This window comes from Chrysemys picta, chromosome 8, assembly GCF_011386835.1.
Source record: "Chrysemys picta bellii isolate R12L10 chromosome 8, ASM1138683v2, whole genome shotgun sequence".
Classification (NCBI taxonomy): Eukaryota; Metazoa; Chordata; order Testudines; family Emydidae; genus Chrysemys; species Chrysemys picta.
This window is the reverse complement of record NC_088798.1, coordinates 61,346,273-61,459,170: the sequence shown is the minus strand read 5'-3', so window position 1 is coordinate 61,459,170 and position 112,898 is coordinate 61,346,273. Positions and strand designations below refer to the sequence as shown.

At 47.7% G+C, this 112,898-nt stretch overlaps 5 protein-coding genes across 5 annotated transcripts; 3 read left to right on the top strand and 2 right to left on the bottom strand.

Moving 5' to 3' along the window:
- Nucleotides 1-3,073: 3,073 nt before the first annotated feature.
- LOC135973090 (adenylate cyclase type 10-like) lies at nucleotides 3,074-66,476 on the bottom strand. The gene is made up of 12 exons (XM_065554575.1): nucleotides 66,428-66,476; nucleotides 57,137-57,199; nucleotides 24,744-24,848; nucleotides 23,104-23,142; nucleotides 12,745-12,950; nucleotides 10,996-11,092; nucleotides 9,833-9,921; nucleotides 8,943-9,134; nucleotides 8,463-8,584; nucleotides 6,410-6,486; nucleotides 6,028-6,217; nucleotides 3,074-3,449 (listed from the first exon to the last, which is right to left on the bottom strand). Exons 3-12 carry the CDS (start codon nucleotides 24,817-24,819, stop codon nucleotides 3,275-3,277), a joined length of 1,263 nt encoding a protein of 420 aa, XP_065410647.1. The 5' UTR covers nucleotides 24,820-24,848; nucleotides 57,137-57,199; nucleotides 66,428-66,476; the 3' UTR covers nucleotides 3,074-3,274.
- On the top strand, nucleotides 43,989-50,822 carry LRRC52 (leucine rich repeat containing 52). Its single transcript, XM_005304270.4, has 2 exons — nucleotides 43,989-44,705; nucleotides 50,474-50,822. The coding sequence occupies exons 1-2, from the start codon at nucleotides 44,081-44,083 to the stop codon at nucleotides 50,734-50,736; spliced, it is 888 nt and encodes a 295-aa protein (XP_005304327.3). The 5' UTR covers nucleotides 43,989-44,080; the 3' UTR covers nucleotides 50,737-50,822.
- Nucleotides 66,477-67,763: 1,287 nt separating the features above from the next.
- MGST3 (microsomal glutathione S-transferase 3) lies at nucleotides 67,764-90,823 on the top strand. The gene is made up of 6 exons (XM_005304260.5): nucleotides 67,764-67,898; nucleotides 83,363-83,486; nucleotides 86,350-86,423; nucleotides 87,274-87,331; nucleotides 89,019-89,091; nucleotides 90,583-90,823. The coding sequence occupies exons 2-6, from the start codon at nucleotides 83,370-83,372 to the stop codon at nucleotides 90,690-90,692; spliced, it is 432 nt and encodes a 143-aa protein (XP_005304317.1). The 5' UTR covers nucleotides 67,764-67,898; nucleotides 83,363-83,369; the 3' UTR covers nucleotides 90,693-90,823.
- On the top strand, nucleotides 69,190-74,328 carry LOC135973089 (uncharacterized). The gene is made up of 2 exons (XM_065554574.1): nucleotides 69,190-72,764; nucleotides 73,759-74,328. Exons 1-2 carry the CDS (start codon nucleotides 72,188-72,190, stop codon nucleotides 74,232-74,234), a joined length of 1,053 nt encoding a protein of 350 aa, XP_065410646.1. The 5' UTR covers nucleotides 69,190-72,187; the 3' UTR covers nucleotides 74,235-74,328.
- A 1,466-nt stretch (nucleotides 90,824-92,289) lies between the features above and the next one.
- ALDH9A1 (aldehyde dehydrogenase 9 family member A1) lies at nucleotides 92,290-112,258 on the bottom strand. Its single transcript, XM_005304259.4, has 12 exons — nucleotides 111,654-112,258; nucleotides 110,491-110,694; nucleotides 108,190-108,335; nucleotides 106,490-106,619; nucleotides 105,031-105,165; nucleotides 104,174-104,370; nucleotides 102,057-102,197; nucleotides 100,173-100,361; nucleotides 97,269-97,356; nucleotides 94,774-94,915; nucleotides 93,756-93,868; nucleotides 92,290-93,221 (listed from the first exon to the last, which is right to left on the bottom strand). The coding sequence occupies exons 2-12, from the start codon at nucleotides 110,666-110,668 to the stop codon at nucleotides 93,127-93,129; spliced, it is 1,554 nt and encodes a 517-aa protein (XP_005304316.2). The 5' UTR covers nucleotides 110,669-110,694; nucleotides 111,654-112,258; the 3' UTR covers nucleotides 92,290-93,126.
- Nucleotides 112,259-112,898: the final 640 nt, after the last annotated feature.

The following is a 112,898-nucleotide window of genomic DNA, read 5'->3' as shown; positions in this document are numbered from 1 at the left end:
GTGGTTCACCTTCTGTAGTATTTTCACAAGAAATAGTTCCATCTCCTCTGTCCTTGTTTCATGATCCATTTTGGAAACCTCGGCAGAGGTGGGAAACTAGTCAGAAAAAAATGAGTACAGTAAGCAGAAGAGGCAGCGTTCCTGTTCATGATATACACATTCATGGGAAAAGCCCTGATTGAAATGTCCAGCCTAGTGAGACGCACATGTTCATCTCAGTGTCTATCCTTTCCATACAGGGTTTGCATCATCTAGGGCATGTGTACGTGAATATACCAAGGCCTCTGCTTCTAGATCCTCCGTCTAAGTCCAGCTGAACAATTAAACTACCATCTGACAGCTCTTTGGTGACCTATGTGAAATAAACTGTTGGTCTTAGTCCTGCTCTTGGTAGGATGGTGCCGACAGCGGAGGAACTATGGGTGAAATCCTGGCCCCACTGAAGTCAATGGGCATTGACTTCCCTTGTGATTCCGTTGACTCTGGTTGACACACCCTTGTCAAAAGCACCTGGCTGCTTTCAGCTCAGTTCCATGCATTCCCCTGGACTCTAAAGTCATCCTGCATTGAAAGACATGCAACCAGACATACACGTGAGCATCCATCCCATTAGAGCTGCTCTCATTGCCATATCGCATGCATCCAAAAATGCCTTTTCTTAGTGATGGACCATCTCCCAGCCCTTCACTAATGACATTTTTAAAGTTTGTCCATTTCTCTTGGGGAAAAAAACCCAGCACACTTATGAGCTTTCATCCACAGTTCAAAGTTGCATTAGCTCACGAAAAGCTGAACAAAACCTTTTGAATTTTGAAATTTCAACATTTTTAATGTTGAAATTTGAAAGGTAAAAAGGACTTTTTTTTGTTAATATTGACAATTTTCATGGAAATCTTTCCCCAGCTTTCAACCAAGTATTGAGCTGATCAAAATATTTCAAATTTTGAATTTTCAAATTAAAGGGGGGAAAAATGAGGGGAGACTTAATAAAACAAATTTGCAAAATGCCCCCAATTTATTTTTTAGCAGCTCTCCCATATACACTGTCTTGCTAGACATGTTTCCTCTTTAGCATCTCAGTCGAATAGCACTGAAACATGAATCTGACTTGATCTGGGTCATGACAGCCACAACCAAGGAATCTCTCATAGGATGGATGGGAGAGCCATTTCTTTTTGATGCGTTTTCATGCCCTGCTAGTTTTGAGGTTCCCAGAAATCACACTTCCCATATGTTGCCAGAAAACAGATGGACAGCTATTCCTCCTGATTCATGGGAGGTGGATAGCTCAACAAATCAACTGGACAAGAAGCCACAGTTAATCAAAGAGCAGGTGAGGTTAATCCTTTGAATCACGAAAGGACCCATCCAACCATAAGTGAATCTTTCAGTTGCCTCATTTATTAAATGAAGAATCAGAGCAGCAGGCTGGCATTGATAGGGACGATTGGACCACTGGTTGTTTCATCGCCCCTGTGACTGTGCTGGCTATTTCTGTACGTGAAATAATAGTTGTACTAAAGGAGGAAGTTACTAAAAGCTCCTCTCCCCCATGCAGGGCTCATTTAAGCCATTAGAGGTCAGCTTTCAGCCAATTAGACAGGCATTTGGCCATCTCAATCTGTGCCAGCCTCACAAAGCCTCCATACCATTTGGCATTATTGCAATCTCTGTAGGAATGTTGCAGCTCAGGATCACGATGCAAGGGCAGAGGTGTGTGGGGCACAGGGGGTCAGGTGTATCAAAGTGAAGTTAAAGGCACTTACTTGTAGCCAGCCTCCTGGCCTAAGTAGGCAATTTCAGCAAGTAACTGGCTCTTTCCATAGCCCATAAGGCCTTCATACATTATGACGCGGCCTTCTGTAGACGCCACAAATCCTTTCAATAAAGTGTCATAGATTTCAAGCTCTTTTTCCTGACCTAAGAAACAAGGAGTGACTTTAAGAAAGCAAAGACCAATGCACATCCCTTTCCCTCTTTGCTTAGCAGTGGCAGTATGTCTCCACCCATATCGGAAATGCATACATAAGTCACTGGTTCATTTCCACCTCTGCTGCAATCCTTATCTATCCCTTTCTCCCCACTCATTTTGATAATTGCACCTTCCCTCTCTAGCATATTCCCAAACCCGACTGTCCAGATTCCAGCACACCGCTGCTACCCTCCCCACCACACACACAAAGTGTGACCACATTATTCCTATTGTCACACAACCACTTGTTCATTCCAATACCCGGTGTCACTCTTCAGATTTGTATCCAGTCTCCTTTACAGACCCTGAGCTACATTCACTAGAGCTGGCACAGGGAAGTATAATTTACATCTCTCCTTACCACCTGCCAACCAGGAGATTCATCAGCTCCTACAGGGCAACAGGATTAAAATTTAGAGATGAGGTGGGGCTCACCTGGTATTTATCTCATAGAAAGGGAAGGGACCTTGAAGGTCATCAAGTCCAGTCTCCTGCCTTCACTAGCAGGACAAAGTACTGTCCCTGACAGGTAGGGTTTTTTTTTTTGTTTTTGTTTTGGTTGTTTTTTCCCCAAATCCCTAAATGGCCCCCTCAAGGATTGAGCTCACAACCCTGGGTTTAGCAAGCCAATGCTCAAACCACTGAGCTATCCCTCCCCCCATTGGAGGTATTGGGGTGCAGGACTCTAGCATTTTGTTTCAACCCCATTTGTCAGTAAAGTGAAAAGATGCTAATCAAAGACACAAAGGGAGTGAATATGAGGGGTAAGAATGTGCATGTATTCCTTCGAGACAAGGTGGTGAGTATGAGGAATATCTTTATTGGATCAACTTTGGCTAGTGGAAGAGACAAGCTTTCAAGTCTCACAGAGCTACTCTTCGGGTCTGGGGAAGGTAACCAGAGTGTCACAGCTACACACAGATGGTTAAGCATAAGGAGATCACACATGTTGCCTGAGACCACTTAAAATGAAGTGGGCAGTTAACACCTCTGCTGGAAAGTTTGTTTCTTCCACCACAGGAACTAGTCCAATAAAAGCTATTCTCTCACCCACCTTGTCTCTCTCCTATCCTCGGAGCAACACAGCTACAACAACACTGCAAACATGTATTCCATACTCTTGTCTGACCATGGATAGATCCTGCGGTCCATAGCACCATATAAGACCTGCAGGATCAGGCACCACAATGTCAGTGTAAAGGCCCTGTATCTTTAAGAGCATCCCGAGCACATCTCAGAGCTTTACATTTCTGAATGATCCCAATGGTCAGTCACTTAATATCCTCAAGTAGTGGGTCCCCCTCAGACATTTCCCCCCACATCCATCTCTTCCTTGGGCATCCTTTTCCCAGCAGCAACAACTGCTCCACAGGTTCCTAATGACAAATCAACTGGAGTTCCGAAGAGCTCTGTCCACCTACCCAGTAAGTGGTAATACTCAGACCTCTCCTTGGTGAGATACGCTTGGCCAATCATTCTGCAAGGAGGAAGAGAAAGGAAAGCTGCAGTTAAAGAGCGAAAATACTCCTGGTCAGACTGAGTGGGGGCGCAGCTGGGCTGCCCACTCTCTCTGAATCCAAGCACTGCTTCCAAGAAGGGTTTCATTATTCTTAGCCTCCTGCACCCAGAAGCTCAAGTTGAGATGGAGTGAAGTAGTGTCATGGGGTTTCCCTTCAGAAGAGCGCTAAAGGAACATCAATAATTAAGGAGTCTAATGCGCCTGGTGTAATGGGAGGGTGTATTAATATCCATCGGTGAGAACTGGAGAGCTAAGAAGGAAATGAGGCACAGCAGTCTATGATTTCTCTAGTAAAGAACAATGCAATGCAATGCCTATTAGCCTGGCTTCCTGAAGCTGCTCAAGGATCTGAAGGTAACAAACAATTCTGTATTGCAAATGGGTGAGAGATGAGAGACAAGTAGGAATAGACAGATTCAATAAAGCTTGCAGAGGAAAAGATAAGGAAAGCAAAAAAAGCAGAATGAGTTAATACTAGGCAAAGGCTGTAAGGGGAATAAGAGTTTCTATAAACATGTCATGGGAAAAAGAAAGTAAAGCCATTAATAAGTAAGAAGGTGAATGAAATCGATGAGTACTCTGAGCTCCTGCGCTGCTTTTTAAAATCTCTCTTTAGCAAGCTATACATTAACAATGGCCCGACTCCTGCAAATTGCTCCCCACATACAGACTCCCATTGACTTTAATGGGGCTCCCTCCACATAGAAGAACTTGTAGGAATGGAGCCTTGGATTTGGACAATGAGAGCAAGGCAGATATTGTATAAACAGTTGTTGATGAAAGGAGGTATCAGGATATATGAAAAAACAGAACACATGCAAACTTGGTCTCTGAACTCAATACTAGCTAGCTACACCACAATTGCTATGAATTTGCGGGGGGGGGGGGGATTTGTACTGCACCTTTAAATTTCTGACAGCACGGCTGATGCAGCATGTTCCAAAGAAGGGACCCAAACTGCTCCCTCATGGAGACTTTACTTTTGTTCTTTCTTAGTTTGTTGTGCCCCTTAATCTGAACTGAAAGTCATTTGGACTGAGTCTAGAGGGCTGTCTAGGTGTATGGAGAAACATTGAATGCTTCTACATTTCCATGGTGCAGTTCCCAGTCTCCTAGTAGCTGGAGCTGATGTGGAAGTGGGAGAGAGATGCAAATGAGACACTATAGTTACCCATTCTCTCAAACTTGAGGATTGATTAAAGATATGCCAGTTGAAGGTATTTTTACACTGAGCTATTTGCTGTCCAAGCAGCTGTTTGTCTCCTTGACTAAGTTGCCTTGAGTTGATCTTGTGTGGGGAAGTAAAGGACTTTGGAGATGAAATTCCCTAGGCCAGCTGTGAGATGATGCTCTGGATTCAGGCAAGGTTGATGCATATTGTGGCTTTGAACAGACAGGACAGCACACACCCCCTTTGTGCTGATCAAAGGAAATTTGCCCTTTCATCACCCCTCCCCCTCCACCGTTGTAAAATGGGGGTGTGACTCTTGGAGCCCCTCAGTGCCAACTAGCAGAGGGCCCCCCTACTGTAACTCACATCAGGTCTGACACGCTCATTGTCCCAACACACTGTTGTCATGATATATATCTCAAAGGTGTCATGAAAGATATCGTACATAAACTGGTGCCATGCTGGTCCCAAAAATCATTGTGTGATCTATGTACAGGTTGGGTACAAAGAGTTATAGATGTGTGCTGGAAATATATTCATGAAAAGTGTTTGAGAAGTAGAGCATAAAATCCAGCCTGCCCTAGGCAAAGGCATGTGTATTTACCTGTCTGACCAGCTGGGCTACCAGCAGAGGACAATGGAAGTATATTTACATATAAGGAAAACAAAGACATCAAGCTAAACAAATGGGGGAGAAGACTCTGGACTTTGAGTAATATAAGGGGAACAAAAAGACCTTTTAGTTCTCTATCACTGCAGGGAGAGTAGAGTACAGCACCTTTTGAGCCTATGAAAGCTGGATTCTCTTGGCCTGAAAGGCAAGAGCTGCTGGAAACATGATGTAAGTGAGAAACTGCTTAGGCAAAGATTGCAACTTGCTAAGATTCAATTTTCGTCATTAGAAAGTGTGTTTTGTTTTGTTTTGTTTGTGGCCTTGCCTGTCTCTTTTCCCCTTGCTTAGCATCACTTAAACCCAAGGGCTTTGTGAATAACCTTTGTCTTATTTTATTACAAAACCATCTCAGTGCTGTGTATTAAAGTGAAGTGTGAGGCTTCAGCTAACCTAACAGGCTGGTGTGTGCTCTGTCTCTTTGGAGGCAGTGAGCGTAAAGTGAGAGGGACTGGATGCTGCAGGGAGACGTTTCTGGGGAACTTGGCAGCTGGGACTCACTGATTGTTACCAGCAAGCCAACATTTAGACTGGCAGAGTCTTGAGGAGTTTGCTGGCAAGGCAGACAGACTGATGTGTCAGGGACCTGCCACACAGCTTAGCAGCACCAAAGCTCTTGCTCTTGCTAAGGCAGAGTGGTAACAGTGGCTCACAGTTCTGAGTGTTCTGAGCATGACGTCACAGGGGACACTTACGGTTTCTCACTGATGCCAAGATAATGATAGACCACGCCGGGATTCACAACTCCTTTCATCTCAGTCCAGGGGAGCTCTTCAAAGAAGTAATGAGGCAGCCTGGAGTTGGCATAGGTCACTGCATCACAGGACACTAACCCCGGATAATACATCATCATCCGGGCAGTGAGATTCACCTTCTGGCCAATGACTGTGTGGTGGAGAGACCAAGAAAATGGGTACTGAAAAGTTAACTGAGCTCCCGCTCATCCTCCTGTGAACAGCTCCATATATATCCATGCATACATACCCCTCCACCAGCAAAAATACGCAGCCTACACACACACTCTGTGGGTACCCAGGGGATACCAAACATGCACAGGACCAGAGAAACAGACTGTACCTGTGTATTCGTGCCTTACATGATGGCCAACTACTCCGCAGAACACTGGCCCGCTGGTAACCCCGATGGAAACTAGCCTAGCAAGCAATGAGAGCAACATGGAGTCAGCAATCCCAAATGTCCAGTCCCTCTTGCCACATCTGCTCATGCACCCTCTCCCCACCCCCACTCCTGTAGTGCTAATTTGTATTGACTATCCCCACATCAGCCAGCTAGGTCTCCCAACAGCCTGTGTGCAGCTCTGTGTGTGTGCGAAAGGGATGGAGAAGAGGGCAAGGAGCTTCCCTCACGCACGTCCCCATGTAATGACAGTTCTTGTGCTTCCCGGAGTGCAGAATGCCATGAGCTGGCATTGCTGTTGGAACTAGCCTCCCCAGAGAGATGGGCCACAGCCCCACCTGCTCTCCACCCCAGCTAGCAGAGCTGACTCCAGGCCAAAGGGAGCCCATGTCCATCCTTTGCAAGTGTGCCACAGAGGCCGCATTCCTTAGGCAACTCCACAGGCACAATGTCTCTTTGACCTCCCCATGGGTGGTGAGTCCCTGTTCTCCCTGTAATGCAAAGCCACAACTGAACCCTCATTTCCTGGTGTGGAACTGGAGGTGAAGCCCTGGCTGAAAGTTCAGGGAAGTATTCACATTTTCTGAACACATTCATCTGCCCACAGTAGAAATCCTGCATGCTTAAAATGCTTCCATGGGTGGGGGAGTGGTGAAATGGGTGTAGAGTTTCAGCCCTCCCACCTTGCATAATCCAGCTGTCCAGTCTGTTATACCACACCCACTGCTATGGTATGCATATGCCTCCCATATTTATAATGGGTGCACACAGCAAAAAACTGCTTAACTGTAATTGTCCCTGGACACTGATCTCCAGGGTACTCACACCTGGAATTTAATTCTCTCACGTGTGACTGGTTGAATTTCCCTGGCTCTTCATGGTCTGCATGCCCCTTAAAAGGAGTGGCTACTGGGCAAAGCACAAGACACACACACCCCTTACTGGCTATCACGCACTATTCCCGGCTGAATATAAATGCTGCCCTCTGAGTGTGCAGTCTGAATTCTCCTTGCTGGAGAGTCAGGAGCTGGAGGAACGTCCCAGCAGAAAAAGGGAGTCAGGTTACACAAAAACTTAACAAGGTTAGTGCCAATGGTGTAAAAAGGGAGTGGAGTTTGGATTGGTTTTGACATTTATAGACACAAAAGGGGACAAAGGCTCTGGTCCCACAAACATGCAGGAGTTGTATTTGAAGCCTCGGTGAAGTCAGCAGTGCCTGCGTGCCAAGCCACAGGCCTCAAAAATTCAGCAACCGGACCAGAGCATGCTGGAAGATAGCAGAGGGTGAAGGGCTCTCTCCAAGCACTGCTGGAGTCCTGGTGGCTGACAGGCCTCGGGATCCCCTTCAGCAGGGAGCTCCTCCACCGACTGCAGTCAAGAAGGACTTGATGGGTCCTTCAGAGGCCAGTGGGGTGGGGGGTGACAGTCAATAGGGGTTTGGCTCATGCTCTTTGTCCTGTTACCAATGCTCTCAAGGGGAAAAATGCCTTTAGAGATCAAAGAATTTGCCATTCTCACGCAAATGGAGCTGAGAATCCTGCACAGTTGGCGTTGTTAGTCTTTTACTCTCTCTTTTCTGCAGGGACTGGACTTGTGGATTGGAGTTTCTTGGGCTGTTGTGGGATAGGTCAGTGAAGGTGGTTGGCTTTGCATTTTGCTCTGAATGAGGCTGAGGTTCACGGTCATCCTGAGCAGGTTCCAGATTCATGGCCAGTCACCACAAAAGCTCCATCAGCTGCACCCACCAGTATCACCTCTGAGGCTGAGGTTCTATTGCTCCTGTGGCACATAGCTGTCTTAGGAGGTCTGGGTCATGTAGAGTGAGGGGGAGCCCAGGTAAACTGGGCTAATCCCAAATTTTGTCTCCCAGCTGTCATGTCACTGCCTCCTGCCCACTAGGGGGACCCTCCTGTTGGGATGAGGGAGTTCTGATGACAAACAAGCCCATTAGCACTCCTGTAGGCAACATGGAGAACTGCACCTTCCTGCTTACTTTATTTTCATGAGCATCTCAGAACAGAAGTTGAAGATTTTAAATGCGCTGTCCAAGGCGTGGGCGCTCTCGTCAGCCTGCTTATCCCCAGGGAGCCCGAACACACACAGGAATGTGCAGCCCTGCCAGGGAGGGGAAAGAAAACACCAGAGGGGTGAGGGTTTTTTCCAAAGAGCAAATCAGTATCAATGTCTGTGGCAAACAGTTCCACTGTGCTCTAGCTCTCCCACCCACCCTGTTAGAGTAGTGCTGTCATACAGTACCCTCAAAATGCTCTGGGAGACCCCACCACCGCCTCAGACTCAGTCTCTTCAGCACCAAGCTTTTTATCATTCCTCCTGATCCCTGCCCTCCTCCTCCCTTCTCTATCCCTAATGACAATGCCACTGTCCCTCCTGCCTCCTACTAGTCACGGAGTCTCAGGGGAATGTTTGCCAGCTCCAGCTGCCCAACTGGAATGGCCTTGAAGCTCTGACCCACTTTGTCAAACATAAAGACTTTGTTGATTTTGCCGCTGAAGACGTGAATGATGTTTGAGATCTTCACATTGGCATCGTGGATGGCCTTGCACAGATGCAAGGTATTGGCGCTTTCGTCAAACTGCAGGTTCACAAAGACAATTGTGACCAACTGAAGCTCAGATAAATATTCTAGAGGTTGGTTGTCGTCAATCTGAAAGAGAAGAGCCAGATGTACTCAACAGTCCGTACTCCTGGTGAGCGGGAAGCATTCACTACTTCATATACCCCTCCTCCAGCTGGGCTGACTCTGCTCTCAGATACAGGTGCTAACTCCACGAGGGCAAAGATGTTTGATCAGCTATTGCCATAGGAAGGAGGGGGCCTCCATCAATGGGAAGCACTCTCCAGTCTCAGGACGATGATCCTTTCAGCGCAGGACTGGGAAATGAGGCCTGGCACCAAGGGGATAAAGGGGGAGATAGCTGAGCAGAGCCTGTCAATGTGACTTTGCTACAACCCAGGTCTCCCCATAAACTTTAAAATTTTAAACAGAACAAAGGAAAAACTTTTTCATACACCTTACAATTAGCCTGTGGAACACATTGCCTGCAGTCAAGAACTCGGCAGATTTCAAAAAATTATGACAACATCCAGTGTTATAATACTAAGGATTTTTTTAAATAAAACCCAATAGTTTTTGAAGGGATCTAATCCCTCGTGCCTCAGGTCATAAACCAAGGGAGGGGGAAGGAAAAAACTTTCCATGTGGACAAGTTGATCCACAACTACCCACTGCAGGGTTTCTTGTATTTTCCTCTGTAGTATCAGGAGAACCTCAGAAAAATTCTAGCTGTGTAAAGCACAGACCGTCAAGCCAAAAAATAAAATTCTGTGAAGTTACTGCAGTACCTTCTCCAGAATGTTTCTCATCACATACTTCCGGAGGGACTTCTCCAGCTCATCATTAGGAGACAATGTGGAGGTTGCTCTGAGGATACCTAGGGGAGGAAATTCAATGCTTTCAATAGCAGAAGGAAGACTTGTGGTTAAACCGTAGGGTTTTATTCCTGGCTTTGCTCAAGGGCAGACTTTTACCAGTAGGGACTGGACAGTGCCTGGATGGGGTTGGAGATTCTTGTCTAAACTTGCGGTTTAACCACAAGTCTTCCTTCTGCTATTTCACTTACAATCTTGAAAATGCAAATCACAGTTCCATAGGCACCGAGTTTCTAATCTGCCGGGGGGAGTTCCCCCCGGCTCCCTGCAGGCCCCGCCCCCACTCCACCCTTTCCCCCAAGGCCCCAGCTCTGTCCTGCTTCTTCCCACTCCTGCTCCGCCCCACCCCGCCTCTTCCCTGCCCCTTCCCACCCCTTCTCTGCCCAGTTCCATCCCTCCCCCAAGCACACTGCACCCTTTCTCCTCCTCCCTCTCCCCCAGTGCCTCCTGACACAGCGAAACAGCTGATCCGTGGTAGGCGCTGGGAGGGAGGGGGAGGCACTGATCGGTGGGGCCCACCGGTGGGCAGAAGGGACTGGGGGGAGGGGGAGGTTCTGGTAGGGGGCTGCCAGTGGGTGCTCAGCACCCACCATTTTTTCCCCGTGGGTGCTCCAGCCTCAGAGCACCCGCGGAGTCGGTGCCTATGCACAGTTGGGATTTTCTATTAGAAAATTCCTTGTGTGCTTATATCAGCACCACTGAAAGCTTGCTCACCCAGAAAGACTGTAGGCACTGAGCAGGGTTCCCTATAGTATCTCTTCTTGCCAGCCAGGGGTCTCCATAGAGCTGACACAGGAAGTAGGGAGAGGGTCTCTTCTCCTCCACAGTCAGCGTAGCCCTTGCTGGTGTCCAGACAGGTTGAAGCCAGCAGGGGGGAGAAGGAGTTGAAATGCAGCTGGCTGCCTCGGGATTTTGGTGGCAGGGAATGGAGGAGGACACAGGAACTCAAAGGGGTACAGGGCAGGGGCCCCCATGTGCAGTCCATTCACCTTCTCACATTTACACTGACGGAAAACAAAGGAATCTCAGCCTGCCGTCTTCCTGGGGTCAACACAGTAGAAGGAAGAGGCACTCACTGTTACTTTCACCCGTGAGGTAGTGCTGTAGGTATTCAGTACATTTCCAGAAGAACTCGTCGAACTCAATCTCAGAGATGTTCTTTATGTATCTAGCCTAAAGGCACACAGAATTAAAGGCGTCTGTCAGCTTCCACAAGCCTAGTGCAGAATTATTCAATAAAACGTACTCCCATCCTTTACTGTCACCTCCATCATCAACCTCCCTGTCAACTGGATGGAGGACACAGCAGTAATCAGAAAAGATTTTTTGGCTGGAGCAAAACAAGTGACGATGCTCCCAATGAATGCAACAAAAAGATTCTGCAGCCTCCAAAGCTGGGGTGAAAAGCCTTCCAATTCCACAATCTTTCTCCTGCTGGGTATCTGTGCAAGCCCCCAATCCTGCAAATGCTTACATATGTGCTTAACTTTAAGCACCTGATTGGCCCCACTGATTTCAATGGGCTTACTCAGATGCAGGTGCAGAACTGAAGCCCAGCTTCTTCTCATGACACCTGTCACTGAACTATCTCAGTGCCTCCAGAAAGATACTAACTAAAATCACAATAGGCCCACGGTCTGATTCTCCTCCCCATTCTCACAGCTGCTCTCCAAGAACTGATGCAATGTGTAAGAGGGGGGTGCTCAAAATAACTGGTGGGCTGCAGGTAGCAATGCTCCCACTTCCACTCCCTGGCAGGTTGGTCGTATTTTCAGAGTTCAAAGCAGGGACACCAGGATTGGCGAGGGGGATGGATCAGGGAATTGGGTGTTATCCTGTCAGGATGAGTACTTGGGGCCTTTTACAGGAAAAGGCAGGGCAAGTGAGAACAGCATTTACCCTTCTGTGACCCCTTTCTTGTTCTCTCCTAGCCCTAATATCTCCCATTCCAATCTAGCTGTACCCTACTACACCCCGACCACCCCCTCCACAGTCACTGATTCACCCACACCCTCAACCGACTCCATCAACCTTCCCTCAGCTCCCCACCTGCTGAGAAACACGCCCGACAAACATACCCTTTCCCCCAGGCTGAGATCCTCCCTCTTCCTAACAGACCTCCACAGCTCAGGCCCACACCCTCAGCTCTGAGCCCTGGCCACCAGACAGCCCCAGGCTCAGAATGCCCCCATACATCCCTCCAGGTCTAGCAAATCCATCCCCAGGCTCCAAATCCAGGTCTAGCAAATCCATCCCCAGGCTTCCCCCTCCTACCTGACACCCATCACCACCAATCTCAGATGCCCCACAGGTCGGAACCCTGCCCCCTGCTCAGAAAGCTCTGGTATTCGCTGCTCTGCACCTCCTCCCTCTGCCACTTGCATCCCTTCTCTTGCAGAGACTCTTGCAGGGGCTGGAGGCTGCAGGGAGCATGGGTAAAGAGCCCCATACTCTGGCTCTGTGGCTCTGTCCCCTGCACTACAACAGCTACACTACCCAGTTCTGAGATCACTGGTGGGGCTTACCCCCCTTATTCCCTAATGACCAACCACTCCTGGCAAGAGGAAGCCAAAGTTAAGTCCACATTCTACTATGCCTTCTTACTTCATCACCACTTTCAACTTTTGCATCACCATCCCTCTCGGCCCCCTCTGCCCAGCTGGTCCATTGGATACAAGTCCAATAACAGATATACACACAAGCATATGTGTGAGGTTGCATCCAGCAGAAGACAATGGGGCACGTAAACACACCCCAACCTAGATAACAAAGCAATACACACATCACTGGTTATGAACAATTGTTGCACACTCCACATTGCCCACCTTAACAGATCTTTGATCTTTAATTGTTTCTATTTCTATCATGTTCCTGTTACAGAGTTCCCAGCATTTCGGCGATAGAATAACCTCGCTTGCTTTTGCTAGGTTTTGGGCCAACCAAACTTCATCCACTGCTCGGCCAATTACCAGAAAATATTGGTGCTTATTGTCTCCAATAACAACTTTGGAGATGTGACCTGCAGATAGCCCTGACAAGAGAAACAAGATTGTTATGGAGGGCATTTTTACTTTACCATTTGTAATATATGTATCTCAATTATCTTAGAAGCGGATTTTGGAGGCCAACCTATTTTTTTGGGGGGTGGGAGGTTTGGATCAGTTCTTGACAATATGTGATATTTATTCCAGGAATCTGAGGATTTCTAGAACAACACTCTCCAATGAATTAAACAGCATGTCAGTTAATAAATAATAATAATGCACACATAATTATAAGGGTCACACGGTAGCATCTGTTATAAGGTTACAAATCAGTTTCCATTATAAAAATCTGTTTATATCTGAAGAAGAAAGCAGTGTGCTGTAATCTTGGACTCCCATTCAGACAATATCTGGATCTATGAGATTTGTAACAAGCTGTGTTACTCTCTGTGACGTTGCAGTCTATATGGTTTTATAAAAATATGTTAATGAGTGAATATAATGTAATTGGAATATGCTTCATGCAAAAGGTCTCTTGTAAGGTATCATTACAAAGCTTATAATCTACTGAGTGTGATCATCCTATTTGTATAAATGTACCACTCTTGTATCTGAAACTAGAAATATAAAATGTAACTCTGAGGGCCTATTGTAATTATGTAAAGTGTGGGCCATTAATGGTGGTTTGGAATCTTGATGACTCCCATTAACCAGGACAATTGTCTGCAGATGGCTGTGTTTTACCTGTAAGTCTTCCTGTATACGTGTCTGCTGGAAAGTGGGCAATGAAGTCTTGCAGTGACATGTGATCATGTCACCTGAACTGGAATCCATCTTTAACCTGGTGTCTTTCCATTGAGAAGGAGGGGGTGGGAACCCAGAGAGGGACAAAGGATTCCCGCCTTATGCAAAAGATATATAAAGGGGTGGAACAGAACAAAGTGGAGGAGCCATCATGAAGAATCCCCTAGCTACCACCTGAGCTGAAACAAGAGCTGTACCAGGGGAAAAAATTGTGCCCAGGCCTGGAAAGTGTCCAGTCTGAGGAAAAAACTTACTGAAGCATCTCTAAGGGTGAGATTATCTGTATTCAGTTTGATTAGACATAGATTTGCACATTTTATTTTATTTTGCTTGGTGACTTTGTTCTGTCTTGGAGCCACTTAAATCCTACTTTTTGTATTTAATAAAATCACTTTTTACTTATGAATTAACTCAGAGTATGTATTAATACCTGGGGGAGGAAACGACTGTGCATATCTCTCTATCAGTGTTATAGAGGGCGAACAATTTATGAGTTTACCCTGCTTAAGCTTTATACAGGGTAAAACGGATTTATTTGGGTTTAGACCCCATTGGGAGTTGGGCATCTGAGTGTTATAGACAGGAACACTTCTGTTAGCTGCCTTCAGGTAAACCTGCAGATTTGGGGCAAGTAATTCAGATCCTGGGTCTTCGTTGGAGCAGACGGGAGTGTCTGGCTCAGCAAGACAGGGTGCTGGGATCCCAAGTTGGCAGGGAAAGCAGGGGTAGAGGTAGTCTTGGCACATCGGGTGGCAGCTCCCAAGGGGGTTTCTGTGATCCAACCCGTCACACTCTCAAATTGGGCTTGTCAGCCATAGGTGGATTCATCAGATACTGACTAGACCTCTTATGCGTACACCATGATCCAGTGGATCAACAATTGCCTATTATTATACCTGATCATAAGTTTCCACAAAGTTCACCTCTTTGCCAATGAGTAATTTATTTCAAATATGGAGCATAATGTTTACACTCTTCTCATTTAAAATAATTGTTCCCATGCTTTTTTCTTCACAGACCGATAACTCAAAAACAACTGGAGCTTGGTACTTGGCATGTAGCAAGTGCCCACTGAGGCATACATTCATGAACAAGTTTGAGAAACATTGGCTGGATAGCAATAAAGTGATATGCAATTCAATAATCCCTTCTGAACCTGCTCAGTGCAGCATCTACTAAGACTTTGAGTTGAACTCAGTAAAAAGCACTCTCTCATTTGGGACATCACTGTACATTCTGTCTGTGTGGTCTAACCAGGGGGCTAGCAAGCAGAAGGATTTTGCTCTCAGTCTGCTGCTGCTGGGAGTTTGCGTGAAGGGAGCTTGTAAATGTCTGCTTGAAAACACACCCAGAAAAAACATCCAGATGTAATCTAAAACTCCCCAGCTTAATATAAGGAAATGGCAAAAGAGCAAGTTCCTGAAGATCCCAAACTGAGGTGGCTTTACATTCCTTTGCCAAACAGAAAGGAACAGAGGTACTGTGAAGGCACTTCCCACAACCCTAATGGCTAGCAACTTCCTGTTGCTTTCCATGGATGTGAAATACTCAGAAGTAGAGCTGGTAAATAAAGGGGGTACTCTTTCCACTGACAATTTCAATTCAAACAAAAAAGAAATAATTTTCATCTAAATTTTCCATTAAAATTTTTGATTTTCAGCAGAAATTCAAATGCTGAACTACTTTGGCTGAAAACAAAACAAAAAAATTGATTTGGAAATACTGCCACTTTATTTATGGGAGTTGTAGTTCTGATGCCTCAAGCTCCCATTATTCTCTATAGGTTGGGCTCTCTAGTTTGACTACTAGTATCAGAGGGGTAGCCGTGTTAGTCTGGATCTGTAAAAAGCAACAGAGTCCTGTGGCACCTTTAAGACTAACAGATGTGTTGGAGCATAAGCTTTCGTGGGTGAATACCCACTTCGTCAGACGCAAGATCTGATGAAGTGGGTATTCACCCACGAAAGCTTATGGTCCAATACATCCGTTAGTCTTAAAGGTGCCACAGGACTCTCTGTTAGTTTGACTTCATCACCCATGATGCTTCTTAATGTCCTCTCTTAGTGAGGGGAAGTGGTTAATAATCGGAGGAGTCTTTGTTCATTGTGTACAATGGGAGATGTAGTCCAGCTAGGGAGGACATTAGATAACCAAAATACAATTCCCATGAGGCACTGTGGCAGGATTTCTAAATCGAAATATTTCAGTTTTCAGCTGTTTGGGGTTTTTTAATGGAAAATTGAAATTTTCCATGGAAAACAGACACTCTTCATAACAAAAATTGCTTAGTAGAAAACCCAATTTTCCGCTGAAAAACAGTTTTGATGGAATTTTGTCCATGAGTCCTAGTCAGAAGCTATTCAGAGACAGTCATAGCTCTGTAAAAATAAACTAGGTACAGTCAGCACCGATGAAAGGTGCAAGACTAGCACCAATAAATTGTAGTTGTTTATTCACATAATAGATACAGAATGACCAGCTCTAAGACCAACTGCCCCCAACTGCCTCCCTAAGGTACTTCAGTAGTTTGATCCCCAAGGCCCATTCAGTCCTTGGCTTCTCTGATGAGACTGTTGTTTCTGAATGTAAGGATGGTTTACGTGTCACAGATATATGTCTGCTATGAACTAAAACGAGACCTGCAATGCATTTCACATGAGCCAGCAAGCAATCAGATAGGAACGAGTCTTGGTCACCACTTCCACAGGCTCAATTTGAACCAGCAACTTAGAGGTGAAATGCTCTTTATTCCAGTCCCCAAAAGACTCTCCTCTCTGACCAGAAATACATTTTCCCTACCATAGAAGGGGCTTTTCCCATGCAGCTGCCGAAAAGGATGCAACTGATCAGATCACTGAGCAATTAACATCTTTTACAGACTCCTGGCACACTAGAAATTGAACGAGCTTTGGGCAGGGTGTTTCTCAGCGGCATATCTTGGGAGCAAGGGGAGTGGGGGCTCATGTGACTGTCCACTCAGGAAGCAGAATTGCTTACTGGTTAGGGCAAGGAACTGACAGTGAGGAGTCCTGAATGCTCATCCCATCTCCACCACCAACTCACTGTGTGACCTGGGGCAAGATATTTCATCTCCATTTGCCTCTGCTTCCCCCCCTGCACAATGGGGCAAATGCTTCCTATTCACTTTTTAAAGTGCTTTGGGAATGTGCTCTCTGTGACTGCAAAGTATTGTTATTCCACTTGTAGCCATAGTACCTATCTTCACTTGGAGATTCAGACCCACTTCACTTTCACCAACCCCATACCCTTCCTGGATCCTCAGGCTACATTTCAGCGCCAGTGTAATGATATCGCTCAGCTGGCTTCGTTGCACTTTCCACAATGCTAGCAGTGCATCCCCTGGGGAAGGCAGTGTGACAGAGACTTATGGGATACATGCTCTTCTTGTTTCTAAAGTGCTGACAAAGCCACTTGGCTTTTCAGCAAGCCACAGCAGATCTACCTGTACCTGCCCAGCACTCTGACCCACAGAGAGATTGCTCACTAACCACCCCAAACTCCTTAGCACCTCCTGGCTGTGAACAGACCAACCCCTCTATGCTTCTAGCAGCTATCGGTTGTGACTACCTCTTCCCACTCAGGGTATGTCTACACTACGAAATTAGGTCGAATTTATAGAAGCCAGTTTTATAGAAATCGGTTGTATACAGCTGATTGTGTGTGTCCCCACATAAAATGCTCTAAGTGAATTAAGTCGGCGGACCGCGTCCACAGTACCGAGGCTAGCGTCGACTTCCGGAGTGTTGCACTATGGGTAGCTATCCCACAGTTCCCGCAGTCTCCGCCGCCCATTGGAATTCTGGGTTGAGATCCCAATGCCTGAATGATGCAAAACAATTTTGCGGGTTCTGGGTACATGTCGTCAGGCCCCTCCCCCTCCGTCAGAGCAACAGCAGACAATCGATTCGCGCCTTTTTACCTGGGTTACCTGTACAGACAACATACCACGCCAAGCATGGAGCCCGCTCAGCTCAGCTCAGCTCAGCTCAGCTCACCGCCACCATATGTCCTCTGGGTGCCGGCAGACGTGGTACTGCATTGCTACACAGCAGCAGCTAATTGCCTTTTGGCAGTAGACGGTGCAGTATGACTGGTAGCCTTCATCGGCGATCTGGGTGCTGGCAGATGTGGGGCTGGCAGACATGGGGCTGCATTGCTACACAGCAGTAGCCCCTTGCCTTTTGGCAGTAGATGGTGTATTACGACTGGTATCCGTTGTCGTCATACTGCAGTTCGATCAGATGATGGCTGAAACTCCGAATGTCCCCCAGTCATATTCTGCTGCCTTCCCAATGATGATGGCGGCTATCAGTCGTAGTATGCTATTTTCTGCCAAGTGCCCAGTATTTTCTGCCAAGCACCCAGAAGATGCTGAGGGCTATCAGTCATGCTGCACCGTCGGCTGCCAGCTTAAGATGTAAAAAATAGAGTTGTTCTGTATTCATTTGCTTCCCCCTCCCTCCGTGAAATCAACGGCCTGCTAAACCCAGGGTTTTGAGTTCAATCTTTGGGGGAGCCATTCTGTGTGATAGTTGTTTGTGTTTCTCCCTGATGCACAGCCACCTTTGTTGATTTTAATTCCCTGTACCTGTACGCCATGTCGTCACTCGCCCCTCCCTCTGTCAGACAATAGTTTCGCGCCTTTTTTTAGACCAGACGCCATAGCACTGGGATCATGGAGCCCGCTCAGATCACCACAGCAATTATGAGCACTATGAACACTACGCGCATTGTCCTGGAGTATATGCAGAGCCAGGACATGCCAAAACAAAACCAGGACCAGCCGATGAGGCGATTGCAGCGCGGCGACGAGAGTGATGAGAAAATTGACATGGACATAGACCTCTCACAAAAGTACAGGCCCCAGCAATGTGCAAATCATGGTGTTACTGGGGAAGGTTCATGCCATGGAACGCCGATTCTGGGCCTGGAAAACAAGCACAGACTGGTGGGACCGCATCGTGTTGCAGGTGTGGGACGATTCCCAGTGGCTGTGAAACTTTCGCATGCGTAAGGGCACTTTCATGGAACTTTGTGACTTGCTTTCCCCTGCCCTGAAGCGCCAGAATACCAGGATGAGAGCAGCCCTCACAGTTGAGAAGCGAGTGGCGATAGCCCTGTGGAAGCTTGCAACGCCAGACAGCTACCGACCGGTCAGTCGGGAATCAATTTGGAGTGGGCAAATCTACTGTGGGGGCTGCTGTGATCCAAGTAGCCAACGCAATCAAAGACCTGCTGATATCAAGGGTAGTGACTCTGGGAAACGTGCAGGCCATAGTGGATGGCTTTGCTGCAATGGGATTCCCAAACTGTGGTGGGGCGATAGACGGAACCCATATCCCTATCTTGGCACCGGAGCACCAAGCCACCGAGTACCTAAACCGCAAGGGGTACTTTTCAATGCTGCTGCAAGCCCTGGTGGATCACAAGGGATGTTTCACCAACATCAACGTGGCATGGCCGGGAAAGGTACATGATGCTCGCGTCTTCAGGCACTCTGGTCTGTTTCGAAAGCTGGAGGAAGGGACTTTCTTCCCGGACCAGAAAATAACCGTTGGGGATGTTGAAATGCCTATCGTGATCCTTGGGGACCCAGCCTACCCCTTAATGCCATGGCTCATAAAGCCGTACACAGGCAGCCTGGACAGTAGTCAGGACCTGTTCAACTATAGGCTGAGCAAGTGCCGAATGGTGGTGGAATGTGCATTTGGATGTTTAAAAGCGCGCTGGCACAGCTTACTGACTCGCTCAGACCTCAGCGAAAAGAATATTCCCATTGTTATTGCTGCTTGCTGTGCGCTCCACAATATCTGTGAGAGTAAGGGGGAGACATTTATGGTGCGGTGGGAGGTTGTGGCAAATCGCCTGGCCGCTGATTACGCGCAGCTAGACACCAGGGCGGTTAGAATAGCACAGCAGGGTGCGGTGCACATCAGAGAAGCTTTGAAAACAAGTTTTGTGACTGGCCAGGCTACGGTGTGAAACTTCTGTTTGTTTCTCCTTGATGAACCCTCCGCCCTCCACCACCCGGTTCACTCTACTTCTCTGTAAACCAACCACTCCACTCTCCCCTCCCCCCTCGAGCACCGCTTGCAGAGGCAATAAAGTCATTGTTACTTCACATTCATGCATTCTTTATTAATTCATCACACAACTAGGGGGATAATTGCCAAGGTAGCCCGGGATGGGTGGGGGAGGAGGGAAGGAGAAGGACACAGTGCAGTTTAAACCTTTAACTCTTATTGAAGGCCAGCCTTCTGATGCTCAGGCAATCATCTGGGGTGGAGTGACTGGGTGGCCGGAGGCCCCCCCACCGTGTTCTTGGGCGTCTGGGTGAGGAGGCTATGGAACTTGGGGAGGAGGGCTGTTGGTTACACAGGGGCTGTAGCGGCGGTCTCTGCTCCTGCTGCCTTTCCTGCAGCTCAACCATATGCTGGAGCATATCAGTTTGATGCTCCAGCAGCCGGAGCATCGACTCTTGCCTTCTGTCTTCAAGCTGACGCCACCTATCATCTTCAGCCCGCCACTTTCTCTGTTCATCCCGCGATTCAGCCCGCCACCTCTCCTCTCGTTCATACTGTGCTTTTCTGTAGTCTGACATTGACTGCCTCCACGCATTCTGCTGTGCTCTGGCAGCGTGGGAGGACATCTGGAGCTCCGAGAACATATCATCCCGAGTCCGCCGTTTTCTCCTTCTAATCTTCGCTAGTCTCTGTGAAGGAGAAACATTTGCAGCTGGTGGAGGAGAAGGGAGAGGTGGTTAAAAAAGGCACATTTTAGAGAACAATGGGTACACTCTTTCACGTTAAATTTTGCTGTTCACATTACACAGCACATGTGCTTTCATTACAAGGTCGCATTTTTCCTCTTATATTGAGGGCCTGCCGGTTTGGTGTGAGAGATCACTCACACAGTGCCAGGCAACAGATTTCGGCTTGCAGGCAGCCATGATAAGCCACAGTCTTTTGGCTTTTTTAACCTTCTTAACATGTGGGAATGGTTTCAAACAGTAGCGCCCTCATTTCCCATACCAAGCACCCCTTGGGTTGGCCATTTAAAATGGGTTTGCAATGTAAAAGGAGGGGCTGCGGTTTCCGGGTTAACATACAGCACAAACCCAACTACCACACCCACACACCCAATTCTCTGGGATGATCACTTCACTCCTCCCCGCTACTGCATGGCTAACAGCGGGGAACATTTCTGTTCAGCCAAGCAGGAACGGGCACCTCTGAATGTCCCCTTAATAAAATCACCCCATTTCAACCATGTGACCGTGAATGATATCACTCTCCTGAGGATAAGAAAGAGAGATAAGGAATGGATGTTGTCTGCATGCCAGCAAACACCGGGACCATACGCTGCCATGCTTTGTTATGCAATGATTCCAGACTACGTGCTACTGGCCTGGCATGGTAAAGTGTCCTACCATGGCGGACGGGATAAGGCAGCCCTCCCCAGAAACCTTTTGCAAAGGCTTTGGAAGTGGAGTACATGAAGGAGAGCTTTCTGGAGATGTCCCTGGAGGATTTCCGCTCCATCCCCATATACGTTAACAGACTTTTCCAGTAGCTGTACTGGCCGCGATTGCCAAGGCAAATTAATCATTAATCCTTAAACATGCTTGCTTTTAAACCATGTGTAATATTTACAAAGGTACACTCACCAGAGGTCCCCTGTGTGCCCTCAGGGTCTGGGAGCACGCCTTGGGTGAGTTCGGGGGTTACTGGTTCCAGGTCCAGGGTGATAAACATATCCTGGCTTTTGGGGAAACCGGTTTCTCTGCTTCCTTTGCTGCTGTGAGCTATCTATATTATCTTCATCCTCATCTTCCTTGTACCCCGAACCCGCTTCCCTGTTGCGTGTTTCTCCATTGACGGAGTCATAGCACACGGTTGGGGTCGTGGTGGCTGCACCCCCTAGCATGGCATGCAGCTCCGCGTAGAAGCGGCATGTTTGCGGCTCTGTCCTGGACCTTCCGTTTGCCTCTCTGGCTTTGTGGTAGGCTTGCCTTAGCTTCTTAATTTTCACGCGGCACTGCTGTGCGTCCCTGTTATGGCCTCTGTCCTTGATGGCCTTTGAGACCTTTTCTAATATTTTGCCATTTCGTTTACTGCTACGGAGTTCAGCTAGCACTGATTCATCTCGCCATATGGTGAGCAGATCCCGTACCTCCCGTTCAGTCCACGATGGAGCTCTTTTGCGATCCTGGGACTCCATCATGGTTACCTGTGATGATGAGCTCTGCGCGGTCACCTGTGCTCTCCTCGCTGGGCAAACAGGAAATGAAATTCAAAAGTTCGCGGGGCTTTTCCTGTCTACCTGGTCAATGCATCTGAGTTGAGAGTGCTGTCCAGAGCGGTCACAATGAAGCACTGTAGGATAGCTCCCGGAGGCCAATAACGTCGAATTCCGTCCACACTACCCCAATTCCGACCCACAAAGGCCGATTTTAGTGCCAATCCCCTCGTTGGAGGTGGAGTAAAGAAACCGGTTTAAAGGGCCCTTTAAGTCGAAAAAAAGGGCTTCGTCGTGTGAACGTGTCCAGGCTTAATTCGAATTAACGCTGCTAAATTCGACCTAAACTCGTAGTGTAGACCAGGCCTCAGTAATGCCCTGCAGCTGCTTTTTACAAGTAAACCTTCCTTCCCGGTGATCCCTTATAACCACTGACTGCAAGTGTCCCTTCCCCGTCAGTGACCCCTTGCAGTGGCTTGCTGCATGTTCCCCTCCCCTCTCCCACACACATAAACCTGTGTCCACTGGCTAAGGTACATCTAAGGCTTTGCACCTCCTATCGCCCTTGGGCAACTGCTAGCACAGTCATTCAGGCCGAGATCCCCAAAGGTATTTAGTATCGGGGGGTAGTCTGTTAGTCTGTATCCACAAAAACAACAAGGAGTCGGGTGGCACCTTAAAGACTAAACAGATTTATTTGGGCATAAGATTTCGTGGGTAAAAAACGCACATCTTTAGATGCATGCAGTGAAGAAGTGTATCCATGCATCTGAAGAAGTGGGGGGTTTTACCCATGAAAGCTTATGCACAAATAAAGGTATTTAGGTGCCTAACTTCTGTCTGAGCTCAGTTCTAAAGGAAGCACCAGCCAGGATTTCTCAATCAGACAGAGAGGAAGGGGAATCGGGGTTGTTTCTAACTGAAAGATATAGTGTAAATTCTTGCTTCTTCCAAATCATAGATCAGCCCTGTGGGAATAGGAGCCAGAGGGACGGGTACAATAGAACAAGAAAAGGGAGTTGGCTAGTTTGAATGCCGCCACTGTCCAGAGCCTCACAAGTCAAATGACAACGGGAGAGTAGGCCGCTCTACCCCACCCCAGTGCTTCCTCCTTAGATATCACAAGCTAATAAATACCTGCAAAGTTCAAGATATCGCCTCCATAAATCAGCACCTCTGCAGCAAGAGAAAAGGCGAGAGAAGTTACACACAGCTCTTGTCAAAGAAAATCATGGAACAAATTGTTCTGTCGATCGGGGATGGGCACGTGTGTGTGTGTGTGTGTGTTTGTGCATGCACACATTGAGGGGGCATATTTTGCAGAGTAGGTATGACTGAGTGAGCAAGATGGTGTATGCTTGAGCCTGTCATCACAACAAAGCTCCCAGCTGCTGAGGGCTCAGAGCAAAAATCAGGGAGTTAAACTCCATCTCAAAAGCCACCATAAGGAGGCAGAGCACAGTGTTTCTATGGCAACTAGAAATATCCCTTCCCAGACCGACCTCTTCTCCCAACCCTTCAAATCCCCTACTGCTCAGTTCTCAAAATGTCGCATCCAACAGGGAGGGCCCCAGAGACAACCTGAGAAGCACTGCTCCATGGGAAGTTTTGAAGCAAGTTCTCAAAAGCAATGTGACAGCTGGAGATAAGGAAGCATGATCCAGTGGTTAGGGAGCTAAGCCAGAGACTCTGGCGACCTGGATTTGGTTCCCTGCTCCATCACAGACTACAGGTGTGACGTTGGGCAAATCACCTGGCCTCTCCATGCCTGGGTTCCTTATCCATAACATGAATAATAGCACTCCCCTACCTCACTTCCTCACAGGGGTGTTGGAGGCCATATAAAAGCCTAAGATAGACAAGGAAGGGCCACATTGTGCTCTGAGGGTGTTGGGATGCTTTCTAGATCCTGAGAGGGAATTGGTAACTTTTGTCAGAGCTCAGATCCCCAAATCATTAGTGTGCTGATGTCACAGGGTCACCCTACTCCTTGGCCACATAAACAACAAGACGTTGCTCTTCCAGTGAAATGGGGTGGAGACGACTGTTCCCTCTAATTTTTCCCACCCACGTGCGGAATGAATTTTGTTATGTGCACCAATATGGAGGTGATGTGTGACTCATAAAAAAATTCATGTGGTGAGGGTGGGGCCAGGGCTGAGAGGTTAGGAGTGTGGTCAGGGCTGGGGCAGAGGGCTGGGGAGCAGGGGGTGAGGGCGCCAGCTGGGGGTGCGGGCTCTGGGGTGGTGCCAGGGATGAAGGGTTTGGGGTGTGGGAGGGGGCTACAGTGGGAAGAGAGGACTCCCCTCAGCTCTTTCTCCCCGCATCAGCACCTGGGCTGCGGGGGAGAGGCACCTCTCCTCGCCGCAGCAGCTTTGGGGATGGGGCCGCAGGATAAGCGCCCATCCCCCGGTTGTGGCGGATTCCCTGAACACCTACATGGCACTGAGAAGGCTGCCATGTGGCCGTGCAGCTTACAGGGAACTTAGGTGGAGGCATACACCAGGGTAGAGTCAAAGGAACAATGGACTCTTCAAAGCAGGACACGCTGTGCCAGTGAGGAGCAGCAAAGACTGGTTCCCAAAGCAGCTCCATCCAGCCCTCCTAATCTTGGGAGATTTTCAAGGCTCCCTAAGTGACAGAGAAGATCCCAACCTCCAAGTAAAGAAGGGCCCAGGCTGCTTACCAGAACACCTTTCTGATGGGCATTTCTTCAGTTCCCCAGACCTGAGCCAAGGAAGTACTCTCAGCGAGGGATCATGCTGCTTGTTACTTACCTTCCACAATATCCCCTACGTAATGATTGAGGGTCTGCGTTAGCTGCTCAGTGCCATGGTCCAGACTGGTGTCCATGCTAAACTTCTCCGTCAGTGCAGTAAAACCTGTAACACAAACAGCAGTCAGGCAGCCACTGGAGGAGGCAAGAAATGGCAGATGATCTCAGCGACTGCAGTCAGACATGCTTTGTGTTACCTAAAATGTGATGGATACATAAGAAAAAAAGTTTAACAAGACTTATTTTCCATTTAAAACTGATTTATTAAGCAAAGGAAGTATTATCTGTAGTTAGTGAATTCAACTGGAGTTTCTAGGTCACCACGTCCTTCAAGATTTTAGAACAAGTCGATCGCATCCTCTTTCACCTTGTTTTTGTTTGCAATTGGAAGAGGAAAACAAGCATTCCCTCTTTTTCAACTTCCAACTGGCTTCTTAATTTTGAATGAACTAGTCTTTGAACTGAACTAGCTGAATAAACAGAATATTTTCTTTATTTCATTCTGCACCGCACAAGAGGCTACTGCTGCCAAAACTGGTTTAGCACATCAGCTAACTCTAGTTCCAGGTGCTTCGCCAGTGACTTCCACCGGCTCATTTGAAATGAAATTTGACTTTCATTAAAACTTGGCAACAAATGTGTACCGCTATGTATTATTTTTGTATGTAATTTAAATGATTTTAATAGGCTATAAGTTTAGGCCTTAACATAAGTTGCTAATTTCAAGTTTAATTTTAAATCGGGTTGTTTTTTCTTAAAATAAATCTATATTTATTTAAATAAAAAAAATCCTTTTATATTTTTTAATTAATTTTTATCCACCCTTCATGCAACAGTCCCTGATTTTCAAGTCCCTAGTTCTTTCAGTTCACTTTGTTCCTATGTTGGAACTGTCCCTGCTTTCTAGTTCTGATCCTTCCCCCACTCCATTTGACCCTGTTTGCCATGAGATCATGCTGACTCTTCTGAGAGAGGTGGCAGAGATCCAGGGGAACATGCTAAAAAGCATTAAGTCCTTTCTAGGTAGTGATGGGAAATTGCTCGTCTCCCATCAGACCTTTCACTTGCAGAGTGCCACAAGGGTCAATTCTCTCTCCAGTCCTATTCAATACCTACAAACTGGTCAGACAACAGGGACACACGTGCCAGCAATATGCAGATGACACACAGCTCTGCTTCTCCTTCCGCATATACATATGACTATACCCCTACCACCAAGATGGCCCAGTGCTTGGAGAAGATCAGTTCATGGATGGAGAACACCTGATTAAAGCAGAACCTGAGCAAGACAGAGGAGATGCCAGTGGGTAGAGGCGTTTGCAATCACAGTGCAGTCTCATTTGGTTGAAGGTACACATCCATTGTTGGTCAATTCAATCTGTAGTTTAGGAATGTTCGCTGATGATACAATCTCACACAGTAGCATCCTCAAGTAACTTTCTCTACAACATCCAGTTGTCTAGAAGAGACTCTTCCTAGAGAATGATGACCTGGTCTCTGTTATATATGCTTTCCTCACCTCCCAGCTGGGCTACAGAAATGCAAAATACCTGGGCATAAAGCCTTCACGCCTCAGAAAACTGAGAATGTGGCAGCACATCTCCACAGCAACACAAACTATCACAACCACATCAAACCTATCCTCCCACATAATACAAAGTCAAGTTCAAGGTCCCAGTCCTTATCTTCCAGGTACTCTTTGGCCTGGGCCCATCATATCTAAAAAATTGCATAAAGTTCCAGGATTGGGACAGCAGTTGACAACTCTGCCCTGAGCAGCTGCTTCACCATCCTCTGCTACTCCTGTCCCAAACTCTTTTGAGCCTAAAGACGCCAACTCTGCAAAACGGTCAACATAATAAAGATGAAAGTCCCTAAGCCATTTCAGCTGTGACTTCAGCTAGATTTGGGCCCAAGTCTCCCATTACCGCAGACAATATCTCTTTTAAACCTTCCATGTACTAAGGGTGGGCTTTTCAGAAAGGCCTAATAAGGGAGTTAGGACTTGTCTACACAGTGAGTTATTGCACAATAAGCCAGGGTGTGACTCTACAGCATACCAGTTTGCCACCCAGTCACTCATCGTATGGACACTGCTAAGTCATGGATATAGCTTAGCATGCTGCTGGTTGAGAGCACAGTACATCAAGCCACACTCTGGAACTTTTCACTCTGGTGTAGCATTGTCCACACACCGAGTTAGTGCATGGCAAGCTGACAACCTATTGATTCACACCCTGGCTTGCTACACAGTAATTTGCCATGTAGACAAGCCTTTAGGCACACAAATCCCATTGATTTTAAATGGAAGTTGGGCACCTAACTTCCTTGGGCCCTTCTGAAAATCCCACCCTTAATAATCTCTCTACCTACCTGAAATGTCTGCAAAAAGCAATTCTCCATCAAAACTCTCAATGAAAGGCACCTCCTGGGAGAAATCGCCATATACGATGAGATCGGGGACATGAGCTGCTACTTTCCCAATTGTAGTGCTGTCACTTGGCTTTCTTTGCTCCATTTTGGCAATGAATGTAATCTGCTGCCCAGGGTCCTGCAACACTGATGGATAATTCAATATATGATCCTCCCATTCAGGGAAGGAGGTGACTCCCACTAGCCTGCCATAACCGTGATCACTCTTGTGATGATCAGACAGCAGCCCCATCAAGGACAGGTCACAATTCACTGACGGAAGGGTCTCAGCCAGTAACATTCTCTGTATATCACAGTCTACGTAGCTACAGTTGCTAGGTGAGACAAGCTTCCTTCATTAATGTATTTTAAATCCATTTACACAGAAATGGTGTGATGGGGTATAGAAACCCCACACGAGTCTGGGCTGTTGTGACTCTTGGATCTACAAGAGGCTCTCCTCTTGTAAACGCAAATGTAAAAAGTACGTAAAAGTTCTTAAGATGTTACAATAACCATGAAAAATAGGTCAAGTTGTTTACGACCCTGGATGTTGTAACAAGTCCAAAAGAACCAGACAAAGAAGTTGGATTAGTTTAAATTAAAAAGGTCATGTTGACATAATCCAAGAACTGTTGAAATTATGATTGGTAAAAACACAAGATGTGGAACCAGAAGTTAATTGTCCAAAACAGAGCAGAAGGAGACCTCACCGATTGGAAGGCAAAAGATGCACTGTCCTAGGGATGGGGGTTCCACGACCACCACTCCCAAGAGGAGGTGGAGGGTGGTGGTGGTCGGGGACTCCCTCCTCAGGGGGACTGAGTCATCTATCTGCCGCCCTGACCGGGAAAACCGAGAGGTCTGCTGCTTGCCAGGAGCTAGGATACACGATGTGACGGAGAGACTGCCGAGACTCATCAAGCCCTCGGATCGCTACCCCTTCCTGCTTCTCCACGTGGGCACCAATGATACTGCCAAGAATGACCTTGAGCGGATCACTGCAGACTACGTGGCTCTGGGAAGAAGGATAAAGGAGTTTGAGGCGCAAGTGGTGTTCTCGTCCATCCTCCCTGTGCAAGGAAAAGGCCGGGGTAGAGACCGTCGAATCGTGGAAGTCAACGAATGGCTACGCAGGTGGTGTCGGAGAGAAGGCTTTGGATTCTTCGACCATGGGATGGTGTTCCAAGAAGAAGGAGTGCTAGGCAGAGACGGGCTCCACCTAACGAAGAGAGGGAAGAGCATCTTCGCCAGCAGGCTGGCTAACCTAGTGAGGAGGGCTTTAAACTAGGTTCACCGGGGGAAGGAGACCAAAGCCCTGAGGTAAGTGGGGAAATGGGATCCTGGGAGGAAGCACAAGCAGGAGAGCGCAAGAGGGGAGGACTCCTGTCTCATGCTGAGAAAGAGGGACGATCATTGAGTTATCTTAAGTGCCTATACACAAATGCAAGAAGCCTGGGAAACAAGCAGGGAGAACTGGAAGTCCTGGCACAGTCAGGGAACTATGATGTGATTGGAATAACAGAGACTTGGTGGGATAACTCACATGACTGGAGTACTGTCATGGATGGATATAAACTGTTCAGGAAGGACAGGCAGGGCAGAAAAGGTGGGGGAGTTGCGTTGTATGTAAGAGAGGAGTATGACTGCTCAGAGCTCCGGTATGATACTGCAGAAAAACCTGAGAGTCTCTGGATAAAGTTGAGAAGTGGGAGCAACAAGGGTGATGTCGTGGTTGGAGTCTGCTATAGACCACCAGACCAGGGGGATGAGGTGGACGAGGCTTTCTTCTGGCAACTAGCAGAAGTTGCTAGATCGCAGGCCCTGGTTCTCATGGGAGACTTTAATCACCCTGATATCTGCTGGGAGAGCAATACAGCGGTGCACAGGCAATCCAGGAAATTTTTGGAAAGCGTAGGGGACAATTTCCTGGTGCAAGTGCTGGAGGAACCAACTAGGGGCAAAGCTTTTCTTGACCTGCTGCTCACAAACAGGGAAGAACTAGTAGGGGAAGCAAAAGTGGATGGGAACCTGGGAGGCAGTGACCATGAGATGGTCGAGTTCAGGATCCTGACACAAGGAAGAAAGGAGAGCAGCAGAATATGGACCCTGGACTTCAGAAAAGCAGACTTTGACTCCCTCAGGGAACAGATGGGCAGGATCCCCTGGGAGAATAACATGAAGGGCAAAGGGGTCCAGGAGAGCTGGCTGTATTTTAAAGAATCCTTATTGAGGTTGCAGGAACAAACCATCCCGATGTGTAGAAAGAATAGTAAATATGGCAGGCGACCAGCTTGGCTAAACAGTGAAATCCTTGCTGATCTTAAACGCAAAAAAGAGGCTTATAAGAAGTGGAAGATTGGACAAATGACCAGGGAGGAGTATAAAAATATTGCTCAGGCGTGCAGGAGTGAAATCAGGAAGGCCAAATCACACTTGGAGTTGCAGTTAGCAAGAGATGTTAAGAGTAACAAGAAGGGTTTCTTCAGGTATGTTAGCAACAAGAAGAAAATCAAGGAAAGTGTGGGCCCCTTACTGAATGAGGGAGGCAACCTAGTGACCGAGGATGTGGAAAAAGCTAATGTACTCAATGATTTTTTTGCCTCTGTCTTCACGCACAAGGTCAGCTCCCAGATTGCTGCACTGGGCAGTACAGCATGGGGAGAAGGTGACCAGCCCTCTGTGGAGAAAGAAGTGGTTCGGGACTATTTAGAAAAACTGGACGTGCACAAGTCCATGGGGCCGGATGCGCTGCATCCGAGGGTGCTAAAGGAGTTGGCGGGTGAGATTGCAGAGCCATTAGCCATTATTTTTGAAAACTCATGGCGATCGGGGGAGGTCCCAGATGACTGGAAAAAGGCTAATGTAGTGCCCATCTTTAAAAAAGGGAAGAAGGAGGATCCGGGGAACTACAGGCCAGTCAGCCTCACCTCAGTCCCTGGAAAAATTATGGAGCAGGTCCTCAAGGAATCAATTATGAAACATTTAGAGGAAAGGAAAGTGATCAGGAACAGTCAGCATGGATTCACGAAGGGGAAGTCGTGCCTGACTAACCTAATTGCCTTCTATGATGAGATAACTGGCTCTGTGGATGAGGGGAAAGCAGTGGATGTGTTATTTCTTGACTTTAGCAAAGCTTTTGATACTGTCTCCCACAGTATTCTTGTCACCAAATTAAAGAAGTATGGGCTGGATGAATGGACTGTAAGGTGGATAGAAAGCTGGCTAGATCGTCGGGCTCAACGGGTAGTGATCAATGGCTCCATGTCTAGTTGGCAGCCGGTTTCAAGTGGAGTGCCCCAAGGGTCGGTCCTGGGGCCGGTTTTGTTTAATATCTTTATTAATGATCTGGAGGATGGTGTGGACTGCACTCTCAGCAAGTTTGCAGATGACACTAAACTAGGAGGCGTGGTAGATACACTAGAGGGTAGGGATCGGATACAGAGGGACCTAGACAAATTAGAGGATTGGGCAGAAAAAAACCTGATGAGGTTCAACAAGGACAAGTGCAGAGTCCTGCACTTAGGACGGAAGAATCCCATGCACTGCTACAGACTAGGGACCGAATGGCTAGGTAGCAGTTCTGCTGAAAAGGACCTAGGGGTCACAGTGGACGAGAAGCTGGATATGAGTCAACAGTGTGCTCTTGTTGCCAAGAAGGCTAACGGCATTTTGGGCTGTATAAGTAGGGGCATTGCCAGCAGATCGAGGAACGTGATCGTTCCCCTTTATTCGACATTGGTGAGGCCTCATCTGGAATACTGTGTCCAGTTTTGGGCCCCACACTACAAGAAGGATGTGGAAAAATTGGAAAGAGTCCAGCGGAGGGCAACAAAAATGATTAGGGGTCTGGAGCACATGACTTATGAGGAGAGGCTGAGAGAACTGGGATTGTTTAGTCTCCAGAAGAGAAGAATGAGGGGGGATTTGATAGCAGCCTTCAACTACCTGAAGGGGGGTTCCAAAGAGGATGGAGCTCGGCTGTTCTCAGTGGTGGCAGATGACAGAACAAGGAGCAATGGTCTCAAGTTGCGGTGGGGGAGGTCCAGGTTGGATATCAGGAAAAACTATTTCACTAGGAGGGTGGTGAAACACTGGAATGCGTTACCTAGGGAGGTGGTGGAGTCTCCTTCCTTGGAGGTTTTTAAGGCCCGGCTTGACAAAGCCCTGGCTGGGATGATTTAGCTGGGAATTGGTCCTGCTTTGAGCAGGGGGTTGGACTAGATGACCTCTTGAGGTCCCTTCCAACTCTGATATTCTATGATTCTATGATTCTATGATTCTATGAAAACTGGTGTGATGGATATGAGGCCTAACTGGTGAGAGGGATGAACTATGACTCCCACTTTTCCTCTTTTTGGGTTCCTTAAAAAGAAACAGTGAAAAAAAAGACACAATCAGTTCCGTTCAGATCAATTCAGTTCAGCTCTCCCTCTCATCTCTCATCTCACCACCTTGCATACCAGCTCATCCCCCGATCTGCCAGCACTGCAACTCATCCCAGCTCACCTTGACTCATCGAAAGGACTTTCTTTCTGAGAGGAAGGCCAGCTGGCCTTAATCTTGTTCGAGGTACTTTGTTTTCACCTGTGAGTGCTGAAAGTCATCACATGATCATGACATCCAATCCTCAGCCCATCAGTGGGGATATCCGATTGCCAGTACTGCAGAGGCATGTGTAAGAGCCTGTATTGTTTTCCCTTCCCCTGTTGTGTTATTTTCTAGTCCTCCCCCCCCCCCTTTCTATCTCTCATTCTCTTGACTGTTTATCAAATTCTGAAGTCAACTATGGTGTATTCATCCAAGCCTGATTGTCTAAGAAGAAAAGATCCAATCAGATGAGGTCCCTGACCAAATCATAAACCAGGATTCAAGCAGCAGGTGTCATGGTTGACTTGCCAACCAAAAGCACCCACTCATAACTAACCAGCAGTCCAGTGTTTCAAAACCATCAACAAAAGCCATATTTCACCCATCTTTTCTATCCTCTCTCTTCTCTACCTTGTGTCTGTTAGTTAAGAACAGGATAAGTAAATGCACTCTACACATCAAAACTGAGAGTAAAATTAATTCTTTCCTTTCCATCAAAGAACAGTTGTTCTGAAAATATGAGAGTCTGCTATTTTGTCTCCAAAAGGAGAAGGGCTTTCAAGGTTTTGCCTAAGTTTGTTTTGCATAATCATTCAACCACAGTTTGATTATAAATGCCTGTTTTGATTTCTTGTTCTTTCTTGTTTTTAATCAATAAACTTTTAATTTAAATAAAGCTTTTGGGTGTTTGCCAAGTTACTGAGTAAAATCACGCCCTCTGTTTAAAATAACCCCAAGCCTATCTATCCCTGTTTGAAGTTGGACAGTGAAAGAGTTTATAAACACCTTTAACTCTTTGGGTTTTTGAGATCAATATCCATACAACAAGGCCCAGTCCATCCCACCCTGTAACACCTCAACCAAGTGTCAAGCTTCAAGGGAGGAGGGAGAACCCAACTCAGTTGTTTTCTGGCTGGAAAAGAGAGCACCTCTGAGGCTTTCACGGTGTGAGAGATTGGTTGGGGCCAGAAACTGGGGAAGATAGCTACCTACCAAGGCCTGCCTAGGGGAAGGGAAGGGTTTATGCTGCTTTGTGTTTATTTGGACTTTGGGCACCCCGATAAGGTGGAACTGTTACATGACCTAGCTGAAGAGCTAAATCCCTTCAATCCAGAAGATGTTTGAGACTGGGTGGAGCAGTGGAGGACCAGGAGGGAAACAGAGGCAGAGCCATGGCCACACAGCGCCATGCCATGAGGGGGTATAGCAGGAGGACATGTCGCCACAGATGGTTAATGCCATGAGACTCTGATGGTCTTTCCTTTCAAACTCTGGGCTTGCTATGCTTCCCCACTCAATAGTTGAGTAGAAATAAGGAGGCTATATTACCTCTGTATTTGGCACTGGTGTTACCACCAGTTCTAGTGTCCACAAGTCAAGAAGGATGTTGAGAAATTGGAGAGGATACATTGTTCAGAGAAGAGTCATGAGATCGGAAAGGGATAGCTCAGTGGTTTGAGCATTGACATGCTCAACTGAGGGTTGGGAATTCAATCCTTGAGGGGGCCATTTAGGGATTTAGTTGGGGATTGGGCCTGCTTTGAGCAGGGGGTTAGACTAGATGACCTCCTGAGTCACCTTTCAACCCTGATATTCTATGATTTATGGATTGGAAAACATGCCTTCCAGTGAGAGGCACAAGGAGCTCAATCAGTTTAGTTTAGCTTTCTCTTTGTTAAGGGGAGACTTGATCACAATCTCTAAGTACACACGTGGAGAACAGAAATTTGATAATGGGCTCATCAGTTTTAACAGAGAGAGGTGTAACAAGATCCAAGGGCTAGAAGCTCAACCTAGTAAAATTTAGACTGGAAAAAAGGTGCAAATTTTGAACAGTGAGGGTAATTAATCACTGGAACAGCTTACCAAGGGTTGTGGTGGATTCTTCATCACTGACAATTTTAAAATCAAGATTGGTGGGTTTCTAAGAGCTATGTTTTAGTCCAAACAGGAATTAATTCAGGGGAGTTCTCTGGCCTGTGTAATACAGGAGGTCAGATTAAATTGTCACAATGATCCCTCCTATCCTTATAGTAGTCTTTATATTTCCTCCAGCTCCCTCAGATGATACCTCTCTAAGTGCTCTTTCCCAATTTCCCCAGACTGCAGCCCCTGCAGAGAAGCTACCCATTTGCTGCCCTATTGTTCCCTGTCCCCTTCCAATAGAGACAAGGAAACGAATGGGAGTCAGAGTGCTGACTAACCTCTGTAAAAACCTCCACACAGTGTCCTGTTGCCTTTCCCATTGTGACCCATGAAGATGTACTATTCCCTCTAGAGAACTTCTCATAAAGACCATCACCAGGGGCTACCCCTGTACATAAAGACCTGCTGCTCTAGAGATACCTCATTTGTTGTCCACCCTTTCAGAGAATACTCAGGCTGTGACCACTCTGACTGGAAAGTGCCTCTCACACACCTTCTACCCAAGAGATCTTGCTCAGAAGGGTTCCCCAACAAACCACACACACATAGCAATGACCTTCACCTGCTATTTCATGCAGATCCCACCCAGTCACATGCTAACCCCCCAGAGAATTCCCACATGGCAACCACCGCTCCAGTGACAGTTCCTAGACACTTAACAGATCTCTGGGCAGTGCAAGTACAGCGGTACGTATGGTACGCCATACCAGCAAGATATTTATAGCCGATACAGCGTAACAGAAAGACACAGGAGGAGCCGGTGGCTCCATGCCTGCAGCTCCTCTGGCACAGCTGTACCGCCCCCAGCCCCGCCCCCTGCCCTTCCATAGAGCTGCGTCTCCTCCATCTGTATGGCAGCCCCGCCGGAGGACAGGGCTGGGGGCGATGCAGCCACCAAAGGAGCTGCCAGCATTCTGCTCCTTTCCCCGCTGCCCCTCCCAAACTATCTAATGATTATCAACATAGACTACACACACAAACTAAGTTAAAAAGAACATGATTAAGGTTGCAAAGTCAAGCACTCAAAAATTATGAAATGCCAGAATTAAGAGGTCAGACTTAAGGCAAAGAGGGTAATATTTTCAAAAGTACCTAGGTCCCATTAACTTTCAATAAGGCACTTAAGTGACTTAGGTGTTTTCAAGATAGAACTGGACTAAGGCTTCTAAGTCACTTAATTTTCCCTGACTGAAAATGCATGTGAAAGCCTCCTTTGTATGGTCTACGTATTCAAGGAAGGGAAACAAAATATACACACTCACACAAACTTCCACGGTACATATTATATAAATGCAAGGAAACACTCCTAAGCACTGTATATGGGCTCTTAAAAATGTAAAATGCACACAGCCAATGTCCTACAGAAGAAGACCTTGATCCTAAATAACACATAATACAATGCTAAGAGGTGCTTCTTCACATCAGTAATTGTTTGAGTAAGGGTTTGCGGAATCAGACCCTCAGTAAGAAAAGAACAAAAAAAGGAGCTTGGAGGCTGGTTTTACTACAAATCAGAGTTGCATTGAGTAACTCAACTATGCATTCTGTAAGCCCCTGTGGGTAGGAAGCTTTCTTTGTCATTGGTCTGTAAATGCTATACACACCTATGGAATGTGTAAAGAACTCATATTCATAGCAATAACATTGTTGATGAGAGACAATGAACTGAGCCTTTTACAGGATTGTAAGAAACCATGTATACTATTACAGGCACCAATACAAAAGAGGGTTACAGCAGATGACTGGCTGCATCAGTCTAAAATCCCAGTGCAACAGCAGTGCGAAACTGGGGGCTTTGGTTATTTGTGTTTAATAATAGACATATAGTTCTTGGATGGGGAGAGTGGTTAATCCCCATATTCAAATGATAGATTTCATGTGTGTGTTTGAGACATACTGGTGGGGGACGGGAGGAGAAGGAGCAGCCCTTGCTAGAACAGGGAGGGATTTTCCCAACAACATCATGCCTGCTGCCAGAGAGGGGTGAATGAAGAGTTGAAAGAAAAGGCAGAAGCCCTACATGTCGACTAAGGCAACTCTCATTCTCTTCTCTATTGGGCTTTGCTGCCTTCTAGCAACACTTTGTGTGTGAAATAAACAGGAGGTTTTGTGTTTCCCCGGTGGGACTAGTGTGAGAAGTGCAGTTAAACTTTAATGCTGTGTGTGAACATAACCAGGCCGATTGCCTTGGTCCAAGAGCACCTCTCTTGTAGCTGGGAGGGAAATAAGAAGCCACCTGTTCATGTGAGCCACTGCCACAGATACAGTGGAGATGGCTCAGATAAGATGGATGTTCCATGCATCCAAACCCATCCCACCAATGAAGGAGGACTAGAGGGCAGCTGCAAGGGGAAGTAGGAGAAATACAGTATCAGGTGCATAACAATTAGCAATATACAGTCATGGGGTACTGGAATGTTACATGTCTGTCTTGATTTACCATTAAGACAATAGTGACATGTGAGAATTCACCTCTCATATTTAAGTAGCAATTTTCCCCTCCATGTTTCCAATGTCAGATGTAAAAGCTTAAGAGTGCAATGTATTAAAAATAATAGCAACCCAATATGCTTAGCAACAGAAAGAGAGCTTACATAAACATGCAACAGCATTCTTTCTTTAAAAGGCAAAAACTTTTACATTTGTTATGTGTCTAACTGGAATCTTTACAGTACAGTCTTTAGCATTACTTCTTCCATCACAATCATCAAGAGAAGGTGCCCTTTGTGGGAAATAAATGGTCAATCTCACCTAGTAAGCTAGTCAGAGCTTTGACACACTGCATGTGTTCTCTCATCTGAAATTATTGACAAACTGCCCCTAAGTACATTACAACCACAACCAGAATCCTGCTGTCCTCCAATAGAACGGAAGAGTAGGTGTGTGGGTCATTGATATCTTTTTTCCTGTTTCTTTCAATGCAGTGGCGGATTAATGATTTTGCCGCCCCATATGAACTTGTTTTATTTTTTTTAGAAATTCGTTTGAACTAAAATGAATCTAAATATCATTAAAATAATTGAACATTTACAAGTTTTATTATAAATAAAATTACAAGTACAGCGGACCCTCGCTTGAACGCGCGTCTCTATAGTGCGATTTCGCTTATAGCGCGGGACCGCACATGGATCCAAAACTGAGAACCGCTTAATTTCTTCCTTCTGGTCATATTATTAACGTTTAGGATTCTCGCGAGTATGATTACTAAATGGCGTCGCGCCGTCATTGGTGGTTTCAATACGCGCTGTGATTGGTAGAATCGCGGCATCAGTGATGCCGCGATTACAAAAATGCTGCTATTATAAATTTGCCGCCCCTGCAAATTTGCCGCCCTAGGCCTAGGCCTTGTCAGCCTAGGCGATAATATGCCGCTGTGTCAATGGCTAAGTGGCATCAATCTGTCCCTCTTAGTTCTCCACTGGGGTCTTTATGTTGTATAATTTCAAAGAAACTGCAAATTTCTGGCAGGAAAACCTGGAAGTCTCCAACATTAGGTCTTTGACCTTATTCCCTTAGAAGTTTTGTTTGAAAGTTCAGAGTTACTGTGATGGGGTCTACTCACCACAGAGGCACCTCCTACTGGCCTTCATGGAGAATAGCTCTGCCAGCCCTCTTCAGGTGGTGCCTCTCTTGTTATCTTCTCCGCCTGCAGATCTACCTGCAAGTACTGTAATGTCCTCTTCATGACTTGGCCTTCCAGCCAAATCAACATCTGTATTTCCCCTTTCAAGCCAATTCCCCAGTGGCAAATGGCAGAGACCCAGGCCTGCCCACTACTCTGTGTCCTGACCCAGGAAGCCTGTGGATAACAGCCTCCTGCTGCATCTCAACTTCCTTCAATGCTGCTTCAATTCCCTGGGCCACTTCCCCACAACCTCAGTCCTTCTTCGCTACCAACAGCCAGCCAGGAGCTCCCTCTTGATCTCCTATCCCTGCCAGTAACTGCTCTGTCTGCAATGCTACCTTTGCTGCAGCCTGTTAGGAACACAATCCTCCCTCCTTGAGCTCCCCGCAGCAACTCAGATTGACTGCCCCTACAGTGCCTATTGTAAAAGCCCGCTAGGCCCTGATTGGCTGCTCTGTGCAGACTCCCTCCAATTGACTGCTTCTTGTGAAGCCTTCGTAGGCTGCGTGGGGGACTCACCTCCCCTGCTCCTTTCTGGGATGGGGTATGGCAGGCCCCTTCCATGCCAGTGTGGGATGAACACCCCATCACAGTTACCTTTTCAGTTCTGCTCCCTTTTGCTGAAAGAAATCATGGTTATCTCATCGTCACCTACACAATATGATCCCATTCGTATCTTATTTCTGAACATTGGGAATTATTTTTCTTTATAAACAAGTGTAATGGGGAGGCTATTATGTTCCCACAATACGTATAGAAGTTAGATAAAAACCTAAATATTCTTTCTGGAAGGCTGCAATGTAACATGACTTTATTTTTTAAAATTCAGCAAAATAACACACAAGAACCCAAAAACAGGGAGAGACAAAGCAGGCTGCTCCCTAAGGCAGAGACGCACCACTCAACCCTCCTTGCTTTGAGCTGGTTCTTTCCACAAAGACTCTGCTTGCACGCTTTCACACAGAGCTTCCTAGCAGGGCTGCCAACCTCAAAGCTCGAGTTTTTGCCAATCACATGTCAAAAGTACCCAAAACCACTGAGGTTGGCACCACTGCATTCTTCCACACCTGTACCCCAAAGCCCCACCCCCAGGTGAGTCTGGGGTGTACACACAGAGGCTGCAGAATCCCTGTTTCCCCCACCCTGTCCCTGCTCCCGCGCTACCCTCTCCCTGCTGCCTACCTCGCTCTTTGTTTCATGCCACAGATTGACAGGAGAGCATCTCCCACCACTTCTGCTGGCTCCTCAATGAAAGCAAATAAGAATCATGGCAACAGCTGTGGGTAAGCCACCCCCCATTGCCCACATAACTCCATCTACTGAGACTGCCCACACGCACCACACACATCACACACCATTGGCTGTGCGAGAGCACCTCTTGTAGCCCCTCAAAGGCTTGCAGGTGCACTGCCCTTAGCACCCACTCAGATTCTTCCCATCAGTCATCCAGCCCAGATTACTTCAAACAAAATACCCCACTTCATGGTTCTGGTTTATTAATACTCCCTTTATAGAGCACAAACCACTTCTTTAGTGTGTCGAGTTCACACCCATTCTGGGGCCATGTAAGAGTCCTGGTAGATTTCCTCCCACTGTTCAGGAGGCCCCAGCCCTCCTCCTGGGCGCTGGGTGGTACTGTAGGCCAGCTGGAGGGTCTCCTCCCAATTAGCCCTTTCACCCTCAGGCTAAGAAAGTTCAGAATAGAGGCCTCCCCACAATCTGGTGTCTCTCTTGGTATGAAGGGAAAGGCAGCATATATGCTGGTCCCCTTCCCAAAATTCATCCCAATTGGCTAGGAAAGAGGGGAGCCTTGCTTCAGCTACTCTGCAAGACTCCCAGTCCTAGCCCCTTTAAAGAAACAGTCACGGTTTCCCCCAAAAAACACTACTTGTTACTGAGACCACTTCCTCTTGGTCAATATATCTTATCTCCTAGATTCTTGCTTCCATAAGAGCTCCCAAAATCTTAAAGGGCCATGCAATGGGACTGACTGCTAGGCCCATCACAAGCTGGGAAGACCAAGCCACCAACCGACCCTAATGGGGCCATATCCTCCATCAGACAGTGGCCCGCTTTGAGGAGAAGCACCTTGCCCTCGAAGCTGAAAAGAGAGAGAGGAGGACAGAAAAATAAATAACTTTCTCCCAGCATGCAGTTGGCCTACCACAAAATGTCTGCACCTACTGCGGGCAGATTTATGGTTCCAGGATCGGACTCCTGAGTCATCTCAGGACCCATATGTAAATCCGTGGTAGAGTTCATCCTTGAAATCGAGGGATCACCAATCATCAATCAATCATATTACTCTATGTGTGTGTGTGTATAAACCATCAATGTAAAACAACCACCTTAGTGTATCCAAATATTAACAAATCAAGTAAAGTAGTTTATTAATGTATGGAAGGCCACTTTTAAAAAAAATCATTAAGGATTCAATATTGCGCCATTGAAATCAATGGGAGCAGAATCAGGTCCCATAATATCACCCTCAGGTTGCTTTTCATTTTGTCTCTTACAAAATGAAAAAAAAAGAAAAGGAAAAAGAAATTACTCTGAGAATTAGTGATGCAAATGCCCAGAAGTAAACAACCCTGTGTGTATTTTCAAGTATTACCTCCTTTATAATGGCACTTTGAGAGCTACTGATGAAAAGCTCATAGAAGTGATCATGAAATGAGAGTGTTTCATGATTCAAAGGAATGGAAGGAGTGAGAGCAGCGAATAAAGACAACGGACTTCAAAAAAGCAGACTTCAATGAACTCAGAGAATTGGTAGGTGTGGTCCCATGGGAAGAGTATCTAAGGGGGAAAGGGAGTTCAGAAGAGGTGCCAGTTTTGAAAAGAGATAATATTAAAGATACAACAGCTAACAATCCTGATGCAGAAAAAAGATGGGAAGAATAGGAAGAGACCAATATGGCTGCATCAGAAGCTCTTTAATGACCTGAAAATCAAAAAGGAATTGTACAAAAAGTGGAAACAAGCACAAATTGCTATTGATGATTTCAAAAGAATAGGGCAAGCATATAGAGAGAAAATCAGAATGGCTAAAGCACAAATGAGTTACAACTAATAAAATACATAAAAGGCAATAAGAAGTTCTATAAATACATTAGAAGTAAGAGAAAGACAAAGGACAGTGTAGACCCATTACTTAATGGGGAAAGAGAGCAAATAATGGATGACACAGAGACAGCTGAATTATTTAATGCCTTTTCTGCTTTCCACATTTACTAAAAAGGTTTATTACCAGATGCTTCCCACAATTACTATTGACAACAAGGGGGAAGTAATGCAGATCAGAATAGGGAAATAACAGGTTAAAGAATATTTAGGTAAATTAGATGTATTCAAGTTGGCAGGGCCTGATGAAATTCACCCTACAGAAGGAAGGAGCTGAAGCAAACTCTGAACCATTTGCAATTCTCTTTAAGACCCACACAGAGGGCGGAGATGTCTCAGGGGACTGGAGGAAGTCAAACATAGTACCTATCTTTAACAAGAAAAGGAAGACCCAGAGATTATAGAGCAGTCAGCCTAACTTCAGTAACTAAAAAGATACTGGAACAAATTATTAACCAATCAATTTGTAGGCACCTCGAGAATAATAAGGTGTGAAGCAATAGCCAACATGAATTTGTCAAGAACAAATCATGCCAAAACATTGTAATTTCCTTCTTTGACAAGGTGACCAGCCAAGTGGATTGAGGGGAGGGATAGCTGATATGATATATCTGGACTTTCATATGGCTTTTAACCCAGTCCCATATGACGTTTTCATAAACAAACTAAGGAAATATGGTCTAGATAAAATTACTATAAGGTGGGTGCACAACTGGTTGAAAAGCCATACTCCAAGAGTACTTATCAATGATTCCCGTCAAAGTGGGAAAACATATCAAGTGGGGTCTCGCAGGGGTCTGTCCTATGTCTGGTACTATTCAGTATTTTCATTAATGACTTGGATGATGAAGTAGAGATATAAAATTTGTGAATGATGCTGAGCTGGGAGATGTTGCAAGTACTTTGGAGGACAGGGTTAGAATTCAAAATGACCTGGACAAATTGGAGAATTGGTCTGAGTGGTCAATAAGATGAAAATCAATAAAGACAAGTACAAAGTACACCTCTACCCTGATATAACGTGACCCGATATAACATGAATTCAAATATAACGCGGTAAAGCAGTGCTCCGGGGGGGGGAGCAGGGCTGCGCACTCCGGTGGATCAAAGCAAGTTCAATATAACGCGGTTTCACCTATAACGCGGTAAGATTTTTTGGCTCCCGAGGACAGCGTTATATCGGGGTAGAGGTGTACTACACTTACAAAGGAAAAATCAAATGCACAAAATCAAATACAAAATGGGGAATAACTGGCTAGGCAGTATTACTGCTGAGAAAGATCTGGGGGTTATAGTGGATCACAAATTGAATATGAGTCAACAATGTGATGCTGTTGAAAAAAAAAAGCAAATGTCATTCTGAGATGTATTACCAGGAGTATCTTATATAAGGCATGGGAGGTAATTGTTTCACTGTACTCAACACTGGTGAGGCCTTTATGGAGTACTGTGTCCATTTTGGACCACACCACACTTTAAGAAAGATGTGGACAAAACAGAGAGAGTCCAGAGGAGAGCAGGAAAAATAAAAGATTTAGAAAACCTGACTTTCTGGAGAAAGGTTGAAAGAATTGGGTATGTTTTAATTTAGAGAAGAGAAGGTTGAAGGGAGACATGGTAACAGTCTTCAAATATCTAAAGGGTTTCTATAAAGAGGACGGTGATAAACTGTTCTCCATGTCCACCAAGAGTAGGACAAGAAGTAATTGGCTTAGTTTGCAGCAAGGGAGATTTAGGTTAGATATTAGAGAAAACTTTCTAACTCTGAGGATTGTTAAGCACTGGAACAGATTACCAAGGAAGGTTATGGAATCCCCATCATTGGAGGTTTTTGAGAACAGGTGAGACAACACCTGTCCGGGATGGGCTAGTTATACTTAATCCTGCCTCAGCGTGGGAGGATAAACTAGATGACCTCTTGAGGTCCCTTCCAGCCCTACATTTCTGTAAAAGCAAGGAATAATAAATAATAATAATAATTCTGGTACACCTCTACCTCGATATAACACTGTCCTCGGGAGCCAAAAAATCTTACCGCGTTATAGGTGAAACCGCGTTATATTGAACTTGCTTTGATCCACCGGAGTGCGCAGCCCCACACCCCTGAAGCGCTGCTTTACTGCGTTATATCCGAATTCATGTTATATCGGGTCGCTTTATATTTAGCATGCTTAAAGAAACTTCCCCAAGATAAAGAAATTTCTATAACAGAGAAAATCTGTTACACTTTCCACCCAATTTTTTTTTTTAAAACAGAAGTCTCAAGAGTCTGTTCTTCTATAGTAACTTCCTCCTGAGTGGGTTAGGTCACTTCCTTCTGAATCAACACAGTGTTACAACTAACTAGCGGTGTATTTTCTAATTTTTGAGGTCTTGACTTTGTAACCTTAATAATGGTTTTAATTTACTTTTTGTGTGTGTAATTTAACATATATATTGCAGTAGCTCCTAAAGGCCACAATCAGGTTGGTCCCCACATCAGTTGGCACTGTGCAAACACATAATAAGTGACAGTTCCTGCCTCAAAGAGCTTACAGGCCAAAAGACAACATAGATCTTCTCAATAAAAAGGCTGGTGTCAGAGGATCATCAAGTGAAGATTCTATAACACAAATGAGGCTAGAAGGTCTAAGCAGTTTAAAAATTTTACCCTGAGTATAAGTGCATGTGAAAGTCTCTTTTGTGTGATCTATGTATCCAAAGAAAGGAAACAAAACCAAGACACACACACACAAACACGCACATTGTAGATATAGATACAAGCCTATTTGTTCTATCAAGCAGACCTATCTATCTACTAGAGCAAATGAACACCCCTAACCACTACACACTATACCACCATTACATAAATACACACTTGTATACGTAGGCACTGCACTCACATGGACCTCCTTGCATCAAGCACTACACTCTTTCAGTACAGCCACACGCACAGAGCTTTGTGCATGCCTGAGACAGAGACAGGCACATTTGTATACACACACACAGGGCTGGCGCTTCCACTAGGCGATCCTAGGCGGTCGCCTAGGGCAGCAGGATTTGTGGGGCAGCAGTTTGCCGCCCTCAGCGGAAATTCGGAGGTGGGGGGGGGTCCTTCCGCTCCGGGTCTTTGGCGGAAATTCAGCAGCGGGTCCTTCACTCGCTCCGCGACCCACCGCCGAAGTGCCCCAAAGACACGGAGCGGAAGGACCCCCGCCGAATGCTCAGAGGAGCAGCGTTGCCGCCTAGTGTGGCAAAAACCCTGGCGCTGCTCCTGCACACACACGCAGACTCACACACAGATCTGCACTGCTGGCCAGGTTAGAATTCTCTCTCTGAAGCCAGGCTGCTTTTGCAAGCTACTGACGTCACAAAGGTGTCAACTGGCAACCGGTGTGACTCGAAGATGTTCCCATTTGCAAGCAGCTCTTCTTTACTTTCAAGCACAAAGAGGGTGAGCTCTCACTAAGCAGACAAGTAGGCAATCTGCCAGGGAGCTGCATGAGCAAGGGATACAGAGAGCTTCCAAACAGCCTCACAGCTCAACTCCTCTTCGGTCTCACTGGAATGAGAAAACTGCTTGAACAGGGCTGGTGCTTTGTAGCTCTGCAGGGCCTCTGCCCCAGCATTCTCTGAAGGGCTGAAGCAGTGTGGAGGAGCTATAGTAGATAAGGTACCGTGTCATGTCCCCTCCCAATGGCCACAAATCCCTGTGGCTGGTGCTTCTTTTTGGAATGGGAGTGATGGCAAAGAGCCTGAACTGTCCAGTAAAGTGTACCTGTCAATACCTGGAAGTGAACTGCACAGGGCAGCAGCTGCAAGATTTCCCCACGACCATTCCACTGGACACAAGGCAGCTGATTCTGGCTACCAACAACATCTCCTACCTGCCATCGGTGGAGCTGAACTTCCTAAGTGACTTGGTCTATCTGGACTGCAGGGAGAATGCCATTAGTGAAGACCTGGATTTCACCTTCATCAGTCTCAACAAGCTCATCTACCTAGACCTGAGCTTCAACAACCTCACCCGGGTCACTTTCACCACTTTCTCCCAGCTCAGTAGCCTGGTGGTGCTGAAGATCTCGGACAACCCAAATCTGGTGGAGATTGAGAAGGATTCCTTTGCCAATAACACCTGGCTGAGGCACCTGGATGTGAGCCGGACTGGCTTGACATTCCTGGATATTAGCATTGTCAAGGATCTGCCCAATCTGAAGTCCCTGGGTCTAAGTGAAAACCTCTGGAACTGTAACTGCTCCTTCTTGGACTTCACCCTCTGGATGAAAGAGAGTGGCGTTCGCTTCCCAGGTGAGGACTTTGTGGGCCAGCCCAGGCACCCCAAGATTTGGCTGGAACTAAGCAGATGGTTCTGCTTTCTGTATCAGAATGTCACTGTTATTCTTCACATTATGGGCCAGATTCTCAGTTGGTGTAAAGTAGCACAGGTCCATTGAAGTCAACTGAACTGTGCCAATTTACCTTAGCCATGGATTGGGCCCTCTGACCATAACAATATACACACCATCAAACACATACAAGGGCACCCATGCATGCCTAGACTTTAAGACCAAAAGGGACAATCATGATTATCTAGTCTGATGTCCTACACATCGCAGGCCACAGAACCTTGCCCACCCATTCCTGTAATAGACCCCTACCCTCTGGCTGAGTTACTGAAGTCCTCAAATCATGATTGAAAGACTTAAAGTTACAGAGAATCCACTATTTACACTAGCTTAAACCAACAAGTGACTTGTGCTCCATGCTACAGAGGAAGGCAAAAAAAAAAAAAAAACAGGATCTCTGCTGATCTGACCTGGGGGGAAATTCCTTCCTGACCCCAAATATGACGATCACTTAGACCCTGAGCATGTGGGCAAGAGCCACCAACCAGACAGCTGGGAAAGAATTATCTGTAGTAACTCAGAGCCCTCCCCATCTAGTGTCCCATCTCTGGCCAGTGGAGATATTTGCTACTAGCAGTCACAGATGGGCCACATGCCATTGTAGGCAGTCTCATCATACCATCCCCTCCATAAACTTACCAAGCTCAGTCTTGAAGCCAGGTAGATTTTTGGACCCTACTGCTCCCCTTGGAAGGCTGTTCCAGAACTTCACTCCTCTGATGGTTAGAAACCTTCCTTTAATTTCAAGCCTAAACTTGTTGATGGCCAGTTTATATCCATTTGTTCTTGTGTCCACATTAGCCCTTAATTTAAATAACTCCTCTCCCTCTCTGGTATTTATCTGTCTATGTATTTATAGAGAGCAACCATATCTCCCCTCAGCCACATACAAACAACCGTGTGTGTGTGTGCGCGCGCGCGCAACCACAAAATGCTAAACTAACAATCAAGAACTGGCCTTAAGTGATAAGAAACAAGGAGTTTTGCTAGACCTTTAAAATTCCTGCTCTAGTCTCAGCTGGTGCCACTGTAGTCTGTGATCAGTTCAAAGTGCCATGTGTCTGTCCTGCTGTATTACCCACAGGCAGTTCTTGGGCAGGCTCTGGATGAGGAAAGCTGCTCCTCTGAACTTCCGGACGTTTCTGTAGTTCCATTCTGGAGTATAGTTTTTTGCTAGTGGTGTTAAGTTTCAGGGTTTTTAATGGTAGATTAAAAAAAACCCTCAAATGAAAATGCAAGAGATACCATTATTCCAGCCCTGGGGCCTCGCAGCCCAGCCCACCTCGATTCTGACCTCTAGTAACCTGCTTTTCCAACCCAGGGCTCCCCATGGTTCTGCCAATGCACCCCTACCCTAACCTGTAAATCGTCCTGCTGTTCCATTCCTGGGTGTCTCTTCTTGAATGCAGACGTTCATTTGGGCCAACTTATATGGCAATTTTGTTCTGTGTACAAACACACATGAGGATGAAACTGAGTCAGCTCCCTTTCCTCTGGGACCCTAGCTGGGACAGGATACCACAGGTTAAATCATGGCCCTATTGAAGTCAGTGGCAGTTTTGTCATTGATTTCAGTGGGGCGGGGCCAGGACTTCACTCTACTTTCATACCCTGCCTATATTTTTGTTACATGAGCAGTACAAGCAATGACCTTTTCCCTAAGAGTAAGAGCTGTTCTGCTGGAGCAGGGGTAAACCATTTCTCTACTCACACTATCACAGCACTTTTATCTCAGTCGTTTTTGCCCTGAATGCAGATACCTTTTGTACAGCACTCAGTATTAAAGGCCTGATACAGAGCCCATGCTGAACTCAGTGGGAGTCCTTTTATTAACTGCAGCAGACTTTGGATCAGGCCCTACACATTGAGGAGGATTGACAGAGTGTAAAATAGGACATTAAGTGTGATCGTACTCAGGAAAGTATCTCTTGTGCATTAGCTATTGTGGGGCTCCCATATGTTCTCTCTCATTCTCAAGGATGCCAGAGCAAATTAACTCAATTTACAACATGAAGTCCTGGATCAGGAAAGCACATGAGCACCTGCTTAAATCCCTTTGACTCCAGTGATAATTAAGCACACGCTTAAATGCTGTTCTCAATAGTGATAATTTCCCGAGTTGAGGCCTGAAAGATTATTTTTTTCTTAAATCACCAGAAATGCCTAAATCCAGCTGGGTTTTTTTCTGCCTCAGTTAAAAGATTATGTAACTGGATTGTAGCTGTTGCTTATGCACAGGGTAGAAGAGTCTCCATTTCACTTTCCCAGAGTCGTTTTGGTCCCAAGAGTAAGAGCGTGTTTGGGAGTCACTGAAATGTATGCTGGCTTTTCCCAACTCCAAATGTTCACAAGCCCCAGTCTTTAAAGAATTACACACAGCACAATGCTGAGAGGGGATTCTGAAAATAGTAATTGTTTAAGGATTGGCTGGGCAAGACTCTCAGTAAAAACAAAGAAAGGAAGATTGGAGGCTGGTGTTCCTCAGTGCAGAGTTAAGGTTATTTAAGTACCTGCCTTGGGGCAGGAAGCTCTTTTGTTTGCCTGTAAGTGCTACACATGCCTATGGAGTTGTGTAAAGACCTAATCATAGTAATAACATTGTAGATGGGAGAAAGTGCATCGGAGCCTTATACAGGAGTGTAAGAAACCATGTGTATTATTATAGGCACCAATACAAAAGAGGGTTACAGCAGATGACTGGGTGCATCAGTCTTGAAGCCCCATGCAACAGCTGTGGGAAACTGGGGGCTTTGGTTATTTGTGTTTAATAATAAGTGCGTTTTTCTTGCATGAGGAGAGAGGTCAGTCTCAATAGACACATCACAGATTTCTTGTGCGTGTTGGAGACATTCACATGGTGGGACAGAGGGAGGAGAAAGAGCTGTAATGAAGTGGCCACTAGTGGGACACAACTGAGAGTATCAATTTAGGACAGATTGCTTAGAGCAGGGCAGTCACAGCCCAAGGCTGGATGTCCTTTATTACTAAGGCACACCAAACTAGCCAAACAGAGAGGACTTTGGTTTTACCCCACTGGCTAACCAGAATTCATATAAGCAATTCCCTCAGATACTCCAGTTCCCTTGTATCACCACCAGCACCACTCCTTATGGAGATGAATGGTTATGAAAACCAATACCCCAGTAAAAGAAAAAAGTTTCTCCCAATCCCAAAGGACCAAGCCCCAGACCCAGGTCAGATCTTACCCACAAGTCAGATCTTACCCACAAATCACGCTGTTGCCAATCCTTTAGAATCTAAAATCTAAAGGTTTATTCATAAAAAGAAAGAAATATAGATGAGAGCTAAAATTGGTCAAAGTAATTAATTACATACAGCAATGGCAAAGTTCTTGGTTCAGGCTTGTAGCAGTGATGGAATAAACTGCAGGCTCAAATCAAGTCTCTGAAGTACATCCACAGCTTGGATGGGTCATTCAGTCCTTTGTTCAGAGCTTCAGTGTAGCAAAGTTCCTCCAGAGGTAAGAAGCAGGATTGAAGACAAGCTGGAGAAGATGCAGCTGCCTTTTATAGTCTTGCCATGTGGCCTGTGCTTCCTTTGTCTCAAACACAAACTGCCCAGCACATGGCTTGAAAGCTTTAGAGTTCCCTCCATAGGCATGTCCCTGCATGCCTTCCTGAGTCATAAGGTGTATCCACCTTCTCTCAATGGGTCAATTGTATAACTGATGGTCCTTAATGGGCCATCAAGCAGGCTTGAAGGTGCTGATGCCAAGCTATCTGGGGTGTCACCCAGAAGCATAGCACAAGTTTGAAATATAGACAGTATAGAGCCAATACTTATAACTTTAAATACAAAAATGATACATGCATCCAGATAGCATAATCATAACCAGCAAATGATAACCTTTTCATAGACACCTTGCTTGACCTCCTTTGTACAAGATTTGGTGCCACTACAGAACGTTGGTTGCAACAATGGTCTATACGGTAACAGTTTGTGTCAATAACATCACAGGAGCAGCATCTGCTAGGACTGAGGGGGAGAAGAGGGATTTTCCCTATCAGCATCATGGCTGCTACTCACCGGTGCCAGAGAAGGGTGAATAAAGAGTTGATAGAAAGGGCAGAAGGCCTATGTGTCAGTTCTCATTCTCTTCCCTGTCAGGCTTTTCTACCTTCCAGCAACACTTTGTGTGTGAAACAGGCAGGAGGTTTTATGTTTCCCTGGGACTAGGGTGAGAACTGCAGTTAAACTTTAATGCTGCGGGTAAACATATCCAGGACGAGTGCCTTTGACCAAGAGCACCTCTCTTTCCAGCTGGGAGGGAAATAAGAAGCTCCCTGCTCATGTGAGCCACTGCCACAGATACAGGCAAGAAGGTACAGATAAGATGGATGTTCCATCCATCCAAACCCATCCCACCAATGAAGGGGGACCCGAGGGCAACTGCAGCTTATGGGCAAATCAGGGAGCCCAACTGTACTGCAAAACAATGCCCCAGCCAGGCCTTTTAAAAGCTACTGATGCCTGATAAGGAAACAGAGCACCAATGTTTTATGCAGAGCTGTGTTTGGATCCACATGCAAAACTGAAGTTGCCCCAAGTTTGGGGGTGTTCGGCCTCATCCCGAATGTTATTCAGATACAGAGATAAAACCATACTGATTTTGCCCTCCCCAGCATAGAATCATAGAATCATAGAATATCAGAGTTGGAAGGGACCTCAAGAGGTCATCTAGTCCAACCCCCTGCTCAAAGCAGGACCAATTCCCAGCTAAATCATCCCAGCCAGGGCTTTGTCAAGCTGGGCCTTAAAAACCTCCAAGGAAGGAGACTCCACCACCTCCCTAGGTAACGCATTCCAGTGTTTCACCACCCTGCTAGTGAAATAGTTTTTCCTGATACCCAACCTGGACCTCCCCCACTGCAACTTGAGACCATTGCTCCTTGTTCTGTCATCTGCCACCACTGAGAACAGCCGAGCTCCATCCTCTTTGGAACCCCCCTTCAGGTAGTTGAAGGCTGCTATCAAATCCCCCCTCATTCTTCTCTTCTGGGAACAATCCCAGTTCCCTCAGCCTCTCCTCATAAGTCATGTGCTCCAGACCCCTAATCATTTTTGTTGCCCTCCGCTGGACTCTTTCCAATTTTTCCACATCCTTCTTGTAGTGTGGGGCCCAAAACTGGACACAGTATTCCAGATGAGGCCTCACCAATGTCGAATAAAGGGGAACGATCACGTTCCTCGATCTGCTGGCAATGCCCCTACTTATACAGCCCAAAATGCCGTTAGCCTTCTTGGCAACAAAAGCACACTGTTGACTCATATCCAGCTTCTCGTCCACTGTGACCCGTAGGTCCTTTTCTGCAGAACTGCTACCTAGCCATTCGGTCCCTAGTCTGTAGCAGTGCATGGGATTCTTCCGTCCTAAGTGCAGGACTCTGCACTTGTCCTTGTTGAACCTCATCAGGTTTTTTTCGGCCCAATCCTCTAATTTGTCTAGGTCCCTCTGTATCCGATCCCTACCCTCTAGTGTATCTACCACGCCTCCTAGTTTAGTGTCATCTGCAAACTTGCTGAGAGCATCCTTTATTACTAGGGACATTTGCGTGAAGACAAGTTATTTTTCTAAGTTGCCTCCGGACTCCTATTTACTGTTGCTCAAGGCATACACAAGAGAGGGTTTCTTCTGTGTTTCCTCTACAGATCCTGAGAACATCTCCTGCTACAGCCCACCAGCTCTACATGGCTGGTCAATGCCTGGGGTGGAGTCGAAGCTCCACTACACATGTCTCCTCCATTTACATGATACAGACTACGCCTTCCTGGGTCTGATTGGCTTCTGTATATTCTCTGCCGGCACTGTGGCAGCCTGGTTGGCTGGAATGTGTGTAGTGCTATACGAATTCCACACAACAAGGGGAGGGAATGATGAAGACGAAGATGAAGACGAAGAAGCAACCACCTAGAACTAGCCTCTGAAGCCCTGGTGAATAACTATGCTGGGATGCCAGAGACTGATACAAGACGTACCTTTCTCTTGGTCCCCCTGGGCTTTCCCCGTCTATCTGCCTTTCCAGATGAGATTCTTGTGACACAAAATACAACTGCAGGAATCCTTTTGTTGTAATTTAACCCTCTTTGGGGGAATTTCTTACTTCCTCCTTCTTTTCTCCAAAATTTCTTTCTCCAGCTGGGCTTGGGCCATTGACAAATTAATTGATGCCTGCCAAAAGTATGGTAAGTGCTCATCTATCAACCAGCCAGATAATTAGTATTTGTTATTTACGGAGTGCCCCCAAATAGCTAAGAACCTTACTGAATATGTAGAAAGCCATGAGCAAAGACATTCAAAAATAGGGTCCTAAAGTCAGGCTCATAAATTCATATTTAGGCTCTTGGACTATGTGTCCTGATTTTCAAAAATGTCAAGTGTTCAAAATGTCAAAAATGTCGAGCAATGGTGATCACTGGAAGTTGCTGGGAGCTAAATGCTTTTGAAAATCAGGTTATTTATTTAGAAGCCTAAATAGGGATTTAGGAACCCAACTTTAGGCTCCTATTCTTGAAAATTTTGGCCATGACCCCTGTCCCAGAGACCTTGCAATCTAAGTATGATTTGTAAAAGATATACAAGTTATTCCCCAAAAGATGCTGGAGATGAAGCAGCCAAGTGTTTCAGAAAGATCACCATAGAGTGACCTCTAGCTGATATATATGTTTAACATCCCCTTAATATTGCAGCCAGGAAGAGACAATTCCCTGCTGAGAGCAGCTCAGCTTAGCTCTTACTGGCTGAAACTAATAGCATGTCTCCTAGAATCTTACTTGAAAGATTAATGCAGATTGATTTGGACATGAGCTGCTGGATAATAAACTGCCTGAAGGACAATAAATATATGGTAATGATAAACGGCAATGTATTGAGTTTGGGAAAGATGTTTAGTAGGGTGCTGCAGCAATCTGTTTGGTCTGGACTTCCTTAACAGCTTCATGAAAGAGACTAATTTGGAAGAAGCTGAAAATAACAGTAAAAACAGAACTAACTCAAAGAGACCAAGAGTGATTAAAAATGCAGGTAGAAAATATAAATAGTTACAATAAAAAGATTAGTCTTGTGAAAATGACACTAACACATATGGGGAGTATTATTCTTTGTATTGCAGTAGCACTTAAGGTGTCCAATCAGGGCCCCATTGTGTTAGGTGTTGCACGTATATAATTACACAGTCCCCATCTCAAAGAGTTTACAATGAAAGGGCTAGATTGTGAATCCCGCATCCACACTGGTGTGCAGTTACTCAAATAAGTATTGCCATTGACTTCAGGGGGACTACTTGTGTGAGTAATTGGTCACCAATATGAGTAATAGGTTTACAGTCTGGCCCATACTGATCTGAAACCTACATATTCAACAGGTGGGAGAAATCTAGGAAACAGAAATGCTGCTAGGAGACTACAAATTAGACCTGAGTTTGCATTGAGAGAGGCTTATTTTAATTTAGTTTAAACTGATTCCTAATTGACTTAAGCTAAACTGAAATAAGCCTTGTTTAAACCAAAATCAGAGTGTCCACACAGGCTTTTGTACTGGTTTAACTAAACTAGTTTAAAATGATGCCTTAGGCCTGGTCTACACTACGAGTTTAGGTCGAATTTAGCAGCGTTAAATCGAATTAAGCCTGGACACGTCTACACGACGAAGCCCTTTTTTTTCGACTTAAAGGGCCATTTAAACCGGTTTCTTTACTCCACCTCCGACGAGGGGATTAGCGCTAAAATCGGCCTTTGCGGGTCGGATTTGGGGTAGTGTGGACGGAATTTGACGTTATTGCCTCCGGGAGCTATCCCACAGTGCTTCATTGTGACCGCTCTGGACAGCACTCTCAACTCAGATGCACTGACTAGGTAGACAGGAAAAGCCCCGCGAACTTTTGAATTTCATTTCCTGTTTGCCCAGTGTGGAGAGCACAGGTGACCACGCAGAGCTCATCAGCACAGGTAACCATGATGGAGTCCCAGGATCGCAAAAGAGCTCCAGCATGGACAGAACGGGAGGTATGGGATCTGCTCGCCATATGGGGAGACGAATCAGTGCTAGCTGAACTCCGTAGCAGCAAACGAAATGGCAAAATATTAGAAAAAGTCTCAAAGGCCATGAAGGACAGAGGCCATAACAGGGACGCACAGCAGTACTGCATGAAAATTAAGGAGCTAAGGCAAGCCTACCACAAAGCCAGAGAGGCAAACGGAAGGTCCGGGGCAGAGCCGCAAACATGTCCCAACCGTGTGCTTTGACTCCATCAATGGAGAATCACTCAACAGGGAAGCGGGTTCGGGGTACGAGGAAGATGATGATGAAGACAATGAAGATAGCTCACAGCAGCAAGGAAGCGGAGAAACCGGTTTCCCCAACAGCCAGGATATGTTTATCACCCTGGACCTGGAAGCAGTAATCCCCGAACTCACCCAAGGCATGCTCCCAGACCCTGAGGGCACACAAGGGACCTCTGGTGAGTGTACCTTTGTAAATATTACACATGGTTTGAAAGCAAGCGTGTTTAATGATTAATGATTAATTTGCCCTGACAATCGCAGCCAGTACAGCTACTGGAAAAGTCTGTTAACGTGTATGGGGATGGAGCGGAAATCCTCCAGGGACATCTCCAGAAAGCTCTCCTTCATGTACTCCCAAAGCCTTTGCAAAAGGTTTCTGGGGAGGGCTACCTTATCCAGTCCACCATGGTAGGACACTTTACCACACCAGGCCAGTAGCACGTAGTCTGGAATCATTGCATAACAAAGCATGGCAGCGTATGGTCCCGGTGTTTGCTGGCATGCAGACAACATCCATTCCTTATCTCTCTTTCTTATCCTCAGGAGAGTGATATCATTCACGGTCACCTGGTTGAAATGGGGTGATTTTATTAAGGGGACATTCAGAGGTGCCCGTTCCTGCTCAGCTGAACAGAAATGTTCCCCGCTGTTAGCCACGCGGTGGGGGGAAGGGGGGAAGTGATCATCCCAGAGAATTGGGTATGTGCCCTCCTCCCCAAGTTCCATAGCTTCCTCAACCAGACGCCCAAGAACGCGGTAGGGGGGCCTCCGGCCACCCAGTCACTCCACCCCAGATGATTGCCCAAACATCAGAAGGCTGGCCTTCAATAAGTGTTAAAGTTTTAAACTGCAGTGTGTCCTTTTCCTTCCCTCCTCCCCCACCCCTCCCGGGCTACCTTGGCAGTTATCCCCCTAGTTGTGTGATGAATTAATAAAGAATGTATGAATGTGAAGTAACAATGACTTTATTGCCTCTGCAAGCTGTGCTCGAAGGGGGGAGGGGAGGGTGGTTAGTTTACAGGGAAGTAGAGTGAACCGGGGGGCGGGGGGGGGGGGACGGAGGGTTCATCAAGGAGAAACAAACAGAAGTTTCACACTGTAGCCTGGCCAGTCACAAAACTGGTTTTCAAAGCTTCTCTGATGCGCACCGCGCCCTGCTGTACTCTTCTAACCACCCTGGTGTCTGGCTGCGTGTAATCGGCGGCCAGGCGATTTGCCTCAACCTCCCACCCTGCCATAAATGTCTCCCCCTTACTCTCACAGATATTGTGGAGCGCACAGCAAGCAGCAATAACAATTGGAATATCGGCTTTGCTGAGGTCTATCCGAGTCAGTAAATTGTGCCAGCGCGCTTTTAAACGTCCAAATGCACATTCCACCACCATTCAGCACTTGCTCAGCCTATAGTTGAACAGGTCCTGACTACTGTCCAGGCTGCCTGTGTACGGCTTCATGAGCCATGGCATTAAGGGGTAGGCTGGGTCCCCAAGGACAACGATAGGCATTTCAACATCCCCAATGGTTATTTTCTGGTCTGGGAAGAAAGTCCCTTCCTCCAGCTTTTGTTCCTGAAGACGCAAGCATCATGTACCTTTCCCGGACATCCCACATTGATGTTAGTGAAACGTCCCTTGTGATCCACCAGGGCTTGCAGCAGCATTGAAAAGTACCCCTTGCGGTTTAGGTACTCGGTGGCTTGGTGCTCCGGTGACAAGATAGGGATATGGGTTCTGTCTATTGCCCCACCACAGTTTGGGAATCCCATTGCAACAAAGCCATCCACTATGACCTGCACGTTTCCCAGAGTCACTACCCTTGATATCAGCAGGTCTTTGATTGCGCTGGCTACTTGGATCACAGCAGCCCCCACAGTAGATTTGCCCACTCCAAATTGATTCCCGACTGACCGGTAGCTGTCTAGCGTTGCAAGCTTCCACAGGGCTATCGCCACTTGCTTCTCAATTGTGAGGGCTGCTCTCATCCTGGTATTCTGGCGCTTCAGGGCAGGGGAAAGCAAGTCACAAAGGTCCATGAAAGTGCCCTTACACATGCGAAAGTTTCGCAGCCACTGGGAATCGTCCCACACCTGCAACACGATACGGTCCCACCAGTTTGTGCTTGTTTCCCGGGCCCAGAATCGGTGTTCCACGCCATGAACCTGCCCCAGTAACACCATGATTTGCACATTGCTGGGGCCTGTACTTTGTGAGAGGTCTATGTCCATGTCAATTTCCTCATCACTCTCGTCGCCGCGCTGCAATCGCTGCAATCGCCTCCTCGCCTGGTTTTGCTTTGGCATGTTCTGGCTCTGCATATACTCCAGGACAATGCGCGTGGTGTTCATAGTGCTCATAATTGCCGCGGTGATCTGAGCGGGCTCCATGATATCAGTGCTATGGCATCTTGGCTGAAAAAAAACGCGAAACTATTGTCTGACGGAGGGAAGAAGGGGAGAGTGATGACTTGGCTTACAGGGAATTAAAATCAACAAAGGTGGCTGTGCATCAGGGAGAAACACAAACAACTGTCACACAGAATGGCCCCCCCAAAGATTGAAATCAAAACCTTGGGTTTAGCAGGCTGTTGATTTCACAGAGGGAGGGGGAAGCAAATGAATACAGAACAAAACTGGTCCATCTATTTTTTACATCTTAAGCTGGCAGCAGACGGTGCAGCATGACTGATAGCCATCGGCATCTTCTGGGTGCTTGGCAGAAGATGCTGTACTACGACTGCTAGCAATCATCGTCAAGATGGTTCAATAGGACTGCCAGCAGGACTGAGTCTCCAGGAGACAAAACATGTCTGCCCAGGTGCCTCTGACCGAACTCACTGAGGAATACAACGACGATGGATACCAGTCGTAATACATCATCTACTTCCAAAAGGCAAGGAGCTGCTGCTGTATAGCAATGCAGCCCCACGTCTGCTGGCACCCAGATGACATATGGTGACGGTGAGCTGAGCTGAGCTGAGTGGGCGCCACGCTTGCCGTGGTATGTTGTCTGCACAGGTAACCCAGGTAAAAAGGCGCGAATCAATTGTCTGCTGTTGCTCTGACGGAGCGGGAGGGGCCTGACGACATGTACCCAGAACCCCCCGCGACACTGTTTTTGCATCATCAAGCATTGGGATCTCAACCCAGAATTCCAATGGGCGGCGGAGACTGCGGGAACTGTGGGATAGCTACCCACAATGCAATGCTCCGGAAGTCGACGCTAGCCTCGATACTGTGGACATGGTCCGCCGAATTAATGCACTTAGAGCATTTTATGTGGGGACACACACAATCGACTGTATAAAACTGATTTCTATAAAACCGGCTTCTATAAATTCGACCTAATTTCGTAGTGTAGACATACCCTTAGAAATCAAAGGTGCCCTACTTAATTGAGAAGAATCCTTGTAGACTTCACAAGGCCTGATAAATATAGTTTGGAAAATCAACCTTTTGCAGGCATCTCCTTAGCTATTGGGGACAAAGGCCCTGATCCCGCAAGCACTTCAACCATTCCAGCAAAGTTAAGCCTGTGCTTAACTTTAAGCATTTGAGTAGTCCTAAGTCAATGTTAAAGTTAAGCACAGGCAGAAGTGTTTTGCTGGATCAGTGCTTTAAAGAAGAAGGCTTGAATCCCCCTCTGCCTAAGATTTCCCACCAGCATATTTCCCTCCATATTCAAGGATGAGGTGAGGAGCTGCTGGTGCAAGAGGCAGAAGAGTTATCTCTGCCAGGTTTCCTCCTGCAGAGTGTTCCCCTGGTTTCCACTGCTTGTAGCCTTAGAGGATGGGAGAATCCAGCCCCCAAACTCTAAATATTGTACCAGATGCTATACTGAAGCTGGAATTTTTTCATATTGTACGGGAATGTTCAAAACTACGAGTTACATGTGACAGTATCGTCAGAAATTATAGGCATTGTGATACAAATCACCTCAGAGTTATGTATACAGAACATGACAGATGTAAAATGTATAGAAATAAGATCCTTAGTATCACAAGCGCTGTTCATTGCCAAAAGAATCATCACCTTACACTGAACAAGGAAAGCAACTCCACGTGTGAAACTCTGGCCTCTTGATCTGATTCAAGTTGCATCTGTTGAAGAAAAAGGACAAAAATGAGAAAATTTCAGCAAGCATGGTCAAAATTCACATATTGTCTCCCAGTAATTATGCTATGACCTGCACATAGATTGTAAAACCGACTCATGAGCCTATGGCTGGAATTAACACTCAATGATCTTAAATATAATTTCATAGACGATACACCACAGTGTACTAAGAAAGCACTATATTGATAAAATATATATACTGTAATAGAATGAGCTGCTTCAAAGGGGCCATAAGATGATCCTCGTACTCACGCTGAATAATTACAGCGCGAGTACTCACACTGAATTCAATGGAACTACTTGCAGAGGAAGATACAACTCAACATGAGTAAAGGTATCACAATCTGGCCCATGAGGTTAAACAGAAAATAGTCAGATAGTCTTAGATACTGTTGAAATTTTACTGTTCACCTGAAGTCTCCTATCTTAAAAATGAAAAGAGAAATTTAAACATAGATCACAAAGATGACTTATTAGGACTCACATACTCATTAGGGACCATATGTCAAAGTGTCATTCTATACTGTGAAAGAAACTCAGATCAAACTGGTTTAAAGGATTCACGACACCTGAAAAATGACAAATAAAATGATACTTCCTATAAATGTTAATGAAAATATAACAGGTCTGGGTTTCAGTTTTCAAAAATGACTAGTGACTTTAGATACCACAATTTTTGGGTGCCCAACCTGAGACACCTTTAAGGGGCCTTATTTTCAGAAAGAGATAAGCACCTGCCTTTTGAACATCAGGCCTGTTCAGGTATCTCAAGCTGGGGCTGGACACCCAAAAATGGAGAAATTAGAAACCACTAGTCACTGGTTTCTTTAGCCACTTGTGATGGTTTTGTACAGTCATACTAGATTTCTGGTTGAAGGGCAAAGACATTTCAAATGGCATCAGAGGACTCCACTTCCATTTTACCCAGCCATTCCCCCCCTTAGGATTCTATCCAAATACTCCTCTGATGAACTTTTATCAAAATCTTGGCAACCATCTTATTATGATAGCTAAAAATGTAATTGGTCACATGTGGAAGAGGAAAAACACCTGCTATTGATTAAGGAAGGTATATTCTTACTATTGTCAAATTAACTCTTAACTTGACAGACAACTATAGGGATTCTATAAGTGCATGACCTCCTCTGAGTATGTAGGAAAGAAGTCTCCCAATGCAGGAAGATCTAAAGGCTATGGACAAAAATTTCAAAAGTTTGCAAAGTAAAATTTGGCAGTTTGCAGGTTTCATACACACAGCATCTTCATGGATTGAATAGAAATGTTTCCTGTTCCTAAAGGCTGCAGTGTTTCAGTTGGGAGCACTCCAGGAACTATAGGTGTTATGCACGGTTCCCAGCACCAATAGAAAGTGGGCTCTCTGGTAGAACTTCCCCATGTTGCTCACCTGGGGAAGGTGATATAATCAAATGCCCTGCTGACTGTGGCATTCAGGAAGTCCTCAAGACAAACAGAGGAAGCAAATTGTGACATGTTGGACATGTCCACTATGGTCATCTATATGAGGGGGAGGTTGTGCATCTCCTCCTTTTTAAAAAAATGCACTGTCAGAGGAATAGCAGAGAGCCAGGAAGGGAACAGTAGGCTGTAGGTCTGCCATGTGAAACTAGACTGATCTGTTTGTGACTCTCAACCTAGGAATGTGTAATGGCTCAATACCAGAAATCCCAACCCACTAAAATCCTTTAAATGGCATCCATAGTTTTTCACGGCTGTCCCTTCACTGCATATCCACTTTTCATCACCTAAACCCTGATTTCCTAGCTAGGGTTACAGCTCCATAGCTCAGCTCAGCACTTAGAAAATTCTCCAGCAGGAGTACAGCACCTCTTAGATTGGCTACCAAGTAACAATAAACCCATTCCTTAGGTCCAGCCAGCAGGATCGCACAAAATTGTGTGAATGCCATCAACTCCACTCCTTCCTCAAGGGAATCAGCCTCTGGTTTTATTTGGTCTCTGGAAGCTGGGATCTCACAGCCAACATGCTGTTGCTTTAAGCCAATATTATGAGACAAACCTTTCTGGTCTGAACCACCACTAGTAACCCACCTCAGTGAGTCCCAGCCAACCAAGAATGGCTTCTTTAAGTAGTTCATAATCATCAGTGAAGATGAATCCATTGCCCTGCAGGCTCCCTCATCAACTTAACGACCCAGTGGTCTAAGGTTCAGATGCCTCAGTCAGGATATGACTCAGGATCATCTTCTGGTTCTGTTTTAGTCTCCACCTCTTTCCCCAGGAGAAAGAATCATCTATCCTATCCATAAGAGGCCATGTGCATGTGAGATGTCTTGAGGATTGGTACCGTGTGAGATTGCCTTAATGGTCTTGGAGGGCTGAGTGAGTTATTTTGGGAGACCCTGGTGATGGAGATTAAGAGGGGACTTTGTGAGTGGTGTTTGAGGGGATATTGTGGGTGGGTGTCTCAGAGATGATAGAAGGCTCTTTGGGGGTGTCTTTGTGATTAGATGGGGCTGTGTGGGGATTTCCCAGTGATTAAATGATAGCAGCTGGGTGGCCGTATTATAGGGTTACCATATTTTGTGCCTCCAAATGGAGGACACTCCCCGGGGGCCCGGCCCCGCCCCCAGCCCCGCCCATGCCCATGCCCCAACTCCACCCCCTCCCAAAGTCTCCGCCCCCTCCCCTGCTTCCCGCGAACATTTAATTCGCGGGAAGCCTGAAGCAGGTAAGGGGGGGGGGAGGAGGCGCGGCCCAGGCTGGTCCCCCCACGGCTCCAGCCTGGGTCGGCTCGGGCCCTGGGGTGCCGGCCCCGACCGACCACCTCCCGGCTCCCAGCCCCGCGGGCCCGGCGCACCCCCCGGCTCCCCGACCCCGGCTCCCGGCCCGGCGCACCCCCCGGCTCCCCGACCCCGGCTCCCGGACCCCGGCGCACTCCCCGGCTTCCGGACCCCGGCGCACTCCCCGGCTCCCGGCCCCGGCTCCCCGACCCCGGCGCACTCCCCGGCTCCCCGACCCCGGCGCACTCCCCGGCTCCCCGACCCCGGCTCCCCGACCCCGGCGCACTCCCCGGCTCCCGGCCCCGGCTCCCCGACCCCGGCTCCCAGCCCGGCTCCCCGACCCCGGCGCACCCCCCGGGTCCCCGACCCCGGCTCCCAGCCCGGCTCCCCGACCCCGGCTCCCCGACCCCGGCGCACGCCCCGGCTCCCCGACCCCGGCGCACGCCCCGGCTCCCGGCCCCGGCTCCCCGACCCCGGCTCCCCGACCCCGGCCCCCTCCCCGGCTCCCCGACCCCGGCGCACTCCCCGGCTCCCGGCCCCGGCTCCCCGACCCCGGCGCACTCCCCGGCTCCCCGACCCCGGCGCACCCCCCGGCTCCCCGGCCCGGGCTCCCGGCCCGGCGCACCCCCCGGCTCCCAGCCCCGCGGGCCCGGCGCACACCCCGACCCCGGCCCGGCTCCCGGCTCCGCGGGCCCGGCCCGGCTCCCCGACCCGGCTCCGCGGGCCCGGACCGGCACCGCGCCCCCCGGCTCCCGGCCCCGCGCCCAGCCCGGCCCCCTGCACCATGCCCCCGGCCCCGGACAAAGAGGCCCCGGCCGAGCCTCCCGATTTTCCCGGACATGCCCGGCTTTTGGGGATTTCCCCCCGGACGGGGATTTGAGCCCCCAAAAGCCGGACATGTTCGGGAAAATCCGGACGTATGGTAACCCTACCGTATTAGTGAATAAAAAGGACACTGCAGGGGGTGGTGTCAGTGACTGGGGGGGTCTTTTGGAAGGAGACAATAATTATAAAGGACTCTCTGAAGTGAGGTTGACACTGTGATTACAGGGGACTGTTCATATGGGGGGCTTTAGATAGGTGGGTGTCACAATGGATATGAGGCTGGATATGAGTCAGCAGTGTGCCCTTGTTGCCAAGATGGCTAATGGCATATTGGGCTGCATTAGTAGGAGATTGTCAGCAGATCGAGGGAAATGATTATTCCCCTTTATTCGGCACTGGTGAGGCCACATCTGGAGTATTGTGTCCAATTTCCCCCCCCCCCCCCGCCCCCCACAGAAAGGGTGTGAATAAATTGGAGAGAGTCCAGTGGAGGGCAACGAAAATGATCAGTGGGCTGGGGCACATGACTTATGAGGAAAGGCTGAGGGAACTGGGCTTATTTAGTCTGCAGAAAAGAAGAGTGAGAGGGGACTTGATAGCAGCCTTCAACTACCTAAAGGGGGGTTCCAAAGAGGATGGAGCTAGGCTGTTCTCAGTGGTGGCAGATGACAGAACAAGGAGCAATGTTCTCAAGTTGCAGTGGGGGAAGTCTAGGTTGCATATTAGGAAACACTATTTCACTAGTAGGGTGGTGAAGCACTGGAATGGGTTACCTAGGGAAGTGGTGGAATCTCCATCCTTAGAGGTTTTTAAGGCCCAGCTTGACAAAGTCCTGGCTGGGATGATTTAGTTGGGGTTGGTCCTGCATTGAACAGTGGGGTTCACTAGATGACCTCCTGACAGGGCTGGCCTTACCATGAGGCGAACTGAGGAGGCTGCCTTAGGTGCCAGATTGTGGAAGGGTACCACTAGGACCCAAAGTGTAGAAAATTGTGTCTGCTGCTGGTGCATATGTATTCTCTCTGCTCTAGATGCACAGAGATGGTGGAGTGCTGTGCTGAAGGAAGGAAGGCACAAGAGACATAACAGGCAGGCAGGAAAAAAGGTGAGAGGGAATAACAGAAAGCAGCGGGAGCTGCAGGGAGAGAGAGGAGGAGGAGCCTCTTATGTACCTCTCTAGCACCCCCAGGAGCCTGGACTGATTAACACCAGTTTCTCAGGGAGCTTCCTGTTTCCTGCTGCTTCCCTGAACCCACTTGAGGAGAACAGGCAGTCAATGGAAATAGTAGGAGCCAGTTAGGCCCTTAAGACGCTGATATCTTCCCTCACTCAGACCCTGCTACCAGCCTGCTTATTTGTCCCCTTCAATTGAGTGTTGAGAGCCACTATAGCTGGCACAGAACAGCAGTCATGAGTGAAAGAAGAAAATGCCCCTCTGGGGCAGCATTCAGAAAAAGAAAGAAAGCAAGGGAAGCTTTTCTATCTAAGCAGGAAGGAGCTCTCCTGAGATACATAGACACAAATGTTCACGGTTGAGCCTTCCAGGCCCAGTGAGGATGTGAGTAGTGAGGAGATGTGGGATCTTCCAGTTAGTCAGAGTGCAGATGACCTGGCAGCTACTGCAGCATCCATATCTCCATCTCAAATGATGTAACCATGCACATTCCTGAAAAAAAGTGTAGATCAGAGAAGTGTGTGGGGAGGCGCAAGAAACAGCTGCTGCTGAGTTTAGTTTCTTAAGTCTAGATGATCCAGGACTGTGGACCCACTTGAGCAGTAGCCTGAGGAACTTCCTTGTACTGCATGGGCCACAGCAAGTGAAAAACTTCATGTTCCCCAAAGACAATGAAAATAGAAGTTTCCATCCAACACATTACTGGCGTGAAATCCCCAACGGTGACAAAGTGGAGAGGCCATGGCTTATGTACTCAAAAACCCAGAATGCTGCATACTGTTTTTGTTGCAAACTCTTCCAGTCTAACGTTCCAGCCACATTGGGTTCTACAGGAACAAAGGACTGGAAAAATCTGGCTAGAAATCTGGCATGCCATGAGAAGGCAGCAAATCACCAGAGAGCATTCCATAGGTGGAAAGAGCTTGAGATGAGACTAAGGTTAAAGGCCACCATAGATGATCAGCATCAAGAGAAGATTGCATCAGAGTCTCTTTACTGGCAAAATGTTCTGAAAAGGCTCATTGCCATTGTGAGAATGCTTGCTACCCAAAACCTGTGGCACTTCAGATCAGCTGTATGTGCCAAACAATGGAAACTTCCTTAAAACTGTGGCGCTGATGGCTGAGTTTGATGCTGTACTCCAGGAGCGTCTAAGAAGAGTCACCACCCAAGAAATGTACACACACCACTACGTTGGAAAAACAACTCAAAATGAGATCATACTGGCAACAAAAGTCAAACAGAAGATTGTGGCAGATCTGAAGTCAGCAAGATATTACTCTGTTATTCTGAACTGTACACCTGACATCAGTCATACGGAACAAATTACTTTAATGCTGCATTTTGTACCAACAACAGAACCTAGTGAAAATGTCCCTGCAATGGTGACTGTCGGAGAGCATTTTCTATAATTTATTGACATTGATGATACTACAGGAGCTGGTATGACAAATGTGCTTCTTAAAAAGCTGAAAGATAAGGGAATTGTGACAGCTGACATGAGAGGTCAGGGTTACGATAATGGTGCCAAAATGAGAGGAAAGAACAGAGGAGTGCAGACACGGATCTGAGAGTTAAACCCTCGAGCTTTTTGTGTCCCATGCAGTTCTCATTCATTGAACTTGGTGGTCAGTGATGCAGCATCAGCTTCTAGTGAGGCTGCTGAATTCTTTAATGTAATTCAAAGCATCTATGTATTTTTCTCTGCATCAACTCATCAATGGCAAATTTTGAAGCAACATCTGGGAACATCCTCTCTGACACTGAAACCACTGAGTGCCACACGATGGGAAAGTCGAGTGCCACACGATGGGAAAGTCAAGTGGAGGTGATAAAGCCTGTCAAATACCAAATTGGGAAGATAGATGATGCCATAGTTGCCATTATGGAGGATAATGCTATGACAGGAACTGTTTGTGGGAGAACAGTGGCAGAGGGAAATGGAATCACCAGAAACATACATAACTTCAAATTTCTGTGTGGCTTAGTGTTGTGGCATGACATACTGTTTGAAATAAATGTAAGCAAGAGATTCCAAGATGGTGACCTTGATATATCTGGAGCAATGGAACAATTGGACAAAGCAAAGTCATACCTACAGTCTTACCGGTCAGATGAGGGATTTCAAAATGTTCTGAAGAGTGCACCAAAGTTGGCAGAGGAACTTCACACTGAAGCTATTTTCCCACCCATTCAAGAATACAAGAGTCATTGAAGAAGACATTTTGATTATGAGGCACGGGATAATCCCATAAGAGACCCCAAACAACAATTCAAAGTTGAATGCTTTAAAAAGGTGCTAGACCAGGGGTAGGCAACCTATGGCACACGTGCCAAAAGCTGCACACGAGCTGATTTTCAGTGGCACTCACACTGCCCAGGTCCTGGCCACCGGTCTGGGGGGCTCTGCATTTTAATTTAATTTTAAATGAAGCTTCTTAAACATTTTAAAAACCTTATTTACTTTACATACAACAATAGTTTAGTTATATATTATAGACTTAGACAGAGAGACCTTCTAAAAACATTAAAATGTATTACTGGCACGCGAAACCTTAAATTAGAATGAATAAATGAAGACTCGGCACACCACTTCTGAAAGGTTGCCGACCCCTGTGCTAGACTGTGCAATACAGTCAGTTGAAGAACGTTTCATTCAGCTCAAGGAACACAGCAGTATATTTGGGAGGTTGTATGATATTCCAACACTCCTCACTATACCTGAAGAAGACCTACACCAGCAATGCAGGGCATTAGAGATAGTGTTGACACATGATGATATGCGCGATATTGCTGCGAGTGATTTAGATGATGAACTGAAAGCCCTTTCAAGATACATTTCAGCAGGATCAATTCTAAAGGTTGTTCTGGAATGTGCACAAAGAAGATGATCACCCTCCAGGGCCGGCTCCAGGCACCAGGCACCCAAGCACATGCTTGGGGCGGCACCTGGTAAGGGGCGGCGGGAGGAGCGCGGCGCAGCATTCCGCGGGGGGGGCGGGCTCCGGCGCACGGCAATCGGCGGGGGGGCGGCGCGGGCGCGGCGCTGGAGGGGGGGTTCCAGTGGCACTCGGCAGTGGGCAGGGGCAGCACGGGGCTCGCGCTGGGGGGGTTCCGGCGGCGCTCGGCACAGGGGGGCGGGCTCCGGCACGCGGCGCTCGGCGGGGGGGCGGCGCTCGGCTGGGGGGGGGTTCCGGCGGCGCTCGGCGCAGGGGGGGTGGGCTCCGGCGCATGGCGTGGCGGGGGGGGCGGCGCAGGGGGGGCAGCGCTCTGGGGGGGGGGTTCTGGCAGCGCTCTTCGGGGGGGCGGTGCGGGGCTCAGCGCTCGGCTGGGGGGGGTTCCAGCGGCGCTCGGCGCAGGGGGGGTGGGCTCCGGCGCGCGGCGCGGCGGGGGGGCAGCGCAGCGGGGACAGCGCTCTGGGGGGGGTTCCGGCAGCGCTCGGCGGGGGGGCGGCGCGGCGCTCGGCGGGACAGCAAAAAAGCAGCAAAAAAGCTAGAGCCTCTTTCCAAATGCTTTTGTTGCTCTGCGCGTACTTCTAACACTTCCTGTAACAGTTGCCAGTGGAGAATGCAGCTTCTTGAAGCTGAAGTTAATAAAAACACATCTACTCTCCACAATGACACAGGAGAGGCTGGTCGGCCTTGCAACCATCTCAATAGAGCATGAGCTGGCCCAGACTGTGGACCTTCAGGAAGCAGTTCAAATAGGGTTACCATATTCAAACATTTAAAAAAGAGGACACTCCACAGGGCCCCGGTCCCGCCCCCGGCCCTGCCCCAACTCCGCCCCTTCCCTGCCCCCGCCCCCGGCCCCGCCCCAACCCCACCCCTTCTCCGCCCCCATTCCAACCCCTTCCCCAAAGTCCCTGCCCCAACTCTGCTCCCTTCTCTGAGCACCCCGCATTCCCCCTCCTCCCTCCCGCTCTGATCTTGGTTGGGGGTTGCTAAGTGCTTCCCTGCTCCCCACTCACCCCGCAGCCCCTGCAGCCTCTATGCCCTTGCCTGCCCTGCTCCTCCTCACCCTGCAGCCTCTGCACCCCGCCGCCCCTGCAGCCTCTGTGCCCCCTGCTCCCCACTCGCCCTGCAGCCTCTGCGCCCCCTGCCTGCCCTGCCGCCTCTACACCCCCCCGCCCCTGCAGCCTCTGTGCCCCCTGCTCCCCACTCGCCCTGCAGCCTCTGCGCCCCCTGCCTGTCCTGCCCCTGCAGCCTCTACACCCCCCGCCCCTGCAGCCTCTGTGCCCCCTGCTCCCCACTCGCCCTGCAGCCTCTGCGCCCCCTGCCTGCCCTGCCGCCTCTACACCCCCCCGCCCCTGCAGCCTCTGTGCCCCCTGCCTGTCCTGCCCCTGCAGCCTCTACACCCCCCGCCCCTGCAGCCTCTGTGCCCCCTGCTCCCCACTCACCCTGCAGCCTCTACACACCCCCTCCCGCCGCCTGCCCTGCTCCCCCTGCTCACCCGGCAGAGGGAGAAATGCAGGCTCCACGTGGACTCAAACACTTCCGCGCTGCTCTGTGGGGGAGGAGGGAGCGGGGGAGGGGGAGGGACTCTGGCTGCTAGAGGCCCTAGTGGCTGCGAGCGGCTTTCAATCAGGCCAGGCGTCCAACCAGCCACGCCGCACTCCGCAGGAGGGGAAGGGGGAAATCCCGGACATTTCTACTTCATTAGAAATCCCCCCCGGACGGCCATTTAAGGCTGAAAAAGCCGGACATGTCCGGGGAAACACGGACGGATGGTAACCCTAGTTCAAATCTTTGCAACCAAGAAGGCACGGAAAGCACCATTTTGATTATTCAAACAGATAAAAATGCCAGTGTTTACTCAGTGGCGTAGCCAGGTGGAGGGAACAGGGGAAGCGGGGAAAAAAAGGCACCACCTGCTGCCGCGCTTTTACTCACTTGGCGGCGCTTTTACTGACGGGGCAGCGCTCCGGGTCTTTGGCGGCACGACCTTCACTCACTCCACAGGTCTTCAGCGGCATTTTGGTGGCGGGTCCTTCAGTGCCGCCGAAAACACCCGGAGCTAGTGAAGGGCCCGCCGCCAAAGTACCGCCAAAGACCCAGAGCGCCGCCAGGTGAGTAAAAAATTTAAAAGGTGCCACTTGTGCTCGGTGGGGGAGCGGCCGCTGCCCTGCTCCCCCCTAGCTACGGTACTGTGTTTACTATGCAGACAAGAAAAGTTACATTTGCTGTTCAGGCGTTTGAAAGTTAAGTGCTACTTAACATTTTTGAACAAGGCATTTTAAGTTGTTAGTTCTCTTTTATTGGGGTAGATAGCAGAACAGTACCATGAGAGGAGAACAGGAAGAAGGCAGAATTGAGACTTTTCAAAGTTTTGGCCCAAGCGAGGGGGCATGGGGGCATCATTTGAGCTGCCCGCCTCAGATGCCAAAATGTTGTGGGCTGGCCCCGCCTCCTGAGGTCTCTTCTAACCCTAATTTTCCATGATTCTAATGATTACATAGGGTGTTGTGTATGTGTGCTGTGGTGTCACAGTGATTATGGGGGTGCTGTGTGTTGTCCCCCCGTCAGAGAGGGTGCTGTGGGGTGTCATGGTGATTATGGGGGTGCAGTGAGTCCCCCTAGGCAGAGGGGGTGTTGTGGGTATCACAGTGATTATGGGGGCGGGGTGTGTCCCCCGGTCAGAAGGGGTGTTGTGGGATGTCACGGTGGTTATGGGGACGCTGTGAGGGTTCTGCGTAACGCGGAGTTGGGAGGCCGCAGCGCCCAGAGTCTCCCTACGGCGACGGCGGGGTGGGGCGGGCTAAGGGCCAGGGGGCGGGTGTGCGCGGCGCTGCGGGCCCGCCCTCGGGGCGGTGGCTCGGCGGAGCCCGGGGCGGGTCCAGACACGGCTCTGGCTCAGACCGTCCCTGGCCGGGCCCGGGCTGCCCCCACCTCCCGGCATCGTGTCCGCGCGACAAAGGCATCGGGTGAGTCCGGGCGACTCCTTCGCCAGCTGGGAGCCACCCTCGGGCCTGGCGCCTCGGCCTGCGGTGGGCAGCCCAGCCCATGTGCCCGCCTCTGTGACCTTGGGGGCGGGCCGGCAGGCACGGGACAGCAGCCCCCACCCGCCCCCGGGGCAGCCCCCTTTCCCCGCGCCTCTGCGCCCCCGGGCAGCCTCTCCCCCCAGCCGGCTCTGTGCCCCTAAGCAGCCCCACTCCCTCCCCCCCCAGCCCGTCTTCCCCCCCCGCTCTGTGCCCCCAAGCAGCCCCCCTTCCCCGCGGCTCTGCGCCTTCGGGCACCCCCACTTCCAGGTGGGAGGAGAGGCCATGGGGCCCTTGCCCCCAAACTCTGGGTATAGGCCGGGGGGTGCGGGGACACGGATAATCTTCCAGGCCCTAGGATCTCTAGACCTAGTAGCTGGGGTGTTGTGTAAAGTCAAAGTCATTCTCTTTTGGAGGTTAAAGTTGTCTTTGGCCCTTCAGTGTGCTGGCCCAGGGGATGTTGCCGGTCCTCTTCCTCCTGGTTTAGCTCTGTCAGTGTCCCTGTGCCCTCTGCCCCAGCTGCTGTTCCACTTAATGGCACTCCCCAAGAGGTCTGTGTGTAGGCTCATGCCCTGCACACTGCTGCTTCTTGCTGGGCTTCCCCAGGCTGGCTGTTTCCCCTGCACTTCACTAGTGTGTAGCTTCTTTCATTCCTGGTTCCCTGGTTCCCTGTGAAGCCTGTGGGCTCTTCCTGCAGGCTGTACTGGTCCCTGCCTAGCCTGCCCTCACTTCTTGGTGACTTCCCTGTCTGCTCTGGGTCCTCCTGCCACAGCTCTGCTGGGCTCACTGGCCCCTGCGGCTTCCGGCTGCCAAGGTACCTGTCTCCCTGTTGCCTCTGTAGGGCCACTTCCTCCCATTTGACCTGCAAGCCACTCCTAAGCCCAGTGCTCACACAAACCAGTGCCTGGTCAGTTTCCTGTTCCACAGCCCTAGAGCAATCTAGGGGTCACTTTTCTTTGTCATAGTGGATCACACAATACTCTACTGATTAGACTCTGGCCTGAGTTTCTGGGCCAGTCCTCTCCCATCAGATAACTGGGGGAGGACACCCAATAGGGAGCCAGAAGATGTATTTTAAAATCCCATCACTGACTGGGGTTTCCATTATATCTCCTTTCACAGTATCAATGCGGCACAGAAACAATGGAGGGGTTGCTCAAGGGTGGGGGATAGATGTCACTTTTCTGTGCAAATTGTGAATCCTGTTGTCTGTCTCCTTTTGTCCCACTTGCTGCAGACAGAACCTTTTTCATTTCAGACCTGTTTGTGCTTTAATCTGAGGCATTGGTTATTGCACAGATCTTGCAAGTGAAGGAGATGCTGTCAAAACTGATTAGCTCAAATTTGAACCTACCCTGAAATGTACACAATATAAGAAGAAAGGCCTGCAAGATTGTTAATCCCAGTATCTCTGTTGGATGACCTACTTGCAAGAAACCCCTGAGAACTGGATTTGTTGTGGGCATGGCATACACTCTGAGTTCATCTAACTTCTTGTTCCTATGAACTAGAACATTGCTCACAAGGAGTGGAGTATTCAGATATATAAGAACGTCCATCCTGAGAATCAAAACAAAGCTAACTTTTCAGGCTTCCCAGCTAGGATGGTGTCAAGTATCAGAGGGGTAGCCATGTTAGTCTGTATCCACAGAAACAACGAGAAGTCCAGTGGCACCTTAAAGGCTAACAGATTTATTTAGGCATAAGCTTTTGTGGGTAAAACACCCATTTCTTCAGATGCATGGAGTGAAAATTACAGATGCAGGCATAAATATACTGACACATGAAGAGAAGGGAGTTACCTCACAAGTGGAGAACCAGTGTTGACAGGGCCAATTCAATCAGGTTGGATGTTGTCCACTCCCAATAATTGATGAGGAGGTGTCAATACCAAGAGAGGAAAAATTGCTTTTGAGTGAGCCAGCCACTCCCAGTCCTTACTCAAGCCCAAATTAATGGTGTTAAATTTGGAAATAAATTGTAGTTCTGCAGTTTCTCTTTGAAGTCTGTTTTTGAAGTTTTTTGGTTGAAGCTTTTGGGCTTGTCTACACTGGCAATTTACAGTGCTGCAACTTTCTCTCTCAGGGGTGTGAAAAAACACCCCCCTTAGCGCAGCAAGTTTCAGCGCTGTAAAGCACCAGTGTAGACAGTGCCCCAGCGCTGGGAGCTGCGCCCCTCGTGGCGGTGGGTTTTTTTAGAGCGCTGGGAGAGCTATCTCCCCGTGCTGCGCCACGACCACACAAGTCACGTTAAAGCGCTGCAAGTGTAGACTAGCCCTAATTCCTGTATCTATCGCTAGATTTACAAGGCCATTCTGTGTCAGGATCTGCATGGTTCTGGGAATACCCTGTCTGTATTGGCTTCAATTTGAGGGTATGTCTACATAGTAAAAAACCACGGCAGCAAGTCTCAGAGCCTGAGTCAGTTGACTTGGGCTCATGCTGTGGGGCTAAAAATAACAGTGTAGACGTTCCCATTTGGAGTGAAGTCTGGAAGCCTTAACTCTGAGAGCCTCTCCTCCTCATCACCAGGTTTCAGAGGCCAGCGTTCCAGCCCAAGTGGGAACATCTACACTGCTGTTTTTAGTTCTGTAATGTGAGCCCCAGTCAGTTGACCCGGGCTCTGAAACTCGCTGCCGTGTTTGGTTTTGTGTGTTTTTTTTGTAGCATAGACATACCCTAAATGATAACCAAAACTGCATGCATTGAGCTCTCTTAAAGGTGACCTGCAATGGACATTTATTAAATTGAGCTTGTGCTCTCCCCCCCCCCCCCCCCGCTTTCTTTTTTGCTACTTATGATATATAAAGAAGGCTTGAAGAATGTGTTGGGGTTTGTTTCTAAAATGTACTGCTTGTTTTACCATAGAAATATCAGGAATGTTGAGTGTGATCTACCATGGTTTTAGAGCGTAACTCCAGGACAGTTATTGAGCCCTAACACTTTAAAAGAATCTGTAGAGGTGCTGGCTATTACAAAGCCTTCCTTTATTAAAAATGTTAGTCATTCAAGTTAAATAGGACTTAACAAAAATAAATCAACCAGTGGCTTCTGAACCATCTTGTTTTCCTATTGCAATTACTCAGCTTTCACTCTCAGCGCTTGTGATTTCACCGTTTCCTTAGTTCTCCAGGCATCAAGTCTTCCAGCCTGGACAACTGACCCTCAAGCCTCCTTCTCCAATATCTCTCAATCCAAACATTTTTAATGTGTTGTTATTACCTGGAAGGAAAATGCCTCAGTCAAATGCATGATTCCTTCCCATCTGAAATGAAGGCTGTGCATGTGAGTGTTAATCAGGTATGGTAGGTGGCCATGTGTTGGAAGCTAGAGACTGTTGTGAAGCTGACAGCCTATGAGGGTTACGTGAAGTATAGTTGGTAATACATGTGCACTGAGTTTGCTCTGGATACTTGTGGCCTTAACTAGTGATCCCCTTGGTTTGTAGTGATGGTGTTGAAAGGAAATGGTCTTGAATAATCTTATCTCCAAGCTAATGAAATGTTTAATGTGAATTCATTAATGCTTGTAAAGTGCTGTGAGATTTTTTACTGGGTTGGTCCTAGAGAGACAAAATATTTAACTGGTTGTAAAGCACCAGTAGTAGCGCACTGTGCATTTTGCTGAGAAACGTGCAGACAAACTTCAGGCTCTGTCTCAAAGAGTTTACAGTCTAGATAACTAATATGTGTTATTACTAATTACAATGTAGATTGAGTGTGTTTCTTTATTCATTACTATTAGTTGCCTGCTGAGCTGCTACAAGCTTTTGAGTCTTGGAATATGTAGTGGTCTGCATCCTCTTCAATCCTTTGAGCTCAAGTTGTCTCAAGTCTCTAAGGCCTGGTCTACACTAGGCGTTTATGTCGAAGTTAGCGCCGTTAAATCGAATTAACCCTGCACCCGTCCACACTGCGATGCTATTTAGTTCGACATAGAGGTCTCTTTAATTCGACTTCTGTACTCCTCCCCGACGAGGGGAGTAGCGCTAAATTCGACATGGCCATGTCGAATTAGGCTAGGTGTGGATGGAAATCGACGCTAATAGCTCCGGGAGCTATCCCACAGTGCACCACTCTGTTGACGCTCTGGACAGCAGTGCGAGCTCGGATGCTCTGACCAGCCACACAGGAAAAGCCCCGGGAAAATTTGAATTTGAATTCCTTTTCCTGTCTGGCCAGTTTGAATCTCATTTCCTGTCTGGACATCGTGGCGAGCACAGCAGCACTGGCAACGATGCAGAGCTCTCCAGCAGTGATGGCCGTGCAGTCTGGGAATAGAAAGAGAGCCCCAGCATGGACTGATCGTGAAGTCTTGGATCTCATCGCTGTGTGGGGCGATGAGTCCGTGCTTTCCGAGCTGCGATCCAAAAGAAGGAATGCAAAGATCTACGAGAAGATCTCTAAAGACATGGCAGAGAGAGGATACAGCCGGGATGCAACGCAGTGCCGCGTGAAAATCAAGGAGCTGAGACAAGGCTACCAGAAGACCAAAGAGGCAAACGGACGCTCCGGATCCCATCCCCAGACATCCCGTTTCTACGAGGCACTGCATTCCATCCTCGGTGCTGCCGCCACCACTACCCCACCAGTGACCGTGGACTCTGAGGATGGGATACTGTCCACGGCCGGTTCCTCAGACATGTTAGGGGACGGGGAAGATGAGGAAGGAGATGAGGAGGGCGAGGCAGTTGGCAGCTCTCACAACGCTGATTTCCCCGACAGCCAGGATCTCTTCATCACCCTTACAGAGATCCCCTACGAAGCGTCCCCAGCCATTACCCCGGACACAGAATCTGGTGAAGGATCAGCCAGTAAGTGTTGTAAACATCTAAACATTTATTTTTAACAAAACAGGAATATTAACAATTAAAAGAATGGGTTGTTCATGATTAGTGTGCCCTAGGCGCTTAACGGTTTAGTAAGGGGCAGTGCAAGTTTTGAAAAGAAATCTAGCAATGTCCGGTTTTCAGTGATTGTCCTGCACAAGCCGCTCTACTGTGTATTCCCTGCTACTGCAGCTACAGTAAAATGCGGTCTATATGTGCGGGGATAGAGCAGTAATCCTCCTGGGACATCTCGATGAAGCTCTCCTGGAGGTAACTTGAAAGCCGTTGCATGAGGTTCTTGGGGAGAGCGGCCTTATTGGGTCCTCCGAAGTACGACACGTTGCCGCGCCACGAGATTATCAGGTACTCGGGGATCATTGCTCTGCACAGCAGGGCGGCATACGGCCCTGGTCTTTGGAGGCTTTCCCGGAGCATTCTCTCTTTGTCGCTCTCGGAGATCCTCATCAGGGTGATGTCGGCCATGGTGACCTGCTTTTAATTAGGTAGGGGAATGTTAGTGTTGGGACTGCTTTCCCGTTCCTTTACAGAACTGTCACCGCTGGTTTGCAGCCACGCGGTGGAGGCGGGAGAGGGGCAGCCGAAAGGGATCATTCCCGGGGACAGCCGCGAGGGGGTGGGACAGGGGCAGAGTTCCCGCTTGCCGGATTGCTGGCAGCAGGGACTGACATTGATTTAAATGTGAAATGAGGCCAGTGGTAATATAAAAGTTTTAAACTGCCACAAGTGTACGGCTTACCATGTCTGCCTGCAACAGAAATTCCGTTGTGCTGCCTCGCTTCTCAAATGTGCTGTTCAAGACCCCAGGCACAGAATGCGAAGGCCGAGAATTCGACCTTGTGCTGAGTGCGCATGTGAAAGGTGCTGTGCATGGTCTTGTTCACAGAGAAAGACTATGTTCTTTGTTCACAACTACATTTATCTTTCAGAGGAATTCACTCCCTTTTTCCCATTTCCACAGCCCCGTCTGCGACTGTCTCACAACCTAGCCTGGAATCACACTCCCAGAGGCTAGCGCGGATTAGGCGTAGGAAGAAGAGGACACGGGAGGACATGTTCTCTGAGCTTATGGCCTCTTCCCAAGCCCAGGCAGCACAGCAGACCCAGTGGCGGGAGAACTTGACCCGAATGCACCAAGCCAACATGGATCGGGAGGAGAGGTGGCGGCAGGAAGACCAGCAGGCGACTCAAACGCTGCTTGGACTACTGAGGGAGCAAACGGACACGCTCCGGCGCCTTGTGGATGTTCTGCAGGAACGGAGGCAGGAGGACAGAGCCCCGCTGCAGTCCATCTCTAACCGCCCTCCCCCGCCACCAAGTCCCATACCCACCTCACCCAAAGTGCAAAGAAGGAGAGGCGGCAGAGTCCCTGCTAACTCTCACTCCACCCCTGCAGAGAGCTCTAGTAGCAGAAGGCTCTCATTTCCCAAAATTTGAAAAGTTCTTTCCTTCCCGCCTGACACAAGCCCACGTCCAAGTTTCACCTCCCAATGCCATGTGTAGTTGATAATAAAAAATTCGTTTCTGTTAACTACTGTTTCAATCATGTTCTTTTGGAGGAGGAGGGGAAAGGGGGTTGGAAATTGGACAGGACAGTCTCCTTTGGCAGGGTACATAGTCGGGGGCAGGCACAGCAGCAGGGCACATACACAGTGCAGTGATGCAGTGACTAGTTGCCCCGGTTAGTCTGGGAGGTTGTTTTGATGTAATGTTGGGGGGGGTGGGTTGCTCTGTGACTTTGTGGCGGGGGAGGGCAGTTACAGATCTTAAGCGCCGGTCCTTAGACAGGATCACAGAGCCACACAGCATGGGATCTGTAACCGTCCTCCCCCTGCCACAAAGTCAAATAGACCTCCCATACACACAGTCCCGATCAGGAGGGGTGACAGGCTCCGTTGAAACAAGCATCCCACCGCAGCGGAGCCTGTCAATCCTTGAGTTTAGAAGCTGCATTCGCATCACAACACTAGACCCGCCCCGCACCACAGTCTGCGTCCCAGTTTTAAAAAATTCCCGCTAAAACAGTATTAAAGAAAACGGTGTGCTTTAACAAAGTAGAACTATTTTTATTTCGACACGTGTGTTGGAGGGGGGGTGAAGGGGGTATGTAACTGGATAGGATAGTCAACATTACCTGGGTAAAGAAACGGGGGCAGGTTTAGCTTCTCAGTACACAAACTATAAAATCACAGGTTACCCTGCTCACTCAGGAACTTTGCTTTCAAAGCCTCCCGGATGCACAGCGCTTCCCGCTGGTCTCTTCTAATCGCCCGGCTGTCTGGCTGTGAGTAATCACCAGCCAGGCTATTTTCCTCAACCTCCCACCCCGCCATAAAGGTCTCCCCCTTGCTCTCACAGAGATTGTGGAGCACACAGCAAGCTGCTATAACAATGGGGATATTGGTTTCGCTGAGATCACAGCGAGTCAGTAAGCTTCTCCATCTCCCCTTGAGACGGCCAAAAGCACACTCCACCACCATTCTGCACTTGCTCAGCCGGTAGTTGAAGAGTTCTTTTTCAGTGTCCAGGGCGCCAGTATAGGGCTTCATGAGCCAGGGCATTAGCGGGTAGGCTGGGTCCCCGAGGATGACTATAGGCATCTCCACATCCCCAACAGTTATTTTGTGGTCCGGGAAGTAAATACCTTGTTGCAGCCGTCTAAACAGACCAGAGTTCCTGAAAACACGAGCGTCATGAACCTTGCCCGGCCATCCCACGTAGATGTTGGTAAAACGTCCCCTGTGGTCCACCAGTGCTTGCAGCACCATGGAAAAGTATCCCTTTCGGTTAATGTACTGGGTGGCCTGGTGGTCCGGTGCCAGGATAGGGATGTGAGTTCCATCTATGGCCCCACCGCAGTTTGGGAATCCCATCGCTGCGAAGCCATCTATGATCGCCTCCACGTTTCCCAGGGTCACTACCTTTGGCAGCAGTACATCAACGATTGCCTTCGCTACTTGCATCACAACAACCCCCACGGTAGATTTGCCCACCCCAAACTGGTTCGCGACTGACCGGTAGCTGTCTGGCGTTGCAAGCTTCCACAGGGCTATGGCCACTCGCTTCTGTACACTCAGTGCAGCTCGCAACCAGGTGTCACTGCGCTTCAGGGCAGGGGACAGCAACTCACAAAGTTCCAGGAAAGTTCCCTTCCGCATGCGAAAGTTTCGCAGCCACTGGGATTCATCCCAGACCTGCAGCACTATGCGGTCCCACCACTCAGTGCTTGTCTCCCGTGCCCAGAATCGCCGTTCCACGGCATCAACATGACCCATTGCCACTGTGATGTCCTCGGCGCTGGGTCGCCTGCTTTCTGACAGGTCTGTGCTACTCTCAGACTTCAGGACATCACCGCGGTGCCGTAGCCTCCTTGCCTGACTTTTCTGCATCTGCCTCAGGGAAACCTTTATGATAAGCTGCGAGACGTTGAGAGCGGCCACAACTGCAGCGATGGTCGCAGCGGGCTCCATGCTCGGAGTACAGTGGCGTCCGCGCTGTCAATGACTGGAAAAGCGCGCGAACTGTTTTCCCGCCGGCGCTTTCAGGGAGGGAGGGCGGGAGTGATGGACGGATGACGACAGTTTCCCAAAAGCACCCTCGACTCATTTTGTTACCCAGAAGGCATTGCCGGCTACACCCAGAATTCCAATGGGCAGAGGGGACTGCGGGAACTGTGGGATAGCTGACCACAGTGCACCGCTTCGAATGTCGACGCTATCACCGTTAGTGTGGACGCACAAAGTCGAATTACTGTCCTTAGTGTGGACACACACGTTCGACTTTGCAATATCGATTACAAAAATTCGATGCAAGTAAAATCGAACTACTCTCGTAGTGTAGACAAGGCCTAAGGTCTTATCTACTTGGGGAAATTGACTGGCCGTGGCTATTCTAGAATAATTATTCTGCTATAGCTCTTCTGGGATAACTCCTCATGCTGACTAGTCTGGAATAGTTGTTGCTTTTAAATTCACCCTTTACCTTATTCTGGAAGAACTTCTTTGTGTAGATAAGCCCTAAGTACTTGCAATTCAGGGGGAATGAATTCAGCCTCATGACCCAAGTCATTCAGTTTGTTAGCAGAGTCTGTGTGGTTGAGGTCAAAGGGTGCTGAAATACACAATGTATCTGCAAGTCATAAAAATAAGACTCAAGTTGAGTCCTGTTGAATTCCTTTGCCTGCTTTTACTGTACTTGGGTGTGACCTCCTTGTAGTCTTGTACAAGCATATGATGTTTGTTATAATATCGACTTTGATATAACTTATGATTGTGTTGGCCTTTGCTACAACTGAACATGATCATTCCAGCTAACTCAACCCCGAGTAGTTCTATGCCATGTGGTTGTAAAAGTTATCAGTTGGCTCACTGCACTGTAACTGCGATTCTATTACTGCTAAACTGATGATTGACTGTGCACAGAGGTAACCTATCAAAGTTTCCTTCAGTCCTGGCTCAGTTAGCAGAATTATTCCAGCAATGCTGAGTCAGGATGAAAAGCCAGACTTGCAACGTCTATAGCAGTGTTACAATGCCAAGGTCATTGACTCTCTTGTGACCTATGGACTTATGCCACTGTGAAGCAGAGGTAAAACTCCATGAATCAGGTGAAAGTGTCTCTATGTTGCTATCAGTATTCCCACACTTGTCTTCAGATGTTGTCTGCAGACTCTTCCTTAGAACACTTTTTTACTCCTTGCTTAGTCATTCCTTTTGACTATTTATCTGGTTAACGTGTGTTTAGTGAGCAATGCGCCTGTAACATACTCATCTGAAGAAGTGAAGTTTTTACCCATGAAAGCTTATGCCCAAATAAATCTGTTAGTCTTTAAGGTGCCACCAGACTCCTTGTTGTTTTTGTAACATACTCAGTGACATGCTTACAACTAACTTTCTCATTATTTTTTTTCTACTATCTTTGAAGTCTGGAAGCATGTTTCCATTTCCTTACTGTTTTTCATTTGATGATACTCTTAAATATGCAGTTTTTAAAGTTGGCTACCTTTGATCTCATCTTCTTCATATGTGTTTTGATTTTGTTATGAAATAAAACTGACTTCCAGTGTCTTTGATATTGCAAAATTATAGATTCACAGATCCAGGCCCAAAGGCACTACAATTATCATCTAGCCTGGCCTTCTGCATAACACAGGTCCTAGAATTTCACCTAGTCATTCCTGCAGTGTATTATTCTTTCCTACCACATAAGAGAGTGGTATTGAGATCAGTAACTTATGGATTTCTCTATATGTTCTTGGACATCTGGTCTTGACCTAAAGACTCAAAGTGATGAGCAATATACCCTTTCTTTTGGTAAATTGTTCCACTGGTTAATTACCTCATTCTGTAAAGGAATTGCTTAGTGCACAAGAAACACATTTTACTTACAGTATTTCAGGCTTGGAAAGTACTGCTATATTCAACTACATGCAAATAGGAGGGGGGCACACTAAATAGGAAGTAAGGGAGGGGTGGAGCATGGCTCCAACCCATAATATTTTGAGTAACCCAATTAATCCCTTGATGACCACTCTACTACACCCTCACTGTTTAAAATGTTGCATCTCATTTCCAATTTGAATATACATCTAACTTCAACTTCCAGTCATTGGAACTCGCTGGGCCTTTGCCTGCTAGAGTAAAGAGCTCTCTAGTATCTGATTTCATTCTGTGCAGGGGTTTACAGACCAGGATCAAGTTACTTTTTAACCTTCTCTTTGATAAGCTAAATCAATCTCTGTGTTCTCCAGAGCTAGAATAATTTTTTGTAGCTCTTCTCTGCATTGTCTCCAAGTTTCCAACATTTTTTTAAAGTGTGGACACCAGAACTGGACAAAGTATTCCAGTAATGTTCTGACCAGAGTCTTATACAGACATAATATCACCCCCCCTGCTCCTATTCAGTATATCCCCTTGTTTATACATGCAGGTATCGGTTTAGCCCTTCTTAGCCACACTATTGCTCTCAGAGCTCATATTCAGTTTGGTAACTACAATGATCCCCAGTGCTTTCTTGTAAGTGTTACCTACATTCTTTGTTTTTAAATGTCTGCCTTTGCACTTGGCTATAAAAATGCATGTTGTTTGATCGCACCCAGTTTACAGATGTTCCAGACTGCTCTATATTGGTGAACTGTTCGCATCAGTGTCTGCCTAGTAATCCTAATGTGGAGACGTTATGCCTTTATTCCTAGCAATTTCTGTGATTTTTGTTCTATGTTTCCAATCTGTGTTTGGAGATAATCAGTGCAAAATGCTGTTGTACATGTTTTTTTTAATAAAACCTGATTACCTGGACCATACCATTCTAACTTTAAAAAAATCTTTGTGCACTCCTGTTATGATTTTAAAGTATATTATTGACTTATAATGTTGTTAGCCTCTGCTCTGAATACTTGCAAGTGGGAACATACAAATGACCAACTATGGGGCCCCGACCAACTTCCACTAAAATAAATGGAAAGATTCAGAAGCATTGTTTAGGGGGAGCCTTATAAAATATATATCCTACCAGTTCAGATGAAGAGGCGATAGTGTAAACACAAGCCTCTGCAGCCAGACCCATTTTTACCCAGTCAGCAGGTTTGACAATGGTAAAAACAGTGCAGTCTTGTCTACACTAGGGCTTATGATGGTGCTTAACACCAGTTCAGCTGAACCAGTGTTGGAACAAGCAGGAATTCTTCTGTAAAATTCCCTAGCGTAGACATGGCCCCGCTGGCTTCAGTGGGAGTCGTTTGGCTTCACGAGGCCCTGTGATCTATCTAGTTAGCTATTTGGAAAGTTGAGTGGGCTTTAATCTTCCAATATAAGTTTTAAAAGTTCCTTAGTCGGGGTGCTGCATTTGATTGTTGGACTCTGAACCTTTTCTAGTGAAGGGCCCTGTATGAATGAGTCTTAGTATAGAGCTGAAATTGAGATGGTAATTTTGACTTTACAGAAACGTGAAGGGATGCTGCCCCAAGGTGGTGGGTTCGTTTCATAGAAGGGGCCATTAAATCATTTAGTCTGACCTGAATATCACAGGCCTTAAACTACATCCAAATACCCCTGTGTTAAGCACAATGACAATAGTGAAACCAAAGCACTTTAGTCCATCAGGAGACTAAACTGTTGTGTGAAACGGGCAGAGAAAAGGAGAAACTGAGGCATCGCCTGTGCCCAACACCTTTGCGATAGCAGGGAACTGATAATGTGAAAGATACCCAGATGATCCTAGCAGGTTTGAGAAGTGACTCCCCTTTAAACAGTATTCTTAACTAGTAACTTATTTGGGTGTTTCACTGAGCCAAAGCTGGTACAAAAATGGGGGCAGGGCTCCTCCAACACAGCCAATAAAGCACCCCTCAATTAACACAAGTGAAACCTCTGGAATCTCTTCTAAGGGCTTGTCTACACTACGCACCAGATCAGCAGGCAGCGATTGATCCAGTGGGGGTTGATTATCACATCTAGTGTAGCCCCGATAAATTGACAGCTGAGTGCGCTCCTGTCGACTCCAGTACTCCACCAGAACGAGGAGCGCAAGCGGAGTTGATGGGAGAGCGTCAGCTGTCGACTTACCAAAGTGAGGACACCAGGGTAAGTAGATCTAAGTACCAGAGGGGTAGCCGTGTTAGTCTGAATCTGTAAAAAGCAACAAAGGGTCCTGTGGCACCTTTAAGACTAACAGAAGTATTGGGAGCATAAGCTTTCGTGGGTAAGAACCTCACTTCTTCAGATGCAAGTAATGGAAATCTCCAGAGGCAGGTATAAATCAGTATGGAGATAACGAGGTTAGTTCAATCAGGGAGGGTGAGGTGCTCATCTCGATGCAACAAACCTCGATGCCAACTTACAGCAAAAAAAACTTCAGGACCAGACTCCAAAGAGAAACTGCTGAGCTCCAGTTCATTTGCAAATTTGACACCATCAGATCAGGATTAAACAAAGACTGTGAATGGCTATCCAACTACAGAAGCAGTTTCTCCTCCCTTGGTGTTCACACCTCAACTGCTAGCAGAGCACCTCACCCTCCCTGATTGAACTAACCTCGTTATCTCCATACTGATTTATACCTGCCCCTGGAGATTTCCATTACTTGCATCTGAAGAAGTGAGGTTCTTACCCACGAAAGCTTATGCTCCCAATACTTCTGTTAGTCTTAAAGGTGCCACAGGACCCTCTGTAGATCTAAGTACGTCGACTTCAGCTACGCTATTCACGTAGCTGAAGTTGCGTATCTTAGATCGACCCCGCGTGGTAGTGTAGACAAACCCTAAGAGTGCTACATGCAGTATGGCCCTGGTGCCTGTGGAAGGAGAGGGCATTTCAGAAGTGCTCTGCCTATACTCCACAGCTCCAGCCTCTGGGACAGGTAGTCATTAAGACAGGCTGGTCTTATGCAGTGCAAGTCTTTTCAATACTAATCATAAGGCCTCAAATCTCACTTGTGGGCTAACCAGCCTCGGTGGAGCATGGGTGTCTGCTTCCGTGGGTGAAAGCCTTTGTGTAATGGCGCTGTCGTGTTCTGTAGTAGTAGCGGCCTGTGAGACGTTCTCAGGGTAGCCCCAAATAAAGTCCCTGCCAGTGACCCAGGTGACAGGCAGAGATGAAGTCTGTGGGTGGAGGGTAGTATCCCTCCTGAGTATCTGAGCAGAAAAATGCTGCTCCTGATCACCACTGGTAGTTGGTGTTCTGCATTCAGCTTATAATAAAAATTGACCCTCAGTTTTCTGACCTGTTGTGTTTGTGAAATGCTGATCATTTACGATAGTCTAAATGAAGTGTAGTAACTGTTAATAACAAGGGGTACTGCTCGTGCTCACAGCCTTAAATCTGCTTTAATTTTCAATGTTCTCATGAATGCTTAAAATAACTACCTGCAAGATTTCATGTGCAAAGTCTAAGCCATTGTCCTTGATAACCTCATTCGTTTCCATGCTGTTTATAATTATCCTTGTAAGTGTGAAACTAAACCTGCTCCCTTATGAATTTCAGTTTCATTGCTCAGGAGTGCTGGCAGCGTAGCCATGGTAGGCTGCAGGTGCCAGTTCCCTAAGGTAACATGTTCTTTCAGGACTGCTCTGGTTCTGTGGCAGTGAAGGATAGGAGGCCTCACTGCACAGTGGAGTCACCAGATGGAAAGGATCAGTTAGGTTGGACTTGACCCTGTAAATGGAGAGAACCTTGTCCCAGTGGTGGAGAGAGGCAACTGAACTGAGAGAGCTCATTTTCAGGGCTAGGGGTTGGGTATGAGGAGACATGGTTTGTGTATAACCGCTCTGCAAGGTCTTCTCCTGTTAGCCAGTGGCGTTGCATGTGCAAGTATTGGTAAATACCAGAGACTAGATGCTTCTGGAGCCCTGCTGTGTGCTTGTGAATCTGAGCCCGCTCCCTCGCACTGTTCTCTAGCTGCTGGGAGGAAGAACATTACTCAGCTTGCCAATGGCTAGCTGGGCTGAAGTATGGTTTCCCCTTTTCACTCACATGGGTACATTTGTCAACTTTGCTCTGCCTCCCACTAGCCCCCACGCTGTGTACAGTGTCAGTGACCATTCGGCCACAGCTAGCGTTGGGATGAAAGGGCTTCCGGAAGGCCGTCTGCAGTGCTTTATGTCTAGGGTTAAACCTCCTGTAACATCTCCCCACTCAGGTCACCAGTATCTGTTGTCTTCTGGTGTGACACCATCCCATTTAAGTCAGTAATCGTCCTGACATTGACGTCAGTGGGAGGAGGACAAGGGCCCTAATCTAGAATTTGGGACAGTTGCAACAGTAGAATTTAAAAATTTGCTATTAAGACTTATTCTAAACGATTAAGTGAATTTAGTGCTATTGAAAATGTGTCAGCTAGACTCCTCAAGAGAGAGCTGTCCCATCACAGGTCTTGTCTACTCTAAAAGTTGTACTGCTCTAATTATACCAGTACACTTAAAGCAGAACAACGACCCTTCATGTGGATGCCGTTATAGCAGTATAGCTATTCCTGTATGGGACGGGAGGTGACGATACCAATATGTCACCTTTATACCAGTATAACTGAATCCACACTAGGGCTTTTACTAGTATAACTTTTTCAGTGAAAAGGTTCTGCTGATATAACTGAAGCATATACCAGACCACAGTCACAGACCAGGCACAGGGGCAAGCTTCAACCCATTGTCTCATTGCATGCACCACCCACTTGATCACCACTTGCACCACTCTTGATCTAAAGAACCACTTACGGGGCACTCTGACCCCAGGGCCCCATCCATCTAAGGCCCCTCAACTGAAAGTGTCAGTGAGGAGACCCAGTTATGATGGTGAAGGTTACGCTGTACATACTTGCCTAATATGAACTGGACATAGAGACCCTGACTCATTTCACATAGTGCTTAACAACTTGGGCTGGATTTCAGCAAGCAGTCTAGAGTTGAAAGCTCCATGACTTGTCACTTTCCTCAGGCAGCCAGGTCCCCATGCTGGAAGGACGTTGGTCCTTGTTCAGTAAATCCGGACTTTTCATACCAATAGGGGTTAATAGTCTCTTGTGGATTCTCAGTCCTGTCCTGAGATTGTAATCAAACGCTCCCCTCTCAACAGTGTCAAGATGGTGGTTCTCTCCAAGGAATACGGCTATGTGGTCCTGACTGGTGTTGCTGGCTTTATCATGATAACGCATCTTGCTGTGAATGTGGCGAAGGCACGCAAGAAGTACAAGGTGGAGGTGAGTTTGTAGTGTGGGTGGTACTGCCCTTGAGGCACCAAGAATGCCTCCACTAGCTATCTTGAAGGAAAGAGGCCCAGGCATCTCATGAGCTGGCTTAGTATGGCAGAAGCACTGGCAATTAGGGACTAGTGGACTAGTCCCCATTCTGTGTGAGTAATTTGGTGAACGGGAATCTGGTCTTGTCTAGATCCTAGTACATAAGGAACATCGCAGTAGGGGATATCATGAGAATACTGCACTTCTCCAGTATTTGGCTCTTAGCCTTATGCCTCACCATGTCCTAGGAGCTCTCTGCAGAGGAGCATATCCAAGGTGGTGGTCCACTCAGCAAACATTGTTGTAACCCACTAGTCACTGTATGTGTATTACATATACATCCCTGTCTGATGGGTCTGTTACAGTTCTTAGTTGGAGAGCTTGGTTCTTCATCTTAAGCTGTAGAGTCTCATGCTTATAGCTGTGGAGTCCCTGATTCAGTCTTCGGTATGTTGGCCAAGATAGCAGCAGTCACATCATCACTGACTCTTTGGGTTGTCTACACTTGAAACTCTATAGCAGTGCAGCTGCAGCGCTTCAGTGTAGACACTAGTTATGCCAATGAGAGGAGTTCTCCCATCAGCATAGGTAATCCTCCTCCCCGAGAGGTGGCAGCTAGGTCAACAGAAGAATTCTTCCATTGACCTAGCACTGTCTACACAGGGGCATAGGTCATCTTAACTACATTGCTCAGGGGTGTGGATTTTTCAAACACTTGAGTAATGTAGTTGGGTCAATATAATTTTCTAGTGTAGGCCAGTCCTAAATGGGAGAAAATAGTGAGGTGAAGTAGTTCAGAACTGTGCAGTGATTCCCCATTATTGCCTGGGCCAGAGTCCTAGCTAGCTTGCCCCCACAGTGCTAGCTATTCTCTTATCCTTTGTATGATCCTCCTAGAGGGGTGCTGCAATAACCCTCACAGTGGGTATTCTTACCCTTAAGATTTGAAATCAGTGGAAGAGAGCTGTTGACTCAGCCCCAGTCTCCCAGTTGCAGCAGTCTCCTTCCAGTACCCACATAGATGCATTTGAAGGCTTTCCCCCTCTTGGTCACTGTGCCAGGTCTCCTGCTGCTAGGCACCCTTGTTTCTTTCCCCAGGAGAGGCGAGGTGTAGGACCTGGCAGCAACGGGCTGAGAGTTCAGGCTGGGGGAGACAGGATGGGACTAGCTCTGCTGATGTGTTCTAACCTGTCCTTAGGCACAGGCTACCACCTCCCTGCTACAGCACCTTCTAGCTCTATTCACCCTCACCCCGCAACCTAGGCACCCGCAAAACCCAAGACTTTCCGGTACTCTAAAACTTAGAACATTGCACATAAACACAGGTTTTCCCCACCCCTTTGGCCTGGCAATATGTCTCTGTGAGTATGTGTGGGTGGGGAGCTGGTATTTCTGTGCTCTGATCTCCAAAGCTAGATCTGTGGAGCTAGCGATGTGGCAGATCGGTTGCTTGGGACTGAGTCGGGGGCTGTTGAAGGGTGTCTGAAACAGAGAAACTTAAGAGACCTGCGACAAGCAAATAACCATATAGTCCCTGCCCTATTTACGTATGCTTTTCCCTGCTACTAGGTGGGTAAATCTTGCTTTTGGGAAAACCCCAGTTTGGATTTGGAGCAGGAGAAAGTGAGATTATTTTAGAGGAGCATTTAAAAATAAAGGTGAGGAGGGCTTATAAAATTCAAGGGAGACATTTAAGAGGAACAATAGCAAAGAGGACCTTTTGCAAACTAAACTTCATCTTGGAATCCACTATTAACAGCTGCCGCTGTGAGTCAGGACGTTGGCATGTGGAGCCTACTGTGCTTGGAAGCAGCTTTGGCACTTTGGGAACTTCCTCCAGGGTGTGATTCTAGAAACTTGAGAAGGGGTGGAGGAGCTGTTTAGTATAGCCCTTAAACATCCCCAAGAGAGGGCAAGTCAGTGGATGTGTAAGAGGCTGCAGCAGCATCTGGCTGCTGGGTTTTATGTGCACCACTGCTGCTCTTTCCCCACACATGAGTGCATAGAACAGGGTGTTCAGGGGGATTTGGATCAGAACATAAAAGGCCGGCGGTGATGTGTTGTGTATGGGGAGCCCATCGTTCAGTGTGTTACACGCCTCTCCGGAGGCGGGTCCCCAGAGGAAGAGTTCAGTGCAGTTCCCAGCTAGTGGAATTACCCCTCTTGTTCAAATGGGAACGGCTCAACACTGCAGATTCTGGGTTCCACCCCTGCCGACAGTGCATGATGGCTGTTCCTTCACACAACTTGAGAGGCTCTGTTTAAGGTTATGGGCTAGCTTTGCGATGTGGCGTGACCATCCTCAGGGCTTCATGTGAGCACGGTATAGGCAAGGGAATCTCCATTCATGCCCATTTGTTGTAGACTGAGTAGAAGCAATGGGCAATGAATTCAGTGCTGGGAGATGGCAAGAGAGAGCTTCGCAGGATTAGAACCAATGAAGACACTCCTGGATGAAAGTCCCAAAGGATAGTCTTAAAGTAGCAGCTGGGGGGGACAGATCCTCCATTTTGTGTCACATCTAGTAGTGTTTGCAAGATCACTGAGGCATGAGGCCAGGGTTTACTTCATGCCACTATTCAGCCAATGTGCCCATGAGTTTGAAGTGCAGCCTACAGCTCATTCTTGAAGGAGGGCAACATGACACAACTTGGACTCCAAACCCCGCAAGGCAGTCAGGTGGTCTTGCCAAACAAGCAGAGATTCAGCTTGCTCTGGGTGAATGCTCTGGGAAATAACAGCCCCTGCAGGAAGTGGCGAGTGATGTTGTTGTTAGAGGCCGCAGAGCTCCATGTGTTTGCTAACACTATGTTGTCTTTAACAGTATCCAACCATGTATAGCACGGACCCTGAACATGGGCATCTCTTCAACTGCATCCAGCGTGCACATCAGAACACGTGAGTATCGTGGACGGTCCGGAGTGCTGGCTTGAAGATTTAAGTTATTAAGTACTCGATGCCTGGAGTGTAGCATTTACTGCTGCTAAACACTTTATCTATATCTGTCTGGATCGGGCTCTGAGAAAATGTAAGGCTCTGCTGCAGCGTATGCTTAGTAGGTGAGACAGGCCCTCATCCAGGGGTTCGTTTCCAGTCACGGTCTGGCCCCACCTGGGTGGGGACTACCGTGTTATATCACAGCCCTGGCAGTTTGCCCATGTGGACAGATCCTAAGCTCTGTGTTTCTAGTGGGGTATGTCGTGCCTTGCCTTTTGATGGCCTCATTTGTTCAACTGCCTGACTCTCCCAGAGAATGATTGGCCTGTTGGTCACCATCCCAGAGAGACCTGGCTCTCAAACCAAGCATGGCTGGTGTGTTCGCATTCCCCCACTAGTAAACAGTGGCTTAGCATTTGGCAATGACTTTAAAAGGGAACTTCAGGCCTTGTAAACAAATGTGTTGCTGATCCTGGGCAGTGGCTCTGGGATCTTCAGGATTCCCAAGGGTTTGTGCACCCATTTCTGCACACAATGTGTGTTGACACCACTGTGGTTGTCACAGCATTCTTGCAGAGGCAGCTAAAAGCTGGGCTTGGAGGCCTCTTCTGAGTAGTCCAGTCCCTTTCTCTAGGTCTCTATACAGGCTGACGGTGTTCCCTAAAATATGTTGCCCAATTCTAAGAAGTGTGGGGGAAGGTGGACAGGGATTGATAGTCTAGATTTCCACAAAGATCTTTTTAAAAACAACTGAAACAAAAAACTTCTTAGAGTTTAGTCATAAATGCTAATCTTGGTCTTCTATTTTCAGATTGGAAGTTTATCCCTCCTTCCTGTTCTTTCTAGCCATGGGCGGAGTCTACCACCCGGTGAGTCATGTCCCTGGCCAGGTTTGAAATGATTGGATTAGAGATTGTTCCTGCTCTCCCCTTCCTTCATGTTGGGCGCAGGAGAATGCGCTAAGATCTCCTGAGGAGGCAAAGTCTGCCTGATCAATCTTCAGCACGCTCCACTCTAGCCCCATTGTGCAGGGGGGGGGAGAGATAGCTCAGTGGTTTGAGCATTGGCCTGCTAAGAATGTTTTGGGGATTGGTCCTGCTTTGAGCAGGGGGTTGGACTAGATGACCTCCTGAGGTCCCTTCCAACCCTGATATTCTATGATCTATGATTGTACTTGCTCAGAAGGTACTGGTGGGAGCCATCAATCACCTTGCACAGCTGAAACACACTGTTCTGTAAGACAGGTTCCTGATCTGTGTAGCGCGTCATACATTAGGCTGCTGCCTCCCACCTTGAACCATGTACCTGTGCTGGGCCAACTGGAGCTGCTGCTGCCTCCAGCTCGCCTGGGTGCATTGTAACCCCTAGTGAGCCTCAGGCCCCTCCAGTCTTCATGGTGGGCTGCTGCATGCACAGGATCACTGGTCAAAACTGTTCTGTCAAAAAAATTATTTTTTAAATCATTTATTGAAATGAAAATCTCCATAGAAAAATTTCCATTGAGAAACCAAAAATTTTTTTTTTTCTAACTGCTGCTAGCAAAAAGGGCTGGGGACAAGGAATGAAGAATATTCAGGTTTGGGTTTTTCTTCCAAAATCCAGATGACTTTCATGAAAAACTTGCCAAGATTTGAAACTGTTTGCAAAAATCAATTGCCATCCTTTGCCAAGCACTGGTGCAGAGGGACTGGAGGCAGCAGCACTGGCAGGTTCAACTGAGGTCCTGGTCTGGCAAACTGGAACCACAGCCTGAGAAGCAGGAACTAGGCTGTTAGGTAGAAATTTGCAGTGTCTGCAAATGGGGAAATGCCACTCTTGTGTGTTTGTATTTGCTGAGATTACTTGCAATATACGAGCGAGGGATAATTCTACTGGGTTCCTATCTCTGGTCCACCTCAGAAGCTTACGAAAAGTGGTTGGTTTTGTTCAACATACCTGGTGGCTCAAGCCTGGAGCAGAGAACAACTTGTGGCTGTAGGGACTAGCCATTTCTAATTACCATAGTCCCTTTAATGCTGTCAAGTCTGCACCAGGTAGTGCTCTCTCCACTGTGCTTAGGACACTGAATGAGGGGAAAGATCTGGAGCACAGTGAAGAAAAGAGTTCCACCATCTGGTAAATTAGGGTTACACTATACGAGGGGCCATGGGCCTGGCTGGTCACTGGGGATGTTGGGAGGGGGACAAGAAGGAGGGAACATGCCACAGACCGATGACACCAGGATCAATTTTATGACATGTGACATGTGTATCTCCCTGGGGGAGGGACGGGGGTTGGGGGGTGTTAACGTGTCACTGATACACACCACATACTATATTTCATGGCATTGCCACTCTGTGCCCCTCTGGGAGGCTGATTTCTGGTGCTGTTGACTGGGTGAGGACTCCACAGCTTAACGAGAGGGAATTATTAGAGACGCAGATTCCTTCTCTACGCTGACTCCTTACCATGTTGATAGCCACTGTTTATAAAGCACAGTACCCGTTTCTGTGGCCAAAGGAGCATAGTAAGTTTTTCTCAGCTCCAAAATCCTTAACCTTTCCTGCTTTTCTCTAGCGCGTTGCTGTTGGGCTTGGCATCACCTGGATCATTGGGAGAGTCCTCTATGCCTATGGCTATTACACAGGAGGTGAGTCTTTAGACTGAAAGGATGAGCCCCAGTTGAGACATGGGGTCTCCAGTGCTGACCACCTAGCCTCTTCAGTGGAAGGTTGCCTTGTGAGTCAGTGGGGGAGAGGGGGGGTGTGAATAAGGCTTCCTGTACCACTGAAGGGAGGCTGGTGGCTTTGCCCCACATGTTGGGGTGACTGCAAAGACTTGGCATTGTAGAGTCTGCATACACTTGTCCTTCTGTATAAAGGAGCTCTATTCTGGGGATAGGATGAGCTAAATATGGCTACACCCAGTGCCATGGTATCTCTTGCTCCGCCCTGAGACTGAACTCTAGTTCCTGGTCCCTTGTTCACTTCTCTAAGTTTGCAAAGGCAGGTTAGTCTCAAAGATACAGTATCCTAATTAGAACTACAGCACAAGTCCCCCCCCCCCCCTTCCTAAGAAAAGAAACTCTGTCCACAGTGGGAAAAGACAGATTGATTTGTGTGTGTTGTTACCTTCTCCCACCACACACAAGTGGCATCCTTTGACTTAAAGAGCAAGTCCTTTAAGTCCTGACCAACTATCTCTTCTTCCCTCAATCCATGATAGGCATGCTCTTCTGGACCAAATCTGTACTATTTAATTGTGTCTACAGCACCTACCTAATATGGTGCTGGTGCGTCTATAAGTACTTGGATGATAATGGGGAAAACAGATGATTATTCCCCAAAAAGCAGTGCAAATACTGAACAGTAGAAGGACAACAGTCCTTTAAACCTCCATCTGTAGGACACCATTCAGTAAGCAGAAGAGCTAAAATTCCCTGTCGCTCATTTGCTGCTCACTTTCTCCGAAGTATAGTTATTCAGGTGTGCAGCCCACAGACAGTCTCCTCACTGTGGGGTATTCTGGGTGGAGTGCTACAGCCTGGCAATCTAGCCCTGGAACCCCATTGGTCTTTGGGCAACTGGCTTGAGTGGCACGTCATGAAATGATAGGGTTAAAGAAACAAAGCATTTGTGTAAAATGAAATACAAAAAATCACAAGCCTCCAAAGCAGTGACAGACTGCAAACTCAGATGGGAAATACAGCCTGACCCTGTATGTGAAAGTCATTCCCTCATCAAATTCTGTTCCCCCTATGTGTAACTGATGATGCAGCTCTGTGGGGTGTCAGTTACACCAACTGGAGCAGGGGAAGCTTGGAATCCTGAATTCAGGATTTAGACCTTAAGAGATCTGTAGGGCTGAGCATGGAGGTTTCAGCCTGCAACAGTCTTATCCACTTGCTTTTAAATGGCCACGTTCCATAAAAGCTTTTGGACTTGCCTTTCAAAAATGAACCAACTAGGCAGCTGAGAACAAAGTTTCTCTGGAGCAAGCTGGGCCCTGACCTGCACCCCCACGCCCCATAGTGCTACCTTGTTAAACATGTATTAAACCTCCTTGTATCATGGGATAGTGCTGAGCAACGTGGCGCTGCTGAGCTAGCTCAGTCTTTGTGCTCTCTCATCCCTTTCTACAGACCCTGGAAAGCGAAACAGAGGGGCCATTGGTTCGGCTGCACTCATCGGATTGGTGGGGAACACTTTGTACTCAGCTGTCCAGCACCTCGAGTGGGTCTCCACTGAGTAGCCAGTTTCCATCCCCCTTCACAGCTTTCTGGAGAATCCAAGGTGTAGCGTGTTGGGGTTTTTTGGGGGAGAAGGTGATTTTGGATAATAAACTTAACTAGTTTTTTCCTAATTAAAATTCCAAGGAATTAATTGTTTTCATCTTGAAATCTTGGGTAAAAGTGCTTTTTATAGTAATCCTGGGCAATAATACAGAGGGGGGATTGGGAAAAAAGCCTGTACTCTACATACTGGGATATACAGAAGTCCAGTAAACTGACCTGACACATAAGAGGTCAAACTGGGCCTCCTACTCCATCTCCATCCATGTGCTAGGACGGTACAGACAGAATGCTCACTCAGAGCATCTGATCTCCAACAGCAAGTGACTCCTCTGGGCAGGTGAGTAGAAAAGGTTGAGTTGTGTCCAGGTCCCAGTCAGGAAGATGTTTCTTCCTTTCCCTATAGGGAGCTGCAGGCACAAGGATCATCACTTGGTGCCCACAGTGGTGTTGGCCTAGAATCCTGTGATCCCTTTTCTCAGAGAAGCAGCTGTCCCTTGGTACCACTGCTGCAGTCTTTGCAAGTGAGGCCTTGTCAGTGTTGTTTTACCCTGCAGTCTGTATTTCAGGCAGATATGAGTAACTTCTAAATTACATCTTTTGAATAAGTATGCAGATGGTGAGGGCCAAGGCAGCTGTGCCCTGGGGAAGAGCACTAGCGCCATCCTTGCATCTAGGCTTCTCCTGTCAGTACAATATTAACCTTCAGATGCTCCTTGGAGTTTCTCTGCTGGAAAGACCCTCTGTGCTTTGATTTCAGAGATGGAGGATGTATTGGATTATCTAAGGCAGGTACTGCTGGGTGTTTCCCTCTACTGTTTTAAGCAGGAGGTGGAAACTGCCACAATTCAGTATTGTGCACTTAACTTTTCAACAACAGGCAAAACTTCAGTTATCCTTAATGTCACCCTTTTGTTCCTTATGCTCAATACCTCCTTGGTGGTATTAATCCCTTTACCTACTCTTGTTTAGCTAAAATAGTCATACACGTCACAGCTTTTTAATTCTTCCTCAGTCAGTCCCTCTGAATTGCTGCCAGTGCAGCACTAGCTTGCTGGTGTCCTAGAACTGAACACTGTGCTAAGAGTATTCGGCCTTGCCACCTTTCTGGAGTAGCAGCAGAAACCCATCTTTTGAAAGAGCCACAGGAGGCAGTTTTGCACTTGGCAGTGCCTTTCTGTACCTATCATCAGTTCCACTTCTGAGCCTTTCCCTTTGATACTACACTTTATTTAAAAAAAATCTTGTTACCCTTTAAGTCCTTTATGCAGTGAGTGATCTAGGCAGTAGCTCTGCTGTAGGTGGGACTCTTATAAGTTAACTTTGCTAAACTCCAAGCTGGATGGCTTGAGCCTGCTAGATGCTTGTTCCCGCTCTCACACTAGTCCTCTACCCTGCATTCCAGAGTTGCAGCTCCTCTCAAACAGCTTGCAGGATTTCTTTAACTGCATTGTAAGTGAACCTTGTATCAACTGCTACAATACTAATGGTCTTCTCCTACTGGAAGGCAGCACTTTGAGCTACAGCTCCCATTCTTCCATAAACAGATCTTTCAGATAAGGCCATATACCAGCACTTTTATTTGATTGCTAAAATAGAGTATAAAACAGTTTCTCCAATTGCATGTGTACGTAAAGAATAGCTTGCCTAATTGTTAGTGCCTTGGGGGATAATAAACAACCTTCATTAAACCAGCAACTGCCCCTAGGTGATTCTAGAGTAGAGCACTAGCACTATTCCATAGCTGCAGGTGGATGCCATTATACACTGCTGTCCTCACTGCACAATGAGCTATATTTGGAAAAAAAGACCCAACCAAGCCTCTGTCAGCAATCATTCACAGATAGAGATGGCCAAACAATGTTCAGACACCCCTCTATGCTGAAGTAGTTTAGGATAAGGGCATTGCTGTTCAGAACTGGTCTAGGAGAAGTCAGTCATGCTTCTACCAAGGCTCTCATACAGCTCCATGTGCCTGAAGGAAACCTCTGTCTACAGAGACTACGGCATCACTGTAGGTTTTCTCCATGCACAATGCACTGTCAGAGCATGACCCAGTAGTTAATCAGAAATTGTTACTAGACAGCTGCTCTGTCTACTGGCACTAACTTCAGTAGCAACAGTTGCTGGTGATGAATCAAGGTCACTTAATCCGATTTTAGTCCTAGGCCCCCAGGCAGATTGTGGAGAATGGGACACTCAAACCTGAACACCAACTGTTTGTGTGTGCCCCCACACTCACAAATGCATAGGATTGCAGCACACTGCCCCACCCCAGCTTCCCCCATTGGCACAGGACATTGAGCACTTTGTTACTGCCATCTAGAAGTTCTAGTAGAAATCTCTGGCTGACGGAGTGGGACAGCCTGTTGCTCTTCTGTGAGGCCCATGCCATTAGAACACAGATTCCACATCACCCATTTCCACACAGACTGTTTTCAGCTGCGAGTAATACTCCATTGCTGCCTGGCCGTTCTCTCTGCCGAACCCTGGAAGGGACAGACACCATATTCAAGAGTGAGATGATAGTGCCAGTCATTGCCACCCACCCTGTTTTGTTATTGCTCTGTCACCAGCCATGTGGTCAGACTCAGCCATGCACACCTCTAGCCCTTTCAGGAAGGATGACCCTGCTTGCAGGCAGCAGTGCAGCATCACTAGCTTCTTGACATGGCATTTCAAGTTATCTCTAGACTGAGTAGCTGAGTCAGCTCTGAGCTAGGACCCATAGCAGGCCATGTAAATTCCCTTCCCTTAGCTTTCTCGGTGTGTAACAATGCAGCCCCCTCACCAACCTCCCGCCTTCAGTTTCTAACTGCAGCCCTGGGTGCTCAAAATATCAACCAAGCTGCTGAGTGGCTTTTGGCTTCCCACAGGTGTGACAGCCTCAGTTTCTGGTGTCTCAGCCTAGGATGACACCACTTGATTCTGCTATCACAGGAATAGGGACATTTATTCCTATATGCTGGAGAGGTTTAAAGGGAAGCTCTAGTAGGTTTTTGCATAGCTGGTGCCTTGCTCACCTGACATCTTGTATCCTCCAAAGGGCAGCTCCACAGGGCTGATGTTATAGTTGTTAATGAAGCACATTCCAGCCTGGAGAGCAGCCACCACCCTGTGAGCCCGCTGAATATCCCTGTGGGAGAAGGACAAGGTTTAGTGCAAGCCTTCCCTTTCATACCAATTCCCCCAGCCCTCTGCAGATAGCTCAAGTGGTGGACGTAGAGTCCCACTAGCAGCCTTTGTTCCCCCATGCCCAGCAGCAGAGCTGTGGAGAAGTGCATGAGAATCTAGTTCGCAGGCAGTGTTTTTGACTGAGGCGAGAGGCACCCAACCTGTGCTTGCCCAATGGATGTAGCAGCTAATTGCCAAGAAACCTAACAGCACTTAGAGCTGTTAGAACTAGTACACCCGGAAGGCAGGCTGTCTTCTCCCCCACCACTGCAAGGGAAAGCAGGCAAGAGCTGCCTTTGGACACTTGGTGTGTGCATGTCTCAAAAGGAGGCAGAGAGTCTTCCCATGGCAGGGAAGACAGGCAGGGCTGTGAAGGAGTTTGAGTGGCAGCTGGAGACACTACAGGTTGTTATGAAAAGGGGAAATGGGGGGAGGGGGAAAAAACCAACATTTACAAGATCTGTACTCCCAACATGGTGCATTTTGTTAATCTTTTACATTACAAACTCCTGGGAAAGGGGCCATTTCCTAATCTATGTCTGCACAGTGGGACCCCAGTCCTAGCTGGAACACAGCACCAGAGACCACATGTTCAGCACACAGAGGCAGGGACTTGTTCCAGGTTTTGTACAGCACCTAGAACAATAGGGTCCTGATTCGTTACTGGGACTCCTAGGTGCTATGATTATATACAAAAAAATAAATAACAGTGCTCTGTTTTAATCTGAGCCATCTTGCTGCTCTCTGTGGCTGTTAAGAGTATCCATGAAGCAGAATTGCCACCAGGACTTGGTATTCTAGTTTGGTAACATTCTTCCCCATCCCTAGTCCATTTCAAGGACTGAACACTGCCCCCCCCACCTGTACCTGGTAAAAACACCACCTGCCAGCCCAAAGGTGGTATTATTGGCTCTCTCCAGGACCTCCTCCTCAGTGTCAAATGGTAGGATGGACATGACAGGCCCAAAGATCTCCTCTTTCACACACGTCATGTCATCTCTGCAGTCCCCTGGAAGTATTGCAGCACACGTGTATTTGCAGTGCTGAATTCTGTATGTAAGATCCCAGCCCCACCACAACAGTCCTTGACAGAGCATCTTCACTGGCACGCCATTGGCCAAGTTGGGAAGGGTTTAGGGTAGAATGTGGGTAGGGGAGGGTAGCGTGTCCTACCTTTCCACACGCAGAGCAAGCACTAACTTTTGCACTCATCCCTCTGACTAGTCATTCTACTAGGCTCCAATCTACAACCTGTGTGTCTCTTCTCTGTCAAGGCCACCATGCTCCATCCATTATGTCCCTGTGTCCTATCAAAGGTCCTGAACATATGAACCCCTATATGCCTTGCATTGCAACCTGAATCCATTATCTAGATTACTTATGTGGAATGTTGCATTTCAGGATTGATGTGTGAGGCCAAGGGAAGATACTGCAAGTCAGGACTGAATGTACTGGCAGATTGGGGGCGGGAGGGCAGTAGTGGTGGTGTGCACAATCTTGCACATCTTCTGCCTGTACCATGCCTGTAAAATCCTCCAACAACTAAGACAAGTAAAGATCATGTCCAGTCATAGCATTGGACATATGCCTTCTATCCTGGCTCTGCATTGTGCAGGAAGTTGGCAGGCAGCCTGCCCACAATTCAAAGCCCTCAGCTGCTGCTTCACATCTCCCATTCCCACACATTCCCCTTTAAGGCCTTGGCTACACTCGCGGATTCACAGCGCTGCCGCAGCAGCGCTGTGAAGCGCGAGTGTAGTCGCGCCGCCAGCGCTGCGAGGAGTCCACCTCTCTGAGGGGGAGAGCGTGCAGCGCTGCAGGCGCTGATTACACTGGCGCTTTACAGCGCTGCACTCGGGGGGGGAGGGGGGTGTTTCACACCCCTGAGCGCAGCAAGTGCAGCGCTGTGAATTGCCAGTGTAGCCAAGGCCTAAGCCTACCCACCGTCCATTCTTGTACCAGTATGTCCAGGTCCATCAGCCCTGGGGCTGAACAACTAGAGAGGGTTGCAGGAGCTTCAGGAAGGTATAACAAAGCTGTGCAAACTGGGCAGTGATAGATGAAAATTAATGTGGACCAAGGGTATAATCTACACTGCAATCAGAGGGGTGATTGCAGCACAGACATACCCGAGCTAGTTGTTTCAAGCTAGCTAGATCAAAAAGCCACAGCAGCATGTATAAGCTCCCCCACCCTGAATACATACTTGAACTGCTAGTACTTGCAGCTGCACTGCTATTGTTATTCAAACTAGCTCAATCAAAGCTAGCTGTGGTCTGTCTACAAGTGCTGCAATCACAGCTCTGATTGCAGTGTTGAAATGCCCCAAGTTGCAAGGTAATGCACAGTATGGGACACATTTTCAATTTCTCAATCCTTCCAGGGCTCTAAATTAACTCCAAAAAGGGAGCTAGGCATTGTTGCGGACAGCTTGAAGACCTCTCCTCGATGCACAGCAGCACTCAAGTGTTAGGAAGCCAGAAAAAATGCAGACAATATTGCTACACTGTATAAAAAGTCTGCCCTTGAACACCATATGATCAGTTCTAGTCACCCCCTTTGCAATATAGTCAATGGTCTAAAAATATTAAGAGGCCTACAGAAGCTGGGAAGATTGAGACTATTCACTTGAAAGGAAATGAAGAAGATGGGATGTGACAAGAGGTGCATCAAACAGTTCAGAGAAGGTAGATCAGGCACAGCTTTCTCACAAGGAAATTCCTTAATTTAAAAGTAATAAAAGAAAGTGCTTTTTTAAACTAAAGCACTGATAAGCCTGAGGAACCCACTGCCACTAGATGAGCCCCATAAGATTCAAGGAGAATTAGGGGTGTTTTTTTTTTTTTGGAAGATCATCTACAGTCAAAAAGAAGAACAGGAGGACTTGTGGCACAAGTCCTCCTGTTCTTCTTTTTGCGGATACAGACTAACACGGCTGCTACTCTGAAACTTTTCATCTACAGTCAAATTACCTGGAAAAAGCTTCTTAAAGGGATATCAACTTTCATGGCTCAGGACACAGAGCAGGCACTATCTACCCAGGATTAGGGAGAAATTTCCACCTGTTTGGGTCAGTTCTCTTGCAGTTGTCCACCCTGGGGGTATTAATACATCTTCCTCTGAAGCATCACATTCTGCTCTATGTCAGAGACATTATACACCACTGATCTTACCCAGTATGTTCCTATGCCTCTAGAGTACTGTGTGTTGGGTCCAGCTGTCTGAGCTATACAAGCTATCTGAAAAGGGTTACACATTTCACAGGTTTCACTTTAGGCAGAGGGTCCGACTGAGCTCAGGAACTTGTTAGCATTAAACCTATGCATATAAGACAGCTCCACTGAACTGAAGAGGAATCATACCTAGCACGCAGGGTCGCATGTAGTAGCCATTCTTCAGCTTGGGGTCATCAGGAACATAGGGCTCCCCACCACACAGCACCTTTGCCCCCTGAAAATGAGCCAAACTAGAAGGTACACAGGTGTCAGAGAGCCAGCACACCGCCCTGATGTGCCTGTTGGCAAGCAGCAGCAGTCTTAGAAGAGGCCTAAGGTGGATGGAGTTGGCCAGTCACAGGAATGATAGAGTCCAGGAGTCTGGGGGTTTAGGGGGTGGCAGTAGTCAAATCAGCTTCAAAGACAGCTGCCCAGTGAAGGTCCTGGATTGCTTGGTTGGCTAGAAGAGCTGGAGCTGTCACCCTGTGGCTACGTGGAGATGAGAGCAGGCAATTCAGTGACAGGATTAGCCAATTCCCCAAGAGCAGGAAGCCTCCCTCCCTCCTTCCCTTTATGCCCACAAAGGGCAGGAGAACAGAAGCAGCTTGCACCACTTGTTTGGGGAAGGCAAGCTGGATTCCCAAGGTTATTTTGGTTCCTTCATCTCCAGCAGGTCTGACATTTCCCCTCCAAAGCTCCTCCAAGAGCTTCAACACATAAGCTGAGATACTTAAAGGCCTGAGTAGCATGTGACTGGCCAGATACATTACGGGGATGTTCACCCCACCCAGAATGGAAAGGGGTCTGCTCTACTCTACCAGCACCACTGCAGGCAGCAGAATGAAAGTTAGTCATTTGGCATCCCCACCACCACCCTTGGCTTGATCTTGCCTACTTTTTTTAAAGCATATGATATCACCCAGCAATAAGTGCTTTTCTTGGGTGGGCTGGAAAGGAAGGGGTTAAAGCAGATGTCTGCAGAAGGCACCCTGCTCTAGTGCCTTGTCCATCAAGTGGTAACTGCAGTACACCACCGTGACCCAGCTGTCACTGGGGACAACACTGACTCTGGAGTAAATCAAGCTGGGACCTATTTCCCCCCCCCCCCCCCCCCCAGTGTGAACACAATTTATTGTGCGCTTTACTACACAAACCTGTACTGAGTAATTTTAGATACAGATTGAATTGCCTTTGAAAAAACAAGATGTCTTATGGTTTATCTTTGCTACTGAACAGCAGCACCTGTATTCTAGTTCCAAGAATGATGAGCAAACGAAACATTTCTTGCTTCATCCTAGTTTGGGATTATGCCACTGTCACTAGCCATCTTGTTTTATTTTTGGAGATGAATTCAGGAATAATACAATACATCTATGCTGCACATGTGACCTGTCCTTGGCCATAGCAGCAACTGCATCTTTAGGAGTCTCAAAATGTATATCTGCTTCTCCTGTAGCTTTCCCATTGGAATCATGTTCCATGGTGATTTTTGCAGGTTTCAGTGGAGCAAAAAAATTTACAATGTCTTGGGCACAATCTTGACAGGCTTTCATGTTTTCCCTGGCCGGTGTTTGCCATCAGCTAAGAATTGAAAACCCTTGAGTTTAAAGCCACTCGGAGCCTGAATAGACAGCATCTGCTGCTGCCCATGCTATAAAGAGAAAGCCTGCCCAAGCAACAAGCAGATAAAGGATAAAACTGTTTTCAGCTGTTTGTATTAAGAGCTGGCCAAGGTCCAAAGTTCAGGGCTCTTTCATTCTCCTGTTACAGATGATATTGCTAACATGGCTGATGAAGCCAAGAGCTGCAGTCTCTTGTTAGTATGTCAGAAAGGGTAATGCAGAGCCCTAGACTTGGCCTGTGGCTGGAAGAATGCCTTTCCCACTGCTTTGTCTGAAGATCCCAGTAAGCTGTAATTTGAATCTGCCCAGATGATCTGTTACTGGCCTGGCATGTTAAACAAAGAGCTCTGCAGTTAAACTTTAAACCAGGACTCTCAGACTCATTCTGGGGAGAGCGCCAAATTCAGCTTTTCATTGGGGCACCTAGTACAGGTTCAGGACAACAGTCTCCTCTCAATCCACAGCAGAACTCCAACTGGAATCAACAGGAAGTTTGCACAAAGATCAAGGGTGAAATCTGGTCTTTATGTAATAAATTTGGACCAGCCCCATAGCTGGTGCAAATCAGGATTCCTCCAGTGGAGCTATGCCATTTTACACCAGTTAAGGATCTGGACCTTAGTTGTTCATTTCATGGTCATGTTAGGCAGGAAAATAATTCTCCACTTCAGGATGACCCTTACTTCTGTCATTTGTTTCTCTTCCTCCGTCTGTCCCCTCCTTTCATCCCCCTTCATTTCGTTCTCTGCACCACCCCAATTCTACCCCCTTCAGGGTTCATCCCAGGCCCCTTCCCTATTCCTGCTGCTAAAATGATCAGCCATTAAATAGTTAGTGCTGACATATGAACATCATTAGACTTCAGCATTGCTAGACCAAAGGCATTAACAGGGGTTGGGAAATTCACCAGTCTCAAGCTATTATATCCAGGCTGCCTGCAGACCACGCACACATCACTTCACTGGTTACACTTGGGTCAAGTCCAGAAGGTTCTCATTGCAAACACAAGACCTACCATTTTGTTTTTAAATGAAAGCTGAGATTCTACAGTATTCAAATATGCCTCATAAACAGATCAAGTGAGCCAGGTGTTTATAACATGTAAAGCAGAGGTGGCAATGTGTGCTATCTATCCCCATGACCCCATAGCCCTGCTGAGACACTAATATCTGAATAGTAGGATCTCTTACTACTCTGATTCAACATTAAGCCATTGTGTAAGTTTTAATCCAGGAGTCCCTTCTACATGTACCCTCTTGCATATGTAATTCAACCTCAGCAGGGAAAGGGCTTCACCCCAGAAAGGGTAGGGAGAACATGCTGCCTGTCTATTAAACTAGCAGCAGAGGGAGGTGGAAAGTCCCTTCCCCCACGTGTGTGACTCTTTCCAACAAGCCCCCTCAAATCCAAGAAAGCCAGATGCTCTCACCTGCTCCTTCGCCTGAGTAATGAACCCCAGGACTCGCTCCAGGTGGGGGTGGCTGATGAGGGCCCCCATCCTTGTGTCTTCCAGAAGTGGATCTCCAATTTTAATCTTCTGGGTGTGTTTCACCACTTCCTCCGTGAAGGCCTCCAGGATCTCCCTCTGCACAAACACTCGAGTGCCATTGCAGCAAACCTGGGACATCAGAATCAGCACCATTTTATACAAGACTCTTTAGGAGGAATATGTAACATACTATGGGCCCCCATAGGACTCCCACATGGCACACTATCCCACCCACTGAAGCAGCACATGCACCAACCACTTGTTTCACTTACACTACCTCCGAGAAATGGGATTCAGCTGCAAGTGGCTATTAAAGTGACCAATGTAGCTACCAAGTTTAACCCCCCTGTAGTAGTTCCGGGGTGGGGCTCGTCCCTTCCTGGGGCGCCACTACAGTCCTCCTCGGGATACCGGGCTCTCGGCAGGCTCAGGTCCGCGGGAGCTCGGGCACCAGCATCTGTCCTCTCCCGCTGCCGGCTAGCTACTGAGCGCTGTGGCCTGGACTTTATACTTCCTGTCCCGCCCCTTGACTTCCGGGGGGCGGGGACAGGCCGCGGTGGCTCCGCCCACTCTGGCAGCTGTTCTGGCTCATCCCTTCCTGGGGCGCCTGGGAGCCAGGCCGCCCCGCTACACCCCCTCACTATCTTCCCTCAAACATATCGGGAGTGAGCTGAAGGATTTGAGCTTCTTTCCCGCTCATCACCAGCTCTGTATGGGCCACTAGCACGTGTTTGCATGGCAGTCTGATTGATTAGAGAGGAGCTCAAACCAGCCCAGGCACCTTCCTTCCCAAGTCTGGGGCTGTTTGGACAGGATACAAAAGTGAACTGCATTATGCAGCTCAGTCCATCCCCAGGGGCAATAAAGGCAAAGGGATCACTTGCTGTTCACTCCCTCACCACAAAACACATCACATGCAAGTATTTTAATGGTCTCAGAGCCACCAAGTGGTGAAAATATATATGGCCACCAGCAGGGAATAATCAGAGTTGGCTGTTCAAACCTCAAAGATGCCCCAAAGGGATACTTAAGCATTTAGCTATTATGGCAATAGATGTTACAGAAAGCCCCAAAGTGCCCAGGGGCCAGGCCCACAGAGGGTAAACATCTTGCAGGCTGGCATGGGGATGGGAGCATCATCAGCAAGCAAGAGAGGAAAGCCCCACACTGCTGCAGACTCACAGCAGCTGATCTAGTCAGTAATGGAATCCAAAGAGGCTGCAGTAGGGAGGCAGAGCCATGCATTCTGATCTCTGTGCTGCAGGCTTAACTCCAAGGGCCAAGATGCAAGAATAGCTAATCTTAGGGGCTGGTATCTTACGCAGAAGAAGCTCCTGGAGCCACCACCTCCACTCCAGAGAATTATACTACCTGGTGGGGCAAGTGAGGAAGGAGCTAGAGGTGGCACAGGAGTAGGCATTCGAACCCCAGTTTTGCCCTCCATCATGATTCTCACCAGACACAGAAACCAGGAGACATCCCCTCAAACAGGGTGTGTGCTAGAGCCCTGCATGGGACTATTCTTAATCCCGCTCCCAACACTCCTGCGGACCCTGGTTCTGCTGCAAGGTTCTACACTAGTTCTGTACAGAGCTCTAGTGTGTTCCCTTCCCCGAGCCTGTGAAAGAAACTTCAAACAGGTTCCATCATGGGCACTGCTCCCCAGGGCAGTTTCTCCTATCATGTACAAGGAGGGGGAATATAACTTGAGTGTTTTAGGATGTCAATCGCTGTAGTATCTGTGGGGCTGGAGATGGGGAGGAGAGGGAGACAGGAGAGAAGAGAGTAAGCAGGTAGCATTCATATCTCCTTGGAGCTACACACCTCGCCCTGCGTGAGAAAGTTGGCCATCAGGGCTCCATTCACGGCATTCTCCAGGACGCTGTCAGAGAATATGATGAGGGGGGACTTGCCCCCCAGCTCCAGGGTGACTGGTTTGATCCCTTTGGCTGACATCTCCATGATCTAATACAAACAAAGATAGAAGGGACAGGCTGCTGGGGGATGAACACAAACGGGATTGTGAGGGCCCAACCAGGTCCAGAAGGGCCACGGAAGACCACAAATACATGCCCCCCATTCTAGAGAAGGGGGAAAGGAGAAATTCACCCCTGGCCCACACACATGCCCTTTGCAACAACAGAAGTAAGTCACATGCAGAAGATTGGGGACTGCATTTTTTTTGGTGGGGGGCACTCAAGTCTGTTCCCAGACTGCTGCCCCATGATGGGCACAAGAGATTGTTTTGCTGATTAAAATGGTAGTTGAAACCCGAAGAGCTGTGCATGTTGAAAATTTACAGTTTTAAGGGTGTATAAACTTTAACATGTAAGACTAATCAAGTGCAAGGATCCAGACACACAGCACCAGCCAAGAGTGCACATAATCTAGACTAGCAGGGCACGTGTGTGTGAAAATATCTACAATACCAGAAGCAGAGTGACCCAGTCTGTGCTCTGCTCTTCAGGTCTGTTGTGGAAAAACAACCACACATTGTGTTTGGATCAGAATCGTCTGAGGCCTCTTTATTTTCATGCATGCACAGGGAGTACCAGTGAACTGGCAATCCCTCCGCCCCCCCCCCCCCCACTACAGATTTTCAGATAGCTTATATAGCATAAAACCACAATTAAGTAATGCATACTTTCTTATCAACATTATTGCCATATTTGGAATACATTCCCCAAAAAAGGGAATATAGCTTAGCAAGCTTTCCTGTTTTTCCACAGTCTGCCCCTTTGTGGTTCCCAAGCTTCCCCCAAAACTGTTAATGAGCCATTATGAATCATAGGCCTTGTGATTATAGATAGTTGTGCTTCTGTACTTTCCTTCATCCTGCCTCTAAGAACCCCTCTTCTCCAATAAACTTAACTAATGTTCAGGTCTGAACCAAAGTTCAGGCCCAAGCCAACTAAAGTTTAGGCCCTAGCAAATTTTTCCCCCACAGGTCTTTTTGGGGCCTCAGCTGCCTCAGGGAATGGACAAGGGCTCTGGTTTCTCAGCAAAGAGACTTTGTCAGGGACTGAGGAAGGTGGGGGAGGGAGTATTTTCGTTTGCTTCTGAAAAGGCAGCAACTAGAAACTGAGGGGAATGAGCTAGATTCCCACCCCCACCACAGGAAATGGCCAGGAATCAGATCAGTTAGTATCCCATACTAATGGAGGGATTGATTCTCCAGGGGGAAATGCTTGAGTTCCAGACTCACGTGGCTGCAGGATAAATCTTCCCCAGCTCCAAAGAACTAATTGTCTCACTGCATGCACATGAGCAGAATTTGCTGTAGTTCAGGGTTTATTCCCCAAGATACCATTGCTAGGTAAGCAGCTGTCCAATAATGTGGGGTAGAAAATTATTAACAATGATTGCTACCCCTCCTCCCTCCACCCCCTAAGAAAAGAGAGGTCTCTGCATATTAATTTAACCTGAGTTTGGGTTGATTGGAGGGAAACATATTAGTTTCCAGGGGTTCTCATGTGTTGTCTTGCTGCTTAGTTCAAAACACATCCTGACCCAAATTTGCCCATTTAGGTACCTGTATTTATTCCCGGCTAGAGAACACTCTCTTCACCAGGCCATAACAGGCTGAAGAGTTTAAGACTATCAGAGCAGAGACTCTCCAGGGATTTTATCAGGTTAATAGCTTCTCTCTAGAGCAGAAGTAACCTTCAAGCCCCCCACCCTGCAAAAAAAAAAAAAAAAAAAAAAAAAAACCAACCCACAACTAGTACTTCAGGTAGGCCCTTTATAGCATAACTTTTATCTGACATTTCTGTGCCATATCAGAATAGCTGCAAGGCATGACCCATGTGCCCAGCCATTCTCCAGGGCAGGCTGCTTGTGCACAGGCTTGTAGGAGGGTCTGCCTCTGCTGCATGTCTTCTAGTATTTGTGCCATAATTAGAAGTCCCTTGCCCTGCCCCCTAACACAGGGTGGTCTTTACCTTGATACCAGTTGGTACGCTCCCGGTAAAAGAGACTTTGGCCACATCCCGGTGCTGGCACAGAAACTGGCCAGTGGCAGCTCCCCCTTGCACCACATTGAATAGCCCATTGGGCACACCGGCCTGGGTGAAGATCTCTGCCAGCATTACCACTGAGATGGGGGTGAGAGGAGATGGCTTGTAGATCATGGCATTACCTATGTGAATCCAGCACAGGGGGGGGGGGGGGGGGAAGAAGAGAAGGGGTGTTAAAATCTGAGAGACAATGGGGACAGAGAGGCGGGGGATTGCATGTTCAAATATCTCACCCTCCAGTAGGACAATGGATTTTGCAAAGACACTGAAAACAGGAGAGCAATTGGAAGTTTTTCCCCTTTTGATCCAGACAGGTATCCAGGCAGGGCAGCGACGGCAGTTACAAATGCAGTACTCTCAGTAACTGATGAAATGGGAGCAAATGCAACTGAAGTCACACAGCAGCAGGAAGGTGCTAGTATGGTACCTGCTACTGGAACTAAGTCAGGAGGAGGAGCAGGGCCACTGCTTTGCTGGCCCCACCTCTTTGCTCCATTCCCTTTCTCTCCATCTTCCACTGAAACTCTTATCTGTTTGGTGTGAGGCAACAGCAGCACCCCCTTCCTGTCATGTTCCCACCCCATAACTTATTTGCTAACTCTCCCTTGCCCTTGTCTCCCCTCCCAGCCAGAAAAAGGGTCTCTTAGAAACAGATCTAAGACAAACAGATCCTTCATCACCCACTAACGGAGCTCTTAGTCCGTGAACGCTTAACCCGACTCTATCCTTCACCACCTGATCACCCAAATCACAAAAATCTTGCACAGACGGGGTCTCATTACCACAAGCCAAGGCTGGGGCAGACTTCCAACAGGCAATCTGGAAGGGGTAGTTCCAGGCTCCAATCCCAACACATACCCCAAGCGCCTCCCTTCGGGTGTAAGCAAAGGATCCCCCAGGAAGCTGGATGTGCTGACCTGGACAGGGATAAATACAGGTGAATGAGAACATATGGAGTTAGATGGACAAACTAACAAAGAACCTTCAAGCCTCATCAGACAGCTTCAGACCCACTTCCCTGCCTCACTGCCGAAGTGGAATCTAGCAAAGCCCTCTCTATACTAACAGGTTTGCAAGGGCCTCAAGACCAGTAGCACCAAATGGGGTTTGCCCAAAGCGGTCTTAAGATCTTGATTCAAGGAACAGCTCTCCCTTTTAGTGAATTAGAGTGAAATCCCCACAGTGCCACCAGAACCAGCAAAAGGACAGACACTAAAGAAAAGAAAAAAAAAAAAAAAAAAATCATTGCTGGCCCAGGTGAGTGCCTGCAAGCCCACTGAAACCAGCTGCACTTGATTATGCCAACAGTGGCAGGAAGGTCTTGTGGTTAAGGCACTGGCCTGGGAGCCAAACAATCTGGATTCAATTTCCAGTTCTGTTACAGACTCCATGTGTGACTCTGAGCAAGTTACATCTTTCTGTGCCTCAGTTTCTCCATCTGAGAAAAGGAGAGAATAAGCCTCTCTTCTCCCACCCTTTGTCTTGTCCATTTATGCTGTAAATTCTTCAGAGCAGGAACTCTCTCTCGCTACATGTATAAACAGCACCCTAGCCCAACAGGGCCCTGATCTCATCCAGAACTGAAAGCCCCAGCTAACAGTGAATCTGGTCCCTGAATATAAAGGCAAACAAAGAAATAACTTCCATTTGTTAGCTGCTTTACTACAGCCTCACCCATTTATATTTATAGCTGTGCTCCCACCCCCAGACTATGATAAAGCCTTAAGGATGGCTCTGCTGATAAAGAGGAGATGTTAAACCAGGGTCCAGTCTGCACTGTCTGAGTGGAAGCTGAAAGTCACAAGGCATTTTAAAAGAAGCCAGGGATATCACTGGAGGTGTAGCCAGTTACCTTTCTCCCATTAAAATCAGCATCAGTGTCCCAAGATGATAAATGGACTCTTGCTACATGTAGAATGGCTGCTCTGTTTACCTGGTCACTGCATTCCAGCCCAATTTAATCCCAGGCACTCCTGCTGAGATCAGTGGAGTTACACAGGTTTTAAAGCAGGACAGAATTTGTCCCCCCATGTTTAACTCACCACTGCATAAAAAGTGTTGCGATACCATGGTTCCTATCCTAGGAATCTGAAACCAAAATTCTACCCTATTCCAAATAGCCAGGGACTTTCTACTGGCCTTAAGATTTAACATCTGACTAAACAATCATTGCAGTATTCGAATGACCGACTCACAGCTGGGGAAAAGGAATGAGGCTCCAGTGACTAGTATAGCTCTCACCTGCTATAGCCCCCGCTAAACCTGCATAATACTCCAGGCACTGCCAAGATATGTCAATGTCCACTCTGGCTTCAAAGATGGATTTCCCATTATTGATGGTTTCCATGGTGGCAATTTCTTCCCTCCGTTCCTGTAAGAGCAGTACAGTAACAGCATTAGACTGTAGCACAGCCCACAGCATGCTAGCTGCCTTCCATACACAGGTGAAGACAATCTTTCCCATCAGTGATGACCCAATTGTCTCTAAAGCTGTGTTTTCCACTTGCCATTTACCAGTTCACCAGTGTGTTGAGCTGGGCGTAGAGGAGTATCTAACAAAGACCTGCTGGGGGTCTGCCATAGGTTTACTCTTGCTTAACATCCTTGTTTAGATTTACTGATCATTTAGATTTAGAAATTGGAGTAAACAAACGATTAAGTAAGTTCACAGATGATACTAAATTGGGAGGAACTGCAAACAACAAGGACAAGAAAAATCCAAAAGGGACCTAAAGAGGCTAGATCCATGGATTTAAAAATAAATAAATTCTGCTGGGAAAACATCTTTATCACCAGACTGCCCTGAACACAGCATTACGATTCCACTGTAGGGGTCAGACAGCAGGAGAAGCTAGACTATGAAGGAAAAGTAAGCACAAATCCCTCCAAAAATATAGCAGAGGCAAACCTGAAATGCAGCCAAGTATGTATGTATGTACGTACTTTTCAGTATATGTATTCTTTCATTTGCCCTAGCAAGAGTCCCATTCTAACGCATTCCAGTTACAGGGTTACTGCACTAAGTCCGAGCCTATACTGCAAACTTACATTGGTGTAGCTACGTTGCTCAGGGATTTGGAATATCCACACCCCTGAGCTACAGGGATACTGACCTAACTCCCAGTGTAGAAAATGCTATGTCGACAGGAAGGACAAAAACTCTCCCATCGGCGTAGGCAGTGTTTTCACTGAGCACTACAGCTTAGCACAGATTTGGAGCAATAACATTTTTGAATTGCTCCACTCTGGCTCCACTCCAGCTCCAGGAAAAAACCTACTGGTCCGTGCTCCAGCTCCAGCCTCCACTCCAAAGCCCTGCAGCTTAGTATAGTGATGTGTACACAAGCCCTTAGTAGTTAAGATAAGGCAGTGTAACAGTTATGCAATTTAAGTTCCAAAAGCAAATGGAGACAGGGATAGTGCCCTGTACTTTCTGCAGGCACAGAAGTTCTGGACTTTGGGAGGTTTCACTTCTAGCAAGCTTACATGGATTTTTTATATGTCTGATGCAAACAAAACTAAGTTTACTATAGTGATACAGAAACTACAGTAGTGGGATAAGCAATCCAGAGACCTCAACTCAGGCATAAATTTGGCCTATATTCGTTGGGGCAGGGGAGACCCAAGTGACAAGGGAGGCAGGCAAGCAGGCACATTTAGGGCTCTCAAGAGAAGAGAAAAGACTGAGCTAGTGGTCACATGCAACAAAGCTGCCTTGATGAGACTGGAGGAAATCTATCTATGCTGATCAAAGATGCCTTTCAAACTCTGCATTATTCATGCAGTTTGATGAAAGGTTATTGCATTAGTGGTCTCATCTAGTGCTGCAAGCACAGCCCAATAGCAAGCTGTCAAGGGTTAAAATAACTTAAATAGCTCAGAAGGAGGATCAAGGACAGGACCACTCCATTCCAACACAAGAGAAAAGCTTCACCACATACCCGGATAATCCTGGCAGCCTCCAGCAGAACCCTGCTCCGTTCCATGCCCGATTTCTGGCTCCATATCTTAAAGGCAGCTTTGGCACTCTGCACAGCCAGATCCACCTCCTTCTCCCCAGAAAATAGAAACTTGCCCATCACTCGACCTAAGAAAAAGAAGGTTTATATTTTAGAGCTTTCATTCAGAGATTTTTGCCACTAACCTTGCTATCAGCAAGCATTTATAGGAGTAGCACCAATGTGATCCATGGTTTAGAGTATCAGAAGAGTTCATTCTGTCTCTTACTGCTTTTGCATGTATGCGAACAGATTTTAAGGCCACAAAAAAATCATTGTGATCATCTAGTCTGACCTCCTGTCTATAGGATTTCATCTAGTAATTCCTACACTGAGCCCAATAACTTGTGGTTCAACTACAGGATCTTTTAAAAAGACATCCAATCTCATTTTAAAGATTTCGTGGATTCTTTATCACATCACAATCCATGGTGAACTGTTTCAATGGTTAACTTCGCTGTTCAAATTTTGCTCCCTATTTCCAGTTAGAATTTGTCAAGCTTTGACTTCCACTTGTTGGATCTTATGTCTTTATCTGCAAGATTAAGGAGTCTCCTCCCTGTGTTGATTCTGTAGGACTTGGGATAACCCAACACCACCCCATCCAAACATCCTCTCCCAAAAAGCCTTTTAATCCCAGCATTTTAAAACCATTATAGTTTTTAATACATTTTGAAAGGGTCATCTGCCAGTACCAGATGTTGGTATTGGAAGAGATTACTACTAATCACCAAGGGCCAGATCCTGTAGAATTCTGCATGGATCTTCCATTAAAGGCAGTGGGCATTCTGCTTATGGACTGAGTGCAGGACTGGGCTACAGAGGTTGGTATTGGTACGGACTGTGCCAGCTTCTGGTATTGACACTAATTCCAAGTGTTATTTGCTAAAATACTGACAGAAACTGCCTCTGAATATGACCATTATGCTACTAGCACCAAGTGTTATCTGCTAGAACTAGGATTTTCCCCAGGGGACTAGGGATCAAGTGCCCTCCTTGAGACACCATACAGGGATCTGACTTTTAGAGAATGGGTGCCCAATGCCTTCTGAAAATCAGAACGGTTTAAGGTTTTTCAACCTGAGACACTTAAAAGTCACAAGACACTTAAAAACCTTGGCATAATTCATTAGTGTGAAGGGTGGCCAGGGACGAAAGGAGAAGCAACTACATGAAATCCTTCAAGCATTTGAGGAGCAGCACCAAAGGCAATTCCCACATAAGTAGAAGCTTGTACTTGCATTTCCTAACTATCCTGTGGGTTCCTGGCTGGTGTATCAGTGATGAATTTCCATTAGAGGTGGTCAATCGACCCAAATACTGGCTCAAAAGCAAATTCATACTCCTCCGAATGCCACTACACAGCATCTACAGATATTTTCACAGACAGTGAGACTGATGTGACAAGTGAAGGTGCTGGCAGGAGAGAGAGCGATGCTGGATATTCAGGGGTGGTAAAGGGAAGGGAGCTAGGTGTGTGAGCCCTGCAAGGTAGCAGCAGTGCAGGGCACCTGGCTAGAGAGATGAGAGAAGTCCATGCTTCCCTGTCTACCTCAGCACACCAGAGATTTGCTGAGTGCCTTTGCTGTTTCACCCCATTCTGTTAAGTATGAAAAAGCATTGGGCTCAATCCACATGAGAACTTGGGACCCAACTATCCCCAGGGCTGATGTAACAGAATGGGAAATCCAGGCCACTTAGCTGCTGTAGCAATATTTGCTGCACCAACTCTCTTTCTCCAGAGCCCTTGTATCAGCTTCCTTTTCCTATCCCATGCAAGTCTAAATGGAAGAGAGAACCTGTTAAACCACATCTTTATGGGTAAGACAAGCTTTGTAAGTATTACCCAAATTGTAGGCAGTGTTGTTGTAGCCGTGCTGGTCCCAAGATATTAGAGAGACAATGTGGGTGAGGTAATATGATTTACTGGACCAATTTCTGTTGCTGAAAGAGATCAGTAAAGAAAGCTGTGTAAGCGTGGATGTTTGTCTCTTTCACCAACAGAATTTGGCCCAATAAAAGATATTATCTAACCCACCTTGTCTCCCCAAGTTGAAGGGACAGTTACTTGGAGACATTGCAGAGTGCTGGGCCTCACAGTGGAGCTTGGGATTTCATCTGCAGTGTCTATTTAGCATTCCAATCCAGTTCATGGGCACTGGCAGGTTGTTATATATCTTCAGGCAATTTCTGAAGAGATCCAGGATCCCAGATGCCCTACTGGCATGGAAAGCAGTCAGTTACCTGTCGCTGGCTCATACACCTCCTCACTGTGGCTTCCATCCACCGGCTGAATTCGGGCCCCAGCCCGGTAGTTGAGTGGCTGCTGCAAGTGGAAGGTGCTGGTTTTGCTGCTCATGGTGGCAAAGGGGAGGAAGGCGCAGAATCGAGGCAGAAGAGACAGGCTGGGCTGTGGGAGCATCCAGGGGGCAAGGCAACAGGAACAGGCTATAGAGAAAGAGCAACAGAGGCAGGTGTCAGTCACCGAGTGTCCAGGCTCATTGCTAGGAACCACCAGCACCACCATGCACAAGAGAAGGGGCCCTAGCATTGGAGGGGAGGTGTGCAAGACCCCTATAATCCCACCAAGGGACGGTATCCCACCACTGGAGAGTGAGAGGAAGTATGAAATTCCCCATAACCCCCCTGCAGAGGAAACCCCAACACTGGGTGGGGACAGAGGAGTATGAAAACCCCCATAACCCTGCTATGGAAGGGACCCTGGCACTGGAAGGAGGGGCAAGGAAGGGGTATGAAATCCCACATAATTCCCTGAATAGGGGATCCTGACACTGGTGGGGGGAGGGCAGGGAAGAGGTATGACATCTCCTATAAACCCCCCTGCAGAAGGACCTGGCACTAATAAGGCCTTGGCTACACTTAAGAATTCAACGCGCTGCTGCGGCAGCGCTGTGAAGCACGAGTGTAATCGCACCGCCAGCTCCGCGAGAGCTGTCTCACAGCGCTGTATGTACTCCACCTCTGCGAGGGGAATAGCGTACATCGCTGCAGGCGCTGATTACACTGGCGCTTTACAGCGCAGCACTCGGGGGGCATTTTCACACCCCTGAGTGCAGCAAGTTGCAGCGCTGTACAGCACCAGTGTAGCCAAGGCCTAAGGGGGAGAGGTATGGTATTCCCCCACCATAGCCCCCCTGCGGAGGGAACCCTAGCACGGGGGAGGGATATGGAATCCCCTACAGCCCCCATGCGGAGAGGACGCCAATACGGGGAAAGGGGGGTGGGTGAGCGGCGGGTTATGAAATCCCCCATAACTCCCCGCGGGGCACAGCGCCGAATGGGGGCAAATCCGAGGAGAAGGACCCACAGCTACCCCTGGCGCAGGGGGAGGGAGCCCCGCAGCCGAGAGAACGGAGCCGGACGCCCGTGCACCTGGCAGCACTCACCTCAAGAACAGTTCAGACTGAGCTCAGTGCAGCGGGACTGCTCGACTTTATCCTGGGACCTTCGCGGCGGTGCTCCGCCCCCTTTGTGTCTGGCCCCGCCCACCGCGCTGCGAGCGGCAGCCCTGTTAATCGCCCAGCTCCGCACCACAAGCCTCGCGCTGGAGGAGCGTGCGCATGAGCAATGGGGCTCCCCTTCCCCCAGCGAGTGACAGGAACGCATAACGCGGGCAGTGCCCCGACACGCTAATCTGCCTGCGACCGCGCCGTCCTCCCTGTATGACCCAGACTGAGCCCTGGGGCGGGACGGGTCAGACCCCCATTAGCCCTCTGCCCCGTCTCCCCACACACGCCGGGGCGGGAGGGGGAGAACCCCGCAGCCCCAGTATCTCGGCACCGTTCTGCCTCAGAAACCCCCACCCCACGCCTTCTGCAGACAGTTTGATCTATTCAACCCTACCCAAACGCTACCCCAAACCCTACCTATCCGACCCTCACCAAACACTACCTCAAACCCACCCAGTCTCCACCAAAATCCTACCTATCCAACCCTACCCAAACACTACCCCAAACCCATTCAAACTGTACCCAAACCCCAACTAGCCAACGCCACCCAAACGTTACCCCAAACCCACCCAGCTCTGTCAAACCCTACGTATCCAACCCTCCTCAAACACATAAGAACATAAGAATGGCCATACTGGGTCAGACCAAAGGTCCATCTAGCCCAGTATCCTGTCTAACGACAGTGGCCAATGCCAGGTGCCCCAGAGGGATGAACCTAACAGGTAGTGATCAAGTGATCTGTCTCCTGCCATCCATCTCCACCCTCTGACAACAGAGGCTAGGACACCATTCCTTGCCCATCCTGGCTAATAGTCATTAATGGACTTAACCTCCATGAATTTATCCAGTTCTCTTTTAAACGCTGTTATAATCCTAGCCTTCACAACCTCCTCAGGCAAGGAGTTCCACAAGTTGACTGTGCGCTGTGTGAAGAAGAACTTCCTTTTATTTGTTTTAAACCTGCTGCCCATTAATTTCATTTGGTGGCCCCTAGTTCTTGTATTATGGGAATAAGTAAATAACTTTTCCTTATCTACTTTCTCCACATCACTCATGATTTTATATACCTCTATCATATCCCCCCTTAGTCTCCTCTTTTCCAAGCTGAAAAGTCCTAACCTCTTTAATCTTTCCTCGTATGGGACCCGTTCCAAACCCCTAATCATTTTAGTTGCCCTTCTC

Bases quoted from the DNA above. Each gene is read 5' to 3' on its own strand.
- LRRC52 (XM_005304270.4), top strand. From the start codon at position 44,081: ATGTCCCCTCCCAATGGCCACAAATCCCTGTGGCTGGTGCTTCTTTTT. The intron at 44,706-50,473 runs GTGAGGACTTTG...TTTCCTCTACAG, and splicing joins GAGTGGCGTTCGCTTCCCAG to ATCCTGAGAACATCTCCTGC.
- LOC135973090 (XM_065554575.1), bottom strand. From the start codon at position 24,819: ATGGACACCAGTCTGGACCATGGCACTGAGCAGCTAACGCAGACCCTC. The intron at 23,143-24,743 runs GTAAGTAACAAG...CTCTTGCTGCAG, and splicing joins CGTAGGGGATATTGTGGAAG to AGGTGCTGATTTATGGAGGC. The intron at 11,093-12,744 runs GTGGGCAATGTG...GTGTGCCTTTAG, and splicing joins AAGATCAAAGATCTGTTAAG to GCTAGATACATAAAGAACAT.
- LOC135973089 (XM_065554574.1), top strand. From the start codon at position 72,188: ATGCAGAGCTCTCCAGCAGTGATGGCCGTGCAGTCTGGGAATAGAAAG. The intron at 72,765-73,758 runs GTAAGTGTTGTA...CCATTTCCACAG, and splicing joins ATCTGGTGAAGGATCAGCCA to CCCCGTCTGCGACTGTCTCA.
- MGST3 (XM_005304260.5), top strand. From the start codon at position 83,370: ATGGTGGTTCTCTCCAAGGAATACGGCTATGTGGTCCTGACTGGTGTT. The intron at 87,332-89,018 runs GTGAGTCATGTC...GCTTTTCTCTAG, and splicing joins TGGGCGGAGTCTACCACCCG to CGCGTTGCTGTTGGGCTTGG. The intron at 89,092-90,582 runs GTGAGTCTTTAG...CCCTTTCTACAG, and splicing joins CTATGGCTATTACACAGGAG to ACCCTGGAAAGCGAAACAGA.
- ALDH9A1 (XM_005304259.4), bottom strand. From the start codon at position 110,668: ATGCTCCCACAGCCCAGCCTGTCTCTTCTGCCTCGATTCTGCGCCTTC. The intron at 102,198-104,173 runs GTAAAGACCACC...TGTTTGTATTAG, and splicing joins GCGTACCAACTGGTATCAAG to ATCATGGAGATGTCAGCCAA. The intron at 93,869-94,773 runs GTACAGGTGGGG...CTTCTCCCACAG, and splicing joins GCAGGTGGTGTTTTTACCAG to GGATATTCAGCGGGCTCACA.